This window comes from Amblyomma americanum, chromosome 1 (assembly GCF_052857255.1).
Source record: "Amblyomma americanum isolate KBUSLIRL-KWMA chromosome 1, ASM5285725v1, whole genome shotgun sequence".
Classification (NCBI taxonomy): Eukaryota; Metazoa; Arthropoda; class Arachnida; order Ixodida; family Ixodidae; genus Amblyomma; species Amblyomma americanum.
In genome coordinates, this window is record NC_135497.1 from 59,115,966 (window position 1) to 59,259,720 (window position 143,755).

At 47.5% G+C, this 143,755-nt stretch overlaps 4 protein-coding genes, 4 long non-coding RNA genes and 2 other non-coding genes across 13 annotated transcripts; 5 read left to right on the forward strand and 5 right to left on the reverse strand.

The window, feature by feature from the left end:
• Positions 1–7,981: 7,981 nt before the first annotated feature.
• On the reverse strand, positions 7,982–21,463 carry LOC144098479 (uncharacterized). The gene is made up of 4 exons (XM_077631204.1): positions 21,353–21,463; positions 8,578–8,688; positions 8,193–8,443; positions 7,982–8,066 (listed from the first exon to the last, which is right to left on the reverse strand). Exons 1-4 carry the CDS (start codon positions 21,461–21,463, stop codon positions 8,036–8,038), a joined length of 504 nt encoding a protein of 167 aa, XP_077487330.1. The 3' UTR covers positions 7,982–8,035.
• Positions 21,464–21,683: 220 nt separating this feature from the next.
• On the forward strand, positions 21,684–23,815 carry LOC144098551 (uncharacterized). Its single transcript, XM_077631325.1, has 3 exons — positions 21,684–21,754; positions 22,710–22,962; positions 23,636–23,815. Exons 1-3 carry the CDS (start codon positions 21,684–21,686, stop codon positions 23,813–23,815), a joined length of 504 nt encoding a protein of 167 aa, XP_077487451.1.
• Positions 23,816–24,891: 1,076 nt separating this feature from the next.
• LOC144133040 (uncharacterized) lies at positions 24,892–43,321 on the reverse strand. Of its 2 annotated transcripts, none has more exons than XR_013314970.1 (3): positions 43,236–43,321; positions 27,985–28,215; positions 24,892–25,019 (listed from the first exon to the last, which is right to left on the reverse strand). It is a non-coding gene; the product is annotated as an uncharacterized LOC144133040 (long non-coding RNA). The 2 variants fall into 2 exon arrangements; XR_013314971.1 differs by lacking the exons at positions 24,892–25,019; positions 27,985–28,215 and adding exons at positions 37,939–38,066; positions 41,056–41,285.
• On the forward strand, positions 32,852–37,027 carry LOC144115736 (uncharacterized). Its single transcript, XM_077650230.1, has 4 exons — positions 32,852–32,866; positions 35,007–35,251; positions 35,759–36,011; positions 36,685–37,027. The coding sequence occupies exons 1-4, from the start codon at positions 32,852–32,854 to the stop codon at positions 36,862–36,864; spliced, it is 693 nt and encodes a 230-aa protein (XP_077506356.1). The 3' UTR covers positions 36,865–37,027.
• A 10,746-nt stretch (positions 43,322–54,067) lies between the features above and the next one.
• Positions 54,068–55,160, forward strand: LOC144098623 (uncharacterized). Its single transcript, XM_077631447.1, has 2 exons — positions 54,068–54,259; positions 54,981–55,160. The coding sequence occupies exons 1-2, from the start codon at positions 54,068–54,070 to the stop codon at positions 55,158–55,160; spliced, it is 372 nt and encodes a 123-aa protein (XP_077487573.1).
• A 5,394-nt stretch (positions 55,161–60,554) lies between these two features.
• Positions 60,555–83,063, reverse strand: LOC144112858 (uncharacterized). Of its 2 annotated transcripts, none has more exons than XR_013310506.1 (3): positions 82,803–83,063; positions 70,968–71,169; positions 60,555–60,724 (listed from the first exon to the last, which is right to left on the reverse strand). It is a non-coding gene; the product is annotated as an uncharacterized LOC144112858 (long non-coding RNA). The 2 variants fall into 2 exon arrangements; XR_013310505.1 differs by having other exon boundaries at positions 70,958–71,169.
• On the forward strand, positions 81,333–81,404 carry TRNAS-ACU (transfer RNA serine (anticodon ACU)). The gene has a single exon. It is a non-coding gene; the product is annotated as a tRNA-Ser (tRNA).
• Positions 83,064–86,340: 3,277 nt separating the features above from the next.
• Positions 86,341–90,091, forward strand: LOC144112859 (uncharacterized). The gene is made up of 3 exons (XR_013310507.1): positions 86,341–86,890; positions 87,680–87,741; positions 88,095–90,091. It is a non-coding gene; the product is annotated as an uncharacterized LOC144112859 (long non-coding RNA).
• A 33,308-nt stretch (positions 90,092–123,399) lies between these two features.
• LOC144112857 (uncharacterized) lies at positions 123,400–128,849 on the reverse strand. 2 transcript variants are annotated; one of them, XR_013310503.1, is made up of 3 exons: positions 128,739–128,849; positions 126,560–126,786; positions 123,400–123,570 (listed from the first exon to the last, which is right to left on the reverse strand). It is a non-coding gene; the product is annotated as an uncharacterized LOC144112857 (long non-coding RNA). The 2 variants fall into 2 exon arrangements; XR_013310504.1 differs by lacking the exon at positions 128,739–128,849 and adding an exon at positions 128,468–128,614.
• Positions 128,850–134,134: 5,285 nt separating this feature from the next.
• Positions 134,135–134,218, reverse strand: TRNAL-UAA (transfer RNA leucine (anticodon UAA)). Its single transcript has one exon. It is a non-coding gene; the product is annotated as a tRNA-Leu (tRNA).
• Between the last annotated feature and the right edge of the window lie 9,537 nt (positions 134,219–143,755).

The window sequence follows — 143,755 nt, forward strand, 5'->3', positions numbered from 1 at the left end:
TTTTTTTATTGGCTTTAAACCCGGTAAAGCGTTGCTGGTCCGGGATCCCTCTCTCTTTCATTTATGTTTTTTTTTATTTTTTCTGAGAGGACCAATAAAAGGTTAAAAGGGTAATTCCCATATATAAAGATGGTCATTCTCTACTATACATTCATAGACCCCTGGGAGTCCTCATATCCCTCCTGGCGCAGTGGTGCAGCAGTTAAGTGTGGCGCCACTGCCCCGCGATGGCAGGTGTGTCAAGCAGAGGGGCTTGTGTGGCACAGGTAAGTCTTCACCAGCGACTAATCATTAATTTAACTGCCACCTGCCACGGTGGGCAGTTTGCTCACTCTCCAGTGGGCAGGTTGGGATGACGTCGCAAGGACACGTGACCTAGGTGGCTCACCTGCCTTCTTGGTTGCTCTCTGAGGACTACCCGCCAGAGACATGCTCGTGATTTTTCGCTCACTACTCAGACGCCGACAACGCCGACACCGTATTTTATGGAAAACGGGGCCTTTAACGCTAAGGCGTTAAAATTGGAGAGGACACACAAGCTCCGCTTTACGGGTATGACGCGATAGAGTTAATGGGCTAATGCCCCTATACGCGGAGTTCGTAATTTTTCACTTTACATTCATAGGCAGCTGGGAGTCTTTGTACCGCTGAGTCTTCGAGCAGCCGCGGTTGCTCAGTGGTTACGGCGCTCGGCTGCTGACCCGGAAGACGTGGGTTCGTTCCTGGCCGCGGCGGTCGAATTTCTATTAAGGCGGAATTCTAGAGGCCCTTGTACTGTGTAATGTCTGTGCACATTAAAGAAACCCAGGTGGTCAAAATTTCCGGAGCCCTTCACTATGGCGTCCCTCATAGCCTTAGTCGCTTTGGGGCGTTAAACCCTCATAAACCAAACCAAATCTTCGTACCACTCCTGACGCAATAGTGCAGCGGTTAACTGATGCGCCACCGTCCTGCTATGGAAGGTACTGCCACCGGTGGTGCTTGAGGGGCCTAGGTTGCTCTTACCGAGCAACTTCTCGAGGCCAATCATTAATTTAACTGCTTCCTGCAACGGTGGTTAGTTTGCTCACAATCTGGCGGGCAGATTGTGGTGACACCACAAGGCCACGTGACCTAAATGGGCCACCTAGGTTGTCGGAGAGGCCAGAGCAACCGGTTGCTCCGGCTGCGAGGCTTCAAACGGTCGCCGGAGCCAGCGCCGCCACGGGACAATTTTTTTTCGACACGGAGTACTAACCCTGTCGCATTAATAGCAGCTCACCGGTCGATGTCCTGTGGCTTAAAGAAGGGTGTGCCTTCAGAGCTTAACGACGAGAGCGCCGTCTCGTTCGGGAACACGTATCAGCCACTCTTCTCAATCCGGTTCGACTCTGCGGCGGCCTTCCTCTGGCCGGTTAACCCGCAGACCTCCTGTGGGAACCTCTGCTCGACGGACTGCGGTTCCAGCGCCAGCTCGCCAAACCACAGCGGGTCCGTGTTCTGGATGCCTCGCATGGCCGCCTTGGAGACCTTACACTCGTCAACAAGGCGCTGTCTTTCGTCAAGGGGCGTCATGGTCGACTCCATGCCTTCCTCTGACTCGTCACCCTCCACTGGAAACGGCACGCTCCGCCATTCTCGTTGGCCATTGCTGGCCCTGGTCGCCAGCGTCATCCTGGCCCGAACTGAACGCCTCCAGCAGCACGGTCTTTGTTTTCTTCTATTGCGCGCCTTTGGCTCCAGCCTTCAAGGGTCGTCTTCTTCAATCTTCCTCTGGCTCCGAGTCCACGCGCCCCTTTAGTAGTTCGGGGCGGTTTTCAGTGTGTTTCACAGCACAGCTGTTTATCATCCGTTTTCCGGTTGATAATCGGTGGTTATGATGAAGCTCCCACGTTGTAGTTGTTGTAAGCCTTTCAAAAGATGACACATACCCACACTGGTGGATCGGCCAAGAATCGGTAGGCAGAGGTTGCTATTCACCTGTACTCAGTAAAGGGAAAAGAAGTTTCCACGTGGCCACACCTTTCATATGCCTCGCACTACCTTTGTCGTCTTCGTTTGGGGCGCGCGCTGGCCCGGCATCACGTGACCACGCCCAGCTTTTCCCAGTGATCGGCTGACTACCCCATAACACACCACCAACCACATAGGAAACCTTCTTGGGCTAGGGAGCCTACCTGTGGCGCCCATGTACGTTCCCTACTCGGGCGCTCTGTGCGTGCCTTTGTAAGCATTATAATTAGGGGTTGGACATTTCGGTTTTTATTATGCGTCAGAAATGATATGGTCGTAAGTGGAAATGGCGATCGCCGTCATGCGTATTCGCGTGACACAACGTACCTTATTATTCCACCCGGAATAAAATGAACTTTAGTCTGTTAACCTTGGATATAACGAACCTAAGCACACAACGAACGTATCTGCACCACCTCGCATTTAAACGTTCCACCGAAGATCGCCTGAGAACTTTTTTTTGAAAATTTGGCTTACTGATTTCGGTGTTTATTAGTGCGAAAACACTCATACACTCAGCAACTCCAATCAAGAATCTTGTTCGTCCGATCTTTCTTTTGCCGACACTTAGCAACAGTGAGGTCATGTTAATTTAAACACAAATGACTGGTGGTTTAGCATTGCTAAGCATGAAATATTCTGCGAAAGCACCGTCGAGCGTGGGCTGGCTGCGTGTGCCTGCTGTGCAAGTCCTGGTGTACTCCTCTGCCCTTTATACTAACGCTCTACCTGCTATCGGTGACATTTTGGTGGAGGTGCTGGGTGATTTTCCTGATATACGAGGAGCAGCTCCCGGGAGCCTCCGACCCCCAGCTACACCCCGTGGACACGACACCTGTCCACGACGCAAGCCTCCGCTAGCGAGGCTTGGATCCTGAGATCTGGCCTCTGACGACACCAGCCTGCACAATGACGTCGACACCTTCGGCAGCAACGAACGGAGGGAGCGAGCTGAACTTGCTTTGTAGACCTGAGCGCAGCGGCCAAATGAGAGCGTCGCCATGTTAACAGAAATCATGACCCGGCACTTCAACCACGCTGATCCTTCAATATCTGAAGCGAATATGGTACGTCATTTTAAGCCAGGCGTCGAAGAGCAGCATTTCGTGCGCGGCTTGTGCGCGAAGACTTGTGGGCGACCCTCCTAGATATGTTGTCGACTTTGCTCGGGAGGCGACAAGCATGAAACACGCTTTGCAGCCTAGGTTCACGCATTACGGCCGTCCGGCGAATATAACACACTTTACAGACATTTAGATAAAAGTGGCCTCTTTCCAAAAGCGATATTCGGGGTAAGACCAAACCTTTGGACTCAAGACGTACCTTCACAGCTAAAAGAAGAAGTCATCGACAACCCTAGAGGCTATCAGACCAGGGCAACACTAGCATTAGGCCTCAAAGTGCCTTTGATAATGTCAGATATGTTATCATACTCAAAATTTTACTGGACTGCAATTGTGGTATAAGGACGTAAAATTATATCAAAGAATTTCTCTCGAAACGAAGAGTTAGACACAGTATCAAAGAAGTAAAGTCAGACTAAACGAGACTGGGAAGTTGAGGCGGAGCGCAGGGGCCAGTGCTGTCCCCTTTGCTCCTTAACATTTCCCTATCAGGACTACCGAGTAGGCTGGACAGCATACAAGGTGTCAAGCACGCGCTGTATGCTGACAACATTACGATTTGGAACTCCCTGAGGGTCAGTTGGTAGCATGCAGGAAAGACTACAATGTGCGGCGGATACCGTACAACAACAAGCTAATAGTTGTGGGCTACATCCAGGGCGCTCCCAAAAAATCGGAGTTACTAATACTTAGGAAGAAAACTCTGACCCTATATTAGTATTGGGGGGGGGGGGGGGAGGGTGCTAGCAGGCTTACCTGTCATCGCGCACACAACGGACAATATATATCTGGCTTTTAGCCTCCTGCCGAAGTGCTTTGAGGTAGCCTTCAACACACGCGCCGATCGCCTAATATGTAAGCCTCGCAAACTAACTCCCGTGTATTCCGCGGCCTCTATAGGGTTCATCGTCTGGAAAACGAGTCTTGGAGGAAAAATGCCGCAGAGTAGTGGGAGAGATCTGTTCGGAATATTTAGCTGCGCTCACGGCGCCACATGCTGCTGTAAAAGAGCGCCCGTGCCAGACATTTCGTCGCCAGCTCACGGTTTGGTTGGCTTTCCAGCACAATGAACCAATGTACGACGGCTGTGTCTTGCGGAGAATGCGTGCACCAGACCGAAGGCTCCCTTTGCACCCGATGCCGCCTTATCGGTCAGCGGAGATTCCTATGAGATTTTGTTTACCGCCGCGTGGCCTTGTGAGATCAGCTGGACGCCGATATACCGTTAAGCACGCCAAAGGCACCGCCATGCGATTTTAATCGTCACGAAAGCGGAGACTACAGCAGGCACAAGGAGCACAAGCTTGCTGCAGGCCCTGTGCAGCGAGGAGGTTGAAAAACTTGGAAACTCCAGTGACCTCGGCAAATGTTGAGGAGCAACACAGTGCATTTGGCCGGGCACCCGATTTTCCGCGAAGATCTGAGCACCGGTGTCAAACCGCGCGCCGAAGCCGACGAATCATCAAGAAAAAGGCTACATGCAGACCGTGCTTGAGTTGGCTGCGGGCTCCGTTAATTTTTGTCGGTGCTCGACAGAGAAGGATATGCGCGGTAACTTCAGTTTCCCGCATCGAATTAGTTCGGAAAATAGAGTGTCGTTACCAGTCGACATAGTTTGCGCGCGATGGCGAATGAAGTTTATTTGATGTTCCTAACGTACCTTTCTAGTAAAATTTTGCGTTGTGCACAAAACACATATATCTGGTAGCTCGTGATTGTAATCACGAGGTACCAGATATATGAACTTCTATGTGAGCGTCCAAGGGGAATTATTATTCTTTCGTTATATCCACTATTTTGCTATAGCGAGGTTTATGTATGCCCGGCTACTCCAGGAACGATCGTGCTCGCGAATGTAGCTTCCAAACGCCATTGCTTCACTCAAGGCGCGATGAAGGTGTCCCCCTAGAGTGAAACAGCGCCCTTTCCTTTTCTTTGTAACCTCCGCCCAGTAACTCTTTCTTCAGTTAGACACAGACGGCCCCAGGCTGTCGTTATTCGTACTAACCCTCCACACCGGCACCTCTTTCTCTGTACCTTCTTTCACTCCCTGCTCCATGCATCGCCGGAAATATGTCAAAGTGCCATTTGTTCCAAAATATAAGAAACTCAACGCGGACAAGACCCATTTCTCTCACACGCTGTCTCGGGAAGCTCATGGAGTACTTACGTGGTACTGAATAGACTACGGGACTGCACCGAAGACCACAACCTCATGCGACAATCGATGGTGGGCTTCAGAAGAGGCCTCTCCATCCAATACGTCATGCTCCAGCTATCACGTGACATACTCGATCCCTCCATTAAAACCACATGGGCAATATTTGGACTCCATCTCAAAAAGCCGTTCGACAACATATCGCAGAATACCGTCCTGAAACACATAGCCTACCTCAACCCAAGCGAACGGCGTACATATACGTTAACGCCTTCCTAAAAGAGTTTACTTTAACGCCTTCGTAAAAAAGAACAGTAGAGATCACGATTTCCCTTCTGAAATCCAACCCAATCAAGCTCGGCAACAAAGGAACACCACAAGGGGCCGTCTGTCCCCCTTCTTCAACCTAGCTTTAATCAAGCTTTCGGACAGGCTCAACAACATTGAAAACATTCGTCATACTCCGTACTCAGACGACGTTACCATCTGGACGGACCGCGGCTCGTAAGGGCAAATAGAAGCTCTCCAAGCAGCAGCTGACACGGGGGGGGGGGGGGAGGACGCAAGATCTTCCGCCCTCGAGTGTTACCAACCCAAATGAGAACTCGTCTTTCGATGGAGCAAAAACTCCGTAGACCGGATCCCAGTATGACACTAAGATTCAAGGAGAAAACATAAAAGAAGTGGAGAACACGCGGGTCTTAGGACTCCACATCTCCAACACCCTAAGAGACATTGCATCCCTGGAGAGGATCGAAAGCTCAGTACATCAGGAGGGGCACACGATCAGGCCCATCGCCAACAAGAGACGATGCATGAAGTATCATGATGTACACGAACTGCATCAAGCCTTCGTCATCTGCAAAATTACATACGCCTCCCCGTACCTCCATCTTAAGGAGGCAGAAGAACAAATGATTGATACCATAATCCGGCATGCATCTAAAACGGCGTTGGGCCTACTTAAAATCACAGGCAACGAGAAAACTCTTGCCCTGGAGTACATAATACCTTTTATGAACTTAAATGAACCCATATAACCACACAGACGGCTAGACTCTCCAGCACCGTTGAGAGAAGAATCATCCTGGATAGACTCAGAATCGATGGGGAACGTATGGCAGACCAACCATTCACCATTCCTAGCCAAGTCGGAATTAAGGTTGGAATAAAACCTCGACCCTAAAACTTAAATCCGCAAATCCTATAGGGCCGCCGAGGGGCAAGAACCAGAGCTATGCTTTGACAATTACAGAGGTTCCAAGACATATCTGCGTAGATGCAGCTAAATACCAAGATAGCCGCCACAGATTCGCCATCGGCGGGGTATCCTATGCTCGAGACTGTCATCCGGTCAGTCCATTCTGGCCTCTTCGACATTCACCAAAAACACGGAAACTGCGGAAGAAGCCAAAATTGCAGTTTCCACTGACTTTACGGACGCTACAACCACCGTTAGAGATTCCAAATACGCCATCACCAACATTGCCAAAGGCCTCATTTCGCTCACGGCCAGAAATATCCTGCAAAATGTTGACGAAACATCCTCTATGAGAGACATTGATCTGGTATGGGTCCCGACGCGCGCCGGAAACCCTGAAACGAGGCTGCCCACAGAGAAGCCCGAGTTAGACCCTGCCGAGCAGTGGACGGTCCTAAACATGAGGCAACCGCGAAGCCCTAACCGCCTGTCACGAGCACACCACCCGTTTCAAACTCGTACGAAAGCAATTTCCGGCTCCGCGTCGTTCCCTCTCGAGGGCGCAGCACATGGCATAGAGAAGTCTTAAGAACGACTCCTTCTTCAACCCAAATATGTACTCACACGTATTTACTCATATCTCTAGCCCAAACTGCCGCCTCTGCGGCGAAAAAACTACATTAGATCACATATTCTGGGACTGTAAAGAGCATCCTCCACCCGCAGATCTCATGACTGCTCCCTCACCTGACGCGTGGCTTTTAGTGAAGGCCAGCGACGACGGGGACACTCAAGTCAAAGCCGTGCAAAGGATGCGGGCCGAGACCTGCATGGTCTGGGCATATGACCACCATTCTAACCCCTTCGTTCAACAGTTTTCACTCACTCACCCACTCACTCACTCACTCACTCACTCACTCACTCACTCACTCACTCACTCACTCACTGCTTGGCTCTTAATTCAGGGCAGCGAGACGTGAAAGATAGTGTGCATTTAGTTTGCTGGCGAAAAGCAAAAGACGCCCGTGCACAGTAATACGCTGTAATGTATTCCTCGTATACAAAAATACCGGCTGCATGTTCATACGCCCGTGCATCAAAATTCAGCAGAATGTATAAAGCCAGGTGGGCATCTGCAGACGAACAAGCCTGCGCGCAACAACGCAAATACGAATCCGCATCATGTGCACGAGTGGTTCTTTCGACTGCACGTTTCTGGACAGCATCATAGTTAATGACTCTGATGGGAGAAATGGCGAAATATTTTTATTCTAAATCTTGAACAGCATGTTGTTGAATTTGAGCGAAATTTAGAACCACGTACAGAAGAACATTGTGATAACCTCAGGCAGGGTTGGCAAGCAGCTGTGCAGCAGCTGCATATAGGCAAAAAACTATTTCCTGCCACCTTCTTCGTCACATAGTTATTGATGAGAATCTGACAGAACTATTATTAGTAGGTGCAGTGGCGTCGTGCGCGCCATCGCAAGGGCCATAGTTCAACTTGCCGGTTCCACACAGTCCGTCACACTGGCGAGTATTCTCTTCGAGTCAGCGCCTTTATGGCCAGCCTAGATCGTGGAAGCCTTCTCTGCAGATAGAAAAGGCAGGGAGCATGAGTTTGAGCGAGGGTAGTGGTAAAGTTGAAAAGAAACATCAGAGGAGAAACGAGGCAAGACAGGCGACAGCAATGGGCAAACAGAAAATTGGACCTCACCTTTCGAAGTTCTGTGGCTTGACGAAGCGTGTGCCTCCAGAGCTGAACGAAGAGGGCGCCGTCTGGTTCTGGAACACGTATCCGCCACTCTTCTCGATCCGGATCGACTCTGCGGCGGCCTTCCTATGGCCTGTCAGCACGTTGACCTTCTGCGGGGACCTTTGCTGCACAAGGAACTGTGGGCCCGACGTCAGTGCAACGAACCACAGCGGGTCCGCTTTCTGGATGCCTCGCATGACTTCCTTGAAGACCTGGTATTTGTCGACAAGGGCACTCGTCTTCGTTGCGGGGCGTCGTGCTGGACGCTATGCCTTGCTCAGAATCGTTGCCTTCCGCGCGGTCACCCTCGATGGAGGCTGATGGTGCGGGAAACGGCGCGCCCCACCATTCTCTTCGGACACTCCTGGCACTGGTCGTTAGTGTCATCCTGGTTGTTGTCGTTGTCTGCCTCATCCTGGTGTGAATCGAACACGCGTCCTTCTTCTTCTTCTTCGTCCTCGCAAAGACGAAGAAAAAGAAGAATTACGTGTACGTCCAGAAGACAGCCTTCGTCCTCTTCTGTCGCGCACCTTTCTCTCCAGCCTTTGTAGGTTGTCGTTTACTTCAGGCCTCTGGCTATGGTTCCTCGAGGCGCTCGTATGCGCGAACAAAGTTAGGTTCCTGCTGTCGGCCTGTCCGAACGACTGCGTACGTCTCTCAGGCTCTGTGATTTCAGTTCAGCACTTATCGCACGCTTCCCGTCACTGGAACGGTATGAGCGTGCTTTTAGCAGCTTTGGTAATATAACTTCGATTTCCGAGAACGGCAGCTAACAATAAGATGCTTTTGAGGCTGCTTGTAGGACCTCACTGCTGAATTTCAACTGGCAGTGCTGGCCAGCGCTCGTGATGGGCACCTTGGCTCTCTTTTATTGTTTTGTTATTCGAGGCGTCCATGTATAGACGCACGAGAGAAGGATTGAAACTTGCAATGAGATTACCGTGAAAATGAAAAGACCTTGCCTCATATTGATGCACTCACGCACGATGCTAGTTTTCAAACAATTGACGCGGCCTCGGCGCGCGGATGGCGGTCTCTGCACCTTTTTGTCTGCATACTGTTACTTTTGCTATTGTTTACTTTTAAATTCTGATGGGGGCAATGATTAACCGTTGCGCAAGCGCTTCAGGTTTCTGCCCCTGGATTCTCCAGGATTCTTCAGGATTCTGCCCCGGACGCGATATTCGGAGGTCGTGGGTTCGGACCCACCGACAGCATGGTTCTTTTTCTGCTGCTTTATAAATAATTTTTTAAGCGATAGATTAATCTAAGTATTATTATCCCTCTGTTATATACAACACATAAAAAAATTTAAACATTCCCCTACGCACCTTGGATTCGTTGACTGTTGGCTCCCTTCATAAGGTTTGTCAAACGAGCCCCTCATTTACCTTGCCTGATATATATATATATATATATATATATATATATATATATATATATATATATATATATATATATATATATATATATATATATATATAAATATATATATATATATTCACCAAGCGTATACGGAGAACACATCGTGATTCATGCAACGTATATACTCGCATATTAGCCAACACGTTGTATGGGTCGATTGTGCTGCTTTCCCCAGTGTGCCGGTTTATGCAGGCAGGCTAGCTTATGCAGAATTTATTATTGTAATTATGCTTGTGAGTGCTGTACCCATATTCATATTGGGAGGTGATCAGATGAATTGAGACCTTAATGTATATACCACTTCTATTCTGCACATTGTACATTGTTATGCCATTTTATCTGCAACGTTTTCGTGAGGCATGAAGTCGGCCCTTTTCTAAAGCCTACTCAGCCTAGTGTAATACGCATGAATGTTGCGAGCATAGCTGTACTGTATGTTTGCGCGTCAGCAATATTTTTCATTGAACTTTCATATGCATGTGTTGCAGGTTCTGCATGAAGCGGCTTTCCAGATGCAACACTTTTCCCATTCGGAGCCCCAATTGGTCACACGATGGCGTACGAGGGCCCAGGACAGGGAGGGCGTTCGTAATGAAAGGAAACAGTGCCAGGATAAGCACCAGTGGCATAGGATAATGCTGTGGCCCCGGAGTCTTCCAACTTCAGGTTCAAAAATATTGTAACTTTTTGTGTACAGGACTAAGATTTTCTTTTTGCATACGTGAAATTTTCTTGCTGGAAATGTTTTAAACAAATTGCTTAGTATTAAATACGTAAAAGAATCAAGCAACAAGTTAAGCAAAGAAACCGTGGAGGAATGTATCTTACGCTCATTTTGATGACAGCAGGGAATTATTCACTTGATCATTTAGATGCAGACGATTTTGCACAAAGTATAAAGAACAACAAATGGTTTTGGTGGGTTCCACACCCACGACCTGCACTTGTTGCGCGTGGTGCTCAACCAGGAGGTATACGGTAAAGCAGCCGCTAGCTTATTTCAGTTGGTCTAGCACTCCATCCAACAAGCACAGGTCATGTGTTTCGATTCCACCAGTGCCAGGTTGGTGTCATAATTCTTTACAAAAATGATCTCCTGTTAATAATGCTTATGCAGTCAGGTCCCGTCTATAATAAGCACTTGTGTTAAACAGCAATCCTCCTCTCTTTCCTTGCTTTCTATTGTTGATAGCATATTTTTTAAGCATAATATACATCCTAACACACCCTTTGCTTCCGTGTCATTGTCTCCTGCAGTGCATTAAAGAGGCTTTTAAATCCACTGGGGTGTTCATGGAGGAACATTTCGTTTAGCGTGGTATATAGTGACATTTGCGAATATGCTTCTCTTATGTATTGCGGCTAAGTCCTTAAACCGTGCAATCTTCTTGCAGGTACTAATGTTTGGAGCCGTCAGTAATTTGTTGATGCTGGTGTTTTTCTTTTCTGTGAGTGAGCTTTTTTAGTTATGTGGTTTCTTTTGGAAGATGTAGAACACCTTTGTTGCATTAATGTAACAAGTATTTAAAGTGTACATTTGGACGTCTGCAGCTGGTGAGAAACACAAACTTGCCGAATAAATCCTAATTACCCAGCGCTCCTCTACTGCTCTGCTTCTGTTGCTGGTACATGTAGGCTACACACAGTCATTGAATTGCCCCTGGGTTGTTTTTGCTACCACTTCGTTGTAAACCTTGTGCTTTGGCTATCTGTTTCCAGACTTGGTGCTTCCTGTTTTGTGGCCGGTGTGTTTATACTCTGTGATTCAGTGCTAGCTGAAATGTGCTCAGCCCAAGAGTGTATAACATGAAACCATTATTTCTTTTTCAAGCATCACAACTTCCTTTTTTATCCCAAATATGGCTTTTCAACTTTGGCTATTTAGTGACACATTTTATAACTACGTATATTTGCACTACAGTTAGGACCGACAGAGTAAAAACATGCTCCCTCTACTGCGGCTGGCGTGTGTGCATTCCAGTTATTCTGTTCTCAGTATTATATTTACTGCGTAATGCCAATATCACTCAATTACATTTGAAAATGCAGTTGCAGGTTAACACTATTAAAACGTATTCATTTAATCGAGTGTATTTCAACTCTTGCTGTTCTGACTGATGTTGTTGTGCTAGTCAACTTTAAGCGCATTTGGTAGTATTTTGAAAGCTTTGTGGTTCTTTTTTATGGCGTGTATAGTGAAGATCTTTTCATGCATTTAATAATATTATTAATTAATTTTGGGGGGAAAGGAAATGGCAAAGTATCTGTCCCATTTATCGTTGGACACCTGAACCGCGCCGTAAGGGAAGGGTAAAGGAGGGAGTGAAAGAAGAAAGGAAGAAGAGGTGCCGTAGTGGAGGGCTCCGGAATAATTTCGACCACCTGGGGATCTTTAACGTGCACTGACATCGCACAGCACACGGGCGCCTTAGCGGTTTTCCTCCATTAAAACGCAGCCGCCGCGGTCGGGTTCGAACGCGGGAACTCCGGATCAGTAGTCGAGCGCCCTAACCACTGAGCCACCGCGGCGGGACTCATGCATTTGCAAGTAAAACTTGCATGATAAAAATTTCAATACAAACGGATCTTCCTGTTATTTGAACCATTGCTGACCATAGCGGAGTTACGCACGTGGCACTGGTAAACATGAGGTCAATGTTTACATTTTGCATCATCATCATCTGATACTCAAGTTATTAGCTAATCTAATTTCCAATCAATTATCACATATCTACTTTAATGAATACCAGAACAGAGCACGCGATAGGGTGCGGGCCGTCTCTACCCCTCCACTGGGCCATGGACCTCCACAGCACAGCCACAGTGCTGGCCCGATGCCCCTTGCCAGGAGGCTGTCGGTCATCGGCAAATGAAAGGCCACGAACAAAAACCAAGCACGGTCCGTAAAAAGCGGCAAAGGTTGCGGCCAGCCGTTTGTTGCTTGGCAGCTGATGCTGGGCCACTTGTCTGCCGAGCTCGATTTTTTTTGGGGGTATCAGACATGGCGAGCCACTTGTGAACATTTAAAAGAAACTGCGCTTGAAAACACAGACACTTTCCCACTTACAAGGGAAAGTGGCATGCGTCTGTGCAATGAAGGCGGCGGAAATTATTTCTTACTGCAGAATTTTCGGGAAAGAGGTTTCTTTTACATCTTCACAAATGCGTTCTTATCTGTTATGTTAAGTGCATGGTTTTTTAGCAACGCTTTGATGAACTTCTTGCATATAATATGCACTAGTTCTTCCCTGTGGCCGCTTTCCTTGTTCTCACAGCTCAGGAGAGTCGACCCGTGATTTTATTCACACTAGTTGTAGAGAAATCATGTGTCCAGTGGCCTTTAAAGATGCGTTCGGTCTTTGAGCATAGGTATTGACGAACTTCTTGAGGCCATGTAACACTCTTCGGAGTGCTGACGTCGGTTAAAAGAGTCCACCCCTGTCTTGGTGGGCAGTCAAACTGTCTACAGTAGTATCCTTGGATGGAAATGCAATCTACAAACTGCAGAAAAATTTGATGTTGTGCTTGGCTGTCAGTTTTTTCCTCCAATTACTTTGAGCCGTCTTTCCCGAAGTTCTAAGTCGGCAGCAATTTCATCGAACGAAACGCCGGGCTTTTTGTTTCGCTGACTGGACATGCAAAATGGAACGCAACCGCAATGAATTTTTCCTCGCTACTTCCTCCAGCAAATGCACTCATCGACGCGTCAATTGTCAAACGGTAACATTAAACACACCACACAAGCGATATAAGAAACAGTGCACCAAAAGGCATAATTATTGCTGCAACAGCAGTCACAAGAAAATTCTGTGCTGCCTGCTTGTCGTCTGCTAGGATGGGTGGATGGATGGAAGGTAGGAGCATCCCCTTTGAAACGGAGCAGTGGTTGTTGCCACTATGCTCAGTTCTTTTCCTTTATTTTTGTTTACTCTGCTGTAAGTTGTAAATACAATTCGCCATTTCCTTTAAAAGAACGTCTTCCTACACTTTAAAACTTATGTCACCTCTCTGCTTTTGTATCACCAATCCTCCAATTGCTTTTTGCTCATTTCCACCGCAGATTTATTTACATGACTATTGTTATCTCTAAACCCTAAAGCCTCAGAAAGAGTTACTGTGCCTGCATCGACATCGCGATGGATACCATCGCATTTTAGGATGAGGTGTTCTATTGTTTCTACAGATTTACCACACACAGCACATGTGTCATCTTCTCCGTTAAATTTTTTTCTGTAGCTGCGCGTTCTAAGGCACCCTGGCCTTGCTTCAAAGAGTAGGGCACTGCCTCTTGAATTATCATAAAACGTTTCCTTCCTGATCTGCCTTTTCCAGCATCGATATAGTTCTACACTATGCTTCTGTTCCATTGAATCTATCCAATTCTTACCTTCGACGTTTTTAACCTGTGGTTTAATGCTATTTCTTTCTCCTTCCTCGTCTCTGGCAAACTTACTGGCCAGCTTTCTAGTTCGTTTCCACCAATGTGTGTCAACGCTCTTTCTGGACAGGTATTTAAATACCTTAGCTGCCCACCGGTTATCATCCAATTTCCTCAGGCGTTCTTCGTATAGTAGTTTACTCTGAGCTTCTCGTGCTTCGAACGTTGCCCACCCCATATCCCCCTGTACTGCCTCGTTTGTGGTTTTCCCGTAGGCACCTAGTGCTAATCTTCCGAGAGTTCTCTGATTTACTTCTAATCGCGACAGAACTTCAGCCCTTAAGCATAGAACCGCATTCCCGAAAGTAAGCCCCGGTACCATTATTCCTTTCCAAATACCTCTGAGCACTTCATATTTGTTGTACCCCCACAATTCCCTATGTTTCATTATCCCGGCATCTCTTCGCCGTTTTGCTATGAGAGACTGTTCGTGCTTTTCCGTGTACATAGCCCGTTTTTTACCCATACCCCGAGATATTTGTATTCGGCCACTCGGGGTATTTCATGGCCTTGTATTGTAAGCTCCTGATCAGTTGTGCCGTTGAAAACCATCACACCTGACTTAGTTGCGCTAAAACTGAAACCTAGACTGTCTCCTTCGTCTCCACAGGAATTCACCAAATTTTCCAAATCTTCCTGGCTATCTGGTAACAGTACGATATCGTCCGCATACATTAAACCCGGTAGTCGTTGCTCCACAACCTTTCCGCCTTATGTGTATGACAGATCATAACCTAGATTCCTTCCTTGTAGCCTCCTTTCCATACTTATCATATAAAGCATGAACAGCAGCGGTGATAGAGGACAACCTTGCCTTAATCCTTTGTGTATGTGGACAGCTGTTGTACTCTTAAATCCTTCCCATGTTATTTCAACTACATTTTCTCGATATATTTCCTGTAGAAAATTAATTACCTCATGACTGACACCTTCGCCTTTTAATATGTTCCACTGGAGTTCCCTGTTCACGTTGTCGTATGCCCCGCTTATGTCCAAGAAGGCTAAATACTGAGGTCTGTTTTCCGCCTTAGCTATTTCTATGCACTGGGTAAGCACGAACAGGCAATCATCTAAGCGCCTACCACTTCTGAACCCGTTCTGAAGTTCTCCGAGTATTCTATTACTTTCTACCCATGACTGCATTTTTATTTTCACCGCCTGCATCGCCAGCCTGTATGTAACTGATGTTATCGTAATCGGTCGGAAGGATTTTATGTTCGTCTTATTGCCTTTTCCTTTATGAATCAAATTCATTTTACTCTGTTTCCAGCTGTGCGGAATTTGCTGATTCGTTATGACTGCCTCCAATACTTTTATCAGCGTTTCCTTGCCTCTTGGGCCAAGTTCATTAATTAGCTTGATTGGAATTTCGTCGATCCCTGCTGATGTACATCTTGGAATATTTGCTTCCGCCTTTTTCCAGTTGAGATTTGTCAGTTCCACGCTGTTTTCTATTGTGCGTTCCTGTTTTGCTCCCTAGTTTGGAGGGATTACTCTATCGTCTTTCTTAAATGACTCAGCTATAACTGATGAAATGTAGTTCACAGCGTCATCTCCCTCTAAACATTTTCCTTCAGCATCGTGAATCTGTTCCTGCTTTCTGTGATTCGTTTTGCCCAGTCAGCTTGTATGGTTCCAGAATTTTCTTGGCCCCCCTTTAGTTGCATCGCGAATTTCAGCCAGCCAGCGATCAGAGGACTGCTTTATATTAGCCTGGACGAGGACCTGCACTTGCTGTTTCTTTTTTCGATAAGATTCCCATTTTCGGCGTATTTCCTCTGCAGATAACTGCGCCCTCTTTGCTTCTCTGTGTTCCCGTGATGCCAACCGTCGTCGTTCGATGGCCTTTTAATTTCCTTATTCCACCAACTTCGTGGCTTCCTCTTTCATCTCCAGCGGTTTACTCCTTTTACTTGTTTTATTTTTGTACTAATGAGGAGTTCTAACTTATTATAATCCCACTTTTCCATGGGGTGTGTCTCTATTGCTTCCTCTATGCACGCCGCTATTTGCGCTATTTGTTCGTCACTCAATTTTCCACACTCTGTGTGACTGCCCTTCATTTCTTTTTGAGCAGGGCTCCAAACTGTACACTAATACGCTTATGATCACTACCGAGGCTGTACTTCCCCTCTTCGTCTATTTCCATCATTGCGAGCTTGCTATACATCCCCTGCGAGATTAAGCAGTATTCAATGGTCGTTTGCCTGTTACGGGATTCCCACGTGATTTGTCCCACACACTTAGTTTCTCAATTTACAATAACTACGTTCTGTCGTTCACAGAAGTCTAGCATCAACTTCCCGTTATAATCTATGTATCCATCCAGATCCTCGATGCGGCCATTCATGTCCCCCAACAGAATAATATTGGCGCCTTCTCCAAACTGCTTTATATCATCATTGAGACACTTAACTAGATCCGTGTTCTTTTGCCTGCATTTGTCCCCTGTCCCTAAATAAACTACTCCTAGCGATGTCCTTTTACCGGCAATTGTACACGATACCCAGACATGTTCTTTGCAAGTTGACTTTATTCTTTGCCAATTTGTTCCTTGATGTATCAGCATACCTACTCCTCCTCCATTACTCTCCGTTGTTGTTCTGTTGCTCCCTTCCCAGACGTAGCCATCAATATATGGTGGGTCTTCTAGATCTCTGAGATGTGTCTCGCATAGCGCGTTTACACCTACTTCTTAGTCCTTCAACTGCTGTTCTATCTCTAACCACTTCGCTCTCTTTCTACCGCCTTGCATGTTTATGTACCTGATCCTAGTGTTAAATTTCTGTTTTTAGTTTTCTTCCTGGAACTCCTAGTGGCCATTTTATTGGTGTCAGCCTTTATTGCTACACTTTCTACTTTGCTTCTACCTACCCCTATGTCTTGAGCCGCAGTGGACCCCCTAAAAAAGCTACTACCCGGCCTGCCAGGCGCCACCCCATCTCGGATCCTAGCCTTCTATTAAAGTGGATGCCATCTCGTGTAAAGCCTCCGCCAAAGGTTGCTCTATGCACTTCCCTGTTTATGTCTGCCCCTTCAAAGCCTTTCTCCTGGCTTAACTTACATATCTCCCGATTAACAGCCACAACGTCCTTGGCAATTTCTTCGTTCCGTCCTTGCACTTCCGGCACTGTGCACACCACGATCTGGACTTGCTGTGCTATCGCTCCTAAATCGTCAACTCCCTCCGCTAATATCTCCACTACTTGTGCGGCTTCACCATTCAAGACATCATTTAGTCCCGCCGCTATCACTACCGAATTGCGCTCTTCAACATTCTTAAAAAGTTTGTTTTTTGTTTCGCACAGTACTGCGTCCATTTACCTGCCTGGGAATGCCCCGACTGCTACCCGCTTGTCACCATTTACACGCTCCATTATAGTTCTTTTGCACCTACTCATATTTGAGTCACCACCGATAAGTACTTGGGTACTCGCTTCCTCCATCCTAACTTTCGGTTTATTATGCCGCCTCATATCTGTGGCTGCGACCTCATTCCTGGAAGTTATCTTGTTCCCCTTCTCTCCATCTCCAACAGACTTCCTAGCTGCCACGTGTGCGTAGCTGTTTCTGTCGGAATCCGCCTGACCTAACTCCTTATCGCTGTCCATGCAAGCGCAGGCCCCATCCACGTGGCTGGCGCTGGAATGTCCGCCAATGTCACTTCGCTTGGCGGTGTCAGCCATTTTTGTGTCCAACAACTCACTAAGCTGCTCTTGGAGTTTGCGCTTCTCTGCTCTCTCTACCTGCAGCTCTTTTTCTAGGGCCTCCATAAGTAGCGCTAGGCTGGTGTTTGCTTCGTCAGCTTTGTCCAGGCGTGCACCTAATACGCAGCATTTGCACTTAAAATCCGCGCCATCGGCTTCCTCTACAGATTCGAACCGCGTTTCTTTCAGATTCACCACTATGTCACATTCCTTGCATTTAACCTTCAGTTGCTTGACCATCCTAGCAGCACTCTATCATACCTACCACAAAATGCTAGACAAGAAAAAAAACCACTTGCAACCACGTGCTCAAATAAAATTCTGCCTACCGCTAAAGCCAATCACCTATAAAGGAATACTAACTACCTGTCTTAGTCGAGCGTTTGACGGAATCCCGTCTGGCGAGGAGGGAGCATAATAGCATAAAAAGAAGAGCACTCGCCAAAAAAGAAAAAAAGAAAAACAAAGACGTTTGGGGGCCCGTACGGGTCCCTTGTTCACAATGGCAGCGGATGGGCGAAGGTGGTTACTTACGTACGGTGCAGGTGACGTAATGAGCATGCGTAGATCTCAGGAAGATTGCCCCTCGTTCGGTTTAATACACCACATGTATTAAAGACACCACATGTATTAAATATGTATTAAACACATGGTTTAACGACACCACATGTATGTAACGACACCACATGTAGATAATCTATTGACTGAATATAGAGAAAGGAAAATTGTCTGTTATGGCCTTGCATCTATAGATGATCTATAGACATTCTATGGACAAAAGGAAGTAAGGCGGTTATAGACTTTAGTCTATAGATAATCTATTGACCTTCTGTACACAAAGGAAAATTATATTTGGTATAGACTTTAGTCTATAGATAGTCTATGGACCATCTATAGATAGAAGGAAATTGATGCGGTTATAGACTTCAGTCTATAAGTAGTCTATGGACCATCTATAGACAAAAGGAAATTAGGAAGGTTATAGACTTTAGTCTATTGAGCATCTATACAGTGTCTATTTAAAACAATAGTCTAAAGGGCGTCTATAGTGTCTATAAAAAGTCTATAGACAGTCTGTAGAACATTTTCATAAGGGCGTCTCGTCCGCCGCCACCGCCAAACAGCCTGCATGTGTATCCATCTCTAATTGTAAATAATACTTGATGCCAGCAGGCACGCTGTCGCAATAAAAACAAAAGCCGGCCATGAGGAGCTCGCCTCTGTAGGTGCGGAAGACTGAGCGCGACGAAACGCACTCAGAGAAAAGAAAGGAGGAAAACAGTAAAGTCATTTCATTCTGTCGAGGAGGAGGAGAAAACTTTATTCTAGTCTGCGTCTTTGTGGCATCTTCAGACATGTTCTATCCTTGGGTGTGTACCCAGGAGTCTCCTCTGTCGAGCTCGGCCAGTTCTAATCAATGGTCGGTTGCCCTCAGTCTGCAGGACTCCCCTGGCCACTGCCGCCCATTGATCTCGCTGTACCAGACCTTGTTGGTCTTCACAGCGGTCGCTGGAAAGCAGTTTCTCCCATTGGTCCGCACTCGGGTTTTGTATTTTGGGGACCACGTCTATGTTTTGGCATCTGTTGAAGTTTCCTGTTCCACTCCACCATAATGGGGTGATTGACTAAAGGTAGACTCAGGGCATCAAAAAAAAAAAGCGTGGTACACGTGTGAATATGGTGAGTACGGGAATTATTTCTCCTTTTCGTCCACTTGAGTGCAGCCATACGGCTACAAATGGGAGCTAGTAGGGAATTTTAGCTTCGCGTAGACGGACACCGGTTTACCGAACGCCGGCTGCGCACGCGGAGTGCCCCGCCTAACCGCACCGCTGTGACTGCGTGCGCGTGTGCATCTAGCGGCCTCTAATAATGCGACAGCATCAGCTGTAACCACACCAAAATCCCGGGAATATCTGGTGTCAGGAAAGTCGCTGATTGGTTGAGGGAGCTCACGTGACTTTGTGATGTCATCACAACAGACCACCAGGTTGTGAACAACCTAGGAAGAGAATCGAAATTAAAATTAAAAAAAAGTGATATATGGGAATGTCAGCACCGTCTACGACCTGCTACTGCTTCTTGCAGTGCGAATATCGCAGATGATGGGCCGACAATTGCAAAGAAACTGACGCAATCACGCACAAAAGTTGCAAAAGAAGCGACAATTGTGAAATATAATGCTGTCACATACCGCTCTTTAGGTGAGTGAGGCGTCACCGTAGCTTCTTGCTTTAGTTTATAACCGTGTGGCTTGCTGGAGAGGAATAATAACGAGTGAACATTAATGCGGCAGAAGTGACATATGTGCTATCATGAGACTCTAACCTACCCCTTGAGACAGGAGACAATAACGAATATAAAGAAAAACAGAACGGGAGAACGACTCATGCAAAGGCGAACTTAATCTAACTTCATTCGCTGAGAAGCCAGAAGATATAACGAAAACCAAAACATGCGCAGAAGCAAGCCCGCACACAATCAACAAGACCGTTCAAGATACGAAATCTCGGTCCTAAAAAGGGTTACAAAGATATCACTAAAACAATCTCTTCCTATCTTTCTTACATGATCTGGTAGGGCCAGAATTGCACATGTCGATAACGTGGCAAAGAGCAACCTCTACGCATTTAATCCCATAATCATCTTGATCAGTCCGACCACGTTCACTGCAGGACAAAGGGCACTCCCATATCTCTTAACCCTGGCTTGTGTCAGCCACTGTCACCTTATTCCCGCAAACTTGTTAATCTCGTCCGCCCACCCAACTTTCCGTCGCCTCCTGCTACGCCTGACTTCTCTTGGAATCCTGTACGTCACCCTCAAGGACCATCGGTTATCTTGACTTGGCATTACCCTGGCCAGGCGAATTTCTTCTTTTAATTTCGGTTAGGTAATCATTAGACTGCGTTTATTCCCTCACCCGTTCTGCTCATTTCCTGTCTCTTAACTACACCTATCATTACACCTGTCCCTTTTCTTTTAATAGCTCGCTGCGATGTCCTCAGTTTAAGTTGAACCCTTTTCGCTAGCCTTGACGTTCCTGCTTCATAAGAGGGTACAGATATAATATATTACGGATACAATACAGATATATTAGTAAACTGCCATTCGTGATTTGATAGTTCCTGCGAAATGCGCTAAATTCCATTCTTATTTTTCTTGTTATTTGTCTATTGCGCTGACGGTGGGTGATGGTGGTGTTGAAGTCTGAGCAGAAAAGAAGGAAAGAAATGGGAAAAAAGATTTTATATATTTTTGATACTTCGACTTCTTCATCCATTCCTTTATTGCCGCCTTTTCTTCTTCTTTATACCGCACAGCTCAGGAGAAATGTGAGAGCATTGATGCCTATAGGAACAGGGACCGCGAAGGAATCATTCCAATAAATATCAATAGATTTTTCCATCGTTACTGAGGCTGCAGAATAAATTTTGTGCTCTGGTGTCAACTGAAGGCCCCGGGGCTAAAAGGGGCTAATTAAGGGTCCGCTGCCTATTCTAGCCTGGTCTCATTCCGTGTGTCTATCGGCGACATGCTAAAGCTATCACCATCACTCGAGTGGGCGCGAGCTCGGCTGTGGTGGGCTGCTCGAGGCGCGCCGTAGCGAACATCAGCGCGTGGAGCAGCGGCGGTCCGGTCACGAGAGGACCGTTGGTCATCGGCAGGAGCCCGAGCATTCCACGGTCAAAGGCAGACACTCGCTACTCGTCTACACGGCTCACCTGGTCAACACATGGCTGGAGAACGTAAGTGGCGATGCACCGCTAGGCAGACCAGCATTTGAGCGAGCAGTACTCCTATAGATGGCCGCCGATGGCCAGACGCGTTACGATCGCGGGGAGGGGCTCTCGCCAGACGTCGACAGTGCTACTTCTCGGGATGGCTTCTGGAACCGCCCGATTCAAGCTTTGCGCTGCCCTGCAGCTTGTGCAGTACGAGGACCTACTGGGGTTAGAAAGCAAGACTCACGTCGGCGCACAGCTGCCCTTAATTCTTCTTCTTCTTCTTCTTCTCCTCAAGTAATATGGCACATACCCACGTGGGGGGATTGGCCAAGGTATAGGGTAGAATGCCAATGAAGCATTTGCGCAGGGAAGGAAACGTCAGAAGACTGAATCCATATAAAAAAAAAATTGGGAAAAATAAAATGAATTCAAGAGGTATGAGTCATCCGGAATAGAATCAATCTAGCCTTTTTTGGACATGCGAAAGAATTTTGTGTATAGCTAACAGGATAATCGATTAGTTGCACTTATGTAATCGTGAAGGTAGCCGCATACACTGCTTAACGGGAATCCCTTGGCACTCGCACCGAACGATAGAAGAACTGTAAGAGACAGAGGCAGTCCTAGTCTCGAAAGAGGAACCTCCAGATATTGCTTTCTCTGAACCGCGAACCGCCGGCAAGAGAGGAGAAAATGATCGATTGATTCAACTTGCCCACATGATACACAAAGGTTTGTCGCAGCGAACCCGCACCTGCATAAGTACAAGTTTAAGTGAGGGATTCTACATCGCAGGAGCGTCATGGACACTTCACAAAGCCTTGACTTACACCACCGGATATTCCATGGGTACTTTAGGTGTTGAAAGTCCACGGTATTCAGCAACGGATCACTCAAAGTGGCTGAAATATGTTGGAACCGCTGCGCGGTGCACTCAAGCTGAGTTGTAAGATCTTCGCTTAATCCTGCTGATGTGTTCCCAATGCCAACAATGAGTCCCTGAGACTGAGCGGGCGACATTCCTGGAAGTTTCTAGCGGCTAGTGCGGTGAAGGCAGTTAGGGGGATGTGTGCCCCGTGGCGCAAAGAACCTCTTCTGCGTTGCCTTGTGAGACGGTAAAGAATACGGGGAGGTCTGTGCGCCTTTTGAGTACATAAGCTGTTGCTCGGTGTACATGCAGGTTGTTTCACAATGTCCGTGGTGGAGCCCCAACCGGGCCGCCAGTGCCGGTCGGTGTCCTTCGGCGATGGCAAGCGGCGTGTCATCGCCACCGACCTGGACCCCGAGGTGGAGCCGCTCACGCTGAAGACTTCCGTGGGCAGGCCCCCAACACCCCGGCCGCGGCGAACCGGCGCAACACCTCTTCGTCGCCCAACGGCCAGTGCGACGAGTTGGGCGATGGCTGCTCGCGACACCCCAGCGCAGCCTCGGAGGTGGGTGTCGCTGCCGCCGCCTCTTCCCTGCTGATGGAAATGGAGGTGTGCACGGGAGGCTGTTATATAAATTGGAGGATGTCACTAATTATATGCGCTCTGTAACAGGGCCATAGTTCGGCTCTGCTGTCGATTTTAACGTGGTCGCGATAAAAAGAGCTATTGTCGCCGCGCCATCGTTGACCATAACCGAAAAATCCACGAAAAGTCCCCCTGAGAAGCAACGTACGAGGTAGGTGGGCCACGCGGGTCACGTGACCTTGTGGCTTCATCACAACCGGCCCACCGAATTGTGAGAAACGCGCACCGTGGCAGGTGGCAGTTGAATCAAACATTTGTCCCGTGAGATTGCTGGGAAGGGCAACCTTGATCGCACAATTCGCACCGGTGGCAGAACCATTGCGACAGTAGTGGTATGATGACTTCCGAAGATCTGTTTTCCTGCCCCACTTGTTGTTGATGCGCGGTTCAGTGCGAAACCTTGTCCCCTGGAAGGTCTATGGGAAGAATGTGGTCTTCCATCTGTTATCACTGCATATATATGCTGGCAGGAATCCTCTTGTTGCGTATGACTGAAGCGTTCCCATGTGTCTTCATTCAGTGAGCTAGCGCGCCCCACCGTGACGAGAATAAGCGCCTTGAGACATCACACGCTGGCGGCTCCTCTGCGCAGGTATTGGCGATGGCCATGCACGAGCCGTACCCGGGCCGTCAGTGGCGGTCGGTGACCTTCGACGATGCCAAGCGGCGTGTCATCGCCACCGACCAGGATGCGGAGGTGGACACGCTGAATATGAAGTGCACCGTGGGAAGGCTCCCGACTCTCCGGCCGTCGCGAACCGACTGCTGTTGAAACTCCGTTTTCTTTTCATATTTATCCTGTGTATTTGTGTCATTTTTTAAATACGCTTCGCGAGACAAAACACAGGCACCTCACGATTGTTTATGGCCGGCAGCGGCTCCCCTCGGGCGACGGGACTCTGGGAACCCGAGGGAGAGGGCCAAAGGTTGAGACAAGCGGAGAGCTCCTCCGTCTGGAGGGGCAAGGGAAAAGGACAGAACGAGCGGGGAGCCCCAGCGATGAGCATGCAATTTATCGCTCTTGCTCCCCTCCTAATGAACAGTTTGTTTCTTGCAATTAACTAATTTACGTAAGCGATAACAATCTACTGTCATCAGAAACGAACTAAATCAGTCGGTTTCTACAACTGTACACCACCCCTTCGTCGACCGACGGCCAGTACTACGAGTTGCGCGAGGGCTCCTCGCGGCCACCCAGGGCAGTCGCGGAGGCGGGCGCCCTTACAATAATTTCTTTACACAATCCACAGACTGTCTATAGACATTAGTCTAAGAAGTCTGTAGACTGTCTATAGACAAATCCATTAGACCAATCTAAATACAATCTATAGATTTTTCGCCATACAATTTTAGTAGACTTTTGTTGTCTATAGACAGTCCATAAACAAATGTATAGGTCCATAGACAGTCTATAGACACAGGTCTATAGACAGTCTTTAGAAAATTTATAGATTTATGGCCATACACTTCCTACAGACTTCTGTCCATAGACCGTCTATAGACAAACGTCGTCTACTGATAATAGACACAGGTCTATAGGCAGTCTATAGATGATCTATAGACTTAGGCCATACACTTCCTGTAGATTTCTGTCTGTAGACGAAAATCTACTGGTCCAGTAGACATAGGTCTATAGACTGTCTATAGACATTCTACAGTTATATGGCCTGGCAATGCTGTAGATATCTGTCTATAGACAGTCTATAGAGCTCTGTCTAAAAAATCTTAATTGACCATTGTCTGTAGGCTGCCTACAGACAGTCTACAACTGTTCAAAAAGGTCACCACACGGTCTCCACAAATGACATGACGATCAATATACTTACAATTTATTTTATTTCCAAGCTATGCAGGCAAGGAATATGCAATACATGCACCACATAAAAATAAATGCTGAAAGTAATAGTCCGAATATAGTTTCCTCAGAAGCAATCTTGCGACCTGTTGTCTGCAGTCAGTCATCTGGGCATGTTGACCTGTACAGTGGAAGAAAAAAAAAATAAGAGGAACTGAAAAAAAATTCCCACTACATCTCTACAAATGTGGTTTAAAACACAACGCATATATATCCTGGCTATCCCATTCAAGAAAGCTAGTCATGTTTTGGTTTGGTTTTATGTGGTCCAAAAACCCAAGGTGACTCAGGCCATGAGAGGCGCCGTAAGGAAAGGTTGTGGAGTAATTTCGGCCACCTGCGGTTTCTTGCCGTGCACTGACATTGCATAGAACACAGGCCTCTAGCATTTTGCCTCTATCAAAACGCGACAGGCTAGACCAGGATCGAACCTGCATCATCCAGGTTGTAGTAGTAGTACAGTTTATTTGGGACAAAAAATATACAAAATTTGTCCTGGGTGAGAAGGCAAATGGCATTTTTGCCTGATGAGGCCATCCCACCCCTGACAGCAGTGGCAACCACTATGGGCATATTCGAACACATTTGCAGTAGAGTACATCGTACAACAACCAATATGTATGCAAGCACACAAAACAAAACAAATGGACAACCCTGAGGACTGTGTGCATGCTTCTGTATATGGAAAAAAAAAGATTTACAGATTCCCAAATACAATTTACACGTACAACACACAAATGTGTTCCATGACACAAAAGAAATTCTTTGACTTATTATTCCATTAGGTACATATGTCTTAGTGTTCTCTTTAGGTAGTGATGGGTAGATTGGTAAAAATTGAAAGATGGCTGGATATTGATTCAATAAATTTGCTATTTGCATACATAATCTCACATCACCATAGTTGGTGGGTGATCGGGGCACCTGTATTTTATCTTCCTTAAGGAGATGTGGAGTGTGTTTCTTTTTGTACTGAACCTCAATATTTGAACGGTGTAACATATACTGGTGCACGATTTCCAGAAATAACTTATATTTGAATAGCTTACTGATCTCTAGTATGTCATAGATCTTAAAGCATGGCAAGCAATGTTCTATTTTTGGTATTTTCGAATACCACATATTGAGCTCTTTTGCAGAGGGTGCAGCTAATCAAGGTTTCTATGTGTTGTGTCTGACGATACCAGGGAGCAGTATGTTAAACGTGAATGAAAGAGAGCATAGTAAGTTTATTGCTTCACTGGCAACCTGCTTAATATGCCAAAAACACGTGAAGTTCAATTCGGAGAGCTTCTGTGTGCGAATTCCAGAGAAACATTTCATGAATAATAACATCTAGAAAGCAAATCCTCTTAGACTGGTTGATAATGTTATTCCGGAACTTCAATTTGAACTCACTATCTTTTTGCTACTTTTAGACTTGAAAATCAGGTATTCCATCTTGTTTATCTTTAGGTCTAGTTTATTAAAGGTTGACTAAATGTCTAAATAGTGAAGCCATTCATTTGCTTCCCTGTAAACGAAGCTTTCAATGCAACCTGAAAAAAAAATACATTAGTGTCATCTGCATGTAATACCAATTCAGAGCAGCCTGGGGTGTTTACAATATCACTCATATATATCAAGAATAATATGGGGCCTAGAATGGATCCCTATGGAACTCCGTATTTAATAGTGCCTCAATCGGATTTGGTGCTCTTTATTATGGTGTATTTTTCCCTGCAAATTAAACAGCTTTCCATCAGGGCATGTGCTGTACCTTGGATTCCATAGAACGTTAGCTTTATTAATAATATATCATGATGGACAGAATCAAAGGTTTTCCTGAAATCAAGAAAGAAACCCAAAGTAAGCTTTCCTTTCTTAATGTTGTCAAGAATTTTCTGTTTAATATAAAGTAAAGCAGTTTCAGTTGCCTTATTCTTTCTGAATCCAATCTGCTTGTTTACTATCAAGTTATGCAGAGTGAGGAAATCAACAATTCTTTTGTTCATTATGTGTTCAGCAACTTTTGAAAAGACTGAAAGCACTGACATTGCTCTATAGTTGTTCGTCTTCAAAAGCACCACCTTTATGAATAGCTGGAACATGCGGAAGCTTCATTTGGTTTGGAAACATCCCTACTTGAAGTATGCAGTTGCATATATGCGTAAGGACTGGAGTTATCAGTGCGGCTACAACTTCACGGGGGAAACTTTCACATCATCGTAGGCTGATGCGCAGTTGTCCCTCAGCGTCATGATTATGTTAAGGACTTTTTCGGCTCAAGTTGGAGTGAGAAATACAACTTGAGGACATTGAACATTCATATATTTTTCACATGATAATGTACCATGAATATCATTTGAGGCACCAACTTCTACAAAGTGCATGTTGAAAAGGTTTGCAATGTTTTCGTCAGTTCAGCCCTGTGTAGCATAGCGGTAATGTCGTCTTGTGTAATAGCCTTAACTTGCAGCTTTTCTAAAATCTCTTTTTTTTTGCTTAGCGAGTCCTCATCCTGGGTTTCAGTCAATATATGAAGCTCTAGGGTTAGACAGCGACTACGCCACTCCAAATCATCTAGGTCCGGCTTCAGCTGAGTTATATCACTACCTACGTTGTTAGATTCCAGCCCTTCAACTCACTTCTTTAGTAGTTTTGTTGTTTTTTCTTGAACAGTCAGGTGGTTCTGAAAGTCGTCAAACTTATCAGAGAGCAACTGCATTTGCGTCTCAAATGCATCAAACTTTTTTGACAAAGGCAAAAGAGCATCAAGCTTCGTTTCAGTCTGTAGTAATCTGAGTATCACATCGGAATCATGCTGCGGATTTTCTGTGGTGCTTGTGCCGTTGTGGTTGCCTCGACAAGAGTCACATTTCCATTCTTTCTTTTTGGCTTCGTGCTTACCATTGAAAGATTCTTCTGTTATTCCCACACATGCACCATGATGCAAAGATGCTATCAGTGAGTGGAAGACGGACGGCAAGCACAACAACGAGCTATAGTATGCTCAGATCTTGTACAAAAAACTCATCCACTTAGGGGCAGCGACGACATAAAAGGAAAACAAAATCACATTCAGTGAGGCATAATTATGCACAAACCTGCACAAAGGCAGAGACGGTTACATGATGCTCGCAGTTACGGTCACCACTGCCAAGTGAGGTCCCAGTGGAAGTAATCTTCTTTTATAGCCCACAGTGAACCGTTGATGCTGTGCCGGATTTCCGTGTAACACCGACGACCACGCCTTCCTGGTCCGCTGCTCGAAACTACCGTCCGTCTTCAGGGCACGTGCGATGACCAGTGAGATGTACGGCTGCACAGTGGGTAATCTGCACAAAGGCAGAGACTGTTATGTGATGCTCGCAGTTATCCTCGCTACTTTGCAGTGGTGACGATAACTTGACGTAGCTTTACATAACATAACTGACGACTTGGCATAACTTGAGCACCTGAAGAACACGATAACCACTGAGCCATCACGCCGGATTCATCATTTCAGTAAATATGCATGACAAATTCTATGTGGCTGTCATAAAACATTGTAACCAATATCCACATTCCGTGCAGCACTCTACCTCTACACTAAATAGCTACTGCGAATACTGACCTCTGTATGCATTCCCTTTACATTAATTGGAATAGAATACTTAGAAAACTTGTGCCACTTATCATTGACTTGCTACGAGCTGTTGAGAATGCTGCTCCATAAAACGTACATTCAGTGCTCCTTGCAAAACAATCCCAGCTGGAGAATATTCAAGCATTTATTCTTATACCCGCTATTGAACAAGCGCTTCAAAATACCCTGCATGAAGCCTGGTACGTACGCCGATACTGAAACAGGCACAAGCCATGCAAAACCTACCAGGCAGACTGCGAACCAGTTCACCACGGTTTTGCGCCCACAACTTGAAACACTAAGACGAAACAGCATACTCATACACCAGAGTGGGCTCTTTGGAACAAGTGGGTTACAGCACTTCCATGCCGTGCTGATTATGCAGAAAAACTCAAACAGCACATAGTGGCTGCAGCAGCGCCATTTCAGAACCATACGTGAGCTTCAGACGACAAGCTCATTATTGTAATGATGAAATACCATCTCAAATTGAGTTTTTACTTCAAGTGCAGCCTGGACAGAGCAGTAAAAAGGAGACACTTGCATGCAGGTACCCTAACCTAACGCTGATAGAAAAATCAACGAAAGCAACGAACACGCTCAAAGTAAGAATTATTTCATTGAAACAATTAACGTGTTCATCAAAAGGCGCAGCCATAATAAAACAGCGCGAGCAGAATTGCATTCGCGGCGCAAATAAGCGGCAAGTTACATTGGCGTTTTTGTAATGTAGCAGTGTGAGATCAGAAACGGATACTTTGCCTCTCGCACAATTGGTACTGGAGAAATTTGTGCACGCGTAAACGGGGTTTATGGACGAGCCTCTCGGAACGAAATGTAAGCCATCTCTTGTCGAGGCGACCTTTACTCAGCTTTCGAAATGAATTGCCCGCAGGCCAGCGGCGGCGGCCAACCGCTCGGATAACAGGGATGGACGAATCCATACGTGTGCAACGAAAGGGGAGACGGGATGCAGCTCGTAGGTTCTTCGCGGTGTTTGTACACGCTCGCCATTTGCGCCGGCAACCACTTTTATTTCAACCATCACTCTATTAGCATTCCTCCACCGCTCCGTCACTACATCTTTGACAAACGCCTCGAGCTCTAGTCAATAGCGTTACAAAACATATTTGGTGAAACGTCGCTGCCCACGACGCGCACCGAGTGAGCGGCTACAACAAACAAGCAATTAATGCACACCTCTCAATGAACAGCACTCCATGGTCCCGACAGGCGATAACACAAAGAATAAAAAATAAATGTAATCCACCTCTGAACTTGATTGTGCGTTTGCGAAGATGCCAAGTAAATCGTGCTCACACGGCTCTAACGCATAGCTTCATTTCGGCCTTCACTCACGGGCTAAGCGATATTTCTGGCTGTGCACCTACCTTTCAGCACGGAAAAGCCAGTAGAGAGCTCGCGAGGATGTATTACCGTCCCGGGTTTCGCACCGAGTGCCTTTCCGCGCGCCAGGAAAGACAGCGGCACAGACGTAAGCGCATTATTCGAGAACATGGCGGCTGCCGCTGCTCACACAAACGTGCTTAGAAACGTGGATAGGAAGTTTGTCGCTGCGCACATAATCTGCTCTGCACACACAGCACTGCTTAGAGTGGCTAAGGAGACCGGATGAATAAAAATAATCGTGTAGACTTACCGTAAGTGGACGATTAAGTTGAATTTAAATCTAAACTTAATCCACGAGAGACAACGCGGCCGACGCCGACACACCGGCGTACACAGTCGTTTGCTTCCCGGATGATTTTCCGCCGCCTACGGGCAAAATGGAAAAAAAGTGAAACAGAAACCAATTTCACGGTCATGTCTATATTGGTTGCACTCTTGCCAAGTGTAGCTTGCTCTAGCATCCAAGAACACAAAGGGCCATTGGTTTAAAGCATAAATTCTCCACTCGCGCTTTAAGAACCTTATTACTTTCGCGAAAACTGAAACCTTACAACTTTGTCCATGCGCGCCGCATCTCCCATCGAGTAGTATGTGGCGCCCTTTTCAAATAATTATAATGGTGCATAGCATAACGTCTTTGCACGGATCGTCTGCATTCTGCCTTTTCTGACGAATTAAATGTTTTCCCAATCCAATAACGTCTTTTTGGCGTGTGCTCGTGTTTGGAAAACCGGTATGGACAACAGCGTGTTATCGCCTCCGATGCAGCAGGTGTACGGCGAAGAACGAAAATATACTGGGTTTCTGATTGCTGAGTCGCAGCACTTTTTCACGTGAATGCAAACTGCAAAAGTATAAATGGCATATCTTAATTCCGCAGAGAACCATGATCTTTGAGTCTCTTCTAATCATGTTTCTGAGAGATGGGCACATCCTTGAATTCTCACCCCCGTTATTCCTCCTTATTTTACAGGAGGTTTTAAGGAGAAATAAATGTAGTCACTGATGAAATGCTTCTTAATTTATGCGCGTTGGACAGTAACGATAGAACGATGTAATCGTACATTCTCGAGCGATTCCTTTAAGGGAGAGTGTGTTCGTTTGATGTAGTACAGTTTGCAGCAGCCTTACTTCAGAAATGGGTGCCTTTCCTCGCTCTACCTGTCAGCATTAAAGATTATTGAATTATATTCTCAATATACGTCGCGGTTTAAGGAAAATTAGCTCTTCAAAGCTTCTAAAAACAATATACATGAAGATATTGCATTGCCGTTGGACAATATTTTTTTTATCCCTGAAATAGCAAAGGAAGCGGAGGACTTTGACAATAGTTGCGGTCACCCGATGCAGTTTGGTTCGTGGGGGTTTAACGTCCCAAGCCAACGCAGGGAATGAGGGATGCCGTAGTGAAGGGCTCCGGAAATTTCGACCGCCTGGGGTTCTTTAACGTGCACTGACATCGCACACTACACGGGCCTCAGGAATTTCGCCTCCATCGAAATTCGACCGCCGCGGCTGGAAACGAATCCGCGTCTTTCGGGTCAGCAGCCGAGCGCCATAACCACTTAACCACCGCGGCGGCCCGATGCAGTTCTACTCAGCATGCAGTGCGAAAAGAAATGGATATTTTATGGACTTAGTCGAAAGGCAGTGTATACATTGTTAGATAAAATTAGGATTGTTATAAACAATAGGCAATAGGTCTATAGACAATAGTCTATACGTAGTCTAAAGATTGTCTATAGACAATAGGAAATTAAGGCGGTTGAGAGATTTTGGTCTATAAATTGTCTATAGGTCGTCTATAGACAAATGGCTGCTAAGCCGGTTATAGACTAGTCTATAGATGGTTTATAGATTGTCTATAAGCAAAAGGAAATTATGGCGGTTATAGGCATTAGTCTATAGATGGTGTATAGATTGTCTATGGAGAAAAGGAAATAAGGCAGGTATCGACTTTAGTCTGTAGAAAATCTATTGACTGCCTATAGACAAAGGAAAATTATGTTTACTATAGACTTTGGTCTATAAATGGTCTATAGACTTTTTATGCACAAAAGGAAATGAGGCAGTTATAGGCTTCAATCTATAGATAATCTATTGACCGTCTATAGACAAAGAAAACTTGTCTGTTACAGACTAGTCTACAGATATTCTATGGACCATCTATAGACAGAACAAAATTAAGGCGGTTATAGACTTTACTCTATAGATAGTATATTGACCACTTATAGACGGAAGGAGATTAAGGTTGTTATACACTTTAGTCTATAGATAATCTATTGACTGAATATAGAGAAAGGAAAATTGTCTGTTATGGACTTGAGTCTATAGATGATCTATAGACATTCTATGGACAAAAGGAAGTAAGGCAGTTATAGACTTCAGTCTATACATAATCTATTGACCGTCTGTAGACAAAGGAAAATTATATTTGGTATAGAATTTAGTTTATAGATAGTCTATGGACCATCTATAGATAGAAGGAAATTGATGCGGTTATAGACTTCAGTCTATAAGTAGTCTATTGAGCATCTATAGACAAAAGGAAATTAGGAAGGTTATAGACTTTTGTCTATTGAGCATCTATACAGTGTCTATTGAAAACAATAGTCTAAAGGGCGTCTAGAGTGTCTATAAAGATCTATAGACAGTCTATAGAACATTTTCATAAGGGCGTCTCGTTCGCCGCCACCGCCAAACAGCCTGCATGTGTATCCATCTCTAATTGTAAATAATACTTGATGCCAGCAGGCACGCTGTCGCAATAAAAACAAAAGCCGGCCATGAGGAGCTCGCCTCTGTAGGTGCGGAAGACTGAGCGCGACGAAACGCACTCAGAGAAAAGAAAGGAGGAAAACAGTAAAGTCATTTCATTCTGTCGAGGAGGAGGAGAAAACTTTATTCTAGTCTGCGGCTTTGTGGCATCTTCAGAGATGTTCTATCCTTGGGTGTGTACCAAGGAGTCTCCTCTGTCGAGCTCGGCCAGTTCTAATCAATGGTCGGTTGCCCTCAGTCCAGGACTCCCCTGGCCACTGCCGCCCATTGATCTCGCTGTACCAGACCTTGTTGGTCTTCACAGCGGTCGCTGGAAAGCAGTTTCTCCCATTGGTCCGCACTCGGGTTTTGTATTTTGGGGACCACGTCTATGTTTTGGCATCTGTTGAAGTTTCCTGTACCACTCCACCATAATGGGGTGATTGACTAAAGGTAGACTCAGGGCATCAAAAAAAAAGCGTGGTACACGTGTGAATATGGTGAGTACGGGAATTATTTCTCCTTTTCGTCCACTTGAGTGCAGCCATACGGCTACAAATGGGAGCTAGTAGGGAATTTTAGCTTCGCGTAGACGGACACCGGTTTACCGGACGCCGGCTGCGCACGCGGAGTGCGCCGCCTAACCGCACCGCTGTGACTGCGTGCGCGTGTGCATCTAGCGGCCTCTAATAATGCGACAGCATCAGCTGTAACCACACCAAAATCCCGGGAATATCTGGTGTCAGGAAAGTCGCTGATTGGTTGAGGGAGCTCACGTGACTTTGTGATGTCATCACAACAGACCACCAGGTTGTGAGCAACCTAGGAAGAGAATCGAAATCAAAATTAAAAAAAATGTGATATATGGGAATGTCAGCACCGTCTCAGCATAGGGATACCTGCTACTGCTTCTTGCAGTGCGAATATCGCAGATGATGGGCCGACAATTGCAAAGAAACTGACGCAATCACGCACAAAAGTTGCAAAAGAAGCGACAATTGTGAAATATAATGCTGTCACATACCGCTCTTTAGGTGAGTGAGGCGTCACCGTAGCTTCTTGCTTTAGTTTATAACCGTGTGGCTTGCTGGAGAGGAATAATAACGAGTGATCATTAATGCGGCAGAAGTGACATATGTGCTATCATGAGACTCTAACCTACCCCTTGAGACAGGAGACAATAACGAATATAAAGAAAAACAGAACGGGAGAACGACTCATTCAAAGGCGAACTTCATCTAACTTCATTCGCTGAGAAGCCAGAAGATATAACGAAAACCAAAACATGCGCAGAAGCAAGCCCGCACACAATCAACAAGACCGTTCAAGATACGAAATCTCGGTCCTAAAAAGGGTTACAAAGATATCACTAAAACAATCTCTTCCTATCTTTCTTACATGATCTGGTAGGGCCAGAATTGCACATGTCGATAACGTGGCAAAGAGCAACCTCTACGCATTTAATCCCATAATCATCTTGATCAGTCCGACCACGTTCACTGCAGGACAAAGGGCACTCCCATATCTCTTAACCCTGGCTTGTGTCAGCCACTGTCACCTTATTCCCGCAAACTTGTTAATCTCGTCCGCCCACCCAACTTTCCGTCGCCTCCTGCTACGCCTGACTTCTCTTGGAATCCTGTACGTCACCCTCAAGGACCATCGGTTATCTTGACTTGGCATTACCCTGGCCAGGCCAATTTCTTCTTTTAATTTCGGTTAGGTAATCATTAGACTGCGTTTATTCCCTCACCCGTTCTGCTCATTTCCTGTCTCTTAACTACACCTATCATTACACCTGTCCCTTTTCTTTTAATAGCTCGCTGCGATGTCCTCAGTTTAAGTTGAACCCTTTTCGCTAGCCTTGACGTTCCTGCTTCATAAGAGGGTACAGATATAATATATTACGGATACAATACAGATATATTAGTAAACTGCCATTCGTGATTTGATAGTTCCTGCGAAATGCGCTAAATTCCATTCTTATTTTTCTTGTTATTTGTCTATTGCGCTGACGGTGGGTGATGGTGGTGTTGAAGTCTGAGCAGAAAAGAAGGAAAGAAATGGGAAAAAAGATTTTATATATTTTTGATACTTCGACTTCTTCATCCATTCCTTTATTGCCGCCTTTTCTTCTTCTTTATACCGCACAGCTCAGGAGAAATGTGAGAGCATTGATGCCTATAGGAACAGGGACCGCGAAGGAATCATTCCAATAAATATCAATAGATTTTTCCATCGTTACTGAGGCTCCAGAATAAATTTTGTGCTCTGGTGTCAACTGAAGGCCCCGGGGCTAAAAGGGGCTAATTAAGGGTCCGCTGCCTATTCTAGCCTGGTCTCATTCCGTGTGTCTATCGGCGACATGCTAAAGCTATCACCATCACTCGAGTGGGCGCGAGCTCGGCTGTGGTGGGCTGCTCGAGGCGCGCCGTAGCGAACATCAGCGCGTGGAGCAGCGGCGGTCCGGTCACGAGAGGACCGTTGGTCATCGGCAGGAGCCCGAGCATTCCACGGTCAAAGGCAGACACTCGCTACTCGTCTACACGGCTCACCTGGTCAACACATGGCTGGAGAACGTAAGTGGCGATGCACCGCTAGGCAGACCAGCATTTGAGCGAGCCGTACTCCTATAGATGGCCGCCGATGGCCAGACGCGTTACGATCGCGGGGAGGGGCTCTCGCCAGACGTCGACAGTGCTACTTCTCGGGATGGCTTCTGGAACCGCCCGATTCAAGCTTTGCGCTGCCCTGCAGCTTGTGCAGTACGAGGACCTACTGGGGTTAGAAAGCAAGACTCACGTCGGCGCACAGCTGCCCTTAATTGCTGCGCGGTGCACTCAAGCTGAGTTGTAAGATCTTCGCTTAATCCTGCTGATGTGTTCCCAATGCCAACAATGAGTCCCTGAGACTGAGCGGGCGACATTCCTGGAAGTTTCTAGCGGCTAGTGCGGTGAAGGCAGTTAGGGGGATGTGTGCCCCGTGGCGCAAAGAACCTCTTCTGCGTTGCCTTGTGAGACGGTAAAGAATACGGGGAGGTCTGTGCGCCTTTTGAGTACATAAGCTGTTGCTCGGTGTACATGCAGGTTGTTTCACAATGTCCGTGGTGGAGCCCCAACCGGGCCGCCAGTGCCGGTCGGTGTCCTTCGGCGATGGCAAGCGGCGTGTCATCGCCACCGACCTGGACCCCGAGGTGGAGCCGCTCACGCTGAAGACTTCCGTGGGCAGGCCCCCAACACCCCGGCCGCGGCGAACCGGCGCAACACCTCTTCGTCGCCCAACGGCCAGTGCGACGAGTTGGGCGATGGCTGCTCGCGACACCCCAGCGCAGCCTCGGAGGTGGGTGTCGCTGCCGCCGCCTCTTCCCTGCTGATGGAAATGGAGGTGTGCACGGGAGGCTGGTATATAAATTGGAGGATGTCACTAATTATATGCGCTCTGTAACAGGGCCATAGTTCGGCTCTGCTGTCGATTTTAACGTGGTCGCGATAAAAAGAGCTATTGTCGCCGCGGCATCGTTGACCATAACCGAAAAATCCACGAAAAGTCCCCCTGAGAAGCAACGTACGAGGTAGGTGGGCCACGCGGGTCACGTGACCTTGTGGCTTCATCACAACCGGCCCACCGGATTGTGAGAAACGCGCACCGTGGCAGGTGGCAGTTGAATCAAACATTTGTCCCGTGAGATTGCTGGGAAGGGCAACCTTGATCGCACAATTCGCACCGGTGGCAGAACCATTGCGACAGTAGTGGTATGATGACTTCCGAAGATCTGTTTTCCTGCCCCACTTGTTGTTGATGCGGGGTTCAGTGCGAAACCTTGTCCCCTGGAAGGTCTATGGGAAGAATGTGGTCTTCCATCTGTTATCACTGCATATATATGCTGGCAGGAATCCTCTTGTTGCGTATGTCTGAAGCGTTCCCATGTGTCTTCATTCAGTGAGCTAGCGCGCCCCACCGTGACGAGAATAAGCGAGTTGAGACATCACACGCTGGCGGCTCCTCTGCGCAGGTATTGGCGATGGCCATGCACGAGCCGTACCCGGGCCGTCAGTGGCGGTCGGTGACCTTCGACGATGCCAAGCGGCGTGTCATCGCCACCGACCAGGATGCGGAGGTGGACACGCTGAATATGAAGTGCACCGTGGGAAGGCTCCCGACACTCCGGCCGTCGCGAACCGACTGCTGTTGAAACTCCGTTTTCTTTTCATATTTATCCTGTGTATTTGTGTCATTTTTTAAATACGCTTCGCGAGACAAAACACAGGCACCTCCCGATTGTTTATGGCCGGCAGCGGCTCCCCTCGGGCGACGGGACTCTGGGAACCCGAGGGAGAGGGCCAAAGGTTGAGACAAGCGGAGAGCTCCTCCGTCTGGAGTGGCAAGGGAAAAGGACAGAACGAGCGGGGAGCCCCAGCGATGAGCATGCAATTTATCGCTCTTGCTCCCCTCCTAATGAACAGTTTGTTTCTTGCAATAAAATAATTTACGTAAGCGATAACAATCTACTGTCATCAGAAACGAACTAAATCAGTCGGTTTCTACAACTGTACACCACCCCTTCGTCGACCGACGGCCAGCACTACGAGTTGCGCGAGGGCTCCTCGCGGCCACCCAGGGCAGTCGCGGAGGCGGGCGCCCTTACAATAATTTCTTTACACAATCCACAGAGTGTCTATAGACTTTAGTCTAAGAAGTCTGTAGACTGTCTACAGACAAATCCATTAGACCATTCTAAATACAATCTATAGATTTTTCGCCATACAATTTTAGTAGGCTTTTGTTGTCTATAGACAGTCCATAAACAAATGTATAGGTCCATAGACAGTCTTTAGACACAGGTCTATAGAGTCTTTAGAAAATTTATAGATTTATGGCCATACACTTCCTACAGACTTCTGTCCATAGACCGTCTATAGACAAACGTCGTCTACTGATAATAGACACAGGTCTATAGGCAGTCTATAGATGATCTATAGACTTAGGCCATACACTTCCTGTAGATTTCTGTCTGTAGACGAAAATCTACTGGTCCAGTAGACATAGGTCTATAGACTGTCTATAGACATTCTACAGTTATATGGCCTGGCAATGCTGTAGATATCTGTCTATAGACAGTCTATAGAGCTCTGTCTAAAAAATCTTAATTGACCATTGTCTGTAGGCTGCCTACAGACAGTCTACAACTGTTCAAAGAGGTCACCACACGGTCTTCACAAATGACATGACGATCAATATACTTACAATTTATTTTATTTCCAAGCTATGCAGGCAAGGAATATGCAATACATGCACCACATAAAAATAAATGCTGAAAGTAATAGTCCGAATATAGTTTCCTCAGAAGCAATCTTGCGACCTGTTGTCTGCAGTCAGTCATCCGGGCATGTTGACCTGTACAGTGGAAGAAAAAAAAAGAGGAACTGAAAAAAAAATTCCCACTCCATTTCTACAAATGTGCTTTAAAACACAAGGCATATATATCCTGGCTATCCCATTCAAGAAAGCTAGTCATGTTTTGGTTTGGTTTTATGTGGTCCAAAAACCCAAGGTGACTCAGGCCATGAGAGGCGCCGTAGTGAAAGGTTGTGGAGTAATATCGGCCACCTGCGGTTTCTTGCCGTGCACTGACATTGCATAGAACACAGGCCTCTAGCATTTTGCCTCTATCAAAACGCGACAGGCTAGACCAGGATCGAACCTGCATCATCCAGGTTGTAGTAGTAGTACAGTTTATTTGGGACAAAAAATATACAAAATTTGTCCTGGGTGAGAAGGCAAATGGCATTTTTGCCTGATGAGGCCATCCCACCCCTGACAGCAGTGGCAACCACTATAGGCATATTCGAACACATTTGCAGTAGAGTACATCGTACAACATCCAATATGTATGTAAGCACACAAAACAAAACAAGTGGACAACCCTGAGGACTGTGTGCATGCTTCTGTATATGAAAAAAAAAGATTTACAGATTCCCAAATACAATTTACACGTACAACACACAAATGTGTTCCATGACACAAAAGAAATTCTTTGACTTATTATTCCATTAGGTACATATGTCTTAGTGTTTTCTTTAGGTAGTGATGGGTAGATTGGTAAAAATTGAAAGATGGCTGGATATTGATTCAATAAATTTGCTATTTGCATACATAATCTCACATCACCATAGTTGGTGGGTGATCAGGGCACCTGTATTTTATCTTCCTTAAGGAGATGTGGAGTGTGTTTCTTTTTGTACTGAACCTCAATATTTGAACGGTGTAACATATACTGGTGCACGATTTCCAGAAATAACTTATATTTGAATAGCTTACTGATCTCTAGTATGTCATAGATTTTAAAGCATGGCAAGCAATGTTCTATTTTTGGTATTTTCGAATACCACATATTGAGCTCTTTTGCAGAGGGTGCAGCTAATCAAGGTTTCTATGTGTTGTGTCTGACGATACCAGGGAGCAGTATGTTAAACGTGAATGAAAGAGAGCATAGTAAGTTTATTGCTTCACTGGCAACCTGCTTAATATGCCAAAAACACGTGAAGTTCAATTCGGAGAGCTTCTGTGTGCGAATTCCAGAGAAACATTTCATGAATAATAACATCTAGAAAGCAAATCCTCTTAGACTGGTTGATAATGTTAATCCGGAACTTCAATTTGAACTCACTATCTTTTTTGCTACTTTTAGACTTGAAAATCAGGTATTCCATCTTGTTTATCTTTAGGTCTAGTTTATTAAACGTTGACTAAAAGTCTAAATAGTGAAGCCATTCATTTGCTTCCCTGTAAACGAAGCTTTCAATGCAACCTGAAAAAAAATACATTAGTGTCATCTGCATGTAATACCATTTCAGAGGAGCCTGGGGTGTTTACAATATCACTCATATATATCAAGAATAATATGGGGCATAGAATGGATCCCTATGGAACTCCGTATTTAATAGTGCCTCAATCGGATTTGGTGCTCTTTATTATGGTGTATTTTTCCCTGCAAATTAAACAGCTTTCCATCAGGGCATGTGTTGTACCTTGGATTCCATAGAACGGTAGCTTTATTAATAATATATCATGATGGACAGAATGAAAGGTTTTCCTGAAATCAAGAAAGAAACCCAAAGTAAGCTTTCCTTTCTTAATGTTGTCACGAATTTTCTGTTTAATATAAAGTAAAGCAGTTTCAGTTGCCTTATTCTTTCTGAATCCAAACTGCTTGTTTACTATCAAGTTATGCAGAGTGAGGAAATCAACAATTCTTTTGTTCATTATGTGTTCAGCAACTTTTGAAAAGACTGAAAGCACTGACATTGGTCTATAGTTGTTCGTCTTCAAAAGCACCACCTTTATGAATAGCTGGAACATGCGGAAGCTTCATTTGGTTTGGAAACATCCCTACTTGAAGTATGCAGTTGCATATATGCGTAAGGACTGGAGTTATCAGTGCGGCTACAACTTCACGGGGGAAACTTTCACATCATCGTAGGCTGATGCACAGTTGTCCTTCAGCGTCATGATTATGTTGAGGACTTTTTCGGCTCAAGTTGGAGTGAGAAGTACAACTTGAGGACATTGAACATTCATATATTGTTCGCATGATAATGTACCATGAATATCATTTGAGGCACCAACTTCTACAAAGTGCATGTTGAAAAGGTTTGTAATGTTTTCGTCAGTTCAGCCCTGTGTAGCATAGCGGTAATGTCGTCTTGTGTAATAGCCTTAACTTGCAGCTTTTCTAAAATCTCATTTTTTTTGCTTAGCAAGTCCTCATCCTGGGTTTCAGTCAATATATGAAGCTCTAGGGTTAGACAGCGACTACGCCACTCCAAATCATCTAGTTCCGGCTTCAGCTGAGTTATATCAATACCTACGTTGTTAGATTCCTGCCCTTCAACTCACTTCGTTAGTAGTTTTGTTGTTTTTTCTTGAACAGTCAGGTGGTTTTGAAAGTCGTCAAACTTATCAGAGAGCAACTGCATTTGCGTCTCAAATGCATCAAATTTTTTGACAAAGGCAAAAGAGCATCAAGCTTCGTTTCAGTCTGTAGTAATCTGAGTATCACATCGGAATCATGCTGCGGATTTTCTGTGGTGCTTGTGCCGTTGTGGTTGTCTCGACAAGAGTCACATTTCCATGCTTTCTTTTTGGCTTTGTGCTTACCATTGAAAGATTCTTCTGTTATTCCCGCACATGCACCATGATGAAAATTAATTTTGCACTCCGAGCATGATGCAAAGATGCTATCAGTGAGTGGAAGACGGACGGTAAGCACAACAACGAGCTATAGTATGCTCAGATCTTGTACAAAAAACTCATCCACTTAGGGGCAGCGACGACATAAAAGGAAAACAAAATCACATTCAGTGAGGCATAATTATGCACAAACCTGCACAAAGGCAGAGACGGTTACATGATGCTCGCAGTTACGGTCACCACTGCCAAGTGAGGTCCCAGTGGAAGTATCTTCTTTTATAGCCCACAGTGAACCGTTGATGCTGTGCCGGATTTCCGTGTAACACCGACGACCACGCCTTCCTGGTCCGCTGCTCGAAACTACCGTCCGTCTTCAGGGCACGTGCGATGACCAGTGAGGTGTACGGCTGCACAGTGGGTAATCTGCACAAAGGCAGAGACTGTTATGTGATGCTCGCAGTTATCGTCGCTACTTTGCAGTGGTGACGATAACTTGACGTAGCTTTACATAACATAACTGACGACTTGGCATAACTTGAGCACCTGAAGAACACGATAACCACTGAGCCATCACGCCGGATTCATCATTTCAGTAAATATGCATGACAAATTCTATGTGGCTGTCATAAAACATTGTAACCAATATCCACATTCCGTGCAGCACTCTACCTCTACACTAAATAGCTACTGCGAATACTGACCTCTGTATGCATTCCCTTTACATTAATTGGAATAGAATACTTAGAAAACGTGTGCCACTTATCATTGACTTGCTACGAGCTGTTGAGAATGCTGCTCCATAAAACGTACATTCAGTGCTCCTTGCAAAAGAATCCCAACTGGAGAATATTCAAGCATTTATTCTTATACCCGCTATTGAACAAGCGCTTCAAAATACCCTGCATGAAGCCTGGTACGTACGCCGATACTGAAACGGGCACAAGCCATGAAAAACCTACCAGGCAGACTGCGAACCAGTTCACCACGGTTTTGCGCCGACAACTTGAAACACTAAGACGAAACAGCATACTCATACACCAGAGTGCGCTCTTTGGAACAAGTGGGTTACAGCGCTTCCATGCCGTGCTGATTATGCAGAAAAACTCAAACAGCACATAGTGGCTGCAACAGCGCCATTTCAGAACCATACGTGAGCTTCAGACGACAAGCTCATTATTGTAATGATGAAATACCATCTCAAATTGAGTTTTTACTTCAAGTGCAGCCTGGACAGAGCAGTAAAAAGGCGACACTTGCATGCAGGTACCCTAACCTAACGCTGATAGAAAAATCAACGAAAGCAACGAACACGCTCAAGGAAAGAATTATTTCATTGAAACAATTAACGTGTTCATAAAAAGGCGCAGCCATAATAAAACAGCGCGAGCAGAATTGCATTCGCGGCGCAAATAAGCGCCAAGTTACATTGGCGTTTTTGTAATGTAGCAGTGTGAGATCAGAAACGCATACTCTGCCTCTCGCGCAATTGGTACTGGAGAAATTTGTGCGCGCGCGTACGCGGGGTTCATGAACGAGCCTCTCGGAGCGAAATGTAAGCCATCTCTTGTCGAGGCGACCTTTACTCAGCTTTCGAAATGAATTGCCCGCAGGCCAGCGGCGGCGGCCAACCGCTCGGATAACAGGGATGGACGAATCCATACGTGTGCAACGAAAGGGGAGACGTGATGCAGCTCGTAGGTTCTTCGCGGTGTTTGTACACACTCGCGATTTGCGCCGGCAACCACTTTTATTTCAACCTTCACGCTATTAGCATTCCTCCACCGCCGCTTCACTACATCTTTGACAAACGCCTCGAGCTCTAGTCAATAGCGTTACAAAACATATTTGGTGAAACGTCGCTGCCCACGACGCGCACCGAGTGAGCGGCTACAACAAACAAGCAATGCACACCTCTCAATGAACAGCACTCCATGGTCCCGACAGGCGATAACACAAAGAATAAAAAATAAATGTAATCCACCTCTGAACTTTATTGTGCGTTTGCGCAGATGCCAAGAAAATCGTGCTCACACGGCTCTAACGCATAGTTTCATTTCGGCCTTCACTCACGGGCTAAGCGATATTTCTGGCTGTGCACCTACCTTTCAACACGGAAAAGCCAGTAGAGAGCTCGCGAGGAGGGCTTACCGTCCCGGGTTTCGCACCGAGTGCCTTTCCGCGCGTCAGGAAAGACATAGCGGCACAGACGTAAGCGCATTATTCGAGAACATGGCGGCTGCCGCTGCTCACACAAACGTGCTTACAAACGTGGATAGGAAGTTTGTCGCTGCGCACATAATCTGCTCTGCACACACAGCACTGCTTAGAGTGGCTAAGGAGACCGGATGAATAAAAATAATCGTGTAGACTTACCGTAAGTGGACGATTAAGTTGAATTTCAATCAAAACTTAATCCACGAGAGATAACGCCGCCGACGCCGACACACCGGCGCACACAGTTGTTTGCTGCCCGGATGATTTTCCGCCGCCTCCGGGCAAAATGGGTAAAAAGTGAAACCGAAACCAATTTCACGGTAATGTCTGTATTGTTCGCACTCTTGCCAAGTGTAGCTTGCTCTAGCATCCAAGAACACAAAGGGCCATTGGTTTAAAGCATAAACTCTCTACTCGCGCTTTAAAAACCTTATTACTTTCGCGAAAACCGAAACCTTGCAACTTTGTCCATGCGCGCCGCATCTCCCATCGAATAGTATGTGGCGCCCTTTTCAAATAATTATAATGGTGCATAGCATAACGTCTGTGCACGGATCGTCTGCATTCTGCCTTTTCTGACGAATTAAATGTTTTCCAATCCAATAACGTCTTTTTGGCGTGTGCTCGTGATTGGAAAACCGGTATGGACAACAGCGTGTTATCGCCTCCGATGCAGCAGGTGTACGGCGAAGAACGAAAATATACTGGGTTTCTGATTGTTGAGTCGCAGCACTTTTTCACGTGAATGCAAACTGCAAAGGTATAAATGGCATATCTTAATTCCGCAGAGAACCATGATCTTTGAGTCTCTTCTAATCATGTTTCTGAGAGATGGGCACATCCTTGAATTCTCACCCCCGTTATTCCCCCTTATTTTACAGGAGGTTTTAAGGAGAAATAAATGTACAGTCACTGATGAAATGCTTCTTAATTTATGCGCGTTGGACAGTAATGATTGCACGATGTAATGGTATATTCTTGAGCGATCCGTTTAAGGGAGAGTGTGTTCGTTTGATGTAGTACAGTCTGCAGCACCCTTACTTCAGAAATGGGTGCCTTTCCTAGCTCTACCTGTCAGCATTAAAGATTATTGAATAATATTCACAATATGCGTCGCGGTTTAAGGAAAATTTGCTCTTCAAAGCTTCTAAAAACAATACACAGGAATGTATTGCATTGCCGTTGGACAATATTTTTTTATCCCTGATATAGCAAAGGAAGCGGAGGACTCTCACAATAGTTGCGGTCACCCGATGCAGTTTGGTTCGTGGGGGTTTAACGTCCCAACCCAACTCAGGGAATGAGGGATGCCGTAGTGAAGGGCTCCGGAAATTTCGACCGCCTGGGGTTCTTTAACGTGCACTGACATCGCACACTACACCGGCCTCAGGAATTTCGCCTCCATCGAAATTCGACCGCCGCGGCTGGCAACGAATCCGCGTCTTTCGGGTCAGCATCCGAGCGCCATAACCACTTAACCGCTGCGGCGGCCCGATGCAGTTCTACTCAGCATGCAGTGCGAAAAGAAATGGATATTTTATGGACTTAGTCGAAAGGCAGTGTATACATTGTTACGTAAAATTATGATTGTGTAATGGGACCTACAGGCGCAGCGCAGCGAAGAAGGGGACGAGTTCAAGCGGGACAACGAAGAAGCAGACGAACTGCAGCTGGGTTTTTCGAACGACGCCTGTGAGTGTGCCCGTCGTGTCGCCGGTCAACCAAGACCAACCGACCTGTGCTTCAAATAAACGCCTTGACACTTGGGGGAGGTGCCTCGGTTCCCGTCCCGGTCCTCATCCTGGAACTTCGAAGTGGAACGCTCCTCGTCTCCGCCACCATGCCGGAAGGTCCGAGTGAACCATCGCAGCCCATCCCTGCCACCGTACTCTGTCACGGGGTGCAGCGCCAGCGTGACCCTTCTCCATTTAGTGGCACCGATGACCAAGACGTCGACGATTGGCTGGCCTCCTATGAGCGCATCAGCACTTACAATCAGTGGGACGATTCCGTGAAACTTAGCAACGTCCTCTTCTAACTAACGGACGTTGCCAACCTATGGTTTCGCAACCATGAGGCCGATCTTCCCACCTGGTCGTCCTTTAAAACGAGCTTCGCCGACGTTTTCGGCCGCCCCGCCGTCCGGAAGCTTCGCGCCGAGCAACGTCTTCGTGCTCGATCTCAGCTCCCTTCCGAGACGTTCACAAGCTACATCGAGGATATCGTTGACCTGTGCAAGCGTGTCAACCCCTCCATGTCCGAAGGGGATAAAGTCAACCACATACTTAAAGGCATAGCCGATGACGCTTTCCAGATGCTGCTGGCGAAGAACCCCACCTCCGTCGCTACCGTCATCCAGCTGTGCCAAAGCTTCGACGAACTCCGCAAGCAACGCGCATCTACGCGGCAGTCCGGCGCGCCTGCGGGGGGTCTTGCTGGCTTGGCCCTTGGTGGCTCGTCTGCTGAGCAGTCCCTGTTCATGCAGCAAGTTAAAGACTTCATCCGCGAAGAGATCGCTCGCCAGCTTTCTCTGCTGCATCACATTCCCGACCCCGTCTGCCCTCCGCACGACCTGGCGCCATCTCTCACGCCCACTATCCGTCGTGCTATTGAGGAGCAGGTCGCTGCAGTTCTGCCATCCAGTCCCCCACCTCCTCCTGTGGCAGCGCCGCTCACCTATGCTGAAGCAGTCACCGGTACACGGCGCTCGCCCACCTCTGCCGCCTACCCTAGCAGCCCGGCCTTTTATGCTCCACCGCCGTCTATACCCCCGCCGCAGGTCCCGGTTCGTCGACCCCGCCGAAACCCTACGAACCCCTGGCGTACCGAGGACAATCGACCGATATGCTATTCCTGCGGTCTTCCGGGCCATGTCGCACGCTTTTGCCGTCAGCGATCTCCTCGTTCTGGCGATTTCATGCGCAATTTCCGCTACGATTCCGGGCCGCCCTTGCCTAATGTCTCCTCTGCCTCCTCTACACATCGCTCCCAGTACCCTACTCGCCGCTCGCCTTCCCCTCGTCGACGTTCCATTTCTCCGATGCTCCGCCGCCCGGACCCTCTCCCAGAGGAAAACTGACTGCCGCAGTTCAGGGGGCAAGAACTGTGTGTTTTGCCAACTTTTTAAGTCCTCCGTGTTCTCCTGCTAACGTGATTGAGGTGTCTGTTGAAGGCGTCCCCGTTCTCGCGCTCGTCGACACGGGTGCTGCAGTGTCAGTAATTAGTGATGCTCTTCGCCGCAAACTTCGTAAGGTGACAACGCCGCTGTCTGACTTTTCACTACGTACGGCCACCTCTCAGCGCATCCACCCCATCGCAGCCTGCACGGTCCGCGTTTCTATCTACGACGTCGCCTTTACCATCGAGTTTGTTGTGCTGACCGCCTGCTCTCACGATGTCATCCTCGGCTGCGATTTCCTCTCGACCCACCGTGCAGTGATTGATTGTGCCCGTGCGGAACTTGAGCTTTCTTCCCTGTGTGATGTTTCGTTGTGTGACCTACCTGTGCGCTCCGCTAAGCTTCTTGTAGCTGCCGACACCGACATACCTCCCTCCTTTTCCGCCCTCGTTCCGCTCCGCCCCGACTCTTTCCTCAGCGGCCCTGTTCTTTTCACACCTACCGCAGCAGCCGCTCGCCATCAGCGCCTCCTCATTCCATTCGCCGTTGTCTCGATTTCCGATGGCCACTGCGCCATCTATGTCACCAACCCATTTTCTTGCCCGTCGTTTGTTCTTCGCGGCGAATGCCTCGGCTCTATTGAAGAACTGGACCCTGCTCTTGCTTCCGAGTTCTCCGATACCCGTGCCTGTTCCCCAGTTACTGCCTTAGCCTGTTGTGCGACAGCGCCCGATCCGATTTCCATCGACGTCTTTCGTCGTAACATCGCTCCCGACCTTCCGTCCGCTTACCGTGACCAAATTTTGGAACTTCTCTTCCGCTTCCGCAACTCTTTCGACCTTTCCCAGCCCTCCTTGGGGCGCGCATTGGCCGTCTCTCACACAATTGACACTGGTACCCACGCTCCCTTGCGTCAGCGACCGTACCGAGTCTCGCCGAGCGAGCGCCGCGTCATCCGTGACAATGTTGACGACATGCTTCGGCGCGGCATAATACAGCCTTCTCACAGCCCTTGGGCCTCTCCTGTTGTCTTGGTGACGAAAAAAGATGGCTCCATCAGGTTCTGTGTGGACTACCGCCGTCTCAACAAGATCACACGCAAGGATGTTTATCCTCTACCCCGAATCGACGACGCACTGGATTGCTTGCAGGGAGCCCAGTATTTTTCATCCCTCGACTTACGCTCCGGCTACTGGCAGGTCCCGATGGCAGCGAACGACAGGCCGAAAACCGCTTTCGTCACCCCAGACGGCTTGTATGAGTTCAATGTGATGCCATTCGGCCTCTGCAATGCTCCAGCCACATTCGAAAGGATGATGGACACTATTCTCAGTGGCCTCAAATGGGAAACTTGTCTGTGTTACCTAGATGACATTGTCGTTTTTTCCAAAGATTTTCCTTCCCATCTGCACCGCCTTCAGCGCGTACTCACTAGCCTTACTGACGCCGGCCTCCAACTAAACTTGAAAAAATGTTACTTCGGTGCAACGCAGCTCACAATATTAGGCCATGTCATCTCCAAAGACGGCGTTCTTCCTGACCCTGCCAAACTTCGCGCCGTCGCTGACTTCCCCAAACCAACCACCTTAAAAGAACTTCGCAGTTTTATAGGCTTATGCTCATATTTTCGCCGCTTCATCCGAAATTTCGCCAGTGTCATCGCCCCTTTAACGCAGCTTCTTGCCGGCAGCCCGAACCTTTCGTCTTGGTCCCCCGCCTGCGATACCGCGTTCAGCACTTTACGCCGCCTGCTGGTCTCTCCCCCCATCCTTCGCCATTTTGATCCCGCCTGTCTGACAGAAGTTCACACTGACGCGAGCGGTGTGGGCTTGGGCGCAGTTCTTGCCCAGCGAAAGCCTGGGTATCCGGAATACGTCGTTGCTTACGCCAGCCGCGCCCTCACCAAGGCGGAATCAAACTATTCTGTCACAGAAAAAGAATGTCTCGCCATCATTTGAGCAATTGCCAAGTTCCGCCCTTACATTTACGGCCGGCCCTTCTATGTCGTAACAGACCACCACGCCCTATGCTGGCTATCCTCCCTCAAAGATCCTTCTGGCCGACTCGCCCGCTGGGATTTACGTCTCCAGGAGTTTGATATACACGTCATGTATCGCTCCGGCCGCAAGCACTCGGACGCCGACGCCCTTTCTCGTTCACCACTCCCATGCGAGTCAACCTCTGCCCTCGTCTGTGCCTACGAATTCTCTTCGTTCAACATCCCTGATATGCTCTCCGAACAACTGAAGGATCCTTGGATCACCTCGCTGCTAAACTTCCTGAACACTCCCTCGCCGCATCATTCGACCCGGATCCTTCGCCGCCAAGCCCACCACTTCGCCGTTCGTGATGGCCTCTTATACCGCCGTAATTACCTCCCCGACGGCCGGAAGTGGCTGTTGGTCATCCCTCGACACCTCCGTGCTACAATCTGTGCCTCTTTTCACGCCGCTCCACAATGCGGCCACGCCGGTGTACTGAAAACATAAGCTCGCCTTCGTCAGCGATTCTACTGGCGAGGTATGTACCGCTACATACGTCAGTATATTCGGTCATGCACCGCCTGCCAACGTCGCAAGAAACCTCCCCACTCCGCCGCCGCTCCTTTGCAGCCGTTACCTTGCCCTGGCCGTCCCTTTGACCGCGTCAGCATTGATCTTAATGGCCCGCTTCCAACTACTTCGGCTAATAATCGGTGGATCATCGTTGCCGTTGACCATCTCACCCGTTACGTCGAAACGTCGGCTCTCAAATATGTTACCGCAAACGATGTCGCTCACTTCATTCTACACAGTCTTGTTCTTCGTCACGGCGCCCCGAAAGAACTTCTAAGTGACCGCGGCCGTGTTTTTCTCTCGGACGCCGTCGAGGCCCTGCTCAAGCAATGCCAAATCGTTCATCGCTACACCAGCGCCTATCACCCCCAGACCAACGGCATGACTGAGCGGTTCAACCGCACTTTGAGTGAAATGCTTGCCATGTACGTTGACACCGCCCACTCCAACTGGGATCAAGTGCTCCCGTTCGTCACGTACGCGTATAACACAGCTACTCAGACAACAACGGGGTTTTCTCCTTTCTTCCTCTTATATGGCCGGGAGCCTATATCCACCATGGACACCATCCTTCCTTATCACCCTGACCCTTCCGAGACCACCTTACTCTCCGAAGCTCACCTGTATGCCGAAGAATGCCGGCAACTTGCCCGCTCTTTCACCACACAGCAACAATGGGATCAGAAGCACCGTCGGGATTCCTCGGAACCTCCAGCGTCATACCAATCTGGCGCCCTCGTTTGGCTCTGGGTGCCTTCCTCCACTCCCGGCCTCGCCACGAAACTACTGTCTCGCTTTCACGGACCTTACCGGGTTGTCCACCAAACTTCTCCGGTGACTTATATCGTTGAGCCGCTTGTTCCCTCTTCGGACCACCGTCGCCGGGGGCGCGAAACTGTGCACGTTGAGCGCCTCAAGCCTTACTATGACCCGCCCATCCTCTTCTCTCCGTAAGTCGCCAGGATGGCTCCTTTTTCGGAGGGAGAGTAATTGTAATGGGACCGACAGGCGCAGCGCAGCGAAGAAGCGGACGATTTCAAGCTGGACATCGAAGAAGCAGACGAAGTGCAGCTGGGTTTTTCGAACGATGCCTGTGAGTGTGCCCGTCATGTCGCCGGTCAACCAAGACCAACCGACCTGTGCTTCAAATAAATGCCTTGACAATTGTTATAAACAATAGGCAATAGACAATAGTCTATACGTAGTCTAAAGATTGTCTATAGACGATAGGAAATTAAGGCGGTTGAGAGATTTTGGTCTATAAATTGTCTGTAGGTCGTCTGTAGACAAATGGCTGCTAAGCCGGTTATAGACTTGTCTATAGATGGTTTATAGATTGTCTATAAACAAAAGGAAATTAGGGCGGTTATAGGCTTTAGTCTGTAGATGGTGTATAGATTGTCTATGGAGAAAAGGAAATAAGGCAGGTATCGACTTTAGTCTGTAGAAAATCTATTGACTGCCTATAGACAAAGGAAAATTATGTTTACTATAGACTTTGGTCTACAAATGGTCGATAGACTTTTTATGCACAAAAGGAAATGAGGCAGTTATAGGCTTCAGTCTATAGATAATCTATTGACCGTCTATAGAAAAAGAAAACTTGTCTGTTACAGACTAGTCTACAGATATTCTATGGACCATCTATAGACAGAACAAAATTAAGGCGGTTATAGACTTTACTCTATAGATAGTATATTGACCACTTATAGACGGAAGGAGATTAAGGTTGTTATACACTTTAGTCTATAGATAATCTATTGACTGAATATAGAGAAAGGAAAATTGTCTGTTATGGACTTGAGTCTATAGGTGATCTATAGACATTCTATGGACAAAAGGAAGTAAGGCGGTTATAGGCTTTAGTCTATAGATAATCTATTGACCGTCTGTAGACAAAGGAAAATTATATTTGGTATAGACTTTAGTCTATAGATAGTCTATGGACCATCTGTAGATAGAAGGAAATTGATGCGGTTAAAGACTTCAGTCTATAAGTAGTCTATGGACCATCTATAGACAAAAGGAAATTAGGAAAGTTATAGACTTTAGTCTATAGAGCATCTATACAGTGTCTATTGAAAACATTAGTCTAAAGGGCGTCTATAGTGTCTATAAAAAGTCTATTGACAGTCTATAGAACATTTTCATAAGGGCGTCTCGTCCGCCGCCACCGCCAAACAGCCTGCATGTGTATCCATCTCTAATTGTAAATAATACTTGATGCCAGCAGGCACGCTGTCGCAATAAAAACAAAAGCCGGCCATGAGGAGCTCGCCTCTGTGGGTGCGGAAGAGTGAGCGCGACGAAACGCACTGAGAGAAAAGAAAGGCGGAAAACAGTAAAGTCATTTCATTCTGTCGAGGAGGAGGAGAAAACTTTATTCTAGTCTGCGGCTTTGTGGCATCTTCAGAGATGTTCTATCCTTGGGTGTGTACCCAGGAGTCTCCTCTGTCGAGCTCGGCCAGTTCTAATCAATGGCCGGTTTCCCTCAGTCCAGGACTCCCCTGGCCACTGCCGCCCATTGATCTCGCTATACCAGACCTTGTTGGTCTTCACAGCGGTCGCTGGAAAGCATTCTCTCGCATTGGTCCGCACTCGGGTTTTGTATTTTGGGGACCACGTCTATGTTTTGGCATCTGTTGAAGTTTCCTGTACCACTCCACCATAATGGGGTGATTGACTAAAAGTAGACTCAGGGCACCAAAAAAAAAAGCGTGGAACACGTGTGAATATGGTGAGTACGGGAATTATTACTCCTTTTCGTCCACTTGAGTGCAGCCATACGGCCACAAATGGGAGCTAGTAGGGAATTTTAGCTTCGCGTAGACGGACACCGGTTTACCGGACGCCGGCTGCGCACGCGGAGTGCCCCGCCTAACCGCACCGCTGTGACTGCGTGCGCGTGTGCATCTAGCGGCCTCTATTAATGCGACAGCATCAGCTGTAACCATACACAAATCCCGGGGATGTCTGGTGTCCGGAAAGTCGCTGATTGGTTGAGGGAGCTCACGTGACTTTGTGATGTCATCACAACAGACCACCAGGTTGTGAGCAATCTAGGAAGAGAATCGAAATTAAAATTAAAAAAAGTGATATATGGGAATGTCAGCACCGTCTACTACCTGCTACTGCTTCTTGCAGTGCGAATATCGCAGATGATGGGCCGACAATTGCAAAGAAACTGACGCAATCATGCACAAAAGTTGCAAAAGAAGCGACAATTGTGAAATATAATGCTTTCACATACAGCTCTTTAGGTGAGTGAGGCGTCACCGTAGCTTCTTGCTTTAGTTTATAACCGTGTGGCTTGCTGGAGAGGAATAATAACGAGTGATCATTAATGCGGCAGAAGTGACATATGTGGTATCATGAGACTCTAACCTACCCCTTGAGACAGGAGACAATAACGCCTATAAAGAAAAACAGAACGGGAGAACGACTCATGACAAAGGCTAACTTCATCTAACTTCATTCGCTGAGATGCCAGAAGATATAAGGAAAACCGAAACATGCGCAGAAGCAAGCCCACACACAATCAACAAGACCGTTCAAGATACGAAATCTCGGTTCTAAAAAGGTTTACAAAGATATCACTAAAACAATCTCTTCCTATCTTTCTTACATGATCTGGTAGGGCCAGAATTGCACATGTCGATAACGTGGCAAAGAGCAACCTCTACGCATTTAATCCCATAATCATCTTGATCAGTCCGACCACGTTCACTGCAGGACAAAGGGCACTCCCATATCTCTTAACCCTGGCTTGTGTCAGCCACTGTCACCTTATTCCCGCAAACTTGTTAATCTCGTCCGCCCACCCAACTTTCCGTCGCCTCCTGCTACGCCTGACTTCTCTTGGAATCCTGTACGTCACCCTCAAGGACCATCGGTTATCTTGACTTGGCATTACCCTGGCCAGGCGAATTTCTTCTTTTAATTTCGGTTACGTAATCATTAGACTGCGTTTATTCCCTCACCCGTTCTGCTCTCTTCCTGTCTCTTAACTACACCTATCATTACACCTGTCCCTTTTCTTTTAATAGCTCGCTGCGATGTCCTCAGTTTAAGTTGAACCCTTTTCGCTAGCCTTGACGTTCCTGCTTCATGAGAGGGTACAGATATAATATATTACGGATACAATACAGATATATTAGTAAACTGCCATTCGTGATTTGATAGTTCCTGCGAAATGCGCTAAATTCTATTCTTATTTTTCTTGTTATTTCTCTATTGCGATGATGGTGGGTGATGGTGGTGATGGAAGTCTGAGCAGAAAAGAAGGAAAGAAAAGGGAAAAAGATTTTATATATTTTCGATACTTCGACTTCTTCATTCATTCCTTCATTGCCGCCTTTTCTTCTTTATAACGCACTGCTCAGGAGAAATGTGAGAGCATTGATGCCTATAGGAACAGGGACCGCGAAGGAATCATTCCAATAAATATCAATAGATTTTTCCATCGTTACTGAGGCTCCAGAATAAATTTTGTGCTCTGGTGTCAACAGAAGGCCCCAGGGCTAAAAGGGGCTAATTAAGGGTCCGCTGCCTATTCTAGCCTGGTCTCATGCCGTGTGTCTATCGGCGACAGGCTAAAGCGATCACCATCACTCGAGTGGGCGCGAGCTCGGCTGTGGTGGGCTGCTCGATGCGCGCCGTAGCGAACATCAGCGCGTGGAGCAGCTGCGGTCCGGTCACGAGGAGACCGATGGTCATCGGCAGCAGCCCGAGCATTCCACGGCCAAAGGCAGACACTCGCTACTCGTCTACACGGCTCACCTGGTCCACACATGGCTGGAGAACGTAAGTGGCGATGCACCGCTAGGCAGACCAGCATTAGAGCGAGCCGTACTCTTATAGATGGCCGCCAATGGCCAGACGCGTTACGATCGCGGGGAGGGGCTCTCGCCAGACGTCGACAGTGCTACTTCTCGGGATGGCTTCTGGAACCGCCCGATTCAAGCTTTGCGCTGCCCTGCAGCTTGTGCAGTGCGAGGACCTACTGGGGATAGAAAGCAAGACTCACGTCGGCGCACAACTGCCCTTAGTTGCTTCGCGGTGCACTCAAGCTGAGTTGTAAGATCGCTTCATCCTGCTGATGTGTTCCCAATGCCAACAATGAGTCCCTGAGACTGAGCGGGCGACATTCCTGGAAGTTTCTAGCGGCTAGTGCGGTGAAGGCAGTTAGGGGGATGTGTGCCCTGTGGCGCAAAGAGCCTCGTCTGCGTTGCCTTGTGAGACAGTAAAGAATACGGGGGGGTCTGTGCGCCTTTAGAGTACATAAGCTGTTGCTCGGTGTACATGCAGGTAGTTTCACAATGTCCGTGCAGGAGCCCCAACCGGGCCGCCAGTGCCGGTCGGTGTCATTCGACGATGGCAAGCGGCGTGTCATCGCCACCGACCTGGACCCCGAGGTGGAGCCGCTCGCGCTGAAGACCTCCGTGGGCAGGCCCCCAACACCCCGGCCGCGGCTAACCGACGCAACACCTCTTCGTCGCCCAACGGCCAGTGCGACGAGTTGGGCGATGGCTGCTCGCGACCCCCCAGCGCAGCCTCGGAGGTGGGTGTCTCTGCCGCCGCCGCTCCCCTGCTGATGGAAATGGAGGTGTGCACGGGAGGCTGTTATATAAATTGAACGATCACTAATTATATGCGCTCTGTATCAGGGCCATAGTTCGGCTCTGCTGTCGATTTTAACGTGGTCGCGATAAAAAGAGCTATTGTCGCCGCGGCATCTTTGACCATAACCGAAAAATCCACGAAAATTCCCCCCGAGAAGCAACGTAGGAGGTAGGTGGGCCACGCGGGTCACGTGACCTTGTGACTTCATCACAACCGGCCCACCGGATTGTGAGAAACGCGCACCGTGGCAGGTGGCAGTTGAATCAAACATTTGTCCCGTGAGATTGCTGGGAAGGGCAACCTTGATCGCACAAGTCGCACCGGTGGCAGCACCATTGCGACAGTAGTGGTATGATGACTTCCGAAGATCTGTTTTCCTGCCCCACTTGTTGTTGATGCGGGGTTCAGTGTGAAACCTTGTCCCCTGGAAGGTCTATGGGAAGAATGTGGTCTTCCATCTGTTGTCACTGCATATATATGCTGGCAGGAATCCTCTTGTTGCGTATGACTGAAGCGTTCCCATGTGTCTTCATTCAGTGAGCTAGCGCGCCCCACCGTGACGAGAATAAGCGCCTTTAGACCTCACACGCTGGCGGCTCCACTGCGCAGGTATTGCCGATGGCCATGCACGAGCCGTACCCGGGCCGTCAGTGGCGGTCGGTGACCTTCGACGATGCCAAGCGGCGTGTCATCGCCACCGACCAGGATGCGGAGGTGGACACGCTGAATCTGAAGTCCATCATAGGAAGGCCCCCGACACTCCGGCCGTCGCGAACCGACTGCTGTTGAAACTTCGTTTTCTTTTCATATTTATCCTGTGTATTTGTGTCATTTTTTAATACGCTTCGCGATACAAAACACAGGCACCTCCCGATTGTTCATGGCCGGCAGCGGCCCCCCTCGGGCGACGGGACTGTGGGAACCCGAGGGAGAGGGCCAAAGGTTGAGACAAGCGGAGAGCTCCTCCGTCTGGAGGGGCAAGGGAAAAGGACAGAACGAGCGGGGAGCCCCAGCGATGAGCATGCAATTTCTCGAGCTCTTGCTCCCCTCCTAATGAACAGTTTGTTTCTTGCAATAAACTAATTTACGTAAACGATAACAATCTACTGTCATCAGAAACGAACTAAATCAGTCGGTTTCTACAACTGTACACCACCTCTTCGTCGACCGACGGCAGTACTACGAGTTGCGCGAGGGTTCTTCGCGGCCACCCAGGGCAGTCGCGGAGGCGGGCGCCCTTACAAAAATTTTTTTACACAATCCACAGACTGTCTATGGACTTTAGTCTAAGAAGCCTATAGACTGTCTATAGACAAATCCATTAGACCATTCTAAATACAATCTATAGATTTTTCGCCATACACTTTTAGTGGACTTTTGTTGTCTATAGACAGTCCATAGACAAATGTCTACAGAAAGTAAATAGGTCTATAGACAGTCTATAGACACAGGTCTATAGACAGTCTTTAGAAAATTTATAGATTTATGGCCATACACTTCCTATAGACTTCTGTTCATAGACCGTCTATAGACAAATGTCTAGTGATAATAGACACAGGTCTATAGGCAGTCTATAGATGATCTATAGACTTAGGCCATACACTTCCTGTAGATTTCTGTCTATAGACAAAAATCTACTGGTCCAGTAGACATAGGCCTAAAGACTGTCTATAGACATTCCACAGTTATATGGCCTGGCAATGCTGTAGATATTTGTATATAGACAGTCTATATTAAAACCTTAATACGCCACAGGATGAAGCGTACCGTTGTGTTCTTGCAAAAGAACTGCACCTAGACCCTTCCCAGAGGCGTCGGTACGGAGAATGAACTCCTTTGCGAGATCAGGCGCCCGCACAACTGGTCGGGAGGCAAGAGCTTGTTTCAAGGTTGCGAATGCCTTTTCGCGCTCGGGAGTCCAATGCACATGATTACTCTCTGCTTTCCGTGTAAGTTCAACCAAAGGCTGGGCCTTGGCAGCGTAGTGAGGTATTAAGCCCCGGTAGTACCCAGCCAAACCTAGAAAAGACCTAACCTGCTTCTTAGTTTCCGGTTTAGGTGCCTATTCCAATTTGGTGACAATTGACTCTACTGGGCGAATCACTCCCTCACGCAACAAATGTCCCAAGAAGACCACGCGGCTCATACCAAGCTCGCATTTTTGAGGTTTTACTGTGAGGCCTGCCTGTCTGATACGCCTGAACAATTCTCGGAGAGTATTCAAGTGCTCCTCCCACGTCGAGGTAGCCACCAAGACGTCATCTATGTAATGGACCACATTAGGTAGACCTGCCAGAAGGCTTCTCATAAGGCGGGTAAAAATTGCGGACGCGGTCTTAATTCCAAAGGGCATGAAGGCGAACTGATAGTGGCCTGATTGGGTGGAAAATGCTGTAACTGGCCTGGACGCAGTACTGAATGGCACTTGCCAATAACCTTTGGTGAGATCTAGTTTTGAAAAAAAACGTCTTGGTGCCGACCTCGGCAAACATAACAGCAGTCCTTGGAATGGGCTCGCCATCGTCCACCAATATGCTATTAATCCGACGAAAGTCAATGCACGCACGATACGTTTTGTCAGGTTTCTTAACTAAGACAAGTGGAGAGTTGTAAGGGGAATGGGAGCGTTCTACAACCCCAAGCCTCAACATGTCTGCTACCTCCTTCTCGACAACCTCACGCAAAGCAAATGGTAATGAATACTGCGGGGTGTTGACAGGCGCACTCGTCGTTAATTCCAAGTGGCACTCATTTAAATTAGTATGGTCCGGAACCTCTGAAAAAATGTCGCGGTGAGCCTCCAGCAATCTATCTAGTGCGGCTAACTGCGTCTCATTCAAAGTTTGAGCTCGCTTGATAGCTCCAATCCCAGGACCAGGATTCGCACTGAAGGTTGGCACTGGAGTTTCTGCCTCCACTTCCTCAACGACCACGAACGATGACGCTTGGAGGGCATTCACTGGCTGGCGTTCTTCATAGCGTTTCAACATGTTTATGTGAAACAACTTTTTGCTGGGGCCCACGTCAAGCCAGTAATCGACTTCGTTCTTTTTGCCGGTGACCGCAAAAGGGCCTTTCCAATGCATGATGAGCTTGTTATGAGAAGCGGGTAGAAGGATTAGCGCTCGATCACCAACCTGCAGTTTCCTATTAGAGGCGCGCCTATCGTGGTACATCTTCTGTGACCTCTGCGCCCTCATTAAATTTTGGTGTGCGAGCTGCAGCGTGCCTTCTAGACGCTCCCTCAGATCTAGCACATAACCATACGTTGTCCTGACAGTGTCAGACAGGTTTCCGGTTGTCCAGAGCTCTTTTAGAATGGTAACTGGCCCTCGGACTTGGCGACCGTAAATGAGCTCAAATGGGGAAAACCCCAGGCTAGCTTGCGGTGCTTCTCTGTAGGCGAAGAGCAGTGGAGCAAGATAACGGTCCCATGCCTTGGGGTGTTCTTGGCACAACTTCTGTAGCATGCTCTTCAAGGTCCCATTAAACCGCTCCACAAGCCCGTTGCACATAGGATGGTATGGTGTCGAACTTAAATGTTTTATAGCTAGCAAATCGTTCACTTCTCGCATAAGTGCAGATGTGAAACACGAAGCCCGATCACAAAGGACCTCCAGTGGGAACCCAATACGGGAGAACATCTCGAGAAGGCCTTCCGCCACAGTGGCTGAATCGATGGCAGGAAGGGCTACCGCATCGGGATACCTGGTGGCAAAATCCACCAACGTGAGGATGTATCGGTTCCCTCTAGATGAGGTTGGAGTCAAAGGTCCAATGATGTCCACCGCCACCCGCTCAAAAGGTGTGGAAATAATAGGCATACGTCCTAATGAAGCGTTGCCCAGCTTTCCTTTCGGCACAGTCCGCTGACAGGCGTCGCATGACTTCACAAACCTTTTGATGTCGGCTTGTACCCCTGGCCAGTAGAAGTCACCCAGTACTCTCGCCGTAGTTTTCTTTACACCCTGATGACCGGCAAGAGCACTCTCATGCGCCTGCACAAGGACCTGATGGCGCAAGCTCTTCGGAACCACCGCCTGTTCAATCGTTTTGCCAGGGCACACTTGATACGTCCGGAACAATACGCCGTCAACCAGATGGAAGGTGTGGGAGGACTCGGCTTTGCCGGGAAAGGTTGTCCCCAGTTTCTTCCGACACAGGTCTAAGCTAGTGTCCTCTTCTTGTTTCTTGCGGAACGCCAGGCGAGACACGTGGACCGCGCTCTGAGAGAGATCCAAGATAGTCTCCGAAGCTTTCGCCGCCACAGCTGTGCAAGGAGCGTTGGCCTGCGTAGCCGGTGCAGAATTGGTCCCCTGGTCCGCCGAGACTGATGAACAATTATTTGAGTTCTCCAAGAAAGGAACACGTGCACCCGGGACATTGCCAATTAACACGTCGTACAAAGGCGTCGGTAAGCACCTTGCAATAGCCTTGCCCGTAAAGTACGGTGATGTGACGATCACCTCCGCCTCAGGAGCTTCTATGGTGGAACCATCCGCCAAAAGCAATGTCGCTCTTTTCCCAGTATAAGCTGCCTCGGGCACGAGGGCCTGGCGTACGACGATGCTGTTACTTCCAGTGTCCCGTAGCACTGACACTCTTTGTCCAAACACTTCCCCGTGCACCACCGGCATGCTGGCAATCGGTGGAGAGGGTCTGTGAACAGGATCTGCCGCTTGGACATCTAAACGCTCTCTTCCCGGCTGTGAATCAGGGCAAGAACCTTGGGGTGACATGAAACATGCGGATGTCTCCCGGTCACTTGAACTGCAGCGCCGGCATGATTGTAAGTCGTGTCCAGACTTGCGGCAGAATGTGCAATATGGGGCCTTCGGCTTCGAACGGCAATCGGAAGACCTGTGTCCGACCTTCTCGCAGATGAAACATCGAATTTGTGACTTGGGATTAGGAACCGTGATTGTAGGCTTCACTGAACTCTGCTCACTCCGGTCTTTGAAAGTTGCAAGGTTATTCTGTCTCTGAGCCTCCAAGAAATGGTCGGCGGCCTCAACAATCTTTTCAACCTTTTTACAATCCCTTTCTCGTAGAAACAATACTAAACGATTGTGGCAGTTGCTTATAAACTGCTCAGCAACAATCATATCGCGCACCACCTCAAAGGTGCGGCCTTCTCCCCGCATTTCTACCCAGCGGTCAAAGAAACTGAAAAGCCTCGTGGCGTACTGGGAGGCTGTCTCGTCATCGTGAGGCTTGCTCTGCCGAAATCTCTCCCTATAGCCTTCAGCGGTAAAACGAAATCTTCGTAGCAGGGCAAGTTTCGCTTTCTCATAATCCATGGAGTCCTCTGGAGATAGCCGACCAAAGACTCTAAGAGCTTCCCCGCCGAGACAGAGGCTCAAAGCCGTGGCCCACTTCTCCTTCGGCCACCCTTGCCCTGTGGCGACATGTTCAAAACGCTTCAAATACGCGTCCAAATCATCTCGTGCCTCATTAAACGTTGGTATCAGGCCATGTGGGCTAATGGGAAAAACGGTTGAAGCACTACGCTCCGCACTTTCAGCGTTTGGATTAGGAGGAGGATTTTCTCTTTCTGATAGTTTAACTCGAAGCTGTAAATTCTGCGCTTCTCGCTCTAAGTTCTGTGCCTCGAGCTCCAAACGCCGCTTTGTGGCTTCCCGATCCGCAGCTCTCTCCTCTCGTGCCTTGCTCAATTCCTCCTCTACCCACTCGCGCAACTCGCGTCCCTGCAAACCCAGGCGCTCTCCTACCGCGAGAAAATCTGCAGCACTCATTCTGTCTTATGAACTCTGTTAACTGGTAAACGCTGCTCGGCCTGGTCCTGTCGTAGCGGACGCCAAATTTGTGAGGGGAAAAGGCCCCCAGCAGGTTCGAGCGTCCTCCGAGGTGGGGCCCCGGAGGATCCAGAAAAGTCGTCCCAGACCGTGCACATCCGTAGAATTTGTGAGGGGAAAAGGCCCCAGCAGGTTCGAGCGTCCTCCGAGGTGGGGCCCCGCAGGATCCAGAAAAGTCGTCCCAGACCGTGCACGTCCGTAGATGTAACAAAAATGGTTTACTTAATATAGGAGAGCAGTCACTGATGAGTATGGAGCTGTGCGGCCGAGGGTCGGGGAGTGGCTCCGATGTAGGCTGCCTACAGACAGTCTACAACTGTTCAAAAAGGTCACCACACGGTCTTCACAAATGACATGACGATCAATATACTTACAATTTATTTTATTTCCAAGCTATGCAGGCAAGGAATATGCAACACATGCACCATAAGAATACACCACATAAAAATAAATGCTGAAAGTAATAGTCCGAATATAGTTGCCTCAGAAGCAATCTTGCGACCTGTTGTCTGCAGTCAGTCATCCGGGCATGTTGACCTGTACAGTGGAAGAAAAAAAAACAAGAGAAACTGAAAAAAAAATTCCCACTCCATCTCTACAAATGTGCTTTAAAACACAAGGCATATATATCCTGGCTATCCCATTCAAGAAAGCTAGTCATGTTTTGGTTTGGTTTTATGTGGTACAAAAACCCATGGTGACTCAGGCCATGAGAGGCGCCGTAGTGAAAGGTTGCAGAGTAATTTCGGCCACCTGCGGTTTCTTACCGTGCACTGACATTGCATAGAACACAGGCCTCTAGCATTTTGCCTCTATCAAAACGCGACAGGCTAGACCAGGATCGAACCTGCATCATCCAGGTTGTAGTAGTAGTACAGTTTATTTGGGACAAAAAATATACAAAATTTGTCCTGGGTGAGAAGGCAAATGGCATTTTTGCCTGATGAGGCCATCCCACCCCTGACAGCAGTGGCAACCACTATAGGCATATTCGAACACATTTGCAGTACAGTACATCGTACAACAACCAATATGTATGCAAGCACACAAAACAAAACAAATGGACAACCCTGAGGACTGTGTGCATGCTTCTGTATATGGAAAAAAAAAAGATTTACAGATTCCCAAATACAATTTACACGTACAACACACAAATGTGTTCCATGACACAACAGAAATTCTTTGACCTATTATTCCATTAGGTACATATGTCTTAGTGTTTTCTTTAGGTAGTGATGGGTAGATTGGTAAAAATTGAAAGATGGCTGGATATTGATTCAATAAATTTGCTATTTGCATACATAATCTCACATCACCAAAGTTTGTGGGAGATCGGGGCACCTGTATTTTATCTTCCTTAAGGAGATGTGGAGTGTGTTTCTTTTTGTACTGAACCTCAATATTTGAACGGTGTAACATATACTGGTGCACGATTTCCAGAAATAACTTATATTTGAATAGCTTACTGATCTCTAGTATGTCATAGATCTTAAATCATGGCAAGCAATGTTCTTTTTTGGTATTTTCGAATACCACATATTGAGCTCTTTTGCAGAGGGTGCAGCTAATCAAAGTTTCTTTGTGTTGTGTCTGACGATACCAGTGAGCAGTATGTTAAACGTGAATGAAAGAGAGCATAGTAAGTTTATTGCTTCACTGGCAACCTGCTTAATATGCCAAAAACACGTGAAGTTCAATTCGGAGAGATTCTGTGTGCGAATTCCAGAGTAACATTTCATGAGTGATAACACCTAGAAAGCAAATCCTCTTAGACTGGTTGATAATGTTATTCCGGAACTTCAATTTGAACTCACTATCTTTGATATATAAATATATTAGTACAGATATATTACAGATATATTACAGATACAGATATATTAGTAAACTGCCATTCGTGATTTGATAGTTCCTGCGAAATGCGCTAAATTCCATTCTTATTTTTCTTGTTATTTGTCTATTGCGCTGACGGTGGGTGATGGTGGTGTTGAAGTCTGAGCAGAAAAGAAGGAAAGAAATGGGAAAAAAGATTTTATACATTGTCACGTGCTGCGCATGGGCTCTGAGGAATAAAGAAGACGTGCGGCGGCTGGAAGTAGAAGAGAAAGTCAAGTATCCTGCCGCCGGCGCACCAGGCTCCTCTCGATCTGCCTTGTAAATATTATTTGTAAATAGAACCTGTAACAGTGTGGTGGAGGTGCTGGGTCGATCACCACGGACCCCTCTCGCAAACGCTGCAGCCGAAGAATCGCCGGATTGCCACCGTTGCCCGTGCAAATGCCCAAGGAAGCCGACGCACGTCCGACCGGCGCCGCAACGCCCGCTTGGCAGCACTACCGTGAGCCGCGGACGTTTTCCGGGAAGGCTGGCGAAGACGTGGATGATTGGCTCACCAATTACAAGCGGGTGAGCAAATACAACGGCTGGGATGCCACTCTTCAGCTGGCCAATGTCGTCTTCTTTCTCGATGGCACCGCGCTAACTTGGTTCGAAAACCATGAGGCATCAATAACAAGTTGGGACCGCTTCATGGAAGAGCTCCGCAGCTGCTTCGGGGATACTGTTGCCAAACGAAAATGCGCTGAGCAGTCTTTGCTTCAGAGAGCGCAAGTGCCTGGAGAGACCTGCACGACTTACATAGAAGAGGTCTTGAAGCTGTGCACAGTCGTTAATCCCAGTATGTCCGACGAGGATCGCGTTGGTCATCTCCTCAAGGGCATCGCAGAGGACGTCTACAGCTTTCTTATTAGTAAAGAAAATTTAGACTCGCCGACGGATATCATCAAGCACTGCCGCACCTTTGAAGCTCTAAAACTGCGTCGAATTACTCCCATGTTCGGTCGCCTGCCTAACGTCACCACCGTCACCAGCGTGGATTTCCACGAGCCTGTGAATGCGGCGACTCTCCCTGACGTCATTCGTCAAATCGTGCGTGACGAACTCTCCCGGCATCAAGATCTTGCGCGCCGCAGTGAGGTCCCGTATGGGAGCTGTTCTCTGCAGGCGGCTCCCGCCTACCGCTCCTCCCCTTGGAGTTTGTCTGCCCAGGCCCCTACCAGTGCTACTCGCATTGATTACAGCGACGCTCCCCGGATCACCCGCCCCGGCCCCAGGGCGCCAGCTCATCCGCAACGCCACCTGCGGCAGCCGGAGTACGATGGTCGTTTCGACACTGGCTACGAGGAGTGTTATCCCGAGTGCCCCCCCGACCCACCACTTTGTTACCGCTGTGGTATGATCGGTCACATCTCTAGATTCTGCTGTCGCCGGGGCCAGTTTTCCCGCTCCCAGCGCCAATGGTCGAACCCTCGCCTGAGTTTCAATGCGCCTGTTCATGACCGTGTCTTCACATCGTCTCAGCGCCCATCCAGTTACGCGCCACCACGGAACGACTCCCCTGCCTCTGACCGAAGTCTGACTCCACCTCCGCACCGCTCTCGCCGCTCGCCTTTCCCCCAACGTCGTTCCCCACCGTCCCCGGGAAACTAGCGTGTGCGGCCGATGGAGGTGCGGTCGCCGGATCATCGATAGTGCCAATTCCTCTGCCCATTGTTATGTTAAGGAACCGCCTTGAAGTTTTAGTGGACGGTATTTGCGTCATGGCCTTAGTGGACACTGGTGCCACGGTGTCAGTGATGAGTTCAACTTTCAAGAACCGTCTGGGTCGTAAAATAATGTTCGCTTGGGATCGTGCTGTTATATTCCGGGGTGTAGGGGGAGAATCATTGGTTCCGATTGGTATTTGTTTTGTGAATGTAGTGATCGCTGGCCACATGTTCCGAACTGAATTCACGGTGCTCCCTCATTCTACGCATGACATCATCCTCGGTATTGACTTTTTGCACCAGTGCGGCGCTACTCTCGACTTCCGCAGTGGTGGCATATCGTTAAGTCCTGGCCTTCGGTCAGCTCTCATAGAAGACTCGCCAGTGGTTGCCCAAGTGTTTTCTGTCTCTGAAGATACCGTCGTTCCAGCAATGTCTGCCATATTCGTTCCCGTTGTGTCCTCGAGCACGATTTCTGATGCCTTCGATGCTGTGGTGGAACCTTGTTCCCTTAACTGTGCAAAGAAAAGTGTGCTAGTACCCCGCAGCGTCGTCCATGTGACCAAGGGCCATGCCACTCTTTGGACTGTCAATCATTCCAACGAACCTGCAGTATTACCATGTGGTTTAAATCTTGCTGGCTTTGAAGAACGTTTTTCTGTACCAGTTGCCGCGATCACTGACAACGTGTCTCGTCCAACTAGACGCCGCGATCTGAGCGACTCTCAATTCCTAGCCATGGTCAACAAATCCCTACCCACTAGCGACCGCCAGGTACTAGTGGCCGTTCTTATGAAGCATGCGGACGTGTTTGACTTTGGTCGCGACCAACCACCGCCGATTCCAGCTTCCCGTACCCATCACATGATCAATACTGGATCTGCACAGCCGATTCGCCAGAAGCCATACCGCGTCTCGCCTTCCGAACGTCAGATAATCGATGAACAAGTCCGTGACATGTTGCACCGCGGCATCATTCAGGAATCTTCAAGCCCGTGGGCTGCTCCAGTGATCCTTGTCAAAAAGAAAGATGGCACTTGGCGATTTTGTGTCGACTACCGCCGGCTTAACAATGTCACAAAGAAGGATGTTTACACACGCCCTCTTACTTTGATACTTTGATACTTTGATACTTTGACTTCTTCATCCATTCCTTTATTGCCGCCTTTTTTTCTTCTTTATACCGCACAGCTCAGGAGAAATGTGAGAGCATTGATGCCTATAGGAACAGGGACCGCGAAGGAATCATTCCAATAAATATCAATAGATTTTTCCATCGTTACTGAGGCTCCAGAATAAATTTTGTGCTCTGGTGTCAACTGAAGGCCCCGGGGCTAAAAGGGGCTAATTAAGGGTCCGCTGCCTATTCTAGCCTGGTCTCATTCCGTGTGTCTATCGGCGACATGCTAAAGCTATCACCATCACTCGAGTGGGCGCGAGCTCGGCTGTGGTGGACTGCTCGAGGCGCGCCGTAGCGAACATCAGCGCGTGGAGCAGCGGCGGTCCGGTCACGAGAGGACCGATGGTCATCGGCAGGAGCCCGAGCATTCCACGGTCAAAGGCAGACACTCGCTACTCGTCTACACGGCTCACCTGGTCAACACATGGCTGGAGAACGTAAGTGGCGATGCACCGCTAGGCAGAACTCCTATAGATGGCCGCCAATGCCCAGACGCGTTACGATCGCGGGGAGGGGCTCTCGCCAGACGTCGACAGTGCTACTTCTCGGGATGGCTTCTGGAACCGCCCGATTCAAGCTTTGCGCTGCCCTGCAGCTTGTGCAGTGCGAGGACCTACTGGGGTTAGAAAGCAAGACTCACGTCGGCGCACAGCTGCCCTTAATTGCTGCGCGGTGCACGAAGGTGATAGACAAACGCGCTGAATATAACCAACCTCTATTAATATAATTATTGTTCCATTTCCTTTCCTAAAAAAAACAAATAAAACAAGTGATCCGACGGCGTTCATAGCGTTCATTGACGTTGACAACTCAATTTCACGAAAATAAAGGCGCACAACCGGCTCCGTGGGTCAATCGGAGACCTTAATATCGCTTTCACTTTGTATATCCTGGATTAGCTGGGCTAATCCACATTAATTTTTTAATGGATTTCCCAGAGTCTCAGTCTACTGATGTCAGAGCGGTGCATCAGAGCTTAGTGTTACTAGGGAAGGCACCCGCACCTCCGCTACTGCACCATCGCTACGGTACAACCACTTCCCTGTTTCATTCCCTCCTTTATACCCGCCGCGGTGGCTCAGTGGTTAGGGCGCTCGGCTACTGATCCGGAGTTCCCGGGTTCGAACCCGACTGCGGCGGCTTCATTTTTATGGAGGAAAAACGCTAAGGCGCCCGTGTGCTGTGCGATGTCAGAGCACGTTAAAGATCCCCAGGTGGTCGAAATTATTCTGAAACCCTCCACTACGTGATCTATTTCTTCCTTTCTTCTTTCACTCCATCCCTTATCCCTACCCTTACGGCGCGGTTCAGGTGTCCAACGATATGAGAGAGAGATACTGCGCCATTTCCTTTCCCCAAAAACCAATCAACCAACCAACTCCCTATTTTATCCCTTCCTTTGCGGCACGATTCGGGTGTGCACCGAGATAGGTGAGACAGTTACTGCGCCATTTCCTTTCCTCAAAAACCCATTTTCAATCTCCAGGCACCCGCAATACGGTCAATTGACGTGGCTGCCACCACACTAATCGCATAACAGCCGGAATGTTGGTTTGCGGCTTAACTGAATTCTTCTAATAAAGATTTCATGCAATGCTTTAAGTGCATTGCCAGTAATGAAAGCAACAGCGGCCTTTACAAAGCTGCAATAAATGCATAACCTAATTATGACAAGCAAGCCTTCACTAATCCCAGCGCTAAATACGAACAGCTATTGTCGCGTGCGTTGAGTCCACCGGCTCCGATTGCAGTTCGAATGGGTGTTGTTGCTACCTCCTCGATATGTTGTACATGACTGGTTTCAGCTGTTAGAGACGCGTACAAGAATCGAACGTGAACTCAGTGTGCACTGCATTACACGATAAGAAGAACTTTATTACACCCAAAAAAAGAAAAAAAGTTATGTTGATTAGCTCATCTAATCCAGGATATACGAAGCTAAAGATGCCGGCGTTCACTGTGTTCATTGGCGTTGGCGTTGGCAATGTTCCAGATGGCGGTGGATTTGAGCAAAGGAAGGGCGCATAACTGGCTCCCTGGGTATGCGGACGCCTCATTCGTGCTTTGATACATGCGGCGGTGGTGAGAGAGATGTGGCCTGGAATCATTAGCGCTGAAAGCGTTGTGACTGACATGCGGCACTGCAGCGTTCATTTGATGATCAATCTTTCGCGATCAACCATTAACTGCATGCCACCTCCCAGCGTGGCAGGGAGGGCGCGCCACGTACATGAAAGCGAGATTGAGGTCTCCCAGGTTGTGCGCGTGATTAGTTCATTTTAGAAGAATTAAATCACACACGCGCACAGCACTGTGTAACCTACACAGTGCTGTGCGCGTGTGTGATTTAATTCCTCTAAAATGAACTAATCCTACACAGTGCTGTGCGCGTGTGTGATTTAATTCCTCTAAAATGAACTAATCACGCGCACAACCTGGACACATTTCTTATTGTGTAAATAGTTTGTACATATTACTTCTCCCCCTGTCCTCTATTCCTGTCCCCTCACCTCTTTCATTTCATTTCTCCATTCTGCCTGCTGTCCTTTATTTCCGCTGCCCCAGCTCAGGTGCTTCAGTATCGATGGCAGATGCCGGGGCTAGCAAAAATCTTTTCCTTCGTTTTTACTATTATTTTTAATAAAACCACTACCACCACCACCACCACCACTTACCCGCGGAGCCGATTGTGCGCTTTTCCTTTCGTGAAAATGAACGGCCTTTGAAAGTTGTCAACGCCAATGAACTATATGAAAGCCGTCGGCACACTTCCTTTGGTGTTTCAGGAAAGGAAATGGCACAGTAACCGTCTCACATATCTCGGTGGACGCTCCAACCGCGTAGTAAGGGAAGGGATAAAGGAGGGAGGGAAAGAAGAAAGAAAAAACTGATAATTGAAAGTATAATTTTGAGGAAAGGCGCGGCGCTGCGCAGCGGCGGTACACCTGTGGCTGGGTGCTACCAGGGGCGCATGCGCAGTAGTGACTAGGGAGCGAGAGAGACAGAGAGAAACGCGGCAGCGGCGAAAGGTCAGGCGACGGAGTCGGCGGCGGCCACCTGCGCCGTGTGTAACGTCTCTCGTGCTCCGACATACGCCGGTTCGCGCGAAGCGAGGCGTTCACTAGCGTAGTGAAGCTTTTCGCTTCAAAAGCGCTTCGCGGAGTAGGGGTTAGCACGCTGCCTTGAAACGGGCATGTCCGGGAGATGAGTTTGGGAAGATACGAGACTTCATAAGAGAAAGGGGATGGGGGCCGGAACATATGAAAGAGGTTTGGAATTCTCGGAGAATGAGTCATAAGCAGTTTTGAAGGCAAAGGTGTGGAAAACACGGAAGCGTCAAAGTATTCTTGCAAAGCCCCAGGAGAAGCATCATAAAACAATAAATAAAATATTATGCAAGCAAATTCGCATACGGGACATGTGGCAAACAAGCTAGGTTTACATGCGGCTAACACCATTTGTCAGTAGATTTAATCTCTTGTCGTCGAAGAATCCTCCAATTTTTTGTTGGTGTGGAAATTTCACGCAAAATGTTAAACAAACAGAACCGTGTCGAACTGGGGCTCGAAACTATTTCTGATGCTTTTCATCAATAAAGGGAAGGTTCTAAAGGAAAAAAAATCAATATTCGAGCAAATAAAAAAATACGTCAGCAAGAGCTATAGCCCTCAATCCATGTTACGCAACAGAACAATAGAATGCACAAAAAACGACATTTGTAACATTACGATCTGCAGAAAAGGAAGGAAAAAGCAAATCGAAAAACACAAGGCAAGGCGCGATCACAGGGAACGACGTACGGAAGTGTAGGAATCTCTTAACGCGTGATCGCGGGCGGTTATGAAGCGGCGGCCTAATATTTCGCGCGTGCGCAACTTATAATTGTAAATTAGAAGGCCACTGCTTCGTTTCTGGACGTTACCATAATTGCGCGCAAAGTCGGCTTAGGGAATGCACTTGCACTAAGTTATTACGTTTGGTTTAAGATCTCCATTAAGCAGACACCCACTGCTCAGTGGGGCAGTGACTTCTCTAGTGTCAAGCAAAAAAAGCGATTTTTTAATTAAAAAATTTATGAAATGAAAGTCATTTGATTTTTTTTACAAGGAAGCCCTCTTTTGCTGGCTTTCAGATACTCGCGAAAGCAGAGCGTGCAAAAACGCTTTCAAATACATAATTTTTTTAAAATAGGCAGGTTATTATCGCAGAAATTGTACAAAGGCGACAGCGTGAGCTCTGTCTGTGCACTTCTAAAAAAGTGTTTTTTTTTCTTAGCGGCTTCGCTAAGCCATATACATAGTTACACGAATCATTAAAACTGGGTCATGCCAACGCGCATTCGTTAATTACTAAATTTATGAGACATTCTAAAAGGAATTTTAGTGGTTAGTTGCAGCGAACGGACGGAACAAAAGTCGATGGCAGCAGCATCATTGCTATACAGTGAGCGAATGCGTTTGGAATGCTTCCGAATGCGTTTAGAAATTGTTGCGAAGCACCTTAGAACTCAACTGATCAGCGACGGAGCCCGCGGCAGACGTCGGCGCGCCGCGCCTCGACGGCGTTGACATATACTCCTCCTTTAGTTTCTCCTGTACTAGAGCTCCCTCTGGCCGGCGCGATCTGCTAACAGCTTCGGTTTCATTGAGTTATTTCTCCATAACTATGCTCTATCTCCAACTGCGCAGTCGGAAAATATTCGTTGTTTATCCAACTTCACACATAAACTGCGAAAGTATTCGGTAAGAAAAAGTTGAATAAACTTCAAATTTTTGAACTCGCACAAACCCAGCCCAGGAGCTCGAACGAGTTTTAGCGCGTTCGAAAATTATAAACTGCCGTGATGGTACTCAACAAAAAATCAATCTTCTACCCAGTATAATAAATGGTACAATGTTCATCAACATCCGCCATATACATTTAACATTGCATAAGCGGTGGCAAGCCAAGGCCAATATAGCCAGGTTTCGAAAATGGCTTAGCCAATTCTGGCAAAGAGTGGCAGAACTCTGGCTAAGATGGCCCATGATGGCCATGATTTGATGACGGCACATCAGATGCTCATTGGCAACTCTGGGCCTACTTAGGGCCACGCTTAGCCATTTGCTTTCTAATATTGGCCCGCTGTCATGTGCTACCTGAGATAGCCTTCATAGATTACGAGAAGACACTTGACTCAGACGGAAGCTCAGCAGTCATGCCGGCATGTGTAACCAGGGTGTAAAAGAGGCTTACATAAAGGTACTGGAAATTGTCCATAGCGGTTGCTCAGCAAGCATTGATCTTCCCAGGGATACTGATAAAATAGCAATCAGGAAGAGTGTCAGGCAAGGAGACACGATTTTTCCAGTACTATTCACCGCGTGTTTGCCGGAGGTATCCAGAAAACTGGATTGGGAAGAGCTGAGGATGAAAGCTTATGGAAACACCTTAGCAGTTTCCGATTTGCAGATAACACTGTCTTGCTGACTAACAGGCCGAACTCCAAAGAATGATCGAGGACCTAGAGAGAAAAAAAATGGCAGTTGCTTAGATCGGCTATGCCAGGCTATACGTATAGCGCGAGGTACGTTTCCCTGGCTGAGCTTGTTTTTCGGAAAACCTAATCGTGTGATCAGTCACACGACGGGCCTCCACATCCTTTTCTGTTGGTTCCCGTTGACTGACGCCTCCAATGCGCTCCATCTCGGCTGGTATGCGCCGTCTATTATGCTTGGCAGTCCGGCACCTCCATTTGGGAAGGCGTTCTTCTCTCTGTTCGGGCGTCTCCGCTGCTCTCTTCGCCTGCTGCCGCTCAATCTCTTTTTGTTGGGTAGCCAACTGCCAGGCGACAACCTCAGGATCGGAAGGGTAAATCTTCCCTTGACTATACCGCTGTTTAGACGCGGATGGGCTCTCCTTCTCTGCATGCATGTCAAACATTGTGATACAGACGCCCAAGACATCTCCGCCTTTTATACGCAATGCTACGTATGAGACGCGCGCTTCGGGTGATAGAGCGGCGTGCGGCGAGGCGGCGACAAAGAATGCAGCGCAGCTGTGGGGTACCTCTGGTTACCATGGTATCGGCGCATGCGCACAACTGTTCATCCGCATGACGTCACGCTCGGCTCCGTCGGTGGAACGGGCACGCGGCCGCGGCGAGGGCGAAGCGAATGCCAAACCTTGCTCCTCTCCGGTTGCCATGGTAACGGCGACAGCACAACTGGCCTCTCCCATGTACTGCGATATGCTCGACTGGTAGCCCAGTGTAGCTCTCGCTGCAAAAATATAATAGCGGGTGTAAAAATTAGTATGAACAAAACATTGGAAGGGAGACTTAAGCGGCGCCTCAAGGGTATAACGCGATAGCGTAATTGGTTAGTTGTCTTATATGCAGAAGGTCATTCTCTACTTTATATTCATACGTAGCTTCCTGGGAGTCCTCATACGCCTTCTGGTGCATTGGTGCAGCGGTTAAGCAATGCGCCACGGCCCTGCGATGGAAGGTGCTCCGAGCGGCGGGCCTTGTGCGGCCCATGCTGCTCTTCTCGAGCGACCAATAATTACTTTAACTGGCATGTGCCACCTGCGACGGTGGGAAGTTTCCTCACTATCCAGTGGGCAGCTTCTGATGAGGAATGAAGGTCACGTGACCTATGTGGCCCGCCTGCCTCCGAGTTTTCTCTCTGGGAACCACCTCTCAGAGCCATGCTCGTGATTTTTCTCCCACAAAGCCGACGCCGGATTTCATGCAGAACGGGGCCTATAACGTTACCGTGTAAATATAATGTTCAAAAGTCTCCGAAGGGAACAATATTTTACGACAGTCCGCGAAGCATTGGAAGCGGTGACGGAATACATCTACCTAGGGCAGGCAGTGGCTAGAGATCCGGAAAACGAGAGTGAAATTACTAGGAGAATAAGAATGCGGTGGAGTTCATTTTGCAGGATCTCTTAGGGGATGAATAGCAGTTTACCAATTACCCTCAAGTTTAGAGTACATAAGAACTATAGCTTACCAGTGCTCTCATATAGGGAGGAGACATAGGGGCTAACGAAACGGGTTAAAATTTAATTGGGGGCAGCACACAGAGCTTTGCAAAACAAACTGATGGGTGTAACGTTAAGAAACAAGAAGAGGGAAGAGAGTTGGTCTGGGAACAAAGGCGACTTAATGACATCCTCGTCGAACTCAAGAAGAATAATTGGGCACGGGCAGGACATGTAATTGGAAGGCAAGATAACTAATTGTCACTTATGGGTAACAGGCTGGATTCTGAGAGGGGGTAGCTGGGGTCATCAAAGACTCAGGTAGACGGATGAGAACAGAAATTTTGTGAGCATCAAGTGGCCGCCGCTGGCACAAGACAGGGTTGGTTTGGAGCGATATGAGGGAGGCCTCTGTCTTAAAGTGGACGTAGTTAGGCCGCTGCTGCTGCAGTTGGTGATGATAATGATGGCTGTCTTCTTTGAGATTTCTGTGCCTACCCTCTGCCACGCACCGAGAACGACGAGATCGCCAGACACGTTACCATGAACAGATACCGCTATTAAAGGGGGACGTAGGCACCTTTTCGCGGGCATAAAATCGGCTTGTGCTGCTGGAGGAAGTAGGCAATAAAAGAACCGTCGTCAATCGTTTCGCAATACGAACGCGAGGAGGCAGCCTCAGGTGCGTGTAGCGGGCCAGCGCGAAAACTCGTGAAATCTCAAAGGCAGAACCACTGGACGGCAGCGCCACCTTCCGAGAGAATCTGCAAAAATTACTTTGGTCTAAGAGGGCTGATCAAAAAATACTCCTGAGACAAACGCTCAGAATTCGGACCTTAACGGGAGTTTGGTCACAAAAATAAATATAAACAAATGCACGTTAGGCCGTTTAAGCGATTTCATAGTGCTAAAGTCTTCTGTCGTTAGGCTATACAGTCTTATCCGATGCCAGTGTTCAGTAATGTTCCATTCAGATAATTTCCACTTTATCAGAGAATTTGAGGAGTAAAATTGGGCTAAGAGGAAATTTTTATAGAGTTTCATGAAATTTTTAGGGCCCAAATTGTGTTTTTTCCCGCAATTTACGGAGTTCTCGAGTTCCTGGAGGGATAAAGACCTTTGAGAAGATACTTTAGGGCCTGAGGGAATTTTCAGTATCTGCATTGGGCACCACTGCTAGTGGTTCACATTAGCGTTATGCGTAATCCAGTGTAAAGTGACTAAGTAGTTCGTTACTAATCCTTCTCAGCTTTGAGATAGTGTGTGCGGATAATTGGTTACGATGATCACACCAATGTTGTGAGCAGTGGTTCAGAAACCCAGTAGACAATGTACACAAAAAATTGGGGGAGGGGGTGAAATGTATTTGCAATGTGTACTGATTCTACTGAATCGAGTAAGGATTGAAGGTACATTCTATAAGCTTACGATGTGAAGAAATCGGCACCATGGAAGACGTTGACAAAGTGACCAAAAGGCTTTATTGCTCCAGTCTGATTCTCGTACCGCAACCAAAGTTGGAACCCATGCTGGTAGCCAAGGACTGTTTGCCTCGCTGTTCACTTCGCTGGCAGAGTAGTCAATCTCTCGTGATGTGCCGGGAACGTACTGAAAGACTACCTGGGCATTTTCTTAATCCGCCATGCATACACCAGAACTTATAAAACCATTGGTCTCTGCGGTAATAGTCTCGGCAACTGTGTCCGTCGCGAATTTTGTCTGATTTTCCTACGTTTCCTGTCTCTTACGTTTGAGGCCCCCTTGATTTCCTCATTCTTTGACCAGTTCTTGTTTCTGTGGTTTCTTCTTCAAAGTTCGTTTCACTGGCTTCCGACGGGAGTGGTAGTTGAACTTCTGGGTGTAACAATGTCTTCGGAGCCTTGGTCGAAACCAACTTCGTGTCCATTTTAGTTGCTGTCTTCGGGGCTGTTTTCATGATCTTGTCCTTTTTGCAAGCGCTTCTGGTTCTTGCATGGAGGCCACTCCCTGTATCCCAGGAGCTGTCTTCAGCCGGGTTTTGGTCACTGCTGACTCTTATCTTCTGCTCAGCTCCATGACCGGGGCGCTCAGTCTTAAGCTTGCCCCCAGTTTTGCTCCCGGATCCGAGTGTTTTTTTGCTGCTGCTGCTGCTCGACTTCCGGCGACGTTTTGGGCTTCCTTCCTCTTCAGCGTCGCTGTTAGGTTTGCGCCGTGAAACGGTTTCGCTTTCTCCGTCATCAGAGCTCGTTTCTGACAGTGTGGCAGAGGCTCGGTACTTGGTGTCCTTTTTATCGTGCTGGTTGTCGCCACTCGACTCCCCGGTACTGTCTGAGCACTCACAAATGGCTGCAGGGCTCTCCGATCGACGCTCCATTTCAACTTCCGCGGTGTCAACGTCGTCTTCGCCTGCCGATTTCCTCTGAGAGCGAACATTACGGGAGATAGTCGATATCTTGACGCCACTAGTCAATGGCTCACCTCTGCCGCTGTCCTTAGGTGTCACCTTCTTTCGTGCCTTACGAGTGGTGACAGCCTTAGCTTTCCCCTTGGAGGTACCCGCAACCTTCTTCTCTCTCTTTGATGACCGTGCTGAGTGACTGTATTTGCTGCTGCAACGAGTATTCGTGGCTTCCCCAGGGCACGCACCTTGGGCCAAGGTTCTGGCGGCCCCCGTACTTTGCCGTCGCGTTCCGAGCCTCCGCGTCCTTGCGGTCAGCTTAGGTGGCATGGAGCGTCTTTGTGGCCTGGCCATGGCGCTTCTTCAGTTGTCTCTGGCTTGTAGTCTCGATGTCTCAGGTGTTTCCCTCGAGGATACCGACGACCCCGGAGCACACGCGTTGCTCTGCAAGTCCCTGGAGATGGCAGTCGTCGTTTCCTTCCAATACCACTGAGCGTCGTCCACCGCTCCCAGCGCCTTGCGTATTAGCAGTCCACCGACACGGCGTTCGAATGAGCAGACTTCAGGCTCCTAAATGTGAACAAGGCCTCGTGAATTGGCGAACGAAGCTCCCGGTCGTGGCGCGGCGGCACGTGACACGCGAGCCCCTCCTTTTCTTCTCTGCGGTCGGCGGACAGGAAATGAACAGTGCAGCTAAAATTCTCCATCTATATTCGACGTCGGCTTAGTTTTCTGAGCTTTCCGAAGAAGAAAGATATGCAGAGTGGTATGGTTTATAAATGCATCAGTACTGAGCAGCAGCCAATTCAATTTAATTATTTATTTATTTTAGAATACTGCAGGCCACTGGTTGGCCCAAGTAATGGTGAATTCGCGCCAACGACACGTGGACCAAAAAGAAGAGGTGCGTTACAGACTGACAAGTCGGAGCTCTTACTGAGTTTAACGTTCCCTGACTAGAAATGTGGCTTATTTCCCGATGAAATAATCCTACTTTTCCTGGACTTGTAATCTCAGCTGAGCATGTTTGGAAGGTGCACCACAGATGTCCTACAGAAATATGGGAACCATATGGCGCTCACTAATGTAGAGCGCCGGGCACCTAACGATGAAGTAGAAGGTTGCTTCAGTCGTTTTTCAGCAAGGTGTAGTTTTCCTTGGTGTAATGCGTAACTTCCTAATTTATACATTTTCATGAGACTACCGGCAAATTACGCCCTATGCGCGGACCGCTGTTCAGTATCCCACCTTAATACCCTGTAGTGGGCCGGTGGCTGTGGTGTTGTTTTGCGCACCATGAAGTAGCGGGTTTTATCCCTTATAATCGCATCTCTCTTTGTATTATTGGGGACCGAAAATTAAGGCTTTCGCGCAACTACCTCGTCATCTGACAACTCTCTACCACGGGCTTAGTCTGAACTCTGCGTTTACAAACAGCAGTCGATACCGCCTGGGACATTCAGTCCGCACTGTGATAACAGCAGCTCAACTGCAACTGCGGAACATATTCTTTCTGCGGGCGAATTGCAAGCATGCCCGTGTGCTGGGAATGCGAGTGAACATTGGAGAACCCCAAGCGGACTAAATTAATACGGAGCCCTCTATTACATTTGTCCCTCATATACCATGCTCAGCTTTGCGACGTAAAACCGCACGTGCCATACCATATCTTCTACTGCCCTTCTCTGCAGTGGCATGCATTGATAATTTGACCTTCAAATCATTGGAGTTTTATTGGTCCAGATTGTACGCCAGCCGACTCGTGAATCCCGCAGTTGTGATTCTATATTAGATTTGGCATTTGCACCTCGTGCTCTTAGTGACTGCACTGTACTGATTGAGCAAGGGCTTTCTGACCATTATCTTGTGAGCATTGCCGTACCTTTTCACGCGCGCAGCGTACGCAAACAGCAACAAGTATGTACATTCAAAGATTACATGCGCGCTGATGATGCCCTCATAATACAGCACTTGGAAACATGCCTTATAGGTTTTGATGGAACGGACTCATGCGCACTTTTGACCAAATTCAAGGAAATCTGCCATTACTGTCTAGATAATTTTGTGCCTACAAAGTGCAAAAATGTCCGTAAGCAAACGGCTTGGATGAATCGGAACATTATTCACCATAAGCGCAAAATAACATGACTGAAAAAAAAAACCGTGCAACCTGATCTGATCTCGGAGCTTAAAGGGGCACTCGCTGGCGGGGTACGCAAATCAAAAGATTATTACTTCAAAATATCTCTCCCAAACTTCATAAACAATGACCCGAGCAAATTCTGGGGTTTTATAAGGGACACAAAGAGACCGGTTTCTGAGGTATTATTTGCTGATACATTAGTAAATAATCAAAGGGCCATTGCTCACCTTTTAAACGAATACTTCCACAGCGTGTTCACGGTGTCACAACCATACACACTTGATGATGCACTTGCCTATCCCTCTGAAGCGAATTTTATTACTTATTAAGGTGTGCTTTCAATGCTTCTAAACTTCAAAACTAAAACATCGTCCGGCCCTGACAATATTCCAAACATTTTTCTCCGTAAATATGCTGAATCTGTTGCCAAGTTTCTTGTTATTATGTTTCGCACCGCATTGTTGTCAGCGAAAGTGCCAAGTGAATGGAAGACAGCCCGAATTGTGCCCATTTTTAAACAAGGTGACCGACTCGTTTTAAAAAAAACTACCACCCTATATCATTACTTTGGTCCTGCTGCAAGATGATGGAGTATGTTATCGCCACCCGCATTAACGAATTTTTAGAGTGTAATTCGGTAATTCGGTACTAACAAATTTCCAACACGGTTTCCGGAAATGTTACTCTACCGTGACGCAGCTAGTATCCGTACTTCATTCCTTTGCCTCAGTACTAGATATTAATGGTCAGATTGATGAAATCTTTCTAGACTTTAGCAAGGCGTTTGACATAGTCCCCCACAGGAGCCTTATATTAAAATTACACTCCATTCGCCTCCCACATATTCTTATTTCTTGGATAAGTTATTATTTAAATAACCGAAAACAATAAATCGGTCTTGGTGGACAACAATCCGGCTTTCTTCCTGTTGTGTCTGGTGTGCCCCAAGGAAGCGTTTTGGGGCCTTTACTGTTTTTGATGTACATTGACGATATTATCAATGAAGTTGTGCCCGGTGCTCAGATCAGACTATATGCCGATGACTGTGTGTTATTTCGCGAAATCTCGAGTGCTCGTCATCAAATAGACCTGAATAAATAGCCTCACTAATATAGTGAACTGGCGCAGTCGTTGGGGGATGCTTTTAAATACGGACAAGACTGTTTCTCTCTACATTACTCGTAAAAGGAATCCGATAAAACATGCATATATTCTTGGGTCATACCCGCTTAAGGAAGTTAATTCGGTCAAGTACTTGAGTGTGACAATCACTCATGATCTGTCATGGAACGCCCACATTGACAACATCTGCTCATCTGCGTTCAGAAAACTATGTTTCCTGAGACATAAACTTCGGAATTCCCCTCCCAACGTAAAGCTTCTTAGTTATCTATCTTTGATCAGGCCAAAACTCGAATACGCGTGCGTAGTCTGGGATCCGCATACAGCATATATAAGATTGAAAAAATACAAAGGAAGGCAGTTAGGTTTGTGTTCTCCAAATTTTCCAAATCTGATTCACCTTCCGAAATAATGCAGTCTCATGGTATCCCCCCCGCGTTGAGTGTCGTCGTAAAGGTACCCGTTTAGATTTTCTTTCCGTCTTGCTCAAACGTAAGTTGGGACTTGAAACATCATTATATCTTTTCCCTCAGCCCGCAAGAAGCACCCGCCACTATCGCACCAGCCTATTAGCACCATACTTCGCACGCACAAATGTGTTCAAATTTTCTTTTTTTCCGCGCACAATAGCGGACTGGAACTCTCTGCCCCCCACGGACCGACATTGACATATTTGACATGAGCCATGCTTTGTAACTGTATGCATATGTTTTTTTTCTTTTTATAAACAGCAAGTTGCCATGTCATTTTTCTGATTCACTCATTCTGTACAGTGCCCGTCCTGCTTGGACATAACCATGGTCTGCAGTATGTACATAAATAAATAAAATAAATAAATAACAATTATAATTCTTTTTGAATCACCACTTGACATCTCTATACTCAGATTTCAGGACCACAATATTCTTCTTTTCTTATTCTAATTTCACCACTTTTATAATGCTTATATTTTTGGGTAATGTCTATTTTCCGTTTTTCTCCAACCTACTTTTTGGAAAATAGGAAAAGAGAAATAAAAAAAACAACTCCTAATTCCGTTTACATTACGTAGTGTAGCGTGTCGGAGGTAAGGGGGGTCTAACACGGCGGCGAAAATCTCTGCTCTATCATTAGAAAATTACCCCTCTCTCTTCTCAGGTACAGTGCGCATCATGCCCATTTATTCAGAATTTACTCTCGCCTGCACTGTTGAGTCTGGTTCGTCGTGGCCGCCCGCTACCATTTTCTCAGTGTTTCACGCGGGGAGCCGCTGTGCACTTTGTGATGCAAGAAGCTACAGGTTTTTTAAGCTAACAGGAGGAATAACCGGTATACGGGCATTCATTGTGACGTATGAGCCAAATAGCCGAAATTTACACTATTGTAAAAAGCGTGTTATTTTGTGGAAGCAGTGCCTTTTTTTCTTGTATACTTGTATGTCTCTGTAATAGTAGCCCTAAAGGGACTCATACCACGGCATGCAACGGACGAGGTCATCTGCAAAAGAACGCCTACGCGGAATATTTGTGCGGCACTTGATCGCCTGTTCGACCTCAATATTTTTTTTTTTGCCCACTTTGTAACCAGATGTTTTCTATATCTACCGACCCGTATATGTACCCATATTTGTTTTCTTTTTTCATCCCTTTCCTCACTTATTGCTGTATCATGATCATGGTGTCATGAAACTAGCTCTGCGAAAAAAACAGTGTAAGAGGACCATGGTTAGAACACCGCTGCCAGGTGTTTCTGCCGAGGAAAAAAAAAATCCGAGTGTCGATGGAATTGAATAGCCAGGCTTGGTGTGCGGCCCGATCCCGGCTACCGGAGCCGACAACGCACCTATGATTTGGGCACCTCGGTTTAGTACCTGTCACCACCTCCTATATGAACACGCCAATGAACCCCCGACCGTCAATACACGGTGGCTACGGAGCAACTCACCAAAGCGTCGGTCACACCGACGACGCAGCGGCAGTGCTAAGAATATCCGGCTTCGGACAGGCTGCCATTGGGAACTCAACCTGGCAACGGTTAACACTAGAGCATTATCCACTGAGGCTAGCCTAGCAGTACTGTTCGAGGAAACAGCGGGCAATAAGTTGGACGTCATTAGGCTTTATGAAGTTAGGAGGACAAACGAAGCATACACAAACTTAAGAGGGGGCACGTGCTATGCTACCGTGATTTAGTGAACCGTCGAGCGATAGGCGTGGAATTTCTGATCAGTAAGTATATAAAGGGTGGCAGTTATCTTAATAGAGTTTAATACAAAGTGTAAATTCAAGGCTGTACAGGCCTACGAACCTACATCTCGTAATGGTTACGAGATAGTGGAAAGGTTCTATGAAGACGTGGAATGGGATCGAGATTTAATGGTCAGGTCTCGAATTACGCTGTAGATTTGTGTAGGGGACTGAGGAAACTAGTAAAAAAGAAGCACATCAACGAGTTAGCACTAAGAGGGAACGTAGAGAAATTCAGAATCTTGCTGGAGGAGAGATATTCCGCATTAACGTGGGGCGATGACCGTAGTGTTCAGGAGACGAATGATAATCTCACAAATATCGTCACGGAATGCGCATTATAATCTAGGGGAAAGGGCATCTAAACAGTACACTAGCAAGCTCTCTTAAAAAACAAAAGACCTGATTAAGAAGCGCTAAAGTATGAACTCCTCTGACCCCATAGACAGGATAGAGCTGGTAAAACTGTCAAAGATTATCAATAAGCGTAAGGTAAACGACGTAAGCAATTATAACATGGAGAGTGTCTAGCAGGCTCTGAAGAATAGAGGTAGCCTAAAAGTGGTCAACATTGATTTTGTCATTGGAAGAAATAATTATGTACGCCCTAAAAGACAAGAAGGGCACTGGAATCACCAATAAGAATAAGATAGTTGAAATAGCTGAATAATTCTACGCAGATCTCTAAAGTTGTGGAAATAACCAAGGTGCTAATGATGAAGCCAGTAGTGAAGACGAATTGGACATCCCATTGGTAGCAAAAGAGGAAGCAAACGAAAACTTGATATGTAACGCAGAGGAGGAATGCGGTTGATAAGCATCAGGTAACAGCAGGTTTGTTGAAGGACGGCGGGGACATTGGGCTAGAAAAACCTGATGCCTTACCACCGCAAGATTACCGGGATCATAGAAGAATGCTAACATCATCTTAATCTCTAAGGCTTTAAGAAGGGGAACGTTAAGAATTTGAAAAAAATTGCAGACTGATCAGCCAATTGTCCGTTCTTTGCTAGGTATTTACTAAAGTAATCGTCAATCAAATAAGATCAACCTTAAACTTCTGTCAATCAAATGACCAGGCTGGCTTTCAGAAAGGCTACTCGACAATAAACCCTATTCGCACCACCACGAAGGTGATAGACAAGCGCGCTGAATATAACCAACCTCTATTAATATAGTTAGTGTGCCATATCCTTTCCTCAAAAACCAAATAAAACAAGTGATCTGACGGCGTTCATAGCGTTCAGTGACATTTACAACTCAAATTCACGAAAAGAAAGGCGCACAACCGGCTCCGTGGGTCAATTGGTGACCTTAATATCGCTTTCACTTTGTATATCCTGGACTAGCTGGGCTAATCCACATTAATTTTTTAATGGATTTCCCAGACTCTCAGTCTACTGATGTCTGAGCGGTGCATCAGAGCTCAGTGTTACTAGGGGAGGCACCCGCACCTCCGCTACGGCACCATCGCTACGGTACAACCACTTTCCTGTTTCACTCCCTCCTTTGTACCCGCCGCGGTGGCTCAGTGGTTAGGGCGCTCGGCTAGTGATCCGGAGTTCCTGGGTTCGAACCCGACCCGCCGCGGTGGCTCAGTGGTTAGGGCGCTCGACTACTGATCCGGAGTTCCCGGGTTCGAACCCGGCCGCGGCGGCTGCGTTTTTATGGAGGAAAAACGCTAAGGCGCCCGTGTGCTGTGCGATGTCAGTGCACGTTAAAGATCCCCAGGTGGTCGAAATTATTCCGGAGCCCTCCACTACGGCACTTCTCTCTTCCTTTCTTCTTTCATTCCCTCCTTTACCCTTTCCTTACGGCGAGGTTCAGGTGTCCAACGATATATGAGACAGATACTGCGCCATTTCCTTTCCCCAAAAAACCAATTATTATTATTATTATTCGAACCCGACTGCGGCGGCTGCATTTTTATGGAGGAAAAACGCTAAGGCGCCCGTGTGCTATGCGATGTCAGTGCACGTTAAAGATCTCCAGTTGGTCGAAATTATTCCGGAGCCCTCCACTAAGGCACCTCTTCTTCCCCTCTTCTTTCACTCCCTCCTTTATCCCTTCCTTTACGGCGCGGTTCAGGTGTACAACGATATATGAGACAGATACTGCGCCATTTCCTTTCCCCCAAAACCAATTATTATTATTATTACTGCGCCAATTCCTTTCCCCAAAAACCAACCAACCAACCAACCAACTCCCTCCTTTATCCCTTCCCTTGCGGCGCGATTCGGGTGTGCACCGAGATAGGTGAGACAGTTACTGCGCCATTTCATTTCCTCAAAAACCAGTTTTCAATCTCCAGGCACCCGCAATACGGTCAATTGACGTGGCTGCCACCACACTAATCGCATACCGGAATGCTGGTTTGCGGCTTAACTGAATTCTTCTAATAAATATTTCATGCAGTGCTTTAAGTGCACTGCCAGTAATGAAATTAACGACGGCCTTTACAAGGCTGCAATAAATGCATAACCTAATTATGACAGGCAATCCTTCACTAATCCCAGCGCTAATTACGAACAGCTATTGTAGCGTGCGTTGAGTCCACCGGCTCCGATTGCAGTGCGAAGAGGTCGGCGTGCTTTCTCCTCAATATGTTGTACATGACTGGTTTCAGCTGTTAGATACGCGTACAAGAATCGAACGTGAACTCAGTGTGCACTGCATTACACGATAAGAAGAACTTTATTACACCCAAAAAAAGAAAAAAAAGCTATGTTGATTAGCTCATCTAATCCAGGATATATGAAGATGAAGATGTCGGCGTTCATTGTGTTCATTGGCGTTGGCGTTGGCAATGTTCCAGATGGCGGTGGATTTGAGCAAAGGAAGGGCGCATAACTGGCTCCCTGGGTATGCGGACGCCTCATTCGTGCTTTGATACATGCGGCGGTGGTGAGAGAGATGTGGCCTGGAATCATTAGCGCTGAAAGCGTTCATTTGATGATCAATCTTTCGCGATCAACCATTAACTGCATGCCACCTCCCAGCGTGGCAGGGAGGCCGCGCCACGTACATGAAAGCGAGATTGAGGTCTCCACTTACCTGCGGAGCCGATTGTGCGCTTTTCCTTTCGTAAAAATGAACGGCCTTTGCAAAGTTGTCAACGCCAATGAACTATATGAAAGCCGTCGGCACACTTCCTTTGGTGTTTCAGGAAAGTAAATGGCACAGTAACCGTCTCACACATCTCGGTGGACGCCGGAACCGCGTCGTAAGGGAAGGGATAAAGGAGGGAGGGAAAGAAGAAAGAAAAAACTGATAATTGAAAGTATAATTTTGAGGAAAGGCGCGGCGCTGCGCAGCGGCGGTACACCTGTGGTTCGGTGCTACCAGGGGCGCATGCGCAGTAGTGACTAGGGAGCGAGAGAGACAGAGAGAAACGCGGCAGCGGCGAAAGGTCAGGCGACGGAGTCGGCGGCGGCCACCTGCGCCGTGCGTAACGTCTCTCGTGCTCCGACATACGCCGGTTCGCGCGAAGCGAGGCGTTCACTAGCGTAGTGAAGCTTTTCGCTTCAAAAGCGCTTCGCGGAGTAGGGGTTAGCACGCTGCCTTGAAACGGGCATGTCCGGGAGATGAGTTTGGGAAGATACGAGACTTCATAAGAGAAAGGGGATGGGGGCCGGAACATGTGAAAGAGCTTTGGAATTCTCGGAGAATGAGTCATAGGCAGTTTTGAAGGCAAGGGTGTGGAAAACACGGAAGCGTCAAAGTATTCTCGCAAAGCCCCAGGAGAAGCATCATAAAACAATAAATAAAATGTTATGCAAGCAAATTCGCATACGGGACATGTGGCAAACAAGCTAGGTTAACATGCGTCTAACACCATTTGTCAGTAGATTTAATCGCTGGTCGTCGAAGAATCCTCCAACCTTTTGTTGGTGTGGAAATTTCACGCAAACAGCTAAAACAAACAACCGTGTTGAACTGTGGCTCGAAACTATTTCCGACGCTTTTCAACGATAAAGGTAAGGTTCTAAAGAAAAAAAAAATCAATATTTGAGCAATAAGTAACGACGTCAGAGAGCCATAGCCCTCAATGCATGTTACGCAACAGAACAATAGAATGCACAAAAAACAATATTTGGAACATTACGATCTGCAGAAAAGGAAGGAAAAAGCGAAACCAAAAACACAGTGCAAGGCGCGATCACAGGGAACGAAGTACGGAAGTGTAGGAATCTCTTAACGCGTGATCGCGGGCGGTTATGAAGCGGCGGCCTAATATTTCGCGCGTGCGCAACTTATAATTGTAAATTACGAGGCCACTGCTTCGTTTCTGGACGTTACCATAATTGCGCGCAAAGTCGGCTTAGGGAATGCACTTGCACTAAGTTATTACGACGTTTGGTTTAAGATCTCCATTAAGCAGACACCCACTGCTCAGTGTGGCAGTGAATTCTCTAGTGTCAAGCAAAAAAAAGCGCTTTTTTAATTGAAAAATTTATGAAATGAAAGTCATTTGATTTTTTTTACAAGAAAGCCCTCTTTTGCTGGCTTTCAGATACTCGCGAAAGCAGAGCGTGCAAAAACGCTTTCAAATACATAAATTTTTTTAAAATAGGCGGGTTATTATCCCAGAAATTGTACAAAGGCGACAGCGTGAGCTCTGTCTGTGCACTTCTAAAAAAGTGTTTTTTTTTTCTTAGCGGCTTCGCTAAGCCATATACATAGTTACACGAATCATTAAAACTGGGTCATTCCAACGCGCATTTGTTAATTACTAAATTTATGAGACATTAAAGGAAATTTTAGTGGTTAGTTGCAGCGAACGGACGGAACAAAAGTCGATGGCAGCAGCATCATTGCTATACAGTGAGCGAATGCGTTTGGAATGCTTCCGAATGCGTTTGGAAATTTTTCGAAGCACCTTAGAACTCAAGTGATTAGCGACGGAGCCCGCGGCAGACGTCGGCGCGCCGCGCCTCGACGGCGTTGACATATACTCCTCTAGTTTCTCCTGTACTAGAGCTCCCTCTGGCCGGCGCGATCTGCTGACATCTTCGGTTTCATTGAGTTTTTTTCTCCATAACTATGCTCTATCTCCGACTGCGCAGTCGGAAAATATTCGTTGTTTATCCAACTTCACACATAAACTGCGAAATATTCGGTAAGAAAAAGATGAATAAACTTGAAATTTTTGAACTCGCACAAACCTAGCCCAGGAGCTCGAACGAGTTTTAGAGCGTTGAAAAATGATAAACTGCCGTGATGGTACTCAACAAAAAATCAATCTTCTACCCAGTATTATAAATGGTACAATGTTCATCAACATCCGCCATTTACATTTAACATTGCATAAGCGGTGGCAAGCCAAGGCCAATATAGCCAGGTTTCGAAAATGGCTTAGCCAATTCTGGCAAAGAGTGGCAGAACTCTGGCTAAGATGGCCCATGATGGCAATGATTTGATGACGGCACATCAGATGCTCATTGGCAACTCTGGGCCTACTTAGGGCCACGCTTAGCCATTTGCTTTCTAATATTGGCCCGCTGTCATGTGCTACCTGAGATAGCCTTCATAGATTACGAGAAGACACTTGACTCAGACGGAAGCTCAGCAGTCATGCAGCATGCGTAACCAGAGTGTAAAAGAGGCTTACATAAAGGTACTGGAAATTGTCCATAGCGGTTGCACAGCAAGCATTGATCTTCACAGGGATACTGATAAAATAGCAATCAGGAAGAGTGTCAGGCAAGGAGACACGATTTTTCCAGTACTATTCACTGCGTGTTTGCCGGAGGTATCCAGAAAACGGGATTGGGAAGAGCTGAGGATGAAAGCTTATGGAAACACCTTAGCAGTTTCCGATTTGCAGATAACACTGTCTTGCTGACTAACAGGCCGAACTCCAAAGAATGATCGAGGAGTCCCTAGAGAGAAAAAAATGGCAGTTGCTTAGATCGGCTATGCCAGGCTATACGTATAGCGCGAGGTACGTTTCCCTGGCTGAGCTTGTTTTTCGGAAAACCTAATCGTGTGATCAGTCACACGACGGGCCTCCACATCCTTTTCTGTTGGTTCCCGTTGACTGACGCCTCCAATGGGCTCCATCTCGGCTGGTATGCGCCGTCTATTATGCTTGGCAGTCCGTCATCTCCGTTTGGGAAGGCGTTCTTCTCTCTGTTCGGGCGTCTCCGCTGCTCTCTTCGCCTGCTACCGCTCAATCTCTTTTTGTTGGGTAGCCAATTGCCAGGCGACAACCTCAGGATCGGAAGGGTAAATCTTCCCTTGACTATACCGCTGTTTAGAAGCGGATGGGCTCTCCTTCTCTGCATGCATGTCAAACGTTGTGATACAGACGCCCAAGACATCTCCGCCTTTTATACGCAATGCTACGTATGAGACGCGCGCTTCGGGTGATAGAGCGGCGTGCGGCGAGGCGGCGACGAAGAGCGCGGCGCAGCTGTGGGGTACCTCTGGTCACCATGGTATCGGCTCATGCGCACAACTGCTCATCCGCATGACGTCACGCTCGGCTTCGTTGGTGGAACGGGCACGCGGCCGCGGCGAGGGCGAAGCGAACGCCGCACCTTGCCCCTCTCCGGTTGCCATGGTAACGGCGACCGCACAACTGGGCCCGAATTACGGAACTCGCTCTAAAGTTGTAGAGCGTTACGTCAAAATGACGACAGCATGACGACAAGGCTAGACGTCAACGCGTGACGGAACGCGGAATCAACCAATGGCTAGTAGGGTGCCGCCCCGGAAGAGTTTATTTGCACGACAAGAGGCCAATTTGCACGGCAAGGGGCCGTATGCTAACTTTTTTATAAGAATACGCAGTGAATAAAATAAACATTGTTTTATTCTTTCATAAAAGTGTATTTCACTCTCACTGCCATGAAGTAAAACAAGAAGGACATTCACTTTTGCAAATAACTGCTTTCGTGGGTAAGTTTTGTTGCCATGAGGGCGCGCTGGCAGATGTAAACACTGAACATGGCGGCCTTCTAAAAAACAGCTGATCCCACGGCTAGTTCCTGCTTTTTTAGGCGTCGTCTGAAATCAAGGTTCTATTTGGTTGTCCAAAGTGAGCGGATAACAATTATCGAAGCCAGTGAAGGTCACGGGCCTCCAGAAAGGAACCTGCACGAAACGTCGGGCCCGAAAATCGACGAAGACAACTTGAGGTAAGCCTGTGTTATTGGTTTAAAGATGCCACATGCCAAGCATATGATTTGGGTTCTGTTTCTTTCACTTTAGCAAATACAAGGCGTCCACGAAGCACGGCTTGTTGGATAAAATCAACTTTTTTGGCTTCATAAACGTCTGGCACAAATGATTCAGTTGGGAAGGAGCAAGAACCAAGCAAGGCGGTTGGGCGCACGCTATCAACCTTGCTCGTTTCCGGTCGTTCTTGGCTGTGCTATAAGTTGCTGCAGCGCAGCACACACATATGTTCCTGTAAAAACATATTAGCCCGAACTCAGAGCAAAGGTTTTTCCCTGTTATTCCCTGCTTTCGAAAAGCGGAACAGAAACTATTCCCTGTTTGTTTTCCCCGCTGTGTTCGCTGCTGCAATTCTCTAAGCGGGAATTATAGTCTCGAAATGGCGCCAACACGAAGAATGCCTAGCGAGCAAGAGCTAATCGTAATAGAGTCTATGAAGAGCCATCCGCTCTTGGCTCGGGCTTCTGCCGACCTAACAAACTCATACACAGCTGTTGAAAAGCGCGAGCTGTGGATCCAGCTTGCGTCGATTCTCAACAACAAGGGGTCGGCCGTTTAAAAACATGATGTCTTTGCCTTGCGCCTTGCTAGCACTGTTTATTCCATCTGTGGTGTATTTTAGTCTCGGAGGAGGTGCAGGAATGCATAGACAAGTGGTTGAGCATTATTGATTGCTTCTCTTTTGCTAGTGCTCTTTTAGTTTCATGGTTTGCCAGTACCAATCAGCCGCACCTTTTACCCTGTTACAGCAGAGGAGATGAATGGCGAGCCTCAGCAAGTTGTCGACAAGACACACAGAGCCCCACAGACCGTGAGTTGGCTTTCCATTATTCAAGCTCCATACTACCCTTTCTGGCAGCTGATTGAAAGTAATAGCACTATACTCTCTGGCAGCATTTGCAGCAGTAGCCAAAATACTGCAGTGATTCTACAGTACACACAAAACTATCTCTCTCTGGCTTTGCCATGCAGTGCAGAATGTTTATTTCTCTTGCAATGAGGCTGTGACATCTCCTAGCAGTCTAGCAAATGTGCACATGAAATATGCTACTACAATGCTGCCCAAGATTGCTGTCCTGTATATTTATGTCAAGTCCTCTAACACATTGTACCAAATGTTTTGCGTATTCCACCACGTGATGAGCACATTTTCTTTCCCGACAGCTACACCGGTGCCCTCGCCGCAGCCCTCACAGCAGCACACACCAGAGCCCCCACTGCAGCCCTCAACGCGTGCCACGCCTAGCCTTCTTGGGAAGCGACGGCGAGACGATGGGGCCAATAAGGTGCTGCGCCAGATGCTGTATGAATCGCATCGTTTGGATTCCCTTACTGACGCCCGGAACCGCCAGGACGCTGCTTTTCAGCAAAGCATGCTGGAGGCGTGTACTCGCTGCGCACACTGCACTTTGAAGAGTCGAAGCCGTCACCTGAAGCATAATTATCAGTGCTCTCTTTTGAGCACCTCTACTTCTGTTTTGACGCCTCTTGTGGGAGGTGGTTGGGACAGCTGAGTTTATGAAACTGACACGAGTCTTCTACAGCCATACTTTGTCCAAAATGTCTCAGCACCTGAAATTTTACATAAAGCTTAAGCGAGATCTCAAAATTGGTTGTCAGTAATAATTTGTAATTGGAAGTATTTTTACATGCAGGCCATATGGGAGGTGACAGATGCTGTGCAGGCGTCAAATGGTCAGCAAGAGCTGCTCATCCAGAATGTGAACCTACTGACGCTAATCTTACAAAAGCAGCTTGAGCCACCTGCACCACATTGAATTGTTCATATTTATGTCATTATTTGCTTGTTTTTATTTTTATGAAAGAACCTCTTCATATGTTTATATTTATTCAAGAACATTATTTACTTCTCTGCCAGGTGCAGACTCATTGAACTATTTTTAGTTTGCTTGTTAAAATTTGTTTTATGTGTTTGTTTATTTACATTGTCTGCTTCTCTGTCAGGTTTCTGTTTTTGTATTTATTCAAGATCATCTCTGCCATGTGCCATAGCATCATTTTTTTATTTCTTGTAAGCTCTGCAGGCCTGGATGCTTCACACTGTTTATTTTCTTCCAGTTATGTAATTTAAGCTCTGCCAGGTGTGAAAGCCTCCTATACTCTTTTATTTTCCATTCCTTTCAAATGTTTACCTGCAGCTGTGGCGGGTGCACAAGGTGCAATTTCTAGTGCTTGTTTTCTTTCACTGCAATATGTGGGCAAGTGCAATATGTGGGGCAAAGTTGTTCTGAAGTGACTGTAGTTATGAAGGGCATCATAATATGGGGATTCTGGATAAATTTTGAACACTTCGATTTTGTGTCTGTTAAGGTTGTTTGCATGTTCCTGAGTCGTTTTTTTTCGCATTACTTTTCCTGCTTTTCCGTAAAGTGTCCATTGTGTGCATTGTAACATGTTCTATCCTCAGTAGACCCGAGGAAAAATGAGGCTTGCCAGCATTCGTCCAAAGTCGCTTCTGAACTAGTGTTGAATGCAGGCAAAAAAAAATTTGGCGGATGCTTGAGCTCCGCCTTTAAAGGTATGATGCAACAATGTTAATGTCTCTCGTTTGTGGGTCCCTTTACAACTTCAAACCCAGCCATGTTGGCTTCATCGTCTGTGATACTCGTGTGTCTTTTACACGTAACATGATTTTTTAGCCCAGTAAAATCTACGAAGAGCAATGTCTTGTGTAGCACTTGCTGTGCATTCCGCCAGTTATGTAATGTGTTTCAGCAAAGTGCAAACCAGGGCTACATCGGGCCTACAAGTCTGCACAACATGCCAAACCTGTGATTACTAGCATTCAAGCTGGCAGTCAAGATGAAGCTTTTTTTTAAGGGGCAAACAGCGTGTAAGACTTAGACGGAAAGCAAAGAAAACATAGGACGAGTGCTCATCCTGTGTTTCCTGTGCTTTCCGGCTATGTCTTTCGCACTGTTCGCCTTAAAAATGTACAGCCAACTCGCCCGTTTGGCCAGAGTGTAAGATACAACTGTTATTGTGCAATCTCTGCGCAGCACTCGACAAGGCATATGCAAATCACTGTTGATGCTGCATGCTTTTGTTCCCTGCTGTGTGTTACAGTTGGCAAACTAGTATGAACAGCTGTGGCGAAAAAAATTATTGTGACCAATGAATAAACGTGGTGCAAAAACAAACGCTTTACTGGTTCCTAGCAGTCTCCACACCACACTTTTCCCTCGTGCACATTCATCAAACACATAGTTACAGCAACTGTTTGCCTAAGTGGGCAGGTCGACGTAAGCAACGGCGAAAGACGGTGTACAAGGATGCATTTCACTTGTTGGACGAGCTGTTTCGGCGTGTATTTCGACTTGAGAAGGAGAAAGTGCAGTAGCTGTGCGGCAAGCTTGCTGATGCACTGAAAGGCGTACTGGTGACCACTGCCGGTGGAGCAGCAGTTGGTGTGTGCACTTCATATCTTGACACTGGAGGCTTTCAAGCGCACGTAAGAAAAGGTAATTTACAAATGCTGGAATGTGGCTACCAGTGGCCAAGGGCATCATATCACACAGGGGCTCACGCACTAACAGAGGGCAATGGCACTGCCCGTAGCAAGAGTGGCTACGACAACTCGCCACGCCAGCACGGCGAGTCATTGCAGCCACAGCTGCCAGATGGGCTAGGGCTTACTGCCGGTGGTGCTGCTGTTGCCGCTGCTGCTGCCGCTGCTGCTGTCGCCGCACCATCTGCAGGTGTGCTTGCCTCTGCGGACGGGTTGTGCCAAAGAGGCCAATTATACGGTCTCGCATGGCTCTACCACGCAGGTAGGTCATGCGGGATCCTGTCCCCGCCAAGTACCCGGCAAGCAGAGGTGGTCCATTGTTGTCAGGGTCATCAGTAGTGTCGTCTTCGTCTGCAGCCAGGGCTTCTTCAAGACAGATGTTGTGCAACGCAGCACACGCTGCAATGATGACCACCGCCCGCTCCGGCTCGTAGTGGAGTGTCCGGTACCTTTGAAGGCACCGGAAGCGGCTTTTGAGAACACCAATGCAGCTTTCCACAACACATCGCATTGAGGCGTGTGCTGCGTTGTACTGCCCTTCTGCAGTGTTTGCACCAGGATGCCCTGACACTGGTGTGAGCAGCCACGGCTCCAGTGGATATCCACTGTCTCCTGCACGACCAAAATTTGCAGTGAAGTGTGTTGTTGCCTATGTAATAAATGATTCATATCAAGCAGCTCAAAGCCAGTATGCTGAACCAGAATTCATAGGCATGCAGAATATTCATGACTAAGGGGTACCTCTGTAAGCACAGCCTTCTAGGTTAATGATGTACTGTGATATCTTACACGACAATAACGATGTGCACACCTCTTCTGCCTTGATGTTTTACGCTTGAAATACGATTCACTTTATAACAATGTTTCTTGTGCCTCTGCACCAGCAGTAACAGTAAATACACAAAAATAAATACGATACATCATATTGTTGCATGTCATCCATGTTATAACCCGCCTCTTTTAGGTATGAGCCACTGCTGTAGCTTAATACGTGCTGTCGAAGTGCTGCTTACCCAGAAGAAACTCTCCATCCTCCAGCAGCCCGTGCTCCACCTTCCGACGCAGCCGTGAGTAGCGCCAAGAAAAGGCATCGTGACAAGACCCCGGGCAGCGAGGGTCGACCGCAAGGATCTTCATGTCTGCGTCGCAGATCTGCGAGAAACACAGGCAGACAATCTTGGACGTGAACTTCCACTGTCGAGGTCGCGGCTTTCGAACCCATGCGGTCAGAAAGCCAGTCTACTCACGATCATGGTGTTCATCGCATAGTATCCTTTGCGGCTCCAGAATGCTGCCCGGTTTGCTGGGTCTCCCCGCGGCGCTTTTATGGCAATCAGCGTGCCGTCGACGCAGCCGACGACGCCGGGGATGGTGCAGCGGGGAAGGAAGGTCGCCTTCGCTGCCGCCTTTTCTTCGGGGTGCGCCGGGAAACGCACCCGTCCCATCTGTGCGCCGACTTTGCAGATGGCCTCAGCCACACGCCGAACGCACTTGCTCACCGTCGGTTGTGCGAGGCCGACGGTCTGCTCGTTGCCGACGCACACTTGAAAGCCCCCGGAGGCAAAAAAAACGGAGAGCGCACAGCACCTGCCGCCGCACCGACAAAACGCTCGTCCGTACGCCTCGCAGTTCGTCTGCAAGTTCGCCGCACAACCACTCCACGTTCTCCTTATCGAGTCGAAATAACCGACGGAACAGCTCGTCCGGCAAGTCATACGCGTCCTCGTACACCGTCCTTCGTCGTTGCTGGCGCCGACGTTGCTGCCTCCGCCACCAATAAACAGCAGACGCCGCCGCCGCCATTTTCCCTCTAAAACTCTGTAGACCGACTCTTCGCGGTCGCAAAAAACAGTCTAAAACCGCGGGCATAATTAGGTGTTCAACGTCATGCGTTTTTTCTTGTCCGTGACGCCATTGCAGCTTCCCGTGACGCAACTTTTCAAAATGGCGCTGGCGACCAATAGGAGCGGGCATTTTAGAGCGCTCTCAATTGTAGAGCGGTCGGAGCGAGTTCCGTAATCCGGGCCCTGGCCTCTCCTATGCACTGCGATATGCTCGACTGGTAGCCCAGTGTAGCTCTCGCTGCAAAAACATAATAGCGGGTGTAAAAATTAGTATGAACAACACATTGGAAGGAAGACCTAAGCTCCACCTCAAGGGTATGACGCGATAGCGTTGACGGTTAATTCTCTTATATGCAGAAGGTCATTCTCTACTTTATATTGATACATAGCTCCCTGGGAGTCCTCATACATCTTCTGGCGCATTGGTGCAGCGGTTAAGCGATGCGCCACTGCCCTGCGATGGAAGGTGCTCCGAGCGGCGAGCCTTGTGCGGCCCATGCTGCTCTTCCCGAGCGACCAATAATTACTTTAACTGCCATTTGCCACCTGCGACAGTGGGCAGTTTCCTCACTATCCAGTGGGCAGCTTGTGATGACGAAGGAAGGTCACGTGACCTATGTGGCCCGCCTGCCTGCGAGTTTTTTTCTCTGGGAACCACCTCTCAGAGCCATGCTCGTGATTTTTCTCCCACAAAGCCGACGCCGGATTTCATGGAGAACGGGGCCTATAACGTTACCGTGTTAATATAATGTTCAAAAGTCTCGGAAGGGAACAATATTTTACAACAGTCCGCGAAGCATTGGAAGCGGTGACGGAATACATCTACTTAGGGCAGGCAGTGGCTAGAGATCCGGAAAACGAGAGTGAAATTACTAGGAGAATAAGAATGCGGTGGAGTTCATTTTGCAGGATCTCATAGGGGATTAATAGCAGTTTACCAATTACCCTCAAGTTGAGAGTACATAAGAACTATATCTTGCCAGTGCTCTCATATAGGGAAGAGACATAGGGGCTAACGAAAAGGGTTAAAATTTAATTGGGCGCAGCACACAGAGCTACGCAAAACAAACTGATGGGTGTAACGTTAAGAAACAAGAAGAGGGAAGAGAGTTGGTCTGGGAACAAAGGCGATTTAATGACATCCTCGTCGAACTCAAGAAGAATAATTGGGCACGGGCAGGACATGTAATTGGAAGGCAAGATAACTAATTGTCACTTATGGGTAACAGGCTGGATTCTGAGAGGGGGTAGCTGGGGTCATCAAAGACTCAGGTAGATGGATGAGAACAGAAATTTTGTGAGCATCAAGTGGCCGCCGCTGGCACAAGACAGGGTTGGTTTGGAGCGATATGAGAGAGGCCTCTGTCTTAAAGTGGACGTAGTTAGGCCGCTGCTGCTGCAGTTGGTGATGATAATGATGGCTGTCTTCTTTGAGATTTCTTTGCCTACCCTCTGCCACGCACCGAGAACGACGACATCGCCAGACACGTTACTGTTAACAGCTACCGCTATTAAAGGGGGACGTAGGCACCTTTTCGCGGACATAAAATCGGCTCGTGCTGCTGGAGGAAGTAGGCAATAAAAGAACTGTCGTCCATCGTTTCGCAATACGAGCGCAAGGAGGCAGCCTCAGGTGCGTGTAGCGGGCCAGCGCGAAAACTCCTGAAATCTCAAAGGCAGATCCACGGGACGGCAGCGCCACCTTCCGAGAGAATCTGCAAAATTTCCTTTGGTCTAAGAGGGCTGATCAAGAAATACTCCTGAGACAAACGCGCAGAATTCGGACCTTAACGGGAGTTTGGTCACAAAAATAAATACAAAGAAATGCACGTTAGGCCGTTTAAGCGATTTCATAGTGCTAAAGACTTCTGTCGTTAGGCTATGCAGTCTTATCCGATGCCAGTGTTCAGTAATGTTCCATTCAGAGAATTTCCCCTTTATCAGATAATTTGAGGAGTAAAATTGGGCTAAGAGGAAATTTTTATAGAGTTTCATGAAATTTTTAAGGCCCAAATTGTGTTTTTTCCCGCAATTTACGGAGTTCTCGAGCTCCTGCAGGGATAAAGACCTTTGAGAAGATACTTTAGGGCCTGAGGGAAGTTTCAGTGGCGGCAATGGACACCACTGCTAGTGGTTCACATTAGCGTTATGCGTAATCCAGTGTAATGTAACTAAGTAGTTCGTTACTAATCCTTCTCAGCTTTGAGATAGAGTGTGCGGATAATTGGTTACGATGATCAGACCACTGTGGTGAGCAGTAGTTCAGAAACTCAGCAGACAATATACATAAAAAATTAGGGGAAGAGGGTTAAATATATTTGAAATGTGTACTGATTCTACTGAATCGAGTAATGATTGAAGGTACATTCTATAAGCTTACGATGTGAAGAATACAGGACCGTGGAAGACGTTGACAAAGTGACCAAAAGGCTTTATTGCTCCAGTCTGATTCTCGTACCGCATCCAAAGTTGGAACCCATGCTGGTAGGCAAGGAGTGTTTGCCTCGCTGTTCACATCACTGGCAGAGTAGTCAATCTCTCGTGATGTGCCGGGAACGTACTGAAAGACTTCCTGGGCATTTTCTTAATCTGCCATGCATACACCAGGACTGATCCAAATATCGGTCTCTGCGGTTAACAGTCTCAACAACTGTTTCCGTCGCGAATTTTGTCTCACTTTTTTACGTTTTCTATCTCTTACATTTGAGGCTCCCATGATGACCTCATTATTTCACCAGATCTTGTTTCTGTGGTTTCTTCAAAGTTCGTTTCACTGGCTTCCGACGGGAGTGGTAGTTGAACTTCTGGGTGTAACAATGTCTTCGGAGCCTTGGTCGAAACCAACTTCGTGTCAATTTTAGTTGCTGTCTTCGGGGCTGTTTTCATGATCTTGTCCTTTTTGGCAAGCGCTTCCGGTTCTTGCATGGAGGTCACTCCCTGTATCCCAGGAGCTGTCTTCAGCCGGGTTTTGGTCACTGCTGACTCTTATCTTCTGCTCAGCTCCATGACCGGGGCGCTCAGTCTTAGGCTTGCCCCCAGTTTTGCTCCCGGATCCGAGTGTTTTTTTGCTGCTGCTGCTGCTCGACTTCCGGCGACGTTTTGGGCTTCCTTCCCCTTCAGCGTCGCTGTTAGGTTTGCCCCGTGAAACGGTTTCGCTTTCTCCGTCATCAGAGCTCGTTTCTGACAGTGTGGCAGAGGCTCGGTACTTGGTGTCCTTTGGGTCGTGCTGGTTGTCGCCACTCGACTCCCCGGTACTGTCTGAGCACTCACAAATGGCTGCAGGGCTCTCCGATCGACGCTCCATTTCAACTTCGTCGTCTTCGCCTGCCGATTTCCTCTGAGAGCGAAGATTACGGGAGATAGTCGATATCTTGACGCCACTAGTCGATGGCTCACCTCTGCCGCTGGCCTTAGGTGTCACCTTCGGTCGTGCCTTACGAGTGGTGACAGCCTTAACTTTCCCCATGGAGGTACCCGCAACCTTCTTCTCTCTCTTTGATGACCGTGCTGAGTGACTGTCTTTGCTGCTGCAACGAGTATGCGTGGCTTCCCCAGGGCACGCACCTGGGGCCAAGGTTCTGGCGGTCCGCGTACGCTTCGCCGTCGCGTTCCGAGCCTCCGGCGTCCTGGCGGTCAGCTTAGGTGGCATGGAGCGTCTTTGTGTCCTGGCCTTGGCGATTCTTCAGTTGTCTCTGGCTTGTAGTCTCGATGTCTCAGGTGTTTCCCTCGAAGATACCGACGACCCGGAGCACACGCGTTGCTCTGCAAGTCCCTGGAGATGGCAGTCGTCGTTTCCTTCCAATGCCACTGAGCGTCGTCCACCGCTCCCAGCGCCTTGCGTAGTAGCAGTCCACCGACACGGCGTTCGAATGAGCAGACTTCAGGCTCCTAAATGCGAACAAGGCCTCGTGAATTGGCGAACGAAGCTCCCGGTCGTGGCGCGGCGGCACGTGACACGCGAGCCCCTCCTTTTCTTCTCTGCGGTCGGCGGACAGGAAATGAACAGTGCAGCTAAAATTCTCCATCTATATTCGACGTCGGTTTAGTTTTCTGAGCTTTCCGAAGAAGAAAGATATGAAGAGTGGTATGGTTTAAAAATGCATCAGCACTGAGCAGCAGCCAATTCAATTTAATTATTTATTTATTTCAGAATACTGCAGGCCACTGGTTGGCCCAAGTAATGGTGAATTCGCGCCGACACGTGGACCAAAAAGAAGAGGTGCGTTACAGACAGACAAGTGGGAGCTCTTACTAAGTTTAACGTTCCCTGACTAAAAATGTGGCTTATTTCGCGATGAAATAATCCTACTTTTCCTGGACTTGTAAACTCAGCTGTGCATGTTTGGAAGGCGCACCACAGATGTCCTACAGAAATATGGAAACCATATGGCGCTCACTAATGTAGAGCGCCGGGCACCTAAAGATGAAATAGAAGGTGGCTTCAGTCGTTTTTCGGCAATGTGTAGTTTTCCGTGGTGTAATGCGTAACTTCCTAATTTATACATTTTCATGAGACTACCGGCAAAGCCCTATGCGCGGACCGCTGTTCAGTATCCCACCATAATACCCTGTAGTGGGCCGGTGGCTGTGGTGTTGTTTTGCGGACCATGAAGTAGCGGGTTTTATCCCTTATAATCGCATCTCTCTTTGTATTATTGGGGACCGAAAATCAAGGCTTTCGCGCAACTACCTCGTCATCTGACAACTCTCTACCACGGGATTAGTCTGAACTCTGCGTTTACAAACAGCAGTCGATACCGCCTGGGACCTTCAGTCCGCACTGTGATAACAGCAGCTCAACTGCAACTGCGGAACATATTCTTTCTGCGGGCGAAATGCAGGCATGCCCGTGTGCTGGGAAATGCGAGTGAACATTGGAGAACCCCAAGCGGACTAAATACGAAGCCCTCCATTAATTCTGTGCCTCATATCCCATGCGGAACTTTGTGATGTAAAACCGCACGTGCCATACCATATCTTCTACTACCCTTAGCTGCAGTCTCATGCATTGATAATTTGATCTTCAAATCATTGAGGTTTTATAATAATTTAAATTCTTTTTGAATCACCACATGACATCTCTACACTCAGATTTCAGGACCACAATATTCTCCTTTTCTTATTCTATTTTCACTACTTTTATACTGCTTATATTTTAGGTTAACTTATATTTTGTTTTTCTCCAACCTACTTTTTCGAAAACAGGAAAAGAGAAATGAAAAAAACAACTCCTCCTAATTCCGATTACCCTACGCAGTGTAGCGTGTCGGAGGAGGGGGGGTGGTGGCTAATACGGTGGCCAAAAACTCTGCTCTTTCATTACAAAATTACCCCCTCTCTTCTCAGCTACAGTGCAAATCATGCCCATTTACTCAGAATGTACAGTGGCCTATACTGTTGACTCTGGGTCCTTTTGGCCGCCCGCAACCACTTTTTCAGTGTTTCACGCGGGGAGCCGCGGTACACTTTGTGATGCAAGAAGCCACAGGTATTTTAAGCTAAATGGAGGAATAACCGGTATACGGGCATACATTGTGACGTATGAGCCAAATAACCGAAATTTACACTATTGTAAAAAGCGTGTTATTTTGTGGAAGCAGTGCCTTTTTTTCTTGCATACTTGTATGTCTCATTAATAGTAACTCTAAAGGGACTCATATAACGGCATGCAAAAGACGAGGTCATCTGCAAAAGAACGCCTACGCGGAATATTTGTGCGACACTTGAACGCCTGTTCGGCCTCAATATTTTTTTTTTGCCCGCTTTGTAACCAGATGTTTTCTATATCTACCGACCCGTATATGTACCCATATTTGTTTTTATTTTTTCTTCCCTTTGCTGACTTATTGCTTTATCATGATCATGGTGTCATGAAACAAGCTCTGCGAAAAACAGTGTAAGAGGACCGTGGTTAGAACACCACTGCCAGGTGTTTCTGCCGAGGAAAAAAAAATCCGAGTGTCGAAGGCATTGAATAGCCAGGCCTGGTGCGCGGCCTGATCCCGGCTACCGCAGCCGACAACGAACCTTCTCACCAGAATATGATTTGGCAATCTCGGTTTAGTACCTGTCACCACCTCCTATATTAACACACCAATGAACCCCCGGCCCTCAATAGACGGTGGCTGCCGAGCAACTCACCAAAGCGTCTGTCACACCGACGACGCCGCGGGAGTGCTAAGAATATCCGGCTTCGTACAGGCCGCCATTGGAAACTGAACCTGCCAACGTTTAACACTAGAACATTATCCACTGAGGCTAGCCTAGCAGTGCTGTTCGAGGAAACAGCGGGCAATAAGTTGGACGTCATTAGGCCTTATGAAGTTTGGAGGACAAACGAAGCATACACAAGCATAAGAGGGGGCACGTGCTATGCTACCGTGATTTATTGAACCGTCGAGCGCAAGGCGCGGAATTTCTGATCAGTAAGTATATAAAGGGTGGCAGTTATCTCAATAGAGTTTAATACAAAGTGTAAATTCAAGGCTGTACAGGCCTACGAACCTACATCTCGTAAACGTTACGAGATAGTGGAAAGGTTCTATGAAGACGTGGAATCGGATCGAGATTTAATGGTCAGGTCTCGAATTACGCTGTAGATTTGTGTAGGGGACTGAGGAAACTAGTAAAAAAGAAGCACATCAACGAGTTAGCACTAAGAGGGAACGTAGAGAAATTCAGAATCTTGCTGGAGGAGAGATATTCCGCATTAACGTGGGGCGATGACCGTAGTGTTCAGGAGAAGAATGATAATCTCACAAATATCGTCACGGAGTACGCATTATAATCTAGGGGAAAGGGCAGCTAGACAGTACACTAGCAAGCTCTCTTAGAAAACAAAAGACCTGATTAAGAAGCGCTAAAGTATGAACTCCTCTGACCCCATAGACAGGATAGAGCTGGCAAAACTGTCAAAGATTAACAATAAGCGTAAGGTAAACGACATAAGCAATTATAACATGGAGAGAGTCGAGCAGGCTCTGAAGAATAGAGGTAGCCTAAAAGCGGTCAACATTGATTTTGTCATTGGAAGAAATAATTATGTACGCCCTAAAAGACAAGAAGGGCACTGGAATCACCTATAAGCATAAGATAGTTGAAATAGCTGAATAATTCTACGCAGATCTCTAAAGTTGTGGAAATAACCAAGGTGCTAATGATGAAGCCAGTAGTGAAGACGAATTGGACATCCCATCGGTAGCAAAAGATTAAGCAAAGAAAACTTTATATGCAACGCAGAGGGGGAAGGCAGCAGATAACGGATCACAGCAGGTTTGTAAATGCGGCGGGCACATTTGGCTGGAAAAACTTGATGCCTTACCACGACAAGAGTACCGGGGTCTTAGAAGAATGCTAACATCATATTAATCGCAAAGACTATAAGAAGGGGAACGTTAAGAATTTGAAAAAAAATTGCAGACTGATCAGCCAATTGTCCGTTCTTTGCTAGGTATTTACTAAAGTAATCGTCAATCAAATAAGATCAACCTTAAACTTCTGTCAATCAAACGACCAGGCTGGCTTTCAGAAAGGCTACTCGAAAATAAACCCTATTCGCACCACCACGAAGGTGATAGACAAACGCGCTGAATATAACCAACCTCTTTTAATATAGTTAGTGTGCCATATCCTTTCCTCAAAAACCAAATAAAACAAGTGATCCGACGGCGTTCATAGCGTTCAGTGACGTTGACAACTCAATTTCACGAAAAGAAAGGCGCACAACCGGCTCCGTGGGTCAATTGGTGACCTTAATATCGCTTTCACTTTGTATATCCTGGACTAGCTGGGCTAATCAACATTAATTTTTTAATGGATTTCCCAGACTCTAAGTCTACTGATGTCAGAGCGGTGCATCAGAGCTTAGTGTTACTAGGGAAGGCACCCGCACCTCCGCTACGGCACCATCGCTACGGTACAACCACTTTCCTGTTTCACTCCCTCCTTTGTACCCGCCGCGGTGGCTCAGTGGTTAGGGCGCTCGGCTACTGATCCGGAGTTCCCGGGTTCGAACCCGACTGCGGCGGCTGCATTTTTCTGGAGGAAAAACGCTAAGGCGCCCGTGTGCTGTGCGACGTCAGTGCACGTTAAAGATCCCCAGGTGGTCGAAATTATTCCGGAACCCTCCACTACGGGACCTGTTTCTTCCTTTCTTCTTTCACTCCATCTCTTATCCCTACCCTTACGGCGCGGTTCAGGTGTCCAACGATATAAGAGAGAGATACTGCGCCATATTTATGGAGGAAAAACGCTAAGGCGCCCGTGTGCTGTGCGATGTCAGTGCACGTTAAAGATCCCCAGGTGGTCGAAATTATTCCGGAGCCCTCCACTACGGCACCTCTTCTTCCCTTCTTCTTTCACTCCCTCCTTTACCCCTTCCCTTACGGCGCGGTTCAGGTGACCAACTATATGAGACAGATACTGCGCCATTTCCTTTCCCCCAAAACCAATTATTATTATTACTGCGCCATTTCCTTTCCCCAAAAACTAACCAACCAACCAACTCCCTCCTTTATCCCTTCCCTTGCGGCGCGATTCGGGTGTGCACCGAGATAGGTGAGACAGTTACTGCGCCATTTCCTTTCCTCAAAAACCAATTTTCAATCTCCAGGCACCCGCAATACGGTCAATTGACGTGGCTGCCACCACACTAATCGCATACCGGAATGCTGGTTTGCGGCTTAACTGAATTCTTCTAATAAATATTTTATGTAGTGCTTTAAGTGCACTGCCAGTAATGAAATTAACGACGGCCTTTACAAGGCTGCAATAAATGCATAACCTAATTATGACAGGCAATCCTTCACTAATCCCAGCGCTAATTACGAACAGCTATTGTAGCGTGCGTTGAGTCCACCGGCTCCGATTGCAGTGCGAAGAGGTCGGCGTGCTTTCTCCTCGATATGTTGTACATGACTGGTTTCAGCTGTTAGAGACGCGTACAAGAATCGAACGTGAACTCAGTGTGCACTCCATTACACGATAAGAAGAACTTTATTACACCCAAAAAAAGAAAAAAAAGCTATGTTGATTAGCTCATCTAATTCAGGATATACGAAGCTGGAGATGTCGGCGTTCACTGCGTTCATTGGCGTTGGCGTTGGCAATGTTCCAGATGGCGGTGGATTTGAGCAAAGGAAGGGCGCATAACTGGCTCCCTGGATATGCGGACGCCTCATTCGTGCTTTGATACATGCGGCGGTGGTGAGAGAGATGTGGCCTGGAATCATTAGCGCTGAAAGCGTTCATTTGATGATCAATCTTTCGCGATCAACCATTAACTGCATGCCACCTCCCAGCGTGGCAGGGAGGCCGCGCCACGTACATGAAAGCGAGATTGAGGTCTCCACTTACCCGCGGAGCCGATTGTGCGCTTTTCCTTTCGTGAAAATGAACGGCCTTTGCAAAGTTGTCAACGCCAATGAACTCTATGAAAGCCGTCGGCACACTTCCTTTGGTGTTTCAGGAAAGTAAATGGCACAGTAACCGTCTCACACATCTCGGTGGACGCCGGAACCGCGTCGTAAGGGAAGGGATAAAGGAGGGAGGGAAAGAAGAAAGAAAAAACTGATAATTGAAAGTATAATTTTGAGGAAAGGCGCGGCGCTGCGCAGCGGCGGTACACCTGTGGTTCGGTGCTACCAGGGGCGCATGCGCAGTAGTGACTAGGGAGCGAGAGAGACAGAGAGAAACGCGGCAGCGGCGAAAGGTCAGGCGACGGAGTCGGCGGCGGCCACCTGCGCCGTGCGTAACGTCTCTCGTGCTCCGACATACGCCGGTTCGCGCGAAGCGAGGCGTTCACTAGCGTAGTGAAGCTTTTCGCTTCAAAAGCGCTAGGCGGAGTAGGGGTTAGCACGCTGCCTTGAAACGGGCATGTCCGGGAGATGAGTTTGGGAAGATACGAGACTTCATAAGAGAAAGGGGATGGGGGCCGGAACATGTGAAAGAGCTTTGGAATTCTCGGAGAATGAGTCATAAGCAGTATTGAAGGCAAGGGTGTGGAAAACACGGAAGCGTCAAAGTATTCTTGCAAAGCCCCAGGAGAAGCATCATAATACAATAAATAAAATGTTATGCAAGCAAATTCGCATACGGGACATGTGGCAAACAAGCTAGGTTAACATGCGTCTAACACCATTTGTCAGTAGATTTAATCGCTGGTCGTCGAAGAATCCTCCAACCTTTTGTTGGTGTGGAAATTTCACGCAAACAGCTAAAACAAACAGAACCGTGTTGAACTGTGGCTCGAAACTATTTCCGACGCTTTTCATCAATAAAGATAAGGTTCTAAAGAAAAAAAATCAATATTTGAGCAAATAAGTAACGACGTCAGAGAGCCATAGCCCTCAATGCATGTTACGCAACAGAACAATAGAATGCACAAAAAACAACATTTGGAACAATACGATCTGCAGAAAAGGAAGGAAAAAGCAAAACCAAAAACACAGTGCAAGGCGCGATCCCAGGGAACGACGTACGGAAGTGTAGGAATCTCTTAACGCGTGATCGCGGGCGGTTATGAAGCGGCGGCCTAACATTTCGCGCGTGCGCAACCTATAATTGTAAATTACGAGGCCACTGCTTCGTTTCTGGACGTTACCATAATTGCGCGCAAAGTCGGCTTAGGGAATGCACTTGCACTAAGTTATTACGACGTTTGGTTTAAGATCTCCATTAAGCAGACACCCACTGCTCAGTGTGGCAGTGAACTCTCTAGTGTCAAGCAAAAAAAAGCGCTTTTTTAATTGAAAAATTTATGAAATGAAAGTCATTTGATTTTTTTTACAAGAAGCCCTCTTTTGCTGGCTTTCAGATACTCGCGAAAGCAGAGCGTGCAAAAACGCTTTCAAATACATAAATTTTTTAAAATAGGCAGGTTATTATCCCAGAAATTGTACAAAGGCGACAGCGTGAGCTCTGTCTGTGCACTTCTAAAAAAGTGTTTTTCTTTCTTAGCGGCTTCGCTAAGCCATATACATAGTTACACGAATCATTAAAACTGGGTCATGCCAACGCGCATTCGTTAATTACTAAATTTATGAGACATTAAAGGAAATTTTAATGGTTAGTTGCAGCGAACGGACAGAACAAAAGTCGATGGCAGCAGCATCATTGCTATACAGTGAGCGAATGCGTTTGGAATGCTTCCGAATGCGTTTGGAAATTTTTCGAAGCACCTTAGAACTCAAGTGATCAGCGACGGGGCCCGCGGCAGACGTCGGCGCGCCGCGCCTCGACGGCGTTGACATATACTCCTCCTTTAGTTTCTCCTGTACTAGAGCTCCCTCTGGCCGGCGCGATCTGCTGACAGCTTCGGTTTCATTGAGTTTTTTTCTCCATAACTATGCTCTATCTCCGACTGCGCAGTCGGAAAATATTCGTTGTTTATCCAACTTCACACATAGACTGCGAAAGTATTCGGTAAGAAAAAGATGAATAAACTTCAAATTTTTGAACTCGCACAAACCCAGCCCAGGAGCTCGAACGAGTTTTAGCGCGTTCGAAAATTATAAACTGCCGTGATGGTACTCAACAAAAAATCAATCTTCTACCCAGTATAATAAATGGTACAATGTTCATCAACATCCGCCATATACATTTAACATTGCATAAGCGGTGGCAAGCCAAGGCCAATATAGCCAGGTTTCGAAAATGGCTTAGCCAATTCTGGCAAAGAGTGGCAGAACTCTGGCTAAGATGGCCCATGATGGTTATGACTTGATGACGGCACATCAGATGCTCATTGGCAACTCTGGGCCTACTTAGGGCCACGCTTAGCCATTTGCTTTCTAATATTGGCCCGCTGTCATGTGCTACCTGAGATAGCCTTCATAGATTACGAGAAGACACTTGACTCAGACGGAAGCTCAGCAGTCATGCCGGCATGTGTAACCAGGGTGTAAAAGAGGCTTACATAAAGGTACTGGAAATTGTCCATAGCGGTTGCACAGCAAGCATTGATCTTCACAGGTATACTGATAAAATAGCAGTCAGGAAGAGTGTCAGGCAAGGAGACACGATTTTTCCAGTATACTATTCACCGCGTGTTTGCCGGAGGTATCCAGAAAACTGGATTGGGAAGAGCTGAGGAGCCCCGCCGTGGTGGCTCAGTGGTTAGGGCGCTCGACTACTGATCCGGAGTTCCCGGGTTCGAACCCGACCGCGGCGGCTGCGTTTTTATGGAGGAAAAACGCTAAGGCGCCCGTGTGCTGTGCGATGTCAGTGCACGTTAAAGATCCCCAGGTGGTCGAAATTATTCCGGAGCCCTCCACTACGGCACCTATTCTTCCTTTCTTCTTTCACTCCCTCCTTTATTCCTTCCCTTACGGCGCGGTTCAGGTGTCCAAAGATATATGAGACAGATACTGCGCCATTCCCTTTCCCCAAAAAAACCAATTAAAAAAAAGCTGAGGATGAAAGCTAATGGAAACACCTTAGCAGTTTCCGATTTGCAGATAACACTGTCTTGCTGTCTAACAGGCCGAACTCCAAAGAATGATATAGGTCCTAGAGAGAAAAAAATGGCAGTTGCTTAGCACGGCCATGCCAGGCTATACGGATAGCGCGAGGTATGTTTCCCTGGCTGAGCTTGTTTTTCGGAAAATCTAATCGTGTGATCAGTCACACGACGGGCCTCCACATCCTTTTCTGTTGGTTCCCGTTGACTGACGCCTCCAATGGGCTCCATCTCGGCGGGTATGCGCCGTCTATTATGCTTGGCAGTCCGTCATCTCCGTTTGGGAAGGCGTTCTTCTCTCTGTTCGGGCGTCTCCGCTGCTCTCTTCGCCTGCTGCCGCTCAATCTCTTTTTGTTGGGTAGCCAACTGCCAGGCGACAACCTCAGGATCGGAAGGGTAAATCTTCCCTTGACTATACCGCTGTTTAGACGCGGATGGGCTCTCCTTCTCTGCATGCATGTCAAACGTTGTGATACAGACGCCCAAGACATCTCCGCCTTTTATACGCAATGCTACGTATGAGACGCGCGCTTCGGGTGATAGAGCGGCGTGCGGCGAGGGGGCGACGAAGAACGCGGCGCAGCTGTCGGGTGCCTCCGGTTACCATGCTATCGGCGCATGCGCACAACTGCTCATCCGCATGACGTCACGCTCGGCTCCGTCGGTGGAACGGGGACGCGGCCGCGGCGAGGGCGAAGCGAACGCCAAACCTTGCTCCTCTCCGGTTGCCATGGTAACGGCGACAGCACAACTGGCCTCTCCCATGTACTGCGATATGCTCGACTGGTAGCCCAGTGTAGCTCTCGCTGCAAAAATATAATAGCGGGTGTAAAAATTAGTATGAACAAAACATTGGAAGCCAGACTTAAGCGGCGCCTCAAGGGTATAACGCGATAGCGTAATTGGTTAGTTGTCTTATATGCAGAAGGTCATTCTCAACTTTATATTCATAACTAGCTTCCTGGGAGTCCTCATACGCCTTCTGGTGCATTGGTACAGCGGTTAAGCAATGCGCCACGGCCCTGCGATGGCAGGTGCTCCGAGCGGCGAGCCTTGTGCGGCCCATGCTGCTCTTCCCGAGCGACAAATAATTATTTTAACTGCCATCTGCCACCTGCGACGGTGGGCAGTTTCCTCACTATCCAGTGGGCAGCTTGTGATGAGGAAAGAAGGTCACGTGACCTATGTGGCCCGCCTGCCTGCGAGTTTTCTCTCTGGGAACCACCTCTCAGAGCCATGCTCGTGATTTTTCTCTCACAACGCCGACGCCGAATTTCATGCAGAACGCGGCCTATAACGTTACCGTGTTAATATAATGTTCAAAAGTCTCCGAAGGGAACAATATTTTATGACAGTCCGCGAAGCATTGGAAGCGGTGACGGAATACATCTACTTAGGGCAGGCAGTGGCTAGAGATCCGGAAAACGAGAGTGAAATTACTAGGAGAATAAGAATGCGGTGGAGTTCATTTTGCAGGATCTCTTAGGGGATGAATAGCAGTTTACCAATTACCCTCAAGTTCCGAGTACATAAGAACTATATCTTACCAGTGCTCTCATATAGGTAAGAGACATAGGGGCTAACGAAAAGGGTTAAAATTTAATTGGGGGCAGCACACAGAGCTTTGCAAAACAAACTGATGGGTGTAACGTTAAGAAACAAGAAGAGGGGAGAGAGTTGGTCTGGGAACAAAGGCGATTTAATGACATCCTCGTCGAACTCAAGAAGAATAATTGGGCACGGGCAGGACATGTAATTGGAAGGCAAGATAACTAATTGTCACTTATGGGTAACAGGCTGGATTCTGAGAGGGGGTAGCAGGGGTCATCAAAGACTAAGGTACGCGAATGAGAACAAATTTTGTGAGCATCAAGTGGCCGCCGCTGGCACAAGACAGGGTTGGTTTGGAGCGATATGAGAAAGGCCTCTGTCTTAAAGTGGACGTAGTTAGGCCGCTGCTGCTGCAGTTGGTTATGATAATGATGGCTGTCTTCTTTGAGATTTCTTTGCCTACCCTCTGCCACGCACCGAGAACGACGACATCGCCAGACACGTTACTGTTAACAGCTACCGCTATTAAAGGGGGACGTAGGCACTTTTTCGCGGGCATAAAATCGGCTCGTGCTGCTGGAGGAAGTAGGCAATAAAAGAACCGTCGTCCATCGTTTCGCAATACGAACGCAAGGAGGCAGCCTCAGGTGCGTGTAGCGGGCCAGCGCGAAAACTCCTGAAATCTCAAAGGCAGATCCACTGGACGGCAGCGCCACCTTCCGAGAGAATCTGCAAAATTTACTTTGGTCTAAGAGGGCTGATCAAGAAATACTCCTGAGACAAACGCTCAGAATTCGGACCTTAACGGGAGTTTGGTCGCAAAAATATATACAAAGAAATGCACGTTAGGCCGTTTAAGCGATTTCATAGTGCTAAAGTCTTCTGTCGTTAGGCTATGCAGTCTTATCCGATGTCAGTGTTCAGTAATGTTCCATTCAGAGAATTTCCCCTTTATCAGAGAATTTGAGGAGTAAAATTGGGCTAAGAGGAAATTTTTATAGAGTTTCATGAAATTTTCAGGGCCCAAATTGTGTTTTTTCCCGCAATTTACGAAGTTCTCGAGCTCCTGCAGGGATAAAGACCTTTGAGAAGATACTTTAGGGCCTGAGGGAAGTTTCAGTGGCGGCAATGGACACCACTGCTAGTGGTTCACATTAGCGTTATGCGTAATCCAGTGTAATGTAACTAAGTAGTTCGTTACTAATCCTTCTCAGCTTTGAGATAGAGTGTGCGGATAATTGGTTACGATGATCACACCAATGTTGTGAGCAGTGGTTCAGAAACCCAGCAGACAATGTACACAAAAAAATTGGGGGAGGGGGTGAAATGTATTTGCAATGTGTACTGATTCTACTGAATCGAGTAAGGTTTGAAGGTACATTCTATAAGCTTACGATGTGAAGAAATCGGCACCATGGAAGACGTTGACAAAGTGACCAAAAGGCTTTATTGCTCCAGTCTGATTCTCGTACCGCAACCAAAGTTGGAACCCATGCTGGTAGCCAAGGACTGTTTGCCTCGCTGTTCACTTCGCTGGCAGAGCAGTCAATCTCTCGTGATGTGCCGGGAACGTACTGAAAGACTACCTGGGCATTTTTTTAATCCGCCATGCATACACCAGAACTTATAAAACCATTGGTCTCTGCGGTAATAGTCTCGGCAACTGTGTCCGTCGCGAATTTTGTCTCATTTTCCTACGTTTCCTGTCTCTTACGTTTGAGGCCCCCTTGATTTCCTCATTCTTTGACCAGTTCTTGTTTCTGTGGTTTCTTCTTCAAAGTTCGTTTCACTGGCTTCCGACGGGAGTGGTAGTTGAACTTCTGGGTGTAACAATGTCTTCGGAGCCTTGGTCGAAACCAACTTCGTGTCCATTTTAGTTGCTGTCTTCGGGGCTGTTTTCATGATCTTGTCCTTTTTGGCAAGCGCTTCCGGTTCTTGCATGGAGGCCACTCCCTGTATCCCAGGAGCTGTCTTCAGCCGGGTTTTGGTCACTGCTGACTCTTATCTTCTGCTCAGCTCCATGACCCGGGCGCTCAGTCTTAGGCTTGCCCCCAATTTTGCTCCCGGATCCGAGTGTTTTTTTTTTGCTGCTGCTGCTGCTGCTGCTGCTGCTCGACTTCCGGCGACGTTTTGGGCTTGCTTCCCCTTCAGCGTCGCTGTTAGGTTTGCCCCGTGAAACGGTTTCGCTTTCTCCGTCATCAGAGCTCGTTTCTGACAGTGTGGCAGAGGCTCGGTACTTGGTGTCCTTTGGGTCGTGCTGGTTGTCGCCGCTCGACTCCCCGGTACTGTCTGAGCACTCACAAATGGCTGCAGGGCTCTCCGATCGACGCTCCATTTCAACTTCGTCGTCTTCGCCTGCCGATTTCCTCTGAGAGCGAAGATTACGGGAGATAGTCGATATCTTGACGCCACTAGTCGATGGCTCACCTCTGCCGCTGGCCTTAGGTGTCACCTTCGGTCGTGCCTTACGAGTGGTGACAGCCTTAACTTTCCCCATGGAGGTACCCGCAACCTTCTTCTCTCTCTTTGATGACCGTGCTGAGTGACTGTCTTTGCTGCTGCAACGAGTATGCGTGGCTTCCCCAGGGCACGCACCTGGGGCCAAGGTTCTGGCGGTCCGCGTACGCTTCGCCGTCGCGTTCCGAGCCTCCGGCGTCCTGGCGGTCAGCTTAGGTGGCATGGAGCGTCTTTGTGTCCTGGCCTTGGCGATTCTTCAGTTGTCTCTGGCTTGTAGTCTCGATGTCTCAGGTGTTTCCCTCGAAGATACCGACGACCCGGAGCACACGCGTTGCTCTGCAAGTCCCTGGAGATGGCAGTCGTCGTTTCCTTCCAATGCCACTGAGCGTCGTCCACCGCTCCCAGCGCCTTGCGTATTAGCAGTCCACCGACACGGCGTTCGAATGAGCAGACTTCAGGCTCCTAAATGTGAACAAGGCCTCGTGAATTGGCGAACGAAGCTCCCGGTCGTTGTTGTTGTTGTTGTTAGCCTATCAAAAGATGGCACATACCCACACTGGGGGATCGGCCAAGAATCGGGTGGCTATTCAACTGAACTCAGTTAACAAAAAGGAAAAGCACGTGGGAGCATAACACCGGTGAATTTTTCGTCATGAACAGAAACAGAAAAGGGATGAGTGTTTTGATTTTAAAATTTTAAGAATAATAATAAAGAGAGTGATTAAATAATAATGATTTAGTCAAAATGTAATAATTGATAGAAAAGAAAAGGTTGAAACACTTAGCAAGGCAGTCGGTGAGATTCTATCAGGAAATTTTGAACAGCGGTGCAAACAGATCTGTGGCTGAACCCAAATGTGGTGGCGCCAAATGATAGCAAGAGCGGGCTGCTCAAACTAAGGCCAAGATGCTGCAAGGGCTCCTCCAGCAACCTTTTTCTCAGTGAGTTGAATCGGCGACAATACAGCCAAAAATGTTCAATGGATTCTGGCTCACGGCAAAATGCACAAAGGGGAGAGAGCGCCAAACCCAACTTGTGTAAATAGAAATTTAGAGGGGGGATGCGGCAGCGTAGCCTCGTCAGTGATACTTCAAGCTGCCGAGAGCAACAAATTTTCCTGTTCCAATAAAATTTAAGGTGCTCATAATCCGCCGATGTTAAAAGTGATGTGTCTTGCGTGCTTAAAAACGCACGTCGCCGAAATCTAGATGCTGTAATGTAGGCTGTAGCCGGGATGATTGGCAACACGGGGCCGCTGAGGGAAGCCTTTGCGAGATTATCAGCAATCTCATTTACTGTCACACTGCTGTGGCCGGGAACCCATACTAAATGAACAAGGCTCAAATGCGGAGGAAGTAGGGATAAGAAAGTTGATAAAATGGGACCGTCAACCTGTGCAGTGAGGGACGAACACAAAGATAAAGAATCAGTAATTACTGCAACTGCTGTAATAGAGGGGTCTAGCTTGCGTAGAGCAAGTACAACTGCTAGAAACTCTGCTTGAAAAATAGGGGTGAAATCTGGAAGGCGCAGACAAAAGGACCAGTCTAACTGGGAGCAAAATATTCCCACACCTGCTTTTTCATTGCATTGCGATGCATCAGTGGCTATTGCTATATCGGTTGGTAGGGTCCTCAGATGATCTTCTAGAAGGCCATTTAGAATACTCGGTGGCAAAAGTTTTGCATTTTTTGGGAATATGTCGTCGAAAACAATGTGGATAGTGGGCCCATTCCGAAGCGCAGGAAGGATATCATAAATGTTTACATCTAAAGGCTGAAGTAATCTTTGCACAAACACTACCTGAGGGGAATTGAAACGAGACCAGGGGACACCAAAAAAGGAGGTCGGCTGAGAACAGAAAATGCTTTGGGAACGGTGGAAATGGGATTCATAGATCCTGAGGTAAGTTTGCACAGTTAAAAATTGAAGTCGTGATAAGAGAGACGGAATGCGGGCTTCAAGGTACAGCACATTGATAGCCACACATTTTGGAAGGCCGAGGCACATGCGAAGTGCTTCCCTCTCTAAAAGGACGAGAGGGCGAAGTTTATATGTAGCCGAGCCTGAAAACAACACTGATTCAAATTCTAAAATTGGCCTGACATACATTTTGTAGATCATTAATAGCGCATCTCTGCGCATGCCGTACCGGTGATGACATAATCTCCGTAACATGCCCACGGCACGAGCCCCTTTCGCCGCGACATGGTCAATGTGAGGTCGCCAGGTGAGTTTGTTGTCATAAATGACCCCTAGGTATTTTAGGGATTGAACCTGCGGTATTATTTTTAACTGGCAAGTGAGAGAGACCACTACAGGAGTGAATAGAGGGAAAACAAGAGTAGCGCACTTGCCAACATTTAACTTCAGGTGTAATGCGCTCAACCAGTGCTCAAGCGTATTCAAATATGACTGCAACAGACCATACAGAGAATGTATATCCGGCGCAGCAGCAAAAAACGCAATGTCGTCCGCATAGACGTAAGTGCGTACATGGCGGTAGAGCGGAATTGAGCTTAACAGAATATTAAAGAGCACAGGAGAAAGAACAGCTCCTTGCGGTACACCTCGCGTTTGTCTATACCTCTCTGAATGAACACCATTATGGACGCAAAAGAATTCCCTGTTATGAAGAAATGCAGATATCCATGCAACTATATAATCTGGAAATTGAAGAGACTGTAGCCTATGTATCAGGATGAAGTGTTCTACACTGTCGTAAGCTTTGGCGACATCTAACGTAACCAAAGCCGCGACCAGGCGTTGACGAGGAGCAAGGAGAATTCTGCTCTCAAGATCAGTATGTAGATTCCATATCGAACACCGTGGCCGGAAACCGAGTTGGCACGGGCTGAGTATACTTTTGCGGTCCACAATGGCTGACACCCGAATTAGTAACAACCTTTCTGTCAACTTTACCACGTTTGATGTTAAAGAAATTGGTCTAATATTATCCAATTCATAGCCTCCACCCTGATTTTTAAGTAAAGGGATCACCTTGGACAGCTTCCACTCAGAAGGTATCCAAGCGTGTTTGAGAGAGTAGTTTATTAGGTGCAATAAGGAGTTGGGAGACTCTTCAAATACAATCTTGAGCATCTTTGTGGTAACACCATCAGGGCCAGGAGCAGCAGCTGGCAATCTCTGGACAACTTGTGAAAGCTCTGATATATTTACTTGTGAGGCATTATCATTTGGTACGACTGGTGCAAACAACAATGGTCGCATAGGTAGTAAAGACGAGAACCGCTTTTGCAGGCCTGTGGCTATTAATTCAACCGCCTGGATAGCTTCTACAGGTGACATAACTAATGACTGAAAATTATGAGAGGACATGAGCTGTTTCCTAGACCGTAGAAAACCGAATAGTGCACGTCGGTTGCCCGCCTTTGAAAGATAATCGAAGTGTTCTGAGTCATATTTTTCCTTTGCGCGAGAAACTGTGCGTTTAAAGGTGGCTGCAATAAATTTATAATCACTCCAGTTATTCGGACATTGGTTATGAAGAAGCTTTTTCCATGCTGCCTTCCTCCACCTGTAATCTCTTGTACAGTCCGCATTCCACCAGTTAGAAGAATTCCCTTTTATTGGCCTCATCAGGAACTCCGACTTTTTACGGCTTTTCTCAATAGCCAGACATATTCTTGCTGACTGGTGGACCTCGGCGATGTTAGACACTGGAGCAAGGGCAGAGCGCAACGCCGTCTGAAATCTGTCATAATTTACATGTGACCGCAACTGAGAAGACGCCGGAGTAACACGACATATGATATCAAAATGAATAGGTATATGATCACTTGAAGTGCCGCTATCAACTGTCGACCAATTCGTTACGGCAATTCCAGGACTAATGAACGTGAGATCTAAAACAGATTGAGTGTGTGAGCGAAGATAAGTGGCCGATCCTGAATTTAAGCACATCAGGTTGTGATCAGAAACCCATTCCCAAAGGCGCTTGCAGCATGAATTAGTCCTAAAACCCCAAGACACATGGTGAGAATTGAAGTCCCCAGCCACGAGAACTGGGTTTTTACAGTTTACGAGTAAAAAATCCAGAGGTGTAACATCCTGGACTCCATTGGGGAAATAACAATTTGCTATTGAAAATGGAGAGCACCCAGGAAGTACAAAGTCTATTGCCAAAATCTCACAGTCAGGAGACATTTGTTGAAAAGATACCACAGCTCTGTGGCAAAATTTTGAAGAGACTAAAGTTAGTAAACCCCCGCCTCTTGACTGGCGGTCTAGGCGAAATGACCGGTAATTTTTGATATGAAATTGTTTGTCAGTTGAAAGCCACGTTTCTTGCAGAATTATGACATCCGGATTAAGCTGAGTAGAAAGGCAGTGTAAATCTGTGGAAGCGGAAAGAATAGAGCGACAGTTCCACTGCAGAGCTCGCAACGACGCTATGGTTGCGAAAGTCTAGCAGCAGCAACTGCCTGCTCCAAAATGGTATCCTTGGGTTTAGTGTCAAGCTGCTTCTTCTTTGATTTGGGCTGGGTGCCCTGAGAAGACAACGAATGAGACATGGGGGACCCACTGCGCTTAAGAAGCCGCGAATCAGGCTCCACCATCTCGGAATCATACATTATATCAACATCCCTCGAAGTACCCGAGGTAGGTACAGCGGAAGTGACAGAAGTTTGTTCCTGGGGTTGTGATGCTACTGGAATTTGAGACCGGATAAGAGGAGAGGGAATTGTTGTCGAAAGTGGTGCCAAACTAGCCTGCACGGCATGTGTAATCTGAGTCACTAGAACATTTGTAAAGCACTCCAACACACTTGCGACAATCTTTTCTACCATTTTAGACATCGAAGCCTCCACAGCATCCGCAATTGCCTGGGACAGCGTTGAGTCTAGCATGACACCTTGCCGAGCGGTCACACCGGCATAACCGCGGGCACGTTCTTTGACCTCTGAAATAGCGTCACGGCGCGAACAGCGTTTCCTGTCAATTATTTCCAGAATTTGAATTTCCTGAGCTCGAGAGGGACAATTTGAGTAGTTTGCAGAGTGCGCACCACCGCAAAGGCAACACTTCTCATTCTTCTCAGTGCAGGTGCTTGTTGCATGACCATCCCCACAGTTGCAACACCTCAAGTTGGATTTGCAACCCCCAGCGCTATGTCCATAACGCCAGCAGTTGTTACACTGCAGAGGCCGAGATGATAATGGGTCTACCCGAAAAATTAGAGGCCATGCCTTGATTTCAGAGGGGCAGGAAGTGCCGGCAAAGGTAGCAATCACTGATTCAGTGGGCATCCGCACGTTGTTTACATCCCGGCTACAGCGGTGCACAGCAACAACACCTGCAGCCGACAGAAGCTCAAGAGTCTCTGCCGGAGACAGGGAAGAGTCTACACCTCGTACAATACCTTTCGTGCACGCCAGATGAGAAGGGATGAAAGAACTTACCCGAAGGGAGGCAAAGGATGAGGAGTTTAGTAAAACTCTTACACAGGCGAGGTCTGGCGATCTGCACAGAATCCCACCGCGTCCAAACTGGCGAACCTCTGAGATTGACTCATAATGAGAAGTCGTCGACTGGAGAGCAGCCCGAACAGCACCAGGGATGTTCATCCTGATAGCACCACCATCCTTAGGCACCAGCGCGACAGGGATACTGCCGACACCACTGCGCAAAAAAGCTTCCAACGGTATGAGATCAGTTGACAGAGAAGCCGACCAGAGGGAACTCCCCTGGCCGGGAGACTGGGTGGACATAGTCCGGGCTTACTGCCTTACCGCACAAAGACGCAGAGAGAAAATGCCACAATCAGCCACCCGAAACTTAGCCGATCGTTCCCAGCAGAGCAGAGCCGTCGGGGCAGCGACTTGGCATTACCCTGGCCAGGCCAATTTCTTCTTTTAATTTTGGTTAGGTAATCATTAGACTGCGTTTATTCCCTCACCCGTTCTGCTCTCTTCCTGTCTCTTAACTACACCTATCATTACACCTGTCCCTTTTCTTTTAATAGCTCGCTGCGTTGTCCTCAGTTTAAGTTGAACCCTTTTCGCTAGCCTTGACGTTCCTGCTTCATAAGAGGGTACAGATATAATATATTACGGATACAATACAGATATATTAGTAAACTGCCATTCGTGATTTGATAGTTCCTGCGAAATGCGCTAAATTCCATTCTTATTTTTCTTGTTATTTCTCTATTGCGCTGACGGTGGGTGATGGTGGTGATGGAAGTCTGAGCAGAAAAGAAGGAAAGAAAAGGGAAAAAGGATTTTATATATTTTCGATACTTCGACTTCTTCATCCATTCCTTCCTTGCCGCCTTTTCTTCTTCTTTATACCGCACAGCTCAGGAGAAATGTGAGAGCATTGATGCCTATAGGAACAGGGACCGCGAAGAAATCATACCAGGAAGAAGACGAAGACCTAGTGGGTGGACACGTGTCTGCTTCTAGGTCTGTGTTTTCGCTTTTCGCTGTCTTCTCGTGTGTGGCGTGGGTCGGACAGTGCCCTCCGTGAGACCGAATGCTGACGACGCCCCTGCGGAGAAATTCCCGGCACGGCGGGCGCATTCTCAAGTGAGAAAACCCAACCGGAACCCTCAGGGGCAAGCTAGGCTTAGCTCGGCGCTGCCGAGCGAGGCCGCGCTACGCGTCTGCATGGATTCTGCGTTGTAGACGACGGCTACGCGGATGTCCGCTGTGTTGCCACCTGACGCAGCCTCCACGTCCACGCAATCGTCAGCGCCTCTGGGCCTCCAGCCTGCGCCGTCTTCCGATGCTACGACTTTGGCCTGTGACATGGACTGCTCTACCGCCTCCGTGCCCGTGGCACTCCCTCAAGAAACTGTGCCCGTCGCGCCAGTTCAGTATTCCCACCAAGGGCCGTCACCAGCGTCTGAGCCTCCTCCACAGATGCCTCCCGTGAGTAAAGGCTCTCTTCCGCCTGCTGCGAACTCGTTCCGCGTTACCATCAAGCCTACATTGCGCTTTGATATGACTGCCATCCCTGCCCGGAATGTTCAAGCCACAATTGACCATGCCCTTGGCTCTTCGAACTACTGCGGGTTTGTCGTCCATCGCCCCTCGAACACCATCACGGTAAACTTGTCATCCTTGATGGACACCCAGAAACTTTGCGCAGTTACGCGGATCCCCCTGGACGACAGCAAGCATGTCCCGGTGCAAATATATTTTGCATCTGGTCCTGACACACTCCGCTGCATGGTTTATCATGTCGACAGCACGAGCCCTCCCGAGGAGGTGCGCGCAAATATTCGCTGCTCAACTCATGTTGTACTGCAAGCACGGCCTATGGGTCGCCGGGGCTCATACCTGCTCATCCTGCAAGGCCCGTTGACTCTCCCGAAGTACCTTACCTACTACGGTGCGATCGTCAAACCACAGCCCTTCCGACCTCGTCGTATTTTTTGCTATCACTGCCACAAAGAAGGACCTATGCAAAATACCTGCCCTAATCCAGCAGCTGTGGCCGACATGAATGAACCAACCGCTCATTGTGCCCTGTGCAAATCGCCGGACCATGACATTCGCTCCCCCGCTTGTCCAAAGAAGAAGCAAGCGAAGTTTCACAAGTCGCCTGCAAAAATGGATGTTCCTACCAGTAATCGCTTTGCAGCTCTCGCATGTGACGACAACGACTTCCCTGCACTTCCTTTATCTGAGCTGCTGCTCACCATACGTCTCCTCGCCAGCGTACATATGCACAAGCGGCTCACCTTCCCGGATCAAATGGTACGCCCAAACGTCCAGTGCATCCATCACATGTGGATACCACAGATGAAGACACAGCTTTAGACAATGCAATCGCGGAGGCTCGCCGCCTACTAGACGAACTCACCCAGCGCCGGGAACAGCGTCGTTCTCAATCCTCTCGAAGAATTCTCATAACTCGGGAGCAAACATCAGAGGAATCACCTAGGGTAAGCACTGGCCCACATTCAGGTGCCGACCACCTGTTAGCCGTGACTACCCCGACAGTGGACAAGATATTAGCGCTGATGAAGCAGGTGACATCCCTCATCGTGGAAGCTCTTCGGCCTCGTCATGGATAGCGCATCATCATCGATGGTGGTGCAGTGGAACTGTCGAGGTTTCGCTAATAAGGCCTCTGAAGTGAACATCCGCCTTCGCGACGGAAAGCTGAGGGCATGGGCGTTCCTACTGCAAGAGCATAATGCACTCCCACGCCTTTCAGGTTTCTGCGCATACCATTCACCATCTATCCCTGATCGGCGTTGCACCGCCTCCTCCCTCAGCCCAGGTAAATCTGCAATTTATATTCACAGTTCAGTTCCGCACACACCGCTCGACCTTTCACGGTGGTGCAACACACGTCAAGAGGTTGTCGCCCTTCTCGTAAAACCTGCACGCACACCCCTTATTCTAGTTTCTTTTTATAGTCGTCCTGGCTCCGCATCTCCCAATCTGGGATGGGTTCGTTTTCTACGTTCTACCAACTCGGGTATCCCTATTCTAGTTGGTGGTGACTTCAACGGCGCACACACTGCGTGGGGTTACCCATCGGATTCCTCAAGGGGTTCACACATCCAAGGGAGCTTTTCAGATCATTCTTTTCAACTTTTAAACCACCCGAATACTTCTACCCGCCCACGAGGTGGCCCGTATTCACCTGATTTGACTTGGTGGGTAGGCCCCGGTAACCCTCGTTGGGCTGTTGATTCTGATACTTGGGGTAGCGATCACAGCCCTATTTTTATCTCCCTCACGCCTACGCGTCTACGGAAAATACGCCGCACTGTACGAATAACATCATGGGATTCTGTACGCGCAGACAATCATTTATCTACATTCAACCCCTCTTCAGCATTGTCTACTCTATCTGCTGTTCTCGCTACTCACACTATTACCACTACTGTAAATGAAGACGACCCAAACCCGGACATACATCTCTTGAATCTGTGGGCTCTTCGTCGCCAGGCGGATCTTTACGCTACTCGTCACCCCGATGACCCTTCGGCTCTTCCTACTCTTCACCGCGCTACCGCACGGGCGCGGCGCTATACAAAGCGGCTAGGCAGGCAACGCTGGGCTGCATGGTGTGCCCGCCTGTCCTCTACGCAGGGCAATCGACATCTTTGGAGAGTGTTTCACGCCATGGAGCGCCCTTCTCAGGTTGCAGATTACACAGAGAGCATTCGCCTCGCGCTAAATGTGGATGAGGACACATTTGCACAACAAGCGGCCCGTCAATTTTTTCCAAACCATGACTGCACCGCTACGTCTCCACCTGACTTATCGGTAACAGAGCCCCCCAATGGGATTACTTCTGACCTCACCATGGCAGAGCTGCTGGCCTCCATTGACCGTTTAAAAACTACTACTACTCCCGGGCACGACGGCATACCTAACTCCTTATTCCGTAACTTGGAAGGGAGGGCTTTGGAAACCCTACTTGATACTTTTAACGAAGTGTGGCTTTCTGGCGTCATGCCGGGAGACTGGAAGCATTCTATTGTGGTTCCAATCCCCAAGTCAGGTCAGCCTCCAGTATCTCTCTCGGCCCTTCGTCCAATTTCCCTTACCCCTACCATCTGCAAGCTTTATGAAAACATTCTAGCCGCACGCTTATCATGGTGGCTGGAATCCCATGATTGTTACCCAGATTCCCAAATTGGTTTCCGCCCACAAATTGGAACGGAGGACGGCCTTGCTACTTTGGCTGCTGACGTGCTTGACCACTCTCCACAGAGTCACCTTGTACGAACCGTAATCACTACAGACATAACAAAGGCATATGATAACATCCTTCACTCTGCCATTCTTGCCTCCCTTCAAACTCTTGGTCTCCCTCACCGGTTCCTCCTCTCCATTCACGCCTTTTTAGCAAATCGAACCTTCAGCGTGCGTGTCCACGGAAAGCCCTTTGGTAATTTCACTTCCAATAGAGGAGTGCCGCAGGGCTCCGTTCTCGCCCCCACATTATTTAATGTGGCTTTAATTCCTCTTGTTCGAGCCCTAGAGAACATCCCTTCTATCCGCGTGCTTGCATATGCCGATGATATCACCTTGTGGTGCTGTAATCCAGATGCGTCTATTCATCAGTCGGTCCTTCAACACGCGCTGGATGTATTGACATCTCGCCTCCCACCTTTGGGTCTAACACTCTCTCCTACTAAATCATGTTTCATTCGAATTGGAAATAAAGCCGCCTTACGGAAAGCTCCCCCTTTAAATTTTACGGTACATAATTCTCTGATTCCTCAGGTAGAAACTGTTTGTATTCTTGGTCTTCTCCTCCATACATCTGGGACTGGCACCCCGTGGCTGGCAGCCACCCGTAAATCGGCTCACGCTACTCTAGGTCTGATTCGTCGCATAGCTATGCGCTCTGGTGGCGCACGTGCTTATACGGCCCGCCAGCTTGTGCGCTCTATCCTTCAGCCACGGATAGTATATGAGGCTCAATTTCAACGTCTCACCCGCAGACAGTGGGACTCCCTTGAAGCTATCAATCGTGAGGCTATGCGCGTCATAACATATGTGCCTCGTTTAACACCCATACCTGTGCTACAGGAGTTCGCCCAACTTAATACACTCAGTGAAATCATCGACCAACGGGTGGCAAATAGAGCTCGAAAACAGTCTCTCAAACTTCATCGTTTAAAGACACTTCCACCGTGGTCCTATTGCCAGCTCACTGACAATCGCCCCACTGTTTCCCCGTCGGTATCAGCAGCGTGTCTGCCTGAAGGGTGCATATTATACACGGATGCATCTCATTCTGCAGAGAGGGGAGTTACTGCTGTGTATAGCCCATCTCATCCGCATCTTAACTCTCGCGCAACGTATACTGCGGATACGTGCACTCCCCTGGCATTGGAACTTCAAGCCATTTACAATGCCATTGCTTCCCTTCCGCTCGTTCCAACATTCCATACAGTTCACATTTACACCGACTCCCGCGCCGCCCTTAAACAGCTGAAGGCTGTTCGACGAACGTTCCAGATTTCACAATCTATTCATGTGCTCTGCGCAAAGTATCCATGTCCTGTGCGCATACACTGGATTCGCGGCCATGCCCAGGATCCACATAACATTCAAGCGGATGCTATGACTCATCTTCATACATTAGACGATCCGCCACCTTCCCCTCTTCCCCCAGATCCGTTCCTGTCCCACGTTTCCGATTCCGAAGTTCTGCGCCAGCGAACACGCGCTCTAATTCCTCCGTGTTCGCACCCTCTCCCCCGTAGTCTTACTCGGCAGGAGGAGGTATCCGTGCGCCGGATTCGGGCAGGGGCGGCTCTGACACCATCTGTCCGTCATCGGTGGCGTGCCAAAGATCTGCCACTACCTGACAGGTGCCTTCACTGTGGCGCTGCACCGGACATATGTGATGTGCGGCACTTGTTGTGGACGTGCCCAGCGACGGCTGCTATCAGAAAACGGCTCCTCAGGGAGGTGGGCCTGCGGTGGAACCGCGAAAGTGACTTCGTGAAGTGGACAATGGACAACCGTTTCATTAACAACCTCTGCGACCACCTCAGCGCAACGGTTCTTCACTCCTTCTTTTAACTTTCAATCCCGTGCATTCCTTCCCCCTTTCCTTTTTCAACTTATGCCTCATGGCACACTTCTCGAATAAAAAAAAAAGAATCGTACCAATAAATATCAATAGATTTTTCCATCGTTACTGAGGCTCCAGAATAAATTTTGTGTTCTGGTGTCAACTGAAGGCCCCAGGGCTAAAAGGGGCTAATTAAGGGTCCGCTGCCTATTCTAGCCTGGTCTCATGCCGTGTGTCTATCGGCGACATGTTAAAGCGATCACCATCACTCGAGTGGGCGCGAGCTCGGCTGTGGTGGGCTGCTCGAGGCGCGCCGTAGCGAACATCAGCGCGTGGAGCAGCGACGGTCGGTCACGAGGGGACCGATGGTCATCGGCAGCAGCCCGAGCATTCCACGGCCAAAGGCAGACACTCGCTACTCGTCTACACGGCTCACCTGGTCAACACATGGCTGGAGAACGTAAGTGGCGATGCACCGCTAGGCAGACCAGCATTTGAGCGAGCCGTACTCCTATAGATGGCCGCCGATGGCCAGACGCGTTACGATCGCGGCGAGGGGCTCTCGCCAGACGTCGACAGTGCTACTTCTCGGGATGGCCTCTGGAACCGCCCGATTCAAGCTTTGCGTTGCCCTGCAGCTTGTGCAGTGCGAGGACCTACTGGGGTTAGAAAGAAAGACTCACGTCGGCGCACAGCTGCCCTTAGTTGCTGCGCGGTGCACTCAAGCTGAGTTGTAAGATCTTCGCTTCATCCTGCTGATGTGTTCCCAATGCCAACAATGAGACCCTGAGACTGAGCGGGCGACATTCCTGGAAGTTTCTAGCGGCTAGTGCGGTGAAGGCAGTTAGGGGGATGTGTGCCCCGTGGCGCAAACAGCTTCTTCTGCGTTGCTTTGTGAGTCGGTAAAGAATACGGGGGGGTCTTTGCGCCTTGTGAGTGCATCAGCTGTTGCTCGGTGTACATGCAGGTACTTTCACAATGTCCGTGCAGGAGCCCCAACCGGGCCGCCAGTGCCGGTCGGTGTCTTTCGACGATGGCAAGCGGCGTGTCATCGCCACCGACCTGGACCCCGAGATCGAGCCGCTCACGCTGAAGACCGCCGTGGGCAGGCCCACAACACCCCGGCCGCGGCTAACCGACGCAACACCTCTTCGTCGCCCAGCGGCCAGTGCGACGAGTTGGGCGATGGCTGCTCGCGACCTCCCAGCGCAGCCTCGGAGGTGGGTGTCTCTGCCGCCGCCTCTTCCCTGCTGATGGAAATGAAGGTGTGCATGGGAGGCTGTTATATAAATTGGAGGATGTCTCAAATTATATGCGCTCTGTAACAGGGCCATAGTTCGGCTCTGCTGTCGATTTTAACGGGGTCGCGATAAAAAGAGCTATTGTCGCCGCGGCGTTGGCGGCATCGTTGACCATAACATAAAGATCCACGAAAAGTCCCCCTGAGAAGCAACCTAGGAGGTAGGTGGGCCACGCGGGTCACATGACCTTGAGGCTTCATCACAACCGGCCCACCTGATTGTGAGAAACGCGCACCGTGGCAGGTGGCAGTTGAATCAAACATTTGTCCCCTGAGATTGCTGGGAAGGGCAACCTTGATCGCACAAGTCGCACCGGTGGCAGCACCATTGCGACAGTAGTGGTATGATGACTTCCGAATTTCTGTTTTCCTGCCCCACTTGTTGTTGATGCGGGGTTCAGTGCGAAACCTTGTCCCCTTGAAGGTCTATGGGAAGAATGTGGTCTTCCATCTGTTGTCACTGGATATATATGCTGGCAGGAATCCTCTTGTTGCGTATGACTGAAGCGTTCCCATGTGTCTTCATTCAGTGAGCTAGCGCGCCCCACCGTGACGAGAATAAGCGCCTTGAGACCTCACACGCTGGCGGATCCTCTGCGCAGGTATTGCCGATGGCCATGCACGAGCCGTACCCGGGCCGTCAGTGGCGGTCGGTGACCTTCGACGATGCCAAGCGGCGTGTCATCGCCACCGACCAGGATGCGGAGGTGGACACGCTGAATCTGAACTCCACCGTGGGAAGGCCCCCGACACTCCGGCCGTCGCGAACAGACTGCTGTTGAAACTCCGTCTTCTTTTCATATTTATCTTGTGTATTTGTGTCATTTTCTTAAATACGCTTCGCGAGACAAAACCCAGGCACCTTCCGATTGTTTATGGCCGGCAGTGGCTCCTCTCGGGTGACGGGACTCTGGGAACCCGAGGGAGAGGGCCAAAGGTTGAGACAAGCGGAGAGCTCCTCCGTCTGGAGGGGCAAGGGAAAAGGACAGAACGAGCGGGGAGCCCCAGCGATGAGCATGCACTTTCTCGAGCTCTTGCTCCCCTCCTAATGAACAGTTTCTTGCAATAAACTAATTTACGTAAACGATAACAATCTACTGTCATCAGAAACGAACTAAATCAGTCGGTTTCTACAACTGTACACCACCCCTTCGTCGACCGACGGCCAGTACTACGAGTTGCGCGAGGGCTCCTCGCGGCCTCCCAGGGCAGTCGCGGAGGCGGGCGCCCTTACAAAAATTTCTTTAGACAATCCACAGACTGTCTATACACTTTAGTCTAAGAAGTTTATAGACTGTCTATAGACAAATCCTTTAGACCATTCTATAGACAATCTATAGATTTATCGCCATACACTTTTAGTAGACTTTTGTCTATATACAGTCCATAGACAAATGTCTACTGAAAGTAAATAGCTCCATAGACAGTCTATAGACAGTCTAGAAAATTTATAGATTTATGGCCATACACTTCCTGTAGACTTCTGTACATAGACCGTCTATAGAAAAATGTGTACTGATAATAGACACAGGGTTATAGGCAGTCTATAGATGATCTATAGACTTAGGCCATACGCTTATTGTAGATTTCTGTCTATAGACAAAAATCTACTGGTCCAGTAGACATAGGTCTATAGACTGTCTATAGACATTCCACAGTTATATGGCCTGGCAATGCTGTAGATATTGGTCGATAGTCTATAGAGCTGTCTAAAGAACCTTAACAGACCATTGTCTGTAGACTGCCTACAGACAGTCTACAACTGTTCAAAAAGGTCACCACATGGTCTTCACAAATGACATGACGATCAATATACTTACAATTTATTTCCAAGCTATGCAGGCAAGGAATATGCAATACATGCACCATAAGAATGCACCACATAAAAATAAATGCTGAAAGTAATAGTCCGAATATAGTTTCCTCAGAAGCAATCTTGTGACCTGTTGTCTGCAGTCAGTCATCCGGGCATGTTGACCTGTACAGTGGAAGAAAAAAAATAAGAGGAACTGAAAAAAATTCCCACACCATCTCTACACACACCATCTCTAAACAGAAGGCATATATATCCTGGCTATCGCATTCAAGAAAGTTAGTCATGTTTTGGTTTGGTTTTATGTGGTCCAAAAACCCAAGGTGACTCAGGCCATGAGAGGCGCCGTAGTGAAAGGTTGCGGAGTAATTTCGGCCACCTGCGGTTTCTTACCGTGCACTGACATTGCATAGAACACAGGCCTCTAGCATTTTGCCTCTATCAAAACGCGACAGGCTAGACCAGGATTAAACCTGCATCATCCAGGTTGTAGTAGTAGTACAGTTTATTTGGGACAAAAAAATTACAAAATTTGTCCTGGGTGAGAAGGCTAATGGCATTTTTGCATGATGAGGCCATCCCACGCCTGACAGCAGTGGCAACCACTATAGGCATATTCGAACACATTTGCAGTACAGTAAATTGTACCACAACCAATATGTATGCAAGCACACAAAACAAAACAAATGGACAACCCTGAGGACTGTGTGCATGCTTCTGTATATGAAAAAAAAAGATTTACAAATTCCCGAATACAATTTACACGTACAACACACCCAAATGTCATCCATGACACAAAAGAAATTCTTTGACTTATTATTCCATTAGGTACATCTGTCTTAGTGCTTTCTTTAGGTAGGGATGAGTAGATTGGTAAAAATTCAAAGATGGCTGGATATTGATTCAATAAGTTTGCTCTTTGCATACATAATCTCACATCACCATAGTTGGTGGGAGATCGGGGCCCCTGTATTTTATCTTCCCTAAGGAGATGTGGAGTGTGTTTCTTTTTGTACTGAACCTCAATATTTGAACGGTGTAACATATACTGCTGCACGATTTCCAGAAATAACTTATATTTGAATAGCTTACTGATCTCTAGTATGTCATAGATCTTAAAGCATGGCAAGCAATGTTCTATTTTTGGAATTTTCGAATACCACATATTGAGCTCTTTTGCAGAGGGTGCAGCTAATCAAGGTTTCTTTGTGTTGTGTCTGACGATACCAGAGAGCAGTATGTTAAACGTGAATGAAAGAGAGCATAGTAAGTTTATTGCTTCACTGGCAACCTGTTTAATATGCCAAAAACACGTGAAGGTCAATTCGGAGAGCTTCTGTGTGCGAATTCCAGAGAAACATTTCATGAATGATAACACCTAGAAAGCAAATCCTCTTAGACTGGTGATAATGTTATTCCGGAACTTCAATTTGAACTCACTATCTTTTTTGCTACCTTTAGGCTTGAAAATCAGGTATTCCATCTTGTTTATCTTTAAGTCTAGTTTATTAAAGGTTGACTAAAAGTCTAAATAGTGAAGCCATTCATTTGCTTCCCTGTAAATGAAGCTTTCATTGCAACCTGAAAAAAAATACATTAGTGTCATCTGCATGTAATACCATTTCAGAGCAGCCTGGGGTGTTTACAATATCACTCATATATATCAAGAATAATATGGGGCCTAGAATGGATTCCTATGGAACCCCATATTTAATAGTGCCTCAATCGGATTTGGCACTCTTTATTGTGGTGTATTGCTCCCTGCAAATAAACAGCTTTCCATCAGTGCATGTGCTGTACCTTGGATTCTATAGAATGGTAGCTTTATTAATAATATATCATGATGGACAGAATCAAAGGTTTTCCTGAAATCAAGAAATAAACCCAAAGTAATCTTTCCTTTCTTAATATTGTCCAGAATTTTCTGTTTAATATAAAGTAAAGCAGTTTCAGTTGCCTTATTCTTACTGAGTCCAAACTGCTTGTTTACTATCAAGTTATGCAGAGTGAGGAAATCGACAATTCTTTTGTTCATTATGTGTTCAGCAACTTTTGAAAAGACTGAAAGCACTGACATTGGTCTATAGTTGTTCAAGTCTTCAAAAGCACCAATTTATGAATAGCTGGAAGATGCGGAAGCTTCATTTGGTTTGGAAATATCCCTACTTGAAGTATGCAGTTGCATATATGCGTAAGGACTGGAGTTATCAGTGCGGCTACAACTTCACGGGGGAAACTTTCACATCATCGTAGGCTGATGCACAGTTGTCCTTCAGCGTCATGATTATGTTGAGGACTTCTTCGGCGCAAGTTGGAGTGAGAAATACAGCTTGAGGACATTGAACGTTCATGAAATTGTTCACATGATAATGTACCATGAATATCATTTGAGGCACCAACTTCTACATAGTGCATGTTGAAAAGGTTTGCAATGTTTTCGTCAGTTCAGCCCTGTGTAGCATAGCGGTAATGTCGTCTTGTGTAATAGCCTTAACTTGCAGCTTTTCTACAATCTCATTTTCTTTGCTTAGCAAGTCCTCATCCTGGGTTTCAGTCAATATATGAAGCTGTAGGGTTAGACAGCGCGTACGCCACTCCAAATCATATAGGTCCGGCTTCAGCTGAGTTATATCACTACCTACATTGTTAGATTCCAGCCCTTCAACTCACTTCGTTAGTTGTTTTGTAGTTTTTTCTTGAACAGTCAGGTGGTTCTGAAAGTCGTCAAACTTATCAGAGAGCAACTGCATTTGCGTCTCAAATGCATCAAACTTTTTTGACAAAGGCAAAAGAGCATCAAGCTTCGTTTCAGTCTGCAGTAATCTGAGTATCACATCGGATTCATGCTTCGGATTTTCTGTGGCGCTTGTGCCGTTGTGGTTGCCTCGACAAGAGTCACATTTCCATGCTTTCTTTTTGGCTTCGTGCTTAGCATTGAAAGATTCTTCTGTTATTCCCGCACATGCACCACGATGAAAATTAAATTTGCACTCTTAGCATGTTGCAAAGATGCTATCATTGAGTGGAAGACGGCAAGCACAACAACGAGCTATAGTATGCTCAGATCTTTTACAAAAAACCCATCCACTTAGGAGCAGCGACGACATAAAAGGAAAACAAAATGACATTCAGTGAGGCATAATTATGCACAAACCTGCACAAAGGCAGAGACGGTTACATGATGCAGTTACGGTCACCACTGCCAAGTGAGGTCCCAGTGGAAGTAATCTTCTTTTATAGCCCACAGTGAACCGTTTATGCTGTGCCGGATTTCCGTGTGACACCGACGACCACGCCCTCCTGGTCCTCTGCTCGAAACTACCGTCCGTCTTCAGGGCACGTGCGATGACCAGTGAGATGTACGGCTGCACAGTGGGTAATCTGCACAAAGGCAGAGACTGTTATGTGATGCTCGCAGTTATCATCGCTAGTTTGCAGTGGTGACGATAACTTGACGTAGGTTTACATAATATAACTGACGACTTGGCATAACTTGAGCACCTGAAGAACACGATAACCACTGAGCCATCACGCCGGATTCATCATTTCAGTAAATATGCATGACAAATTCTATGTGGCTGTCATAAAACATTGTAACTAATATCCACATTCCGTGCAGCACTCTACCTCTACACTAAATACCTACTGCGATTACTGACCTCTGTATGCATTCCCTTTACATTAATTGGAATAGAATACTTAGAAAACTTGTGCCACTTATCATTGACTCGCTACGAGCTGTTGAGAATGCTGCTCCATAAAACTTACATTAAGTGCTCCTTGCAAAAGAATCCCAACTGGAGAATATTCAAGCATTTATTTTTATACCCGCTATTGAACAAGCGCTTCAAAGTACCCTGCATGAAGCCTGGTACGTACGCCGATACTGAAACGGGCACAAGCCATGCAAAACCTACCAGGCAGACTGCGAACCTGTTCACCACGGTTTTGCGCCCACAACTTGAAACACTAAGACGAAACAGCATACTCATGCACCAGAGTGCGCTCTTTGGAACAAGTGCGTTACAGCGCTTCCATGCCGTGCTGATTATCCAGAAAAACTAAAACAGCACATAGTGGCTGCAGCAGCGCCATTTCAGAACCATACGCGAGCTTCAGACGACAAGCTCATTATTGTAATGATGAAATACCATCTCAAATTCTGTTTTTACTTCAAGTGCAGCCCGGACAGAGCAGTAAAAAGGAGACACTTGCATGCAGGTACCCTAACCTAACGCTGATAGAAAAATCAACGAAAGCAACGAACACGCTCAAAGTAAGAATTATTTCATTGAAACAATTACGTGTTTATCAAAAGGCGCAGCCATAATAAAACAGCGCGAGCAGAATTGCATTCGCGGCGCAAATAAGCGCCAAGTTACATTGGCGTTTTTGTTATGTAGCAGACTGAGATCAGAAACGCATACTCTGCCTCTCGCACAATTGGTACTGGAGAAATTTGTGCACGCGTAAGCGGGGTTCATGAACGAGTCTCTCGGAACGAAATGTAAGCCATCTCTTGTCGAGGCGACCTTTACTCAGCTTTCGAAATGAATTGCCCGCAGGCCAGCGGCGGCGGCCAACCGCTCGGATAACAGGGATGGACGAATCCATACGTGTGCAACGAAAGGGGAGACGGGATGCAGCTCGTAGGTTCTTCGCGGTGTTTGTACACGCTCGCGATTTGCGCCGGCAACCACTTTTATTTCAACCATCACTCTATTAGCATTCCTCCACCGCCGCTTCACTACATCTTTGACAAAAACCTCGAGCTCTAGTCAATAGCGTTACAAAACATATTTGGTGAAACGTCGCTGCCCACGACGCGCACTGAGTGAGCGGCTACAACAAACAAGCAATTAATGCACACCTCTCAATGAACAGCACTCCATGGTCCCGACAGGCGATAACACAAAGAATAAAAAATAAATGTAATCCACCTCTGAACTTGATTGTGCGTTTCCGCAGATGCCAAGTAAATCGTGCTCACACGGCTCTAACGCATCAGTTTCATTTCGGCCTTCACTCACGGGCTAAGCGATATTTCTGGCTGTGCACCTACCTTTCAACACGGAAAAGCCAGTAGAGAGCTCGCGAGGAGGGCTTACCGTCCCGGGTTTCGCACCGAGTGCCTTTCCGCGCGTCAGGAAAGACATAGGGGCACAGACGTAAGCGCATTATTCGAGAACATGGCGGCTGCCGCTGCTCACACAAACGTGCTTACAAACGTGGATAGGAAGTTTGTCGCTGCGCACATAATCTGCTCTGCACACACAGCACTGCTTAGAGTGGCTAAGGAGACCGGATGAATAAAAATAATCGTGTAGACTTACCGTAAGTGGACGATTAAGTTGAATTTAAATCAAAACTTAATCCACGAGAGACAACGCGGCCGACGCCGACACACCGGCGTACACAGTCGTTTGCTGCCCGGATGATTTTCCGCCGCCTCCGGGCAAAATGGGTAAAAAGTGAAACAAAAACTAATTTCACGGTAATGTCTATATTGTTCGCACTCTTGCCAAGTGTAGCTTGCTGTAGCATCCAAGAACACAAAGGGCCATTCGTTTAAAGCATAAATTCTCCACTCGCGCTTTAAAAACCTTATTACTTTCGCGAAAACCAAAACCGAAACCTTACAACTTTGTCCATGCGCGCCGCATCTCCCATCGAATAGTATGTGGCGCCCTTTTCAAATAATTATAATGGTGCATAGCATAACGCTGGAAGCAGCAAAAACACAACAAGCGACTAGGCAAAAAGATCGCTGAAATCGAGAGGCGAATCGAGGAACATACACTTACTCTCCAAACACAACAATGGAACCAAATATGTGAAAGCGTCAATGGACAGCTCGGAAATAAGAAGACATGGCATCTTCTAAGACACCTGCTCGATCCAGAACAAACACGTCCCGTGCAACAAAGTCAACTGTACAGACTCATACATAAATATGAGGGTACAACTGAAGACCTAATCAAAGAGCTAGCAGAACGTTATCTAAACACGGATGATAGTACCACACAACCAGACTACCGGGGGACTCCTAATCCAAATTTAGACGCAGACATCACAGACGCAGAGGTCTGGTACACAATTGGAAAACTGCGGACAACATCTGCGGCAGGACCAGACAATGTAACAAATAAGACTCTCAGGAACTTAGACGCAACGTCGATCGCGGCGGTTACAGACCTTATGAACAAATACTGGCATGCAGGCAACATACCACCAGAGTGGAAACACGCGAAAATTACTTTTATTCCTAAAGCGGGTAAGAAACTCAGCACTGAGAATCTACGCCCAATTTCATTAACATCATGCCTAGGCAAACTCATGGAGCATGTCATCCTCAATAGGCTCCAAAACTATGCGGAGGACATGAACCTCCTACCTGAAACAATGTTAGGATTCAGGGCCCAACTATCTACCCAGGACATTCTCTTGCAGCTTAACAAGGACATAATTGAAGCTGACGAGGGAACAGGAACGAAAGCAATATTGGGTTTAGACCTTGTTAAAGCTTTCGACAACGTCACCCACAAAGCCATCTTGACAAACTTGTCAGAAATCAACCCCGGAGAAAGGACGTACAACTACATCCGATCCTTCCTCACTAACAGAACAGCAGTGATAACGGTCGGAACAATAGAGTCTGCCCCAATCAAACTAGGAAGTAAAGGAACGCCACAGGGCTCCGTCCTGTCCCCTTTCCTTTTTAACCTCTCCCTCATCAAAATACCCCCCAAACTGGCACAAATACCAGACCTACATCACACGTTCTATGCAGATGACATCACACTTTGGGTAACCAAAGGATGCGAAGGCTACATAGAAGACACACTTCAAGCAGCAGTGGACATCATCGAGGCATGCGCATGGGATTCCGGCCTCACTTGTTCTGAGCAAAAATCTGAACTCTTCGTGATCCGTCGTAAACAAAAAGGTAGGCGTACCACGACATCCCCCCCGCAAATAAACGTCTATGTTAATGGACGATCTGTCAAAGAGGTACAGACCATGAGAATACTGGGGTTGTATTTACAAACAAATGGAAAAAATACTGACACACTCACTAAGCTAAAACGCACGGTAGAAGCGACGGCGCGATTACTCCGCCGCATAGCTAACCGCAGACAAGGGGTGAGGGAAAGAGATTTATGCCGCCTAGTGCAGGCCTTTGCGCTGAGCAGGATACTCTATGCCACCCCTTATCTAAAATTTTCGAATGCAGAACAGGACAAATTGGATAGCATGATACGGCAGGCCTATAAGGCTGCGTTAGGACTCCCACTATATGCCTCAACCGAAAGGCTTATGAGGTTAGGAATACATAACACCTACAATGAACTGAAAGAAGCCCATTTAATGGCTCAAACAGTGCGATTAGCCAATTCCAGAACTGGCAGGAGTATTCTTACCAGGCTCGGAATTAACTTTCAACCTACGAATAACGATGCTAAAGTAGACTTACCCCGCGCCTATAGGACGGCCCTACTAATCAAACCACTCCCCAAAAACATGCACCCCTTACACCATGAGGGTAGAAGACAAGCACGAGCCAAAGCCTTACATAAGAAATACAGAGAGTGCGCTGCAACACTTTATGTAGATGCGGCAGAATACAAAAATACCAATGCCTTTGCAGTTGTGGTTGTGAACGAGAATGGTGACCACATCGTCTCGGCGACAATCAAAACGAAATCCTCTGAAACGGCAGAAGAGGCGGCTATAGCCCTCGCCCTAGCACATACACAAGGGAGCATCATCCTCAGCGATTCCAAAATGGGTATCAATAATTTCGCTAAAGGGCGAATTACAAACACCTCCCTTAGAATCCTTAACGCAACAAAATTCTCACCAAATTATTCCGAATTGATATGGGTCCCAGCCCATTCGGGGAATCCGGGGAACGAGGCAGCCCACAATAAAGCCCGAGGTTTCGTCGACCGGGCAATGGATGAGTCTGGCTTCCTGAATTTCACGAAGGACTCAATGATCACATATCATGATCTCACCAATCATTTTAAACTAGAGAGGAGAATTTTCCCCCCTCCAGACAAAAGACTTACTAAAGAACAAGAGGTTACGTGGCGTCGTCTACAGACGAGATCGATACGCACCCCATCACTCCTCGCGCACATTTATCCAGATCTTTACAGCCCAAACTGCAAACACTGTGGCCAACGTGCTACCTACGATCACATCCTGTGGGACTGCAAAATAGAGCCACCTCCGGGTGATCTAGTTACAGCTCTTTCTCTCGAGCGGTGGGAGACCGTGCTGGCTAGCTCTGACCCCAGAACGCAAGTTTTGGCGGTGGAGTGGGCTGACAAAGTCGTCGAGGGCTATGTACTCTCGACCACTTAACGCGACCTCTTGCCAAGCTCTTCCCGGCGAATAAAATGTTTTACAATCAATAACGTCTTTGCACGGATCGTCTGCATTCTGCCTTTTCTGACGAATTAAATGTTTTCCAATCCAATAACGTCTTTTTGGCGTGTGCTCGTGTTTGGAAAACCGGTATGGACAACAGCGTGTTATCGCCTCCGATGCAGCAGGTGTACGGCGAAGAACGAAAATATACTGGGTTTCTGATTGTTGAGTCGCAGCACTTTTTCACGTGAATGCAAACTGCAAAGGTATAAATGGCATATCTTAATTCCGCAGAAAACCATGAGCTTTGAGTCTCTTCTAATCATGTTTCTGAGAGATGGGCACATCCTTGAATTCTCACCCCCGTTATTCCCCCTTATTTTACAGGAGTTTTTAAGGAGAAATAAATGTACTGTCACTGATGAAATGCTTCTTAATTTATGCGCGTTGGACAGTAACGATAGAACGATGTAATGGTATATTCTCGAGCGATTCCTTTAAGGGAGAGTGTGTTCGTTTGATGTATTACAGTTTGCAGCTGCCTTACTTCAGAAATGGGTGCCTTTCCTCGCTCTACCTGTCAGCATTAAAGATTATTGAATTATATTCTCAATATACGTCGCGGTTTAAGGAAAATTAGCTCTTCAAAGCTTCTAAAAACAATATACATGAAGATATTGCATTGCCGTTGGACAATATTTTTTTTATACCTGAAATAGCAAAGGAAGCGGAGGACTTTTACAATAGTTGCGGTCACCCGATGCAGTTTGGTTCGTGGGGGTTTAACGTCCCAAGCCAACTCAGGGAATGAGGGATGCCGTAGTGAAGGGCTCCGGAAATTTCGACCGCCTGGCGTTCTTTAACGTGCACTGACATCGCACACTACACGGGCCTTCGGAATTTCGCCTCCATCGAAATTCGACCGCCGCGGCTGGCAACGAATCCGCGTCTTTCGGGTCAGCAGCCGAGCGCCATTACCACTTAACCACCGCGGCGGCCCAATGCAGTTCTACTCAGCATGCGTGCGAAAAGAAATGGATATTTTATGGACTTAGTCGAAAGGCAGTGTAAGTGTATACATTGTTAGATAAAATTAGGATTGTTATAAACAATAGGCAATAGGTCTATAGACAATAGTCTATACGTAGTCTAAAGATTGTCTATAGACGATAGGAAATTAAGGCGGTTGAGAAATTTAGGTCTATAAATTGTCTATAGGTCGTCTATAGACAAATGGCTGCTAAGCCGGTTATAGACTAGTCTATAGATGGTTTATAGATTTCTATAAACAAAAGGAAATTATGGCGGATATAGGCTTTAGTATATAGATGGTCTATAGATTGTCTATGGAGAAAAGGAAATAAGGCAGGTATAGACTTTAGTCTGTAGAAAATCTATTGACTGCCTATAGACAAAGGAAAATTATGTTTACTATAGACTTTGGTCTTTAAATGATCTATAGACTTTTTATGCACAAAAGGAAATGAGGCAGTTATAGGCTTCAGTCTATAGATAATCTATTGACGGTCTATAGACAAAGAAAACTTGTCTGTTACAGACTAGTCTACAGATATTCTATGGACCATCTATAGACACAACAGAATTAAGGCGGTTATAGAGTTTATTCTACAGATAATCTATTGACTGAATATAGAGAAAGGAAAATTGTCTGTTATGGACTTGAGTCTATAGATGATCTATAGACATTCTATGGACAAAAGGAAATAAGACGGTTATAGACTTTAGTCTATAGATAATCTAATGACCATCTGTAGACAAAGGAAGGTTATATCTGGCATAGACTTTAGTCTATAGATAGTCTATGGACCATCTATAGATAGAAGGAAATTGATGCGCTTATAGACTTCAGTCTATACTTAGTCTATGGACCATCTATAGACAAAAGGAAATTAGGACGGTTATAGACTTTAGTCTATAGATAATCTATACACTGTCTATTGAAAACATTAGTCTAAAGGGCGTCTATAGTGTCTATAAAAAGTCTATAGACAGTCTATAGACCATTTTCATAAGGGCGGTACTAATGCAATCCTTTCTGCTGCCCCCAATCTCCTCTTTAGTTGTCTGTAACTCTTCATTAGTAGTTAGTGTTGTCATTAATGTCGAAGGAGTGGAGAGCCTGCGTTTCAACTTTGCACGAGTATGGGTACCTTATGAAACGCTGTCGCGGAATCCAGAAGCAAGGGATCAATTTTTCCGCAAAACATAAACGGCGGGACGGAGATCACTTACTCAAAACACCGTATATCTCATATAAAACTACCACGTTGAAAGCCACGCTGATAAAGGAAAAAAAATGTTCTTGCCCAGTTTGGCAAGAGAGAAAAAATACTGTCAGAAGTGGGGTTCGAACCCACGCCCTCTTCCGAGGACCAGAGCTTAAATCTGGCGCCTTAGACCGCTCGGCCATTCTGACCACGACGCACTCGCTTTTACGAATATATATTCACTCTGCGAAAGTGCGTGTGCATAAATGTAGCGTCTCTTCCAAAAGGAACCAGCTGCCGCGAAGGCAGCGGGAGCGAGCTCTCAGCCGAGCGGCGGTGCTGCGGTCCCAGACGCCGGCCACTGCTCCCCGGCAGCGAGTGTAAACAGGGCGACGTAATCCCGCGCTCTCGCTCTCCTTCCTCGGATAAGAAGTGAGCAGGTAGCATGTGAATGAAATATGTTTTTTTAGGGAAACGAAATGGCGCAGTATCTGCCTCACATATCGGCGAAATCCTGAACCGTGCCGTAACGGAAGGGATAAAGGAGAGATTGAAAGAAGAAAGGAAGAAAGAGGGGCCTTTGTGGAGGGCTCTGGAATAATTTCGTAGCGAGGAATTTCGAACTTCGGCGTGCTGACGTAATGCACGAGGGGAGGCTTACGTTAGTCGTAATTTTTTAGTTGTATCCGACTGCAGAGGAAAGAAAAAAATTGATGTTGGTTTAGATCTGGCTAACCCTGGTCGAAAGGAAAAAGCTGCATCTCCCTTGCTAAGTTTGTGGTCCAGCCTCTGGACGTCTTCACGCAGGCGTCGCATTGAACACACCTAGCGTTAGGCTGAATGCATCAAAGTGCTCCGACGTTTTATGCAGAACCCAATTTGATGCCCTGCTCAGTGCGCATGTGATTCCAGCGGACGCTTCCCGCTCCACTCAGTGAAAGTGTGTGACGTCACAGAGGAAGTAGGCAGCACACTTGGGATCCCTCCTTCCCTCCTCTCTGAAACGCGGGGACGGACCGCACATCTGCCACTCTCCATGTCACGCGTGGCGATGATCACACCTAGCATTCCGCTGAACGCAACAAAGGGTACCGGCGTTTTATAATAATAATAATAATAATAATAATAATAATAATAATAATAATAATAATAATAATAATAATAATAATAATAGGTTTTGGGGGAAAGGAAATGGCGCAGTATCTCTCTGATATTTCATTGGACACCTGAACAGCACGGTTAGGGAACGGATAAAGGAGGGAGTCAAAGAAGAAAGGAATAGAGATGCGGCAGTGGAGGGCTCTGGAATAATTTCGACCACCTGGGGATCTTTAGCGTGCACTGACATCGCACAGCACGTGGGCGCGTTAGCGTTTTCCCTCCATAAAAACGCAGGTGCAGCGGTCGGGCTCGAAACCGGGAACTCGGGCGTTTCATAATCAATCAATCAATCAATCAATCTTTATTTTTCGGTGCCCAGGAACAACCCAAAGGTCTTGGTGCTGGTACACCATTCACACGCACAAAATGTAAATTTATTACACCACAAAGGAGGGCACTCAGGGGAGGTAATGCAGCAGTTAAGGCGATAGAAAAAAAGACACATAAACTAGGCGTGACAGCAAGCATGAAGCAAAAAAGCGATAATAAGAAAACAGCGAGAGCTGCGGTAAATGAAAACAGCTAGAACAGGCAACAGACATATAAATAACTAATGAAACAATAAACAAAGAGAATGAACATAATAACGACCGATAACTTGCCAAGTACAGCATATAGCAAAATACAAAGAAGAATAAAGCCAATACTGATATGAACGAATAAAAAACCTCTGAAATACAAGCTAGAAATACAATCATACACATTAAGAAATGTAATTAGCGAACGCGTTACAGACAGTCAGGCGTGAGTACACAGGACTAAAGAAATAATATTAATGAATACAAGTAGACGTGATGAACAATTAAGGAGAAAAAAAACAATATAATACCGGTGCAAATGCACAAGTGTAGTAAAGACGAAATGCATGAAAGGGAAAGTTATTATGTAAGAGAAAAAAAGAGTGCTCAAAGTGGAACGTCACGGACATCCAATATAAAGGAAGGGAGAGAATTTTCGAATATATCAAGGTGGGGCAAAGAGAATTAAATAACTTTTGCATTCTGTCCAGAGGGGAGAGGGAGTGCAGGAGTGCAGAAACTTGGAATGGTCTGAATTCCCTTATGCTCTTTCGCGGTACACGCAAAAGGATACGCGCTAGGAGCTGAGGGCATAGAATGTGACCATGAAGAAGTTTATACAAGAAAATTATATCTGCCCTCACGCGACGGCAGCTAAGAGAAGGAAGCTGCAGTGAGTTACTCCGTCTGGGACGAGAGCTGGAAGTTTTGCAAGAAAGCCGTTGTTGAAATATGCGTAAGAACTTTAGCTGAACTCTGTCGATTTTTTCACAGTTCGACTGGCAAGTGCCGTTCCAAACAACAGACGCATATTCCAAAAGCGGCAAACGTATGGACAGGTAGAGCTTTAAGAAAGGATGTGGGGCTCGAAACTCTCTCGAAAGCCTGCAGATGAAGCCGAGTGTACGCATAGCCCGTAGAGCAATGCATTTTGTATGAGAGAAGAAGCTGAAATATTTTTATTGCACAAAAGAATTCAAAGTACAAGAAGCGGGCCTGTGAAAGCCACCAATGGCTTGAAGGACTTGGCCCGGAAAAATCAGCGGACGAGTGTGCAATATTCACTCGACGCATAACAGGGTGATTGCAGGGGTATTAACAGTTAAGAGGCTAAACACAAACAAGGAGCAAATCACGAGACAAGAATTAATACACATAAGATAAGATGAACATATTTCAGAGGTGATGACCAATACTTTTTAGAAGTATTGAAACAACCGCGTTACAATGAACAAATAATCTTTTTCAATGCCCTTTTTGACTGAATCGAGAATGCCTCATTTGGCAAATCGTTCAGAATTTTCGGCACGTAAACACAGCGTCTAGCTTCACCATATCTTGTTGAGGATCGCGGCACTACATAGCGAACACTATTACGAAGGCATCGGGGGCTGTATAGCACGTTTTAAAATCACTGAACCAAAAATGCCGTAGCACCACAGTTTGTACAAACAATTAAAGACCAGAAGCAAGGCAAGCCAAGCACCGAGAAGATGCTATGATTTTTTGAGTGACGGATTATTGTAGGCTATATTTCTCAGTATGTTCGTTAACAAAGAATCCACGCGGTTTTGCCATCGGGTAGGGCAAAAATCAAAGACGGTAATCCCATATCGAAGGGTGCTGTAGACCAAAGCATGTGCTATCATTTTTTTTACTGGAAACGGTACGAGAGACTTGATATTGTTTTCAGCGCTCCTGAGCTTATCGCAAACATGCGATAGCTGAGTGTGCCACGACATATCACTGTCGAAGAATACTCCCAGGTATTTTACCGAGTTCACGTACGTAGTTGGCACGCATCGACAGGAATGGCAGTTGTGACTGTGTAGAAAAACTGGCGCGTTTATAGCGGTTAATTTTAAAGGGGATCTAAAGCAAACGAGTTGGGTTTATAATAATATTAATAATAATAATAATAATAATATTAATAATAATAATAATAATAATAATAATAATAATAATAATAATAATAATAATAATAATAATAATAATAATAATAATAATAATAATAATAATAATAATAATAATAATAATAATAATAATAATAATATAGGTTTTGGGGGAAAGGAAATGGCGCAGTATGTCTCATATTTCATTGGACACCTGAAGGGAACGGATAAAGGAGGGAGTCAAAGAAAAAAGGAATAAAGAGATGCGACAGTGGAGGGCTCCGGAACAATTTCGACCACCTCGGGATCTTTAACGTGCACTGAAATCGCACAGCACGCGGGCGCGTTAGCGTTTTTCCTCCATAAAAACGCAGCTGCAGCGGTCGGGTTCGAAACCGGGAACTCGGGCGTTTTTATAATAATAATATTTGTTTTTATTGGGGAAGGAAATGGCGCAGTATCTGTCTCATATATCGTTGGACGCCTGAACTGCGCCGTCAAGGAAGGGATAAAGGAGGGAGTGAAAGAAGAAAGGAAGAATAGGTGCCGTAGTGGAGGGCTCGGGAATAATTTCGACCACCTGGGGATCTTTAATGTGCACTGACATCGCACAGCACACGCGCACCTTAGCGTTTTTTCTCCATAAAAACGCAGCCGCCGTGGTCGGGTTCGAACCCGGGAACTCCGGGTCAGTAGTCCAGCGCCCTAACCACTGAGCCACCGCGGAGGGTCGGGCGTTTTATGCAGAACCCACTTTCATGATGAGAGCATGCGATGAAGGCAGACGCTTTCCCGCTTAACCGGAGGTCAATGCCAAGGTCAAAAGTCATACGTGAAAGTAGAGATATTTGGTGTAACAGCCGCTGGTGTCGCTGCTGTAGCTGACGTCATGCGTCGAACCTGACTGCCACCCGTTATGCTCATGGTTTGACCTCTAGCTATACTCAAGGTCAAACTTGCGACCACGCTGACCTCTAGCTACATTCAAAGAAAACTTGCGGCCCGGCTGAGATCTCGAAAATCTGGCGTAGTGAATCTTTTCGCTTCAAAAGAAACAGGGCAGTGCTGCTTAATTAAAAAGTGTGTTAGTGCTGCCTACATACAACGTTCACAACAGGTCCAAAGGGAGCAAAAGGTATAGAAGCATTGTCAGAAGTGGGGTTCAAACCCACGTCCTCTTTTGAGGACCAGAGCTCTTGCGACCCTCTTGCGAGGACCAGAGAGAGACCAATAACGTCACATGCTCATCAGCCACACGTCTTTATCATTTTCTTCGCAATGACGCCCGACTTATCTCGATTGATAGCGGCTGCGCGCAATTGCTTCCACATTGTTTGAGACTGTTGTAGCTGCTTTGGTGGCTTATATCGATGACGTCATCAGATTCAATGAGAGCTATAGTTTCACACTTTTCTGGGTACATCCCCGTTGGAGAGGCATGAGCCTATAAAAGCTTTCGCCCTTAAATCTTGAAGCCCGGTAAGGAAGGCGTGCGGCCTGAGTCAGCAGCACTAAAGCGCAGCGCACTCACATTAAGCTTGGCTTCCCGGCCCTCCGGAGGACGGAGGGGACTTCTTAGGAGGCTACTACTCCGGCGACCGTATTGAGCTCTGTTAGAACCAGAGGTCGCAGATTGAACCCAACGCTTCACGTCCCGCAGAAACCCCATCTCTACATCGCACTCAGTAAGTCCAGTCAGTGTTGGGGAATTCCATTCACCAAAAGCGAATGAGACGCTGGAATCATACAGGTCGCGCTGTTGGCTCTCAAGCGTAAGCTGGCATGCTCCGTTGGTGGCTCCTGTAGATCCTTGCGCAATGCCAGCAGTTTTTTCACGCATTCCGTTAAATTCGCCTGCGCCCCGCGAATTTTCGTGAGGACCGCAGCCGCGTGCGTTGTCATTTTCACGACTCGGCCAGTTTGTTTTCACAGGAACCGCGGACTTTGCACGTACTCGCAGCCGCAGGCGCCGATTACACATTTTTTACGCGAGCTCCGCAGACGTGCCCAGCAGTGCAGGAGGCGCCGACGTGGCGGCAGCAGGAACCACCTCGATTGTGCACTGCCCATCCAATTAAAAGGGGGGGGGCAGTGGAAACCATTTGATCAGCTGCGAACACAGACACAGCAGCAACAGGCTCAGGACCGCCACGTCTTTGCAGGGCATTCCTTCCGCCTCCGCAAAAAGTGCTGAACGCGACAGTTTGCCTAATGAGGGAGCTTCCACCGAGTCCGTTTGTGCCTCCTCTCGGTTCTTTGTCGACCGAGTTTAATGTCCGTCGCTGGTTTGAGCGATGGGAAGGCGTCAATGGTCTCGTCTGAATAGCAGCGGCGCAGAGAATACGTCACATTCGGCTGGTGATCACTGCAGCGTCGGGAGACCTGGACGAAGACTCCGCTCCGGTGGCTGTGGACACCGCAGCGTCCACAGGAATGCGGCGAGCATTGCGCCCGAAAGTGGTACGAAGAGCCATACCGCCGGCAAACGCGCTGTATACCTTAGTAATTCCCATAGGCTCGACACGGTAGACTTCGCGTAAACCATGTATTCAGGCCTGCCCGTCTCCGACAATCTGAAGACTGGTCCTCGGAGGCACGGCGGCACCGCTTAAGACCATGGCTCTTGAGGAACCCGCAATGCCATTGCGACAAAATAAGAACACTCCTAACGTGAAGCACATAGGTACGCCGCCGTTTCCACATCAACTCATACAACTTTTATGTTGGCGAAAGTCCGGAAACATATCTTGGGGAGGCCATTTTTATTATTCACACCGAAAAAGAGCCCATTTAATGCTTAAAAAATAGGGGCATAGAGAGAGAGAGAGAGAGAAGTTGCCGCCAGGAAGAAAGAAAAGTGCAGAGGCCTGCCCACTGGATCAAGCCGAGCCACAATCGCTACCACGTGCAGATAGTAGGAGAGTTGAAAGATGGGATAGAAAGACAGGATAGTAAAGACGCGCTTAAGACAAGGCCGATCCCGGAGGCAGTGCAATACCGGGCCAACCGGTGGCGGGAGTGAAGCATCCTTCAATCTCTCCGCCACATTTCCAAAAATAAGACCAATTGGACCCGTAACAGATACACTACCGGGTCCGGAGAATACATCAACACATTCCACTCCTAATTGGACGAAAGTCCGGAAACATCTATTGAGAAAGGCATTTTCACGCCAAAAAAGAGCCCATTTAAAAAAAAAAATCGGGGGCATAGGCCATGCCTGCATAGTATAGTAGAAAGAAATCTACAATGTGCACTAGTTATTGGGAGATTTACTGAAAGTTTTCCATGCTAAATCGCAAGAAAATTCTCTTATGATGTAGCGCTTCACTCATCGCATCGAAAGTCACGTTTCTTTAAAGCAAAATCCCGCTAAGTTCCGAGAAAATTGCCGAGAAAATGTGCTCTCGCTGCTGAATCACCAAACACAAGGTAGCCAGAGGGTGTCTCGAACCGTATGCGAAAAAATTGGGTTTTGAGGAAAGGAAATGGCGGAGGAATTTTCTCGCATATCTCGGTGCACACCCGAATTAAGTCGTAAGGGAAGGCAGGAATATGGGAGGGAAAGAAGGAACAGAATGAGGTGCCGTAGTGGAGGGCTGCGGATTAATTTCGATCCCCTGGGGTTTTTTTAACGTGCACAGACATCGCCCATGGCCACCTTTGCATTTCTCCTCCATCGAAACGTCGCCGCTGCGGTCCGGTGGTAGTGGTGGTGGAAAACGTTTATTTACGGCTGTTTGCAGGAGAGAGTGGCGAGTGGCCTTAAGAGCCAGCCCCTCAGAAATTCTAGAAGAGGTCCCTAGTGCGGGACCCCTGTGGCTTCCGCGGCAGCTCAGGCCCTAGCGACGAGGGATATTTGGCTCTCTAACATAGAGCAGCCGAGCAGGGCAGCCTCCAAGCTCGCTCGCGTATTTGTGGAGAAAAGGGAGAAACATAGGCGCTTTCACCCCCTGCTAAACGGCTAATCAGAAGCGAGAATGGCGAAACGGCTAACCAAATACGAGAACGGTAATGCGCCCGGCAGCCAGCTCGGCTAGTCGCACTTCAGCCGTATGCCGTATGCTGTGGACCAAGACCGACCTTGAGCTCCCTAGTAACGCCGCAACCGCGCTCAAATAGGTTGCGCCGCCGTCGACGTCGCTTACGTCGCCGCTCACTCCACCAGGGGCGGTATTACGGATAACTCTCAAAAACAGTCTCAATGTTGAGATCGTGACGTCAAAGTGATGACACCGCCAGATGCCGACCGCGGAATCGGCCAATGAGGAGCAAGGTTGCGGTGGCTAGTAGCAGGGCTCCGCCCCGGAACCATCTATTCGCACAACAAGGGACCGTAGAGTAATGTTTTGCTGTAAAGACGCAGTGAATAAAACGAGTAATGTTTATTTTGCTAAGAAACTGTATTTCAAACTCAACAACACTGTAGCACCCTCTCTTGGCCGGCGCCGACAACCCGGCTAGCACGCGCCACCCTGCAAAGAGAATAAAGACGGCACCTGGTCGTGGCTCGTCGAGTCGAGGAGGCGATCGTGGAGCTCCTGGGCAAACCGCGGCAGCTCTTCGATCGCTGGTCGCTGTTCTGTTGACGTGGCTCAGCTACCCAGGCTGCGGGGCAGTGGCTAAGTACCTGGCGGTGTTGCTCTAGCTTGCTAAATTTCTCCTTTTTGTCTGTGCCTCTTTGCTCCTTGTTCTTGGGTGATTGGGTGCGGGATGAAAGCTTAATGTCTACTTCTTCTCCTGGCCAGGGGTTTTCCCCTTGGTCGGCATCTCTTCCTAAAGACCAGCTCCCAATCGATCTCTTTTTCCGCAGCGGTGTTTCAAGCATTCCAGTCGCATTAGTGCCTTCCGATGGAGGCGCTATCCGACTGAACAACCCGGAGGCCGTGCAGGCGGCCCTTAGGTCAACATCGCAGCATTTCATGCACATTACCGACGTCCGGCAGTTCGGCAGGGGTGGTATTTTGTGCAGGTCGCCGGATAAAGCCTGTATTGAAGACCTGCTGAAGTGTACGTCATTCGCCAACCACTCTGTGAGCGCATTCATTCCGCCTCATCTAGCATGTTCCAAGGGCTTGGTCCGAGGTGTCGACTTTGGATTGAGCCCTGCGGAGACGCTTGAGAACCTCTCGCCTGCGGGAGTGATTGCTGTCCATCGATGCAGCAGGATGGTTGACGGAGAAAAAATTCCTACGGAGTCCGTAATTACCACATTTGCAGGAATATTTTGCCCGTCAGAGATTAAGGTGTGGCCATTGGTTTTTCGAGTAGATGCCTTTAACTCTCGGCCCCTTCAGTGTCAAAACTGCTGGCGATTTGGCCACAGCGGCAAAGCCTGCAAATCGGCCTTACGCTGCTGTGCCTGTGGGGAACGTCATTGCAGAGAGGAATGTCCTGAACAGCAAGAGAAATGTTTTTTGTGTAGCGGTGCTCACCCTGCTGATTCGCCCGACTGTCCTGCACGAGCACAAGAAGTTCAGGTGCGAGCTTACAGACAAGCGCAGATGCACGCGGAGAGAGGCTTTTACCACAGTCAAGGAGAGAACCTCAGCCTACTCTAGTGTGGCCGCCAAATGTCCACCCATAATGGATTCTAGTTGGTCCCAGGCTATTACAGCGGCAGTTGAGAAAGCTGTGGCAAATGCAATGGATCGCATTATGGAAACCGTGTCCACGTGCATTTCGCAGGTCATAGCTGCTCAGATGACCAATCTTCTGCAGGCCTCCACCACTCCGCTCTTGTCTTCTTTGGCTTCGGAAGCTACCCCTCCTTCTGTAATTATCGATTCCGCTCCACAGGGCCAAAAACAATGTGAGCAACAAAAGACCTCTCAGGCCTCTCCTTCGCATAGCGTTATGGACGCATCCTCTATGGATTGTATGGATATGGAGTCTGATCTCCGCGCCCAGAAACGAAGTGGGTCTCCTCTGAATATTGCAGGTCCATCTTGCCCCCAGTCAAAGACAAAGAAAAGTAACGCAAGTCAAAACGCTAAGACCAGTATTCTAGAAAAGGCAGTCGCGGCTGCGGCACTTCCGCCAAGATAGGGTTCTTAAGTGTACTCCAGTGGAATTGTCGATCTATATTCTCAGCTTCAACAGATTTAAATTGCCTATGCACTCAGCTTCTACCAGATTTAGTTGCTTTACAGGAAACATGGCTAACTTCAAATTT

Excerpts from the sequence above, each read along its gene's own strand:
- LOC144098479 (XM_077631204.1), bottom strand. The coding sequence starts at position 21,463 with ATGACCAACGGTCCTCTCGTGACCGGACCGCCGCTGCTCCACGCGCTG. Across the intron at positions 8,689-21,352 it reads TCGCGCCCACTCGAGTGATG|GACGAAGAAGAAGAAGAAGG; the intron begins GTGATAGCTTTA and ends CGTCTTTGCGAG. Across the intron at positions 8,067-8,192 it reads AAGCCACAGAACTTCGAAAG|AGAAGGCTTCCACGATCTAG; the intron begins GTGAGGTCCAAT and ends TTCTATCTGCAG.
- LOC144098551 (XM_077631325.1), top strand. The coding sequence starts at position 21,684 with ATGGCTTCTGGAACCGCCCGATTCAAGCTTTGCGCTGCCCTGCAGCTT. Across the intron at positions 21,755-22,709 it reads CAGTACGAGGACCTACTGGG|GTTGTTTCACAATGTCCGTG; the intron begins GTTAGAAAGCAA and ends GTGTACATGCAG. Across the intron at positions 22,963-23,635 it reads ACCCCAGCGCAGCCTCGGAG|GTATTGGCGATGGCCATGCA; the intron begins GTGGGTGTCGCT and ends TCCTCTGCGCAG.
- LOC144115736 (XM_077650230.1), top strand. Across the intron at positions 35,252-35,758 it reads TCAACACATGGCTGGAGAAC|GTTGTTTCACAATGTCCGTG; the intron begins GTAAGTGGCGAT and ends GTGTACATGCAG. Across the intron at positions 36,012-36,684 it reads ACCCCAGCGCAGCCTCGGAG|GTATTGGCGATGGCCATGCA; the intron begins GTGGGTGTCGCT and ends TCCTCTGCGCAG.
- LOC144098623 (XM_077631447.1), top strand. The coding sequence starts at position 54,068 with ATGTCCGTGCAGGAGCCCCAACCGGGCCGCCAGTGCCGGTCGGTGTCA. Across the intron at positions 54,260-54,980 it reads TTCGTCGCCCAACGGCCAGT|GTATTGCCGATGGCCATGCA; the intron begins GCGACGAGTTGG and ends TCCACTGCGCAG.